This window comes from Panicum virgatum, chromosome 1K (genome assembly GCF_016808335.1).
Source record: "Panicum virgatum strain AP13 chromosome 1K, P.virgatum_v5, whole genome shotgun sequence".
Lineage (NCBI taxonomy): Eukaryota > Viridiplantae > Streptophyta > Magnoliopsida > Poales > Poaceae > Panicum > Panicum virgatum.
This window is the reverse complement of record NC_053136.1, coordinates 56,017,978-56,150,933: the sequence shown is the minus strand read 5'-3', so window position 1 is coordinate 56,150,933 and position 132,956 is coordinate 56,017,978. Positions and strand designations below refer to the sequence as shown.

Below are 132,956 nucleotides of genomic sequence, written 5' to 3'. Positions count from 1 at the left end.
CAGCTACTATAATAAATAAATCAAGGGTAAGGGAAAGGCGGAGGAGTTTACTAGACGCCCGGGCGGGCCTACCTATATAGCAACGACGTCGTCAACAATTGCAATTACAGAGCCTCCTTAATTAATTAATTAATCAACTTGTTTGAGAGCCAACGCAGCAAGCGGTAGTAGGAGTAGGATCGATCGGAGCTGGGGCGGGGATGAAGATGGAAAAGCCCGGCAACACTTTCCGAGATGCTAGTACCGTACGTATATGTCATTGGCTTAGGGTTTTATTATATATATGGTCTAACTTGGACATCCCCAACAAACATTTCAAGACTTAATTAGAGTATAAACAAATCATTGGCTTTTTGAGGACCAACAACATAATCGTCGGCCATTTAAATTTAATAAAATACTCGAAAAATGTTTTTAAAAACACTTGCATGTTGCGAATTAATAAGGGAAAAGTCAGAAAAGGAATAGAGAGAGAGAGGAGGTTATTAGTAACGTCACCATGCCAGTAATTAGTAGCATGCTGACGCCGGCCAAGTTTGTCATGCGTGGCGTTGCCTCTGGCTCTGCCTGGCCTCCTGGAGGCTGGAGGACAGGACATTTCTGTACCCGCCCCCCCAAATCCCATCCCAATTTCTCTTCTTTTATTTCTTTCTTCCACCAGCAATTCTAACACTAAACGCTAGCGGATGCACGTGCTAATATGAATTGTGCTTCAGTTCCGCCGTCAAAATGAACGAACCAACTTGTTAGGCCTTAACTTGTTAGTCTCTTCATCTCTTGGATCGATATGATGGGCCCTCGACCGGATCACTTTCTTAAAGCACATGAATATCACTTGACATGGAGAACGTCTCTGTCGGAAAAGCAGTCACGAAAGAGCGTTGCCTTGTGTACTGCTACTAGTACCACCACCACCACCACCTCTCTACTTTTCAAACCAAGATAACTCGTGTCAAAAAAAAACAAAGATAACTCTGAAAGAGGCGTAGAGGATGAATACAATAACCATCATGTTCTGCAGGTTCTATGTATGTACATCAGGTGCAGCGCGACAACTGTAGCTAAACCTCTCAGCCAGGTTCCACGTCACATCTGAGCCTGCTGGTTACCTAGACCCAGGGGCTCCCACCATCATCACACATGAAAGCTTCTAGTTGTTTGTGCAAGCAACAAAGATCACAGATGAATGAAAACCCTGGTCAATCATCATGCTCAACATATACTCACCATGAAAGTGCACACCAGACGTTCTGAATAAATGGAGAACAGGTACTCACCAACGGTTCCTGTGAATCATGGATTCTGCCCCTTGTTGGCGTGGTGCCTGAACCAACCAGCTGCTCGCTTGCATTTACCTCAGCTTCCATCAATCTGGTGGTATAGCAGCAGCGAGTAGGGAGAGAGTAAGTCAATGTCAGTTATCAGCCAAGCAAAAGATTAGGTAGCAAGCCCCCCACACAGCCGCTTGTCCAAGTCCAACCGACTCTCACTACGATGGTATCATGCAAGAAAGAAACTTTTCCAGCCAGGCTGCAAGCATTAGTTCACCAACGAGTCACGCTTCCAACACCCATTCTGGAATGATTCACATCACGTGGAAACGCCCGTTTTGCAGGTGAAAAGACAGAAGGCAGACCTTGATGCACAATCAACATACACACCAGACAGAGAGGCTCGGCTCGACTGTGATCCCGTCTTCCACCTTTTCGTGCCTGCCTTTACACTTGTCAAACAGGAGTTGTTCATGCGTTTCCTTCCACCTTCAACATTCTCCAGTCCAGTCCCCGGTCTACCAGAAGCGGCTGCTGCCAACCTGTCCTGGAGCCTCCTCCATATTCAAGCAAAACCTTACTTTTTCGGTTATCATCTCACTTTTTTGATCCATCCTTTTTTCCATGCCTGCCATAAAACTCCTGTACTGCTTGCACGAATAAGGGATATAGACATCAGTCAACTTTAATTAAGGAAACCGTTTCAGGCGACCAATTTCTACAGCAAGCCATTCAGAAATTCCTTTCCTTGTTTTAATATTCCAAGGTCAGATTTCTTAACAAACCATGAAATAGCGCAACACATCAACTGACCAAAATTATTACACAGCCGAACTGAACTAATCTTGGTACAAAAGTTTCCAGTCAAAGGAACAAATTGGTCCACTGATCCTCAAGAAAACAGACCCTACATCACCACCTAAACTTTACCTGACACCTATTCATACCATTGCCTGCATCATTAATACATATTGTGTTTAGCAATAAACATGTACTTATGGTATTAAAGGTTCAAAGTACAGAACTATCAATTGTACCTGTGTCAGTCTCTCTGCATGCATCTATTGTACATCATTCATGCAGTGATCAGCGAAGCCACCATTTCCCAATGCATGGAGCAGGAAAGAAAGCTAGAGTTGTATTGACAGCTTGGCAGTGCCAAGCTTGGCAGCATAGGTCCAGGAGTAGAAGCAAAACTAACCATCCTGCATGAATTATGCCAACAAGAGACCTATTCAATGCCTTGTGTGCTGGAAACAAAGGAGAACTGACAAAAAATTGTATAGTGGCTAGAACAGAGAGAAAAAAAAAGAAACAGATATTATCATCTCACCTATGGCATATCACTGCATGCGAATAGGATACGATTGAACCAGTAAGCTTTAGATAACAAGTCTATCACTTCATAATGGTTTCTTTCTCAGTGGCGTTCCCTATCGATACAATTTGCAAAGCTGTGCCTCCAACCAGCCACGCTGTGAGCTCTGGTTGTTGTTCAAAGTGTTTGAGGGGAAATGTACTTCCCTCTTTTGTCTCAACACCATAGACAAACGGAAGCCTCATAGCAAGAAAGCTCTCAGGTGGGAGGATAACTCGACACCCAATACTGAATAATCCTTCTCGCTCATGATCAGAGACATTCGATGGTAAACATGACCCCTGATGCAAGGAGCATTTAGTGATATTTTCGGTTTAAAATATCTAGGTTAAAAGAAATTGTCTTCCAAAAAACTACATGCTTGATGCTGAATATAGCTGACTGTACTTGCCTCAAACTGTACAAGTGGGCAGCTTGCCAACAGGACCGGGAAATCAGGAGTCACCTGCATTAATGAGAACCTAAACATTAGTAGAAAAAAATAACATAACAGCTTTAGACACTACAAGAAAGAGGTATCAACTAAAATCCATCTTTACTTAAATCTAAAATCCTTTTTCCTGCTGTAAATGTGTGAATGAGGATACTTCGCCATATCTAAATACAACATAAAACTTCAGTTTGAAATTATAACTTACAATAAAAATCCGTTGAAGTTGTGACACAGCACCAGCAAACTTTACATCTTGATGCTCCTTCCTTTCTGACATCTTACAATGTGGACAGTGCATATATATTGGCAAGTTTCTGTTCATGAGTGAAAATGCTTCTCCACCATCATCAACTGCAATGTTTCTAAAATAATGCTCCTCCCTCTTGTCAATCTGTAGATCTGAAAGCCAAGGAGAAGGCTGTGAGGTCTGTGCATCAACCCTCGGCTGCATTGGTTGCTGCTGGCTGTTTCTCCCTGATGATTCCAGTGGCTTACTGTTTTTCCGTCCATTGTTTATGTCCACTGTATATGCTGTCAAACCGGAAGCATTTAGGAGCAACTTTTGTGCATGCTTGCTTTCTATTTCTTTGTTTACATATGGTCTTTGATACTGCAAACAGGAAGAATCAATTTCCGTCATATGCTTCTCTGACAGTAAGAAACGGTGCCCGTAGGGACACTCGTGCTCAAATCCAACATACACAATGAACTGCTGTACCGGTTGATTAGTTTCTCTAGATTCATTCCCACCAACCACTGGTACTATATTGCTCCCTATCTGTAAAAAGGGCTTCCCATCAGCACTTTCACTGCTCTTGTTTCTGCTCGCTTTCACAGGTTCACTTTCAGCTACAGGCACTTGGCTGAGAGCCACATGACCTCGGCCATTAGTCTGGTCTGCTATATTCATTTGTCGCTCATCTTTCTGACCACCAGGTTTTGGTGGCCTCGTTTGTTGAAGAGCGGGAAACTCAGAATCTTTTGCAGTGGTGCCAGCAACAACTTCAGCAAAAGGCTTTTTCATGGTAAAATTTGGAAGACCTTTACCAAAATTAATAGCAGAGTTGCTCATTGATTCCATTTCAGGTTGTTTTACAGCATTTTCAAGCTTTGCAGATTTAATTTGTGGTGTAACTTGGGTTACGACAGATTTTACTTCACCAGTGACCACTGGAGGAGTCTGAGGGTTCATACTAGATCTTGTGGATGAAGTAACAGTATTAGAACGATTGCCATTTCTCACTTGCCCCTTACCAACAGATATCATCCACCTTAGAAGATACCTCTCTTTGGGGCTAAAGCCACTTTGGAGCAACCCTTTTGTTGGCTTGTAATATCTTGCTCCTCCAAGTCGCACCAACCGCCAAGAGGATACTGAAAACGAGCCAGCATCACGACCTCTCGGAAGCACAAGCGTAGGTAGTAGATCTTCGCAGTTAGCGAAACAATTAAAAGACACATTCGCTGTCTGAAAGTCAAAAGGATCTTCTCTAAGGCGACGTGAACGCCCACAGGCACACGCATGAAGGAAGACATATCCACTAGAATGTTGCTCTACTGCATCTGATGAAGAGAAATTGACATGCCTCCGGTGCATGCATGGTCTGCCAGTTAGACTAACAGCATCACATTGCTGCCTACCAGATTCCCATATTGTCTGGCACTCATCTTCCAGCTTCTTTGAGAATAACCTGACTGCTGGCCCTTTAACCATTGAGCAAAAGGATCGCAATGCCATCTGTAGCTGTACTTCATGCATTCTGGTGGTGTAAAAGGCAGGTAAACCTTTAAGGTACAACTCCTTAGCAGCTGGAAGCACCCTTTGGCACCATGATGAAGAAAATTTCATGTTCAGCCCATTATTGCTTTCCAAGCAAGATAATGTGATGTCAATAGCATTAGATCCTCCAGCAGGAAGTTGTTCATTTTTCTCACTAGGACTTGTATGTGTCTTGCTTTCAGACAAACCACTCAGCGCATTTCTTCCACTAAGCAGTGCAGTGAGGATAGAAGTACTTATGGACAGCCATTTATCAAAACTAGGGAGATCAGGAACATTAACTGGTTTCCCAGCAGCAGCTGACACTGCTGCTGCAGCAGCAGCAGCAGCCACCATGCCAACACCAGCAACAGACCCGGCAGTTGCATTGCTTGAATATCCCCCTCTCCCTCTCAGGGCATCAGATTGCCGAAATATGAAGTCCTTGATTAACTGAAAGTCATCACGGTTTGTTGGGTGGTAGTTGTTTTCTAGTGAAAGAATATCCAGTGGTGATTTGGAGCTCATGGAATCTTCAAACAATCCAGCAATGACGTCTAATGGCTCCTGTTTCTTATTGATAGACCGTTCCAACAGTGCAACAACCCTCGAGGTATCAAGTGAGAACAAGGGTACATGATGACTCGTGTTATTTAGACCCCTCGAGCCAATATGTCCCGGCTCCATGCCAGCAAGTACCCTACACTTCTTGAGCAAGACACGAATCTGTCCCTCTAATGAGGAATGCAATTTTTTGCCTGAACTACTCTCAGATTTGTTTGCTGCCCGGGAAAGCATAACCACTGAACCAGAACCTTTGGAAGCTGAGCTTTGTTTCGATAATCCATCAGAGGTAGAACCCTGATTTGATGAAAACGTGTCACCCATATCATCTGAACTTGTGGCAGCACTTGAAACATCAACTGCATCATCCTCAAAGACAAAGAGCAATACAGGAACGCATTGGCCTGGCAATACAGAAGGATTTGAAGTGTTTCCGGACATAAGCGAGATGGCTGAAGACTGGCGACCAGAGTGACCTCCACGACGTGTTGGAGGGGAGATGGAGGAAGCCCTGTGGGTTGCTCGTGTTGGGGTGTCAGATGTAACAGTTTTGGCAGGCATTGCAGCTCCTACCAGTGACTTCACAAATGGAGCGAAAGCATGCTTTGAAGATTGCAGCAGTCGGAACTTCTTTAAGGTTTGTGTGTTAAATCTGAAGCCTTCTTGCAGAAATATAATTATGTGGCAGACCTAGAATTTAACAATTGTCAAACAAAACAAAACAAAAGAAACAGAACCATAGTCATTTGAGCAGTCAAAGGCATCCGTTATTCTAGAAATATGATTATGAGGCACGCGAACCTATAAAATAACAGGCTGGTAATATTATGATGAACTGATGAAGTCCACGATATGTCAACACCTATGGTCAGAGAACCAGAACGTAGCCATATTTAAACACAGGCAGTCCATCTCTAAGATGTCAATTCATCAAGAGGCAATAAATTGTTGGATGAGAAAAACAATAAAGCTAAGCTTGAAGAATAAAATGTAGTTTGTCAAACAAATGTCAATGCAATACAAATACTATAAGTACACAAAAAAAAGGACCATACTTCTGTAATCCATATTTACATATATCTCCTAACAAATGAGAAACTGGAAGTAGGTGTGCTAATAGCCACGACGAAGCAATAGAATCATTTTTCCGGATCAGAAAAACACATAGAAACACCATGATGACATGCTCAGTTAATCACCAATCAAGCAATTTGCAGCTAATTGACTAATCCACTAGCATTCGTGCGTTCGCTTAGAGGAATGAAAGGGTAAAGATATATTTCCCATGGCACTGGCTTGTGCTAAGCAATGACAGTTATCAGAAGCATGAGTATAATCCTAAGAAATTTTAACCCAAAGGCAACGAAACGGCATCCAGCTTTTCTTTTCAGTGTGCCAATAACTATCTGGCATGATCCAGTAGAGCAGGCTGATCTTATACATACGGACGATAGAGGGAAAGCTCTGGCCTCTGGGCCTTGACTTGAAGGTTACTAAATTAGCAGGATAGCATATATATACTGTAATGAGCAACAAGCACAGTAAGAATCCGAACTCACGGAGAACATGAAGAGCATCTCCGGCATCTCCCCCCCGCCGCCAATTCCTCCCGCCTCCATCGGCGTGGGCGGCGGCGTGAGGTGCAGGAAGACCATCCTGTTGTCGCCGTCGCAGTGGTACCTGACGCTCCCAGCGAGGCTCCGCGCCGAGCCGCCCGGGGAGAAGACGTGGGCGTCGAGGATCCGGTCCGCGAGGCGGGCTGCCCCCGAGCCGCCCACGAAGCCGACAGCGACGACGCCGTCGTGGGAGGCGGCGCCGGCGCCCGGTCCCGTGGAGGGCACCGATGAGGGGTTCTGGGAGGCTTGCGGAGGGGTGCGGGAGAGGACACGGACGGCGGCAGCGGGGGTCGCCGGAGGAGGAGGTAGCGGCGGCTCCATCGCCGGCGGCGAGGCGGAGGTCGCGCCTGTCGTCTTGTATCTCTACTGGGCGTTGGTTTGGTCTGGGCCTCTGGGGTGGCTTTGAGGGGGCACAATTATTGGGCCTTTTCTATTGGGCCTAATAGGATGCTGCATCCGGCCCATTCTACTTGAAACAGTCTGGCTAGGGAAGAGTGGGGCCCACCTCCTCTCCGGTCTTCCTTGTCGTTTCCCCAACCGCATCGCAACGCCATCACCCGCACTCCGGATCGGCGCCCCGAAGAATAGACGAGCAGAGCAAGAGCAAGCATCAAGCATCCTGCTGCCGACCGATCTGGCGACATGGTGAGCTTCGTCCCCCGCCTCCCGGTTTCTTCCAGCCGAATCGCTCTTGCGCAAATTCTCGCCCTAACCTTGTCGTGGATGCGCTTCGTCAGGTTTGCGTCGCGTGCCTGCTGCCCCTCTTCTTGATCCCGGTGGTCAACGCCCTCCCCTACCTCTTCGACCTCATCCTCGTATGTCCCCATCCCCCTTTCCTTCCCGTCTGCTACTTGTCCGATTCGCAGCTTCTGAAATCCATGCTGGCTATATTTATCTTTATCCATTTGTTGTGCCGGATTCCTGATCTAACTTATGTTTTCTGCTATATACCCTGATAAACTGCGACCACAATTTTGTCTAGGACTCGACGATTATCCTAGCTCCAGGGAACACCTGGTTGTCAAAAATAACTGGTTGGCTTGTGTGTGATTTGTATGACCCGGCTAGGGTCCAAGCCTGCTTTCTCTGGTAATTTGGTTGCGATTTCTAGGATTATGTATATTATCACAGTTGCTTACCAGCAATTCATGCTCACCTGAGTTTCCGATCGTCTCTTTTCACCTTTCTGCCATGCTACTTGCGTAGCAATAACAGATTCTAATAAATTTATATGTGACACCAAACCTACATTTGTGAATTATCACGCTCACAACTCACAAGGATTACAGGGCAACACACTAATCATGGATTCATGGTATGTGGTGATGACCCCCTAGGGGCACCAATTTGCAGCCATAAGCAATACAAGGATTCGCCAGCAGGGCTTCAGAGTGCTTTTGTTTTTTTCCTTAAGTGAATTAACCAATACCTAGCACTACTAGGAAGCCATGCTTTCAATTTAGGTAGGGAAGACATCAGGTTATTGATTTTATTTTCGGAAGTATAATAATATGCATATATACAGGACAGTGGTTCAGGGTTGTCAATCAGGTCTACCTTGTACTGATGCCATAATCATGTGAACGGAACATAGTTCAGATTCTGCTGAGCCACATCTATTTTATCAACCAAAATTGACAGTGGTGCCCTTGCTAACTGCGCATTTTGCAATACCAATGAAAAGGACTTCTGTGCTCTACTAACATTCCGTTGCTCATGTATGGAAACTGATTTGTTGCCTTGAATGATATTCCAGAGCAAGGTATATCGGCTGTTTGGATGGGAATACAGGAGACCTGAAAGAGCCCCACCTGCCTGTCCTTACAAACCTGCAGCTAAGAAGAACGATGAAGTAAGCCTACATGCTCATGCTACTGATACTCTTGCCCTTAAGCTGTTGCCAAATGCTGGTTCCCAACTGCCAATTTCAGCCTCCAGATTATTCATGTACTTAATTAACAAGGCATCACGGATGCTTAGCTATTCGATTGCTTCTGGTCAAAGGCATTCAATTTAATTGATACGTCACAACCAGACCCACGGGTATTAATCCTTGAGTTGCGTGGTATCATTGTGCAGTCTGCAGAAGAGACTTGAGTTCGTATTCTGGGTGTCATCTACTGTTTGTTTGCTTTAGGTCTGAATTGCTTATTGTGTACTGCCTTTGCAGGACGCGAGTGAATCAAAACCTCTAGTTCAACCCCACGATGCTGCTGCAGCTGCAGATGATAAAAAGGAGGAATAACGCGTGTAATTCACTCTGGTTACCATGTTAACTGCTGCTGCCTTGAGCAGAGAGCATCCCTCAACATCTCATAACTAAGAAATAATTGTTGTGATGAATATATATATATTATATATTTTGGTTGGTGAATGTACTTGTAATTCTGCTCCGGAGCCTTACAGTTTGCGTGACTGATCGTGTCAATATCATCGATGGAGTTGAGATGGCAAATTGCTAATGCGAAATTACCGGGTGCTGTCAAAGGATGCTTGAAAAGAGATGCTTTCTTTCTCTGGTTCAAAGAGCATGATTCCTTATTTCTTATTACAAGTATGCTGTTCGACTCAACTGTCACAAGGAATTTAAAGTGGAAAGAAAGGAAAACACAAGGGATGGATCAAGTTGAGTCACTTGTTGTACTCGAGGATGGCATAGAATGGGTCGAGGTAGATGGCGCGGAATCCGGTGAAGCCGGCGGCGAGGCCGAGGCGGCGGAACTCGTCCTCGGAGCGCTCCCTCCCCTGCGTCCGGTAGGTGGTCATGACGAAGATGTCGTTCTCGAGCAGGGCCCTGGTCCTGGTGCTGGTGTCCGTCTCTTCCGGCACCACCGGCTCGCAGGCGATGACCTTGCCGCCGGCCGGCAGCGCGCTGTGGCAGTTCCTCAGGATGGCTGTGCACTCGTCGTTGGTCCACGTCGTCAGAACCCACTGCCAGTTTAGTTTATCATTAGTTTTGGGAACAAATTAAGCTTTGTATTATTTATTTATTTATGGCTGCATCGCATTGAATGCTTTGCCAAGAAATTGTAGCGTGAACTAGCTAGCTTCTAGAGTACATTACTATATACCTTCATGAATATGGCGTCGCCGGAGGGGATGGACTTGAACATGTCTCCACCCACATGCCGCACTCCTGCACGCAACACGTACAATATCATGGCCGTGTTTGGTTACCGATGAAATTTTTCGCACACGTTTTTCGAGAAGAGAATCTCATATGCATGAATTACTAAATGAAGTCTATTTGCAAAACTTTTTTAGAGATGAGTGTAACTTTTCGAGATGAATCTAATGACGGTAATTAAGTGATGATTTGCTACAGTGATGATACAGTAACCATCCTCTAATCGCGCGGTCAAAGGCCTCATTAGATTCGTCTCGCGATTTACAGAGGGTTGTGGAGGTGGTTTTGTAATTAGACTTCATTTACTATAAATTTTTTGTCAAAGATGAAAAAAATTCCATGGAATTCAACCAAACACAGCCCATAGTTGAATGTTAATGATTTGAGGTTGTTTGGTTTTAGAGACTAGGCTTTAAATCATGTCACATTAAAAAAAATTAGCATTTAGAAGTATTAAATAGGTTGACGGAAACAAGCAGCAACTTGATGTTGATGGGAAAAAAAAAGAAAAAGGAGAGAGAGAATTGCTGCAGATTAAGGATGGCAACGGGTCGGGTTCGGATCGGGTGGAGTCTCAGTGCATCTAAAACCGAAACCCGAAACCGAAACCCGAACCCGAGCCCGAAACCGATTCGGGTGGAAATCCATCGCCAAAACCAAACCCGCGGATACCCGAAACCCGAATGGATACCCGAAATCTGCGGATAAATATACACATATTCACATGTATAAACAAGAGGAAACAAATAATAAATATTTTTATGAGTCAACTTTCAATAAATTTAATAGTATAAGTAAACAAGTTATCATTAAAATATTATAAAACATGAGTTTTAATTCCAAATGATTTATTTCGGATATTCATTGGATATCCACGGGTGGAAACCAAAACCCGAAACCAAACCAAAACCCGAACTTGAAAACCGTGGGCGAAAAACCAATACCAAACCCGAAACCCGAAAAACCGAAACTCGCGGATACCCGCAACAAACTCGATCCGCTGCCATCTCTACTGCAGATGGTACCGCAGCCGCAGAGTACTGACAAAGGAATCAACATGTTGTTTTGTATTGTAAGGGTTCGTTTGGTTTTTTTAATTTAAGTCTCTCAAATCGAATGTTTACATACCAATTAAGATAATTAAACATAAAGTTATTATAAAATTAATTTTATAAGTCGTGACTTAATCGCAAGACGAACCTATTAAACTTAATTAGTTTATAATTTGATCACTAATTGCTACAGTAACTATCCACTAATTATGTGTTCATTATACTTAATAGATTCGTCTAGAGTCCTAATTGCAACTTATACAATTAGTTTTATATTAAATTGGCATCTGAATAATCAAATCGATGTGACAGTAGCTTAAAGTAAAACTAGGCCTAAAGCCAACAACCAGGAAAGCAACAAGCGAGTGGATAGCTCGCTGACTACAAGATCTATAAAAGAAATGAATCGGTGGAGCTGAGCTGCCTTGTGTCTGTCTGAACCAGAGATTCTGAATTACTACGAAATGGTGTTGAAAACAACGAAATGGCTTGGCATGGTTGCGCATGGGCAGGCGTAGAGCGAGATTCGTGCAGTCAGTGTGAAGGAATAATGGATCACGGGCGCGGGGGGGATAATATTATAAGAATAAGCTATAAGATTACCGACCGGCGATGGGCGGCGCTGCGGCGACGACGTCGGGCAGGTCGAAGTTGATGCCCTCGGTGATGGTGGCGACCCTGCGCATGATCATCTGGAGGCAGGCCCCGGAGCTGCCCCCGACGTCCACCAGCGTGGCCACGCCGTGGAAGCCTTGGGCGTAGCCGTCGAGCAGCGCGTCCATGAAGGGCTCGGAGACGCCGGTCATGGCCCGGAGCATCACCTGATTGGCCTCCCTGTCCTTGCCGTAGTAGGCGTAGGCGGGCACGCCGGCGTTGGCGCGCGCGAAGGGCTCGGGGCCGGCGGGGTCGAGCACGGCCTCGTGGAGGCGCGGCCAGGCCGCCACCAGCGCGTCCTGGTGGTGCTGCAGCACGTAGTCGGCGTAGGACGCGCCCGTGGGGCCCGGCACCAGGGTCCGCCCCACCGCCGTGAGCGCGAACCGCCGCGGGGAGCCGCCGTGCTCCGAGAAGACGCCGCGGGAGGCTAGCAGGCGGAGGAGGCGCTCCAGGACGGACGGGTCCGGGTGGCCCTCCGGGAGGAGCTCGGCGGCGGAGAGAGGGGCGTTGGCGCCGCCGGCCCAGACGGCGGAGGGAACGCCCAGGCGGATGATGGCGGTGAGCGCCATCGGGACGGAGATCATGTTGGCCAGCTCCATCATGGCCAGGCGGGCCTCGGCCGGAGGCGGCGGCGGCGGCGGCGGCGGCATTTGGTGAGAGAGGGAGGGAAACAGCCGGTCTGGGATGGAATGGAATGGTGCGCAGCGACAGGGAGCGAGCCAGAGGGGGGAGCCGGGGAGCGAGCCAGGGACGGACGGAGCGGCGCTATCGTGGGGCTGGCTTGGATCACATGGGCCGTTGCGCAGAGGACCCGGCCGTTTGGCCCAGCAAATGCCTTGCAACTACCCAACAACCACCAGCTCCTATATGCACAATGATGGAAGGAAAAAGAGATACGGATACAAACACTGGCAAAAAAAAAAAGGATCATCAGAGGTAGAGAGTAATCAAGGAGAGTATACATCATTCGTTCATTCATTCATTCCATTGCTGGTGTCCTGAGGATCAGTGAGTGTGTGTGTGTATAATAAAGGAAAGAAAGAAAGAATATACAGCTAGCGAAGCAACTTACATCAGGACATCTTCCTTTCCCAACGCAAGCTCTTTCAAGAATCAATGGCACGCCCCCTTTGCCGCTCGCGTCTCGTATGTATCCGCAAACAGCAAGGCAACGAACGAATATGCACGTAAGTAACCCCCACCCCACCCCACCCCTGTAGTAGATACATACACAAAAGAAATACAAGAGACAAGGAGAAAAACGAGACCTCTTCTTTTTTTGTCCCATTTCCCTGAATCAACAAGCTTCTTGACTTGCACCAAAACTTCACTTGCCGTTAACTTATTCACTTTCCTACCGTAATCAAGTAATGTACTCCCACTCCACCACTTTACATTACCGAGTATGCACGGACCACCTCCACGATCGGGGCCCGGCAAAGCGGGCACTTGCCACCGCTCCGCACTAGCTCATTTGCACATTTCGAGCAAGTACACATGTGCCCACACCTGCCATCATCAATCAAACAAAAGGGTTTTACGATCATATACCAGCCTTATGTATATATAGACTCTGCTACAAGGAACCTTTGGGTGCACAGTGTTTTCTCACCTGTACAGTAGAGAATCGATTTGCGTATCGCAGCATACGCAGCAGGTTCCCTTCCTCACCTGATTCCATTTTGATCCATCATCAGATAGATCCATCGAGAATCCTGACAGACAAAATTAAGGCAAATTAATAATACAGCACGTACAAATGTCAATGGTGAGGAGAAAAATAAAAACAACATCCCAATCATGATGCTACAAGAAAACATCCAACCTTCAGCGCCCGCAAATCGATTCAAGGCTGCTGACACTTCTTGTCTCACTGAACGTTGCAATTCTAGCTGCATGTCCATGCACGCCTCCAGCATCCTCTGCATGTTGCTCATCCCTTGCCGAAGTCTACCCATGTCAGTTCTCAAATCATTAATAGCATCCCATTCCTGCAAGAAAACACAACCAAATAAATTCCCAAGGATGAACTTCTCCTGTTCACATAATAACACAAGATATCGAAGCAAATTTAAGAACCGTGGCATGACCGCAAATATAATCCCACATCTCATGATCACAACATCGCCTTTTTCACTCATAACACTCATGGACGAGAATACAATTTTTTTCCTCGCTACACAAAGGCACCAAACAATAAATGATGAGATAACACACGGAATCTGCATGGTGTACCCTGTGTCTGCTGCTCCAATTGTTATGACGCAGTTCTCTGTGCCATAATGGTTGTCGCGGTGGCAAAGGCGGAGGAGGAATAACAAGGCCAGGTCTGTTGACAGGACCCTGGAATTGCCGAGTTTCAGTATTCCTTTCTTGTTCCTGGTTTTCATTTGGCGAATTAGAAGGGGGCATAGCTCCATCAAGATTCCAGTTGAGGGGACCATGACCACGCCGCTGAACATATGACCTTATTAATTGCTCCAAACTTTCACCGAAGCCATTACTCAGAAGATTGGATACACTTCGCCTGGCAATTCAAGACATGAAAATAGCTTGAGAATGACATTAGATGGAAAATCAAGAACGAGTTTTAGAAGAAATTTCCACACTGAAGGTCAAAATACCTGCTAAGTAATTCTCTAAGTTCCATGCTGTACACATTGTCATCATCAGGCGGGATAAACCTATTTTCGGTCCTAGGGATGGGACCTGTATCAAGTGTGGAATCTTGGTAATCGTCTTGCCAGTTTTCCACAGTACCATGAGACTCATCGTCGTGCCAGTCGTCATGCTCCTCTTGGAGATGATCATGCTCCCTATCATCATCGTCCACAGTTTCACTGTGTAAATCTTCTGCATTACCTCCCCAATTTCTGTCAGCAACCTCTTCAATCTCATTGGGCCATCTATCAAGACTGCCATCCAAAGATGACTGCCAGAATCCCGTGCCATCTTCTGTCTCATCTTGCCTCATATTGTCACCTTGAGTAAGAGACTCTTGCACCACAACCGTGTCATCCAATGGTATACTCGGAGAGTGTACCTCAGCACGATCTGCGTCCGCCTCTTGTAAATCCACATTCTCCAGCACAGCTTGGGCTGAATCCTCACTATCAGTAAGAGCTCTGGACTCAGCTCCTCGTTCGGATTCATCAATACTTAGTAATCTACCACTTTCAGGCACAGAAGCATCAGACTGGCTAACATCTGGACTACTTACAACGCTCTCTGATCTGAAAAAAGCACAATAAGTTGCCTTCTATTAATTTGAAACATCATCTGAAAATCTTACATACAGTAACACTAGCAAGTGCCCTAATTGATAAGGACTTAGAACGGAATACGAACACTCAAAGGATGTAAATTGCATCACAGTCGGCATCTTACAGGCAGAACACCCATTTCCAGTTTATGGTATCAGGCTCATGTGAATATTGATATTAGACATATAATTTTTAGATTACTTAAGATGCATGCTGTTCGTCAAAAAAAACTTTTGACATTCCCATTTTAATGTTACTAAAATAATTTCTATTTCATGTAAAAGTAAACTGCATTCTAAAGAGCCTTCTCAGTTTGGCATTTTGCAATTGTGTCTTTCCAGGGATACCTCTCTCCAGCATCTACACTTGTCAAGCCTACCAGCAGTGCACCCAGAACAATTTTATATTAGTCTTATAGTTTTGTGAAAAATATATAGAGGGAAAGAAGTCACAAGAACATAAACACCAACAGTAGTCCCTGTTGTTGCTACTTTTTCCTTCTTTTAACCACTCTAAAACAAATATTTTTTATGTGCTACCGTTTAAAATTAGATAAATTCCCTCCCGGACACAGAAATAGTGTCACCGACAGGGTGTCGCGGTCAATCATGTCCAACTTTGACAAATTATATCTTTGTAATATCTAGATCAGACTCGTGGAAATGTCAAGTAGATTTCCCATCAAGAGCTGATATCGTAATATAAATACAGCATCAAGATTGCTTCTTGAAGGCCATGAAAAATAAGGAAATGGTACTTCTTGTAGAAGAACTCTAGAGAGTAGAGACAGCAAGGTATAAGGAATAACATTGGCAATGAAACAAAAGGAGGAACAGAAATAAAAATATATATTGTACTGACGTATCAGAAGTTCAGAACTGAGACTGGTAGTAATAAAAGAAATGTCAACCCTTGTTTGCAGGAGTCATTCATTTACCCATTAAAAACATATTGCATTGACCAACAACTCTACTGTTAAGAGTGGATCATATCATCATGTTATGCTATCAATACTCTGAATAAGAAAGAGGAGCTCTTCAGCAAAAGGAGGTAAATAAAAGATCACAACAGATATTGCTTGACGAGCGGATGTGGGTGGTACAAGATAGTTGGTATCACTATCAAACTACTAAAAGACATGGATTAAGTCCAGGGACCCTAACTTCCAGATTATGCTAGTCTACATCATCAGTGCATTTTGCAGTATCATTTAAAAGACTATTTTGTTGGTGCATAGTCTATAATGTAACAAGAATGACCTGACATCGAAAGGATCAGTATAGTTCGCAGCAGTGGTTCCTGAAACCTTCCCTACAATTTTCCTTACGAGACTAGTTACATAACCACCGTATTAGATGGTCACTGGTTCATTTTAGAAGCAATCTCAGTACCACTATGAAATTATGCACAAATCGCATGATCGAATTGCACTAACTTGCTAAAAATGTAGACAAATAGATATTATATGCAATGTTTCTCTTTCACATTATTGAAATAGCTTAAATGTCTGATCAACCACCATCCAATCCAAAAGAGCAACTCCAATCTGTTTTATCACTCTGTGTCTGCAAATGTCGGCCAGATAAGCAATACTTTTAGTTGGTTGTACACGCATGTTTTCCTAATTCCAGACTTGGCTCGTCAATAATGGAGAAATTTGATACAAGCAAGCAGCTCATAAGTCCTAATCCTTGCTTACTAGACTTTTAGGTCAAATATGATGGATTACCATCACAGAATATTAGTAGGAACGACACCTGTAGTGTAGATACCAAAAGATGCTTGAGAGACATGAAACAAAGATATAAATCTGTGTTAACAAGGCTCAGAAAATCAACCGTAAGCTGTGCTATTGCCCTGGTAAAACACTTCTGCCACTAAGGATAAGGAAAATTGGGCAAACGAGCAATGTGCGAGTGGACCAAGGAAAGAGTCGTCCCAGAATGCTAAGGGACCACAAACACAAAATGAAGCTGTCCAGCTAGGTCCTAGGCTATACTCTAATGGAAGGGAGTGGCAAGTAGCAACTGTTCTCACTTTGAAACCTCATACACCAGAATTATCAAAATAACATAAAATAATGCAGTGAACCCGAACATTCTGCATTACACAACAGGTCGAATTAATGTAATTGATCAATCCAGGCTAGAGTTCCATTAGCAATGAAAGGGCATGGAGCACATGCTTGCGTTCACCTAGGCGATAGAAATTGAAATATAGCTCAAATTACCATAGGATTTGTAATTGGAATGAATGCTAACCTCAAGGTGGGCGTGCGATGGCTCTGCCTCAATTGCCCGAGCTCTCTCGTTGCCGCAGACGGTGGTCGCTCCTCTTCAACCGGAAGCGCCCCATTCCTCAAGAACCTCCCTCTAAGCAATCCCTGTGAAACCACACATTTTAGAAAAGTGCATGCATGGCATACATCACAGGTAACAGGTAAGTGGTTCCTGCAACGTAATGCCATGAGCTTCCCACCTGGATGCGGTTGCGGCTGCGGCGAGGGAACTCCGACACGACATGGTAGCCTGATATCCCCTGCAGCTCGCGCTGGCGCTCCCTGGCCAGCCGGGTGATGACATCCAAGCGCGCCTGTCGGCCGCGCAGCCGAGGCGGCTCCCCTCGCCTGTCCCTGTCCCCGGCGCCAGGCTCATCCCTGCGTGAGGCTGCACGGGAGTCTCGCGGCTGGCTAGCCATCTGCACCCACTCTCTTACGAGCCTGACCCTCTGCCTCTCCGTCTCGCCGAGCCACTCCCCATTGGCGGCTGCGGCGGTTGCAGGGTGGGCGGGGTCGGTGAGGCGGCGCGCGATCTGGTGCACGCGGTCGCGGTCGGCGGTGTCCGTGGAGGGCTCGCGGTCGAATGGCTGGTGGGCGTCGGCGCGGCGGTGCTCGAGCTCGCGCCACATCTGCAGGAGGGAGGGCGGCGCGGTGGGCGAGGGCGCCTGCGGGCGCGGCGGCGGCGTGGCGGGCTCGGAGAGGAGGAAGGAGGAGGGGTCGAGGGTGGAGACGGGGTGGAGGCGCGCGAGCGCGAGAAGCTCGGCCTCGCGGTTGCGTCGCTCGACCTCGCGCTCCATGGAGGAGAGCACCTCCTCGGCCTGGCGCGCGACCCAGCGGCTGAGCAGGCGCGACTCCCGCCTCCGCCTGCGCGCGGCGGAGGACTCGGCCTCGTCGGGCTCATGGCCCCCGGCCCCTCCCCCTCCCCCTCCCCCGGCGGCGGCGGAGCAGGAGGAGGAGGAGGATGGGGCCGGGGAGAAGCAACCGCCGAGGTGGTCGCAGACGAGGTCCTCGAGGTCGCGGCGGAAGTCGGCGGCGGCGCCCATGCGGTGGTGGTACTCGTCCATGCGCGGCCTGGGATGCTGATGCCCTAACCCTCCGTCGGCTCTAATAATCCGCAAGCGGGGATAGATTGATAGAAGAATTGGCTAATGCGGAGGGGACGGGGTGGGGATTAGGGCGGGACTGGGGCCGCGGCTGAGCGGAGGCATTCGGGAGAAATCGGAGATTGGATTGGGAGCCAGCGTCGTCGGGGAGGGGAGGAGGAAGGGATTGGATTGGGTGGGGAAGAAAGGGGAGGAGAGGAGGAGACGCAACTCACGGAGGGAAGGAGAGAGAGGGAGAGAGCAAGGTGGAAGACGAACAAGAGAGAGAGAGAGAGAAATTTCTTTTCATTTTTGGTTGTTGCAAATTTGGTGTGGGTCCCTCCCTCCTCCTCTGCGGAACCAATCCTGGGTGTACGTATTTTCGGTTCTTCTGATACGTAGTACGTATTCTCATGATTTTTTTCTACTAGTATATGTGTGTATGTATTTGTAGCAAAGCTTTTGCAGTGCAGATGGTACGCGTAATTAGGAGTATTATATTATATAGGATACTGGATTAATAATAATTGAACGAAACGGAATCGGGCAGCGAAACGGGATGAAATGAAATTTCCGGCACGGCGGGGCCCGCCGATGGACACGTGGAATTGTCTTTTGCTTCCGGCACAATCTCTCCCTCCATTTCTTCTTCTTTCTTTCTTTCTTTTGGCAGAAACAAAAAAAGAAGATCCTGCTCCAGCTGCTAGCCTCAACAGGGTTCTCTGATTCTCACTCCCAGCAAATCAAAACCACGCCAGAACAGTGATTTTGAATCATCCGATTAATAATAATGATGACAATAATAAAAGAATGAAGGCTAGCCACAAGAGGGAAGCTGTTCTCTTACTCTTACTCAAGAAAATGCTGCTTTTTGGAGTTGAGGGAGTTGAAGTGCCCATTTTCAGGTCAGGTGCAACCACATTTTACATTCTCTAGCTAACTCTCATAAATTCACCTCATTTGTGGCTGCACATGCACAAATTCACCTCCTAAAAACAAAAGGAACCTTCCTATCCACACGTGCATGTGGTTTCAGTTCAAGACAACCGCATTTGTTTAACCCAGTTAAAGAAAGAACTGTAGAGCTGAATGCACCACCGACAAACAAGTTAGTCGCCACTCAACTAAAAGGACCGGATGATACTCCTGCAGTCCTACGTACTCATTTATTTGTCTACTCCCTCCTTCCTTTTATATATGACGTTGGGTAGTATAAACTATCCAACGTCATATATAAAAGGAAGGAGAGAGTATTTATTTAGATCGGAGAAAGTTGGACAGTGATGTTCGAGTGCAAACAAACATGAATTTTGTTTTTACAAAAATTGCAAATCAAAATTCTTCCTCGAATGAATTCTTTAACGTTTACTGCAGGGAATCGCCTATGACCTGAATTTTCAATCAATAGTACCTAGGAAATCTCAGGTAACTCGACGATACAACTGAATTCGACCGAGACCAATGTTGGGAACAAACATGCAGTTAGGAATGCAAAGAGGTTTCAGTCTTGCAGTGATAGTCTATCCTGCTAGCGCTACTTTTGACTCGCCATTATCTAAAAAAACTACTTCTGCGTTCTGACTGGTATTTTAATTAGCTATCAGCAGGTATTTTGATTAGGTATGATGATTGGTAAAATGGCAATAGATCTAAGCCAGACAGGGAGCCGCCTTGAGGCATCACCATTTCCTTTGTGCCCAAGAATTGTCTCTTAACTTACTGCTGATAGCTAGGCATCTAGAAGATCTGAATTAAGAATGCATGCCACAAAAGACACTGCAATAAGCGTGTTTCTTCTTGTGTTATTATTGATCTCCCCCGTCCCCTACGAGTTGAATCATGAGCAGTGAGTGATGACAAAGCAGAGGTAATCTTGCATCTTTCGTGTTGAAAAAGCTGGGCTGTGTGCTCATAGAACCTAATCCTTCCCTAAGTCTCGTTTTCCCTCTACTTTTCAACAAAGTGAAATGATGCATTGAACTTTTTGCAATATCTATGAAAAGCACTGCTATGTATATGCTGCTACTATAGTAGTACTATGCTTGGCAAGTGGCAGGGGTCATGACAAGAAGCGCAAACAAATCCATGCTAGTTTCTTGCAGTGGCATTGGCTTAATTATTAGTGGGGCGTAACTAATATGTACTATTCTAGAAGTTCCAACCCTTAATAACTACATTATCTACTATTGTAGTGGAGGCATGTGGCTTTAGACTGCCTGTGAGCATAAGAAAGTAGATCAGATGTACCAAGTTAGCAGATCAACTGAAACGGGAACGAAGAAGAAGATTATAGCTTAGTCTTCTAGTTTTTTTTATTTTATAACTTTCTTTTTTGTATTTGTGGAACTACTCATTTGAGGTTTAGAATCTAAGAAATATTTAATGTTTGGCTCTATATATCCATAAGATGGATATAGAGGCTGGGTTAATCCCTCATCTAAAAAAACTGATCGAGGTAATAAGGAAGAAAGAAAAGTAAAATATTAGCAAGTCAATGGAGTAGAAGAAAATAAAGTGGCATTGATAGTCTTAACAGTGAAGTGATAACAAGTCAACAGCGATGTTGCATCCGATCAAAGCAAGACTAGTGATACCCGGGGAAAAAAAACAAGACTAGTGATAAAGAAAGAACGCTCATATATCGTGACTCTTATGTCTGGAGTCGACTTTGTTGCGGTGCGTATGCAGTATTAATTCGATGAGTACCTTTCTCAAGCTCCATATACAATGAGTACTCCATCCGTTTCAAAATATAGGTCGTTTTGACTTTTTTATATTCATAAATTTTGCTACGTACCTAGACATATATTATATCTAGATGCTTAGTAAACACTATGAATCTAGAAAAGTCAAAACGACCTACATTTTGGAACGGAGGGAGTACCTTTCTCAAGCTCCATATATAGAAACTCAACTCATCCCAGCCAGACTCTACCGCAGTGCAGACCCGCACCGGCAGGAACAAACCATGAGCAATCTTGTTCCTCAGCCCAACACTTCTGCAACCGACTGCTCCTCGAATCTTAATTTGCCTTAATCACACACTCTTGGATCGAATTGCCTCGCCCTAATGAGCTAGTACTATTTTTTTCATATAGTTTTCATAATAGTACTATTCCACTAATTCTTTCCATATTTTCTTCTAGATTTTTGGAGATTGAATGAATGGAACGCTCCTGCCAGGGTAAAAGAAAGTCGATTAGATCCGTACCATTACAATTTTTAAGTTCACCGATTTGTCATTACAATTCACCTCTTTTCTCTCCATTACTGATGTGTGGCCCTACATTATCTTCTTCCTCGTTCCTTTCTTCTCCAACCGGCCTCTCTTCTCTCTGGCCCACACTTCCATCACTAAGGCCCGCTCTTTTCGTCTCATCACTCTCTCGCTTCTAACTCACCACATCCCGCGCGCTCCTCTCGACGCAGCCGTCGCTGCCACCCTCTGAGCCGCTTAGGGTTTCTCCCGCCCCCCGGCGCGTCACGGCCGCATCACCCACGACCATGGTGATCCCGGCCGAGCCGCCCCTAGGTCCAGCCGCCGACGTCGTGGAGGTGGTGGAGGCAGCGGCTGCGGCCACGTCAAACACGCACCATGCCGCCGTCGCTTTCTCCTCATTCCTTTCGCTCAATGTCGAGGAGCAGCTCCGGCGACGGCATCATGAGGTCGAGGGGTAGCACCTCCCACGGGGAAGGGGCGAGGCCGGCACACGAGCCTGCCACCGTGCTACCCAGGAGCGCGGCATCGGAGCTCACGGCGCCGATGATGGCGCCGCGAGTCAGCGATTGGGGAAGAAAGGAAGGAGGAAAGAGATGACATGTCAGGCCCACACGTTAGTTAGGTTGTAGGAGGGGCATTTCAGGCGATACAAAAATACGTTTGTCTACGGATACAGTGGGTCCATAATAGCATCAAACACGTATAAAATAGCACACCTCAAATAATATAAGAATTATAATGACATCGTTCGGAATAGACAAATTGCAATGGTAAACTTAAAAAATTATAATAGCATGAATTCTATTAAGAAAATCTCGAATCCAGACGAACAAAAATCACACTAGGCCCGGCGTCTGGTGTGCTTCTCCCCCTACCTGGCCACCTATTTGGAGGACTGAGTTGCCGATGAGATGGGCTCTCCTGGCTGGCATCATAGAGTTGGGCTACGCTAAAAAAATAGAACTAAAGTTGGGTTCAAACAGCCGAGCCGAGCTGGTTTACACTAAGGCCCGCGCCGGGCGTCTGGGCTGCGGTGCTTCTCTAGCTCCCAGCCCACCCATTTGGATTTTCCGTTTTTTCAATTGATTTGACGAAAAATTTGAGCAATTTTTTTAAATTATACAGTACAGCTTAGACGTCCGCAACGCACGCACTCAAACCGCTATGAAGTAATATCTAACATACATACATACATTGTAAGACAAGACCCCGATGCTCGTTCTTGGGGATAAATACAAGCATCAACGTGGCATCACTAGCTGCATGCCTATGGCCATTACCATGCCCTACTCCGAAAGAGACCTCTCACCGACTTCTTCCTTTTCTTCCCAATACGATATCAAAACATAATACTGCAGCTACCTAATCCCAACCATAACTAATGCAAGTGATCATTAAAACAGTTATACATATATATTTACCAAAACGATGATTCTGCTTGTGCACAGAAATTTCAAAATGGCTAGCTAGCATTCATATTTTAAACACACGCGCGCGCGCACGCACGCTCCGATCCGCGTTCTGAATTCATGTTAATTAGCATGTATATGTTGGTCGAAGGTGTATTGTTATTAATCATACATCGATCGACCATAAGACACTAGTGCATTTATTTGGATGATCGGGTAATGAATTAAACTTGGGTATCGTCCAACCTTTTTTTGAGAGGACCTACGGCAGGCAATTGCCGGCCTGAACATATATTACTCATGCAAGTGTTTGCATACAGGGGATTTGTGAAAGAATGAAAGTGTGAGAGACTGGAGATAGAATCAACCTATTACATGCTCAAAACTATCACACCAGCTGCGAAGTGCAGCTTTACAAGAGGGGTTCTTAGCTCGAAACAGCCACAGACTTAGATCATTGATGAAGCCACGTAGCACACCTCGCGCCGGGGTCTCCACATTATCAAAGGCCTTCCGATTCCTCGCCTTCCAAATGTTCCAAAGAATGCACGTAATAATAGTAGATCGAACCTTCTGGGTGTTATCTCGGAACACCTGATGGGCCCAAATATCCGGCACCTGAAGACTTGAGAAGGAGTGCAGAGGCCATAACATTGACCAGACTTGAGCAGCTCTTGGGTAGGAGAAGAAGATATGTAGCTGATCTTCCAGTTGGCCGCAGGAAGCACAACTAGCAGAGGTGGTGATGTGCCGATGGAAAAGAAGTACACGGGCCGGTAGCCTCTGTCGGTGGACCACCCAAAGGAATTGCTTGGCCTGAGGTGTAGCAAAGTTGTTCCAAATGAGAGGAGCAAAACAGTCAAGTGGTTGATGGGGCGATCGAGCGCGGTAAAGGCCAGCAGTACTGAAGGAGGTGAGACGCCCACGCAAACGGCGATCATTGCCGACATCAGGCCGCAAGATAACACTCTGGAGGGCTTGACATAGGCAGTCCAACTGGTCCTGAGCGATAGTAGAGAGCATGTGTGTGAGGTGCAGATTCCAATCCCCGGCGTTGCAAGCCGTGGAGACGGAGATATTCATCCTAGTCGCATGGGAGAACAACGCAGGCATAAGCTCGGCCAAGGGGGCATCACCAATCCAGTGATCTTGCCAGAAGGAAGTAAGCTGCCCATTTCCCACGAGGACAGATGTGTGGTGTCTGAAAGAAGGCAGCAGCGACAGTAGTGCCCTCCAAGTTGGGGTATCCAGGTGGTGCTGATCTCCCATATCAAGGCTTGAAAGCCAACCATAGGTGCACTGGAACCACAGTCTGCCACGACATAGTTGGTGGGAAGTGAAGTTTGAAGAGTAGTTTAGAGAGGAGACATTCATTTTGCCGAAATAGATCCCTGACACCAAGGCCACCTTGCTCTTTTGAAAGGCAAACTACTTCCCAGGCAACCTTACACTGACCGCCTTTGCAGTTCCCTTCCCCAGTCCAGAGGAAGGCTCGGCATTTCTTATCCAAAATATGTAGCGTCCCAGGAGGGATCAGCATGGAGAGCATAGCATAGGCAGGCAGGCTTACCAGAACAGAGTTGAGCATGGTGGTGCGACCACTAGGAGTGAGCAGTCGGCTCTTCCAACCAGACAAGTACCCATCAAATTTGTCAACCAGAGTCTTAAAGTTGCAGGGTCTCAGCTTGTGTACAGACAGTGGAAGGCCAAGATAAGTTTGCGGGAAGGTGGCTACAGGGCAGCCGAACACTGATGCCAACAAGCTCTGTTCATCAGGTGCCACATTCATAGGTACCATGGTACTTTTTTCGAAGTTGATTTTCAGACCAGTCATTTCCGAGAAGGAATCCAGAATTTGCTTGACAAGGCAGAGTTGGTCAACATCGGCTTTGACGATGAGGAGTGTATCGTCGGCATACTGCAGAATTGGGGGAGGGGCATGAGGTACAAGAGGATGTTCCAGGACACCTGAATCCGCTGCTTGAAGGACCAAGCATTGTGGGAGATCAGCAACGATGATGAAGAGATAAGGAGAGAGGGGATCGCCTTGTCTCAACCCTTTTTTGCACGGGATCCATTTTCCGGGAACACCATTGAGCATAGCCGCAGTTTGACTTGTGATGTTCAAGGATTGAATCCATTCTCTCCATCAAAGGGGGAAGCCTTTTGCCTCCAGAATCTGATCAAGAGCACGCCAAGAAACTGAATCAAAAGCCTTCTGGAAATCTAATTTGAGGACCACAGCAGGCACTTTCCTCTTGTGACAACACTGCACAATTTCAGCTGCATAGACAAAGGTTTTCGAGATAGAACGCCCTTTAATGAAGCCCGTTTGATCAGCATGAACCAGCACCTCAATGAACTGTTGTAGGCGAGTGGTCATTGACTTCGTGCATATCTTTGTTGAGTAATTTTGCAGAGAGATTGGCCGATAATCTTTTGGGTGTGTAGCAAACTTTTTCTTGGGCAGCAGCACTATAAAGGCCATGTTGAACCGCCGTAGGTCAATTGTCCCAGAGTGGAAGTCGTTGAGCAGACATAGCAGGTCATCCTTGACAAGGTCCCACTGTGCTCGGAAGAAGCTGGGGCCAAAACCATCTGGTCTCGGGGCACTGTCAATGCGCATGTCAAAGACCGCACTACGAAGTTCTTGAGCAGTGTAACGGTTGGACCAACTGCTCGGCCTGGAAGGTGTCGAGTCTAGAATCTGAGAAGAGGGTTTCCAGCCCAGGGATTGTTGTAGTTTCCACATGTTGCCCCAGCAGGTTACGGTAGAAGTTAAGTAGTAACTCAGCTTTCCCTGGATGGTCGGAGATAACTTGGCTGTCAACTTCAAAAGCTTTGATCTTGTTGTTCCTCATGTGCACAGTGGCACACATATGGTGGTAAGCAGTGTTCTCATCACTCAGGCAGCATCTTTTCACTTTGCCCCTCTGGCACCAATAAGCTGCTATCATTGTAGACTGTCTAGCAGCTGACTGTGCACCAAGGTCCGTAGGGTGAATTCAGCGTGAGATAGAGGTCGTTGCTTCTCCAGGGCGTCCATCATTCCCACAACTAGATTGCAGTTAGCGAGCACCTGGTCTGGCTGCCTCAACTGCTTAGACGAAGCCTTTAGATCAGCTATGGACCTCTTTAGGCAGAGACAGAGTTTCGCAGACTGCGAAAGCGAAGGCTGAGAGGTAGCCACCGACTCCCAAGCAGACTGAACAATAGAGTTGAACTCATGGTGATGAATCCAGTGGTTGTTGAACCTGAACACGACAGGTCTGGGCACATTGGTGGAGGCCGTCAGGAGGATTGGAGCATGATCAGACACCGAGGCAGTCAAGCAGACCGAGGAACTGGAAGGGTAAGCTTGACACCAAAGATTATTGACAAAATCTGTCCAGCCTGACTAAGATCGGGGACGGTTGGTGGTTAGACCAGGTGAATCTTCTGTTGGTGAAAGCAATCTCATGGACCCCCCCCATCTCTGAATGGCATCATTGAACAAGGTAGCAGCATGCGGGTCAAAATTATCATTTGATCTGTCGGAGGGAGAACGGATAAGATTGAAATCCCCAAGCAAGACCCAAGGACACTGCAACGAATCAGACAGCACATTGATTTCCTCCAAGAAGTCTGGTTTTTCAGGATCAGTGCAGGGGCCGTAAACATTGGTGACACAGATTTTGTCTCCAGAGACACGAGAGGCCAAAGTTGCAGAGACAGAGTAAGTAGTGTTGGAGGAGTCGAGTAGCACGTAAGTGCTGTCAGCCCAGGCAATAAGAATCCCACCGGAGGCGCCAATGGAGGGCTTAAAGACAAAGGAGCTAGAATGAGTTGCAGGGAGGAAGGTGCATGCTTTGAAGCGGGAGATGCTTTGGAGTTTTGTTTCCTGGAAACAGATAATGGAGGGGGTGAGGAAGGAAGAACAAGCCTGACAGTATCGCATTTCTCTGAGTCATTGAGGCAACGGACATTCCACGAGATGGTGGAAAGGGTAGTGTTGGAGTGCCATAAGAGAACATGATGTTCGCGTGGCAGGAGAACAAACACCTGGGAGATGTGCTCCGCTTGTTCTTTCTCCTTGAGCCTGGTGCTGCGTCGTTCAGTGACAGCGGCCGGGGGCACGCCAACAACAGCAGCAGGAGGAGCAGGCGCCCGATCGCCGTCCACAGCCGGCGGTGGAGTAGGAATCATGGGGAAGCCGGCATGCACCGCAGGAGGGTCGTCGAGCGGCAAGTTGTTGATGAGGGGGGAGCCAGCGTTGTCACAGAGGGCCGCCTCATCCACCCAGTGTGGCAGGGCCAAGGGCGGGGAGGAGACGCACGCCAAATCCGCGAAAGCGTCCGAGTCACAGTTCAGCGGAGCGAGCAGGGACACGTCGAGGGGAACAAAGCAATCAGAGTTGGTGGAGTCTGCCCGTGTAGGCGAAGCGCGCGCCAGGTGACCAGTAGCAGGAGGGGCAATGCAAAGGAGGACATTGTGCTGACGGCCGATGAAGGGGGCTGCCAAGACGGCCTGCTCGCGCGCCTGGGCGTTCTCGAAGATGGCGAGGATGGAGCCCCGCGAGGAAGGAGCCAGGTGGACGCGCTGGCTGTTCCCCTGAAGAAGCAGAGCGCGGCGGATGAGCGTCCCCGCGTTGAGGGGTGCCGGGTCGATCAAGGCGAACACGAGGTGCCAGAAACGACTCATGCGGACATTGGCGAAGTATAAGTCCACATGATCGGGGCGGTTCGGGACCTCCAGATCCTCCGCGTCAGGCAGATCCGCAGCGGCCGGAGGCGGCAGGTCAACGACCGCGGGAGGAGTCGGCGGATGCGCAGGAGCGACCACCGCCACCGGCGCAGCAGCCGCAGCAGGAGGTGGGGGCGGCGGGGCACGGCAACCAGCGAAGGCACCACCGAAGGTTGCAGGACGCCTGGAGCAACGGGCACAGCATCCACTGGAGCTGGAGAGGACGTGGCCAGACCAGACGCGCGCTCCAGGGAAGCCCTCGGGGAAGCGCGCTGAGCGGTCCCACCACCGGGTGTCGCCAAAGGAGAAGTCGGCGAAGGGTTGACAGCAGAGCTGGCGGAGAGAGGGTGGGAGGGATTCCTGCACTCCCGTTCGTGGTGGCCGAAGGTCCAGCAACGACGACAGCGAATGGGGTCGCGGCAAGCAGAGCGCCAGTGATCAAGGCCCAGGCAGCGGAAGCATCGCGAGGCGGTGGGGCGGGTGGGTGTGCGGCGACGATGCAGGGAGTAGGCGGCGGTGGGTGGATGGGGGCGATGCAGCGGCGTGGGCATAGGAAGGTGAAGAGCCACGGGGTGGCGGAGCGGAGCCCGAGGGGGGAGAGCGGGGAAGAGAGCTGCATGCGCCGGGAGTGGGAGAATTCCCTCCACCAACCCGGACTGCACGCATGGACCGGACCCCAGATTGGCAGCACGTGGCATCGGAGGGGGATCAGCAGCATCGAGAGCTCGGTCCACGGTGGGGGCGGGATCGCCCACGGGAGCGCCCTTGCCAACCTTATCCACCATTACAAAAAGGATTTGATCAATATATATAATTGCTGCTGTGAACTTTGACTTTTATGTTAATTAGGACAAGTCACATCATTCACGCTAATGGCGGTAATTTAATGCTATTACAGTACATGGTCGCGAGCTTCTTCTTCTTCTTCTTCTTAATCTTTATTCTCATACGACAATATGTAGTACAACACTTGAACTTGAGGTGATGATCATGAAGAGTAGAGAAGAGTAGAAGCTAAGCTGCTACATTGCTACAAGAAGGAAGTATAGTATGTAGTACATGAGCTAGTTTGCACATGCATGCATGCTTGATTTACTATATATACTTGGAAAGCTTATATATGTAAAATTCACAACTAGCAAGCGCGCGCATATATATATATATATATATATATATATATATATATATATATATATATATATATAGCTGAGGGCGCAATGCAACAATCAAGAAACACACTGGCCACAGCAGCAGCAGCTAGCCGCAGGCCGCAGCAGCATATATCATCAGTCGCGGCTCTTGAAGGGGATGGCCCTGATGATGACCACGTGGTAGATGGCCGCAAGAGCAGCGCCGATGAAGGGGCCCACCCAGAAGATCCACTGCAAATATAAATAAATATATATATATATCGATTTATTTATTTGTGAAAATGAAATGAAATCAAATGAAAATATATATGATATGAAATGAAACTCACATGGTCGTTCCATGCGTGTGACCTGTTGTAGATGATGGCCGCGCCGAGGCTGCGCGCGGGGTTGATGCCGGTGCCGGTGATTGGGATGGTGGCGAGGTGCACGAGGAAGACGGCGAAGCCGATGGGAAGCGGCGCCAGGATGGGCACGTGCGAGTCGCGCGCGCTGCGCTTGGCGTCGGTGGCGGAGAAGACGGTGTAGACGAGGACGAAGGTGCCGACGATCTCGGCGCCGAGGCCGTCGCCCTTGGTGTAGCCCGGGTTGACGGCGTTGGCGCCGCCGCCGCCGCCCATGTAGAGCCCCTGCTGGAACCCCTTGACGACGCCGGCGCCGCAGATGGCGCCCAGGCACTGCATCACCATGTAGAAGAGCGCGCGCGTGAGCGAGAGCTTGCGCGCCAGGAAGAGGCCGAAGGTGACCGCCGGGTTGATGTGGCCGCCGGAGATGCCCGCCGTGCAGTAGACGAGCGCGAAGATCATGCCGCCGAAGGACCAGGCGATGCCCTGGATGCCCACGGTGGCGCACTTGCTCGACGACTTGCTCACGCCCATCACCGTCAGGATGCTGATGTAGAGGAACAGGAAGGTGGCCACGAACTCGGCGATGCCGGCGCGGTAGAAGGACCACGACGTCAGCTCCTCCGCCTCGAACAGCGGCGCCGGGGGAGGCTCCTTGTAGTCCTTCTCCTCGGTGCCCTGCGCCGCCGTGCCGATGGGCTGCCGCTCAGAGTACCGGTTGGCGCCCAGCCGAACATCCTCCTCCTTGCCCTCCATTACTATTATTATCGATCGTCGATGCCGATGCTGCTTGCAATTGCAATTGCAATCGATCGATTGGTGTATGTACGTGCCGCAGCTTTCGATCAGGAGCTAGCCCGGCCACCCTTTTATATATAGCTAGCTGCTAGCGGCAGGCAACCTGCTTGCCTTTTTCTTGTTTGTTGTTAATTTGCTGCCATTTCTCGATACAGGGCTTGGCCGGTAAGGTTTTCTTAATAGTTATATTATTATTAATCAGTGGCTGTGAGTGATAGGGTTTATATTATTAGCTAACTCCATGCCTCCATGTATTGTATCTTATTCTTGTGCACGCTGACGACCTTACATTTGTTCACTCTTGCTTGGTCATCGATCATCTGCAGGAGCTGAGAGGTGGCATTGGCAGCCATAGCTAGATAATATTATCATTCAGTAGCTTCATTATTCATCTCACTTGTTTGTTAGCAAACAAGTTGTGGCCTCTGATCTACTATACTAACTAGCTAGAGATAAAGTTGTGGCCTTTTTTGTTTACGAGTAGTTAGACACGGACAGACAGAGAGAGTGGTCAGCTCGGAGCTTTATCCTTTGTGAGCTCATCCATCTAGCTGTCTCGAGTGATGTCTCTACTACTAATAAATTAAATTTAGTATCTATATCTTATTAATCCAGTGATCAATGATAGCCACAAACCCGCCACCACCATACCCTGCTAATTAAACAGCGCAAACCTAGCGCAGCCAAAAGCTAAATAATCTCACGATAAGAGTGAAAAAGAAATATATGGATGATCGGTCAATGGCAAGGGTGAGAAAGAAAACAAAACAAAAAAAGATTTGCACCTAGAACTAGAGAGTTATTCATTCATGTGAATTATTGACGGAAGCTTTTTGCAAAGCGGACTAATGCATGGGGGCAAAACCCCCACTAGGGTAGCAGTAGCACAAGCCAGCAGCAGCTGTAGCAGTCAAAAAAGAAAAGAAAAAAAAGAGTTACTGTATTATTGAGACAGCAGGACATGATGCATGCATGATCATGGGGAATCAGGAGGCGCTAGCCAACAAATGGACAAGGGCGACCAAACGCTAGCCTTTGCCAGGCACGACCCAACCACTCGACCAGCCGCAGGTGATGCAACAACACGACAGGTCAGGGCGTGGACAGCGACGGCGTTGGGACGGCAGCCGCTGCTTCATCCCCGGCCGCACACCGCGCCACCCCCCGGCTCCGACCCTCATCACCTCACCTGCACCAAAGGCCATGTTTGGTTACAAGTCTAATCACAATTTCACAAAAAAACAAATGTCCGCATGGAGTATTAAATAAAGTCTATTTGCAAAACTTTTTCAGATATGAGTGTAATTTTTCGAGACGAATCTAATGACTCAAGTTTCATCATGATTGGCTACAGTGATGCTACAGTGACCGCGATCAATTATTCACTAATCGTACAGTCAAAGACCTCATTGGTTAGAGCAACTGCTACAGTACCATAATTATGGAGTTAATTTTATAATTAGACTTTATTTAATACCCTTAATTGGTGGTCAAAGTACCAAAAAGTTTTTCTCAAAATGTCTTCACCCCTCATCCAAACATGGCCAAAAAGAATTCGGAAAGCCAGGCGCACTAGAGGAAGAAGAAGCACTGCCTTTAGAAAAAGGAGATTTGTCTCATGCATCAGTACCTGCGTACAGTATTTCTTTTCTCAAGAAAAAAAGGGGAGGGGAGAAAAAAAAACTCTTACCTGTTCAAGAACTGGCGCGTCACCTCGCCGACAAAGCCACTAGGTTCTTGCCACCTGTCCACCAGGAAAGATCAAGAACAGGTCCACAGATGACTGCAAAGAGACCACACAGTTTGCAAACAGGATTTTACTGTTCCAGAACAAGTAGTGTGTGCAAAGACCTGAGGAGTTCCACAGGTACCGGGACAATCGCCAGGCACATCCAGTTCTGGTTCTGGAAAATACCGAGATAAGCTCCTATACTTCCCGCATCTTTTATATAGTGATGAAACAGCTAACTATATCAGCGCTATACATACACACAATCCCTAGTTCCCTACTATACAAGGAGGATCGCAATAAAAGGGGGTTGCATCACCTCCTATTTAGGGTACATCACAAATCAGCCGAGTCTTGCACTACATCACACACCATCAGCAACATTCTCCGGGGCCAGGCCCTGTCAGCCTAGCCTTATTTTATTAAGATGATCTTACTGGGTCAGCCGTGTCCTTTAGGGATGGATGTGTATGCGTACACACCCTCTCTGGCAGTCCTCTTGTCCACAGGTTTCTTAGTTCACCTCTTTTCATGCCGAGCGCTAAGAAGGTACCTACAGAAATTTGGTAATTTGTTAAAAAAAAAGTAAAAAGCAACAATAGCCTATCCACAAGACATGGCACGAAATTCGCCGCACCATCTAGGGTAAGGCAGTACTTACAGATCGTGAAAGGTACAATATAAAGAAGAGCCGGCTGGCCATGACCATCCATAAGGTTCAAGGCAACATATGTAATTAGGAGACCTGAAATGGGGGGAAATAAGGTGAAACAACATCATGATATCTCGTGCAAAAAGTTTGGCAAAATATTCATATCTACATAAACAAGAAATGTCTAGTCAGTTTAATCCATTAACACAAAATTGCTTTCACATAATCGGAATCTATCCAGTGGGGAAAGACCGCCCCCACGGTATTTCACTAACCGTGTGTTTGGTTGGGAGAAGGAGTCCAACCCGGATGGGTCGGACCTCTTTTTGGAGTGTTTGGATGGAGGCAGCAGGGGACGGAGCGGACCCAAGAGAGGTATATTCGGTGGAGATGCGGGTTGGCTCTATCCCACGAAATCTGGCGGACGAGTTCGCTCCGCTCCGCTCTGACGCGGCGTCTCTCTCCCGTCACTGCCCCATCTCTCTCCCGTCTCTCCTCTCTGCTGCCCCATGCCCCATCTCTCTCCCGTCTCTCCAGCCCAGCGCGCGCTCGTGCGGCCGGAACGCCTGCAGGCTGCAGCGCCGACTGCTCCTGCGGCGGCGGCTCCGTGGCCGCGCAGGCGAGCGCCGCGGCGACGGCAGCCAACACCAGCAGCAGCTGCACGGGCGCGGCCAGGGCGGAGAAGGGCACCGGCGACGGCCACGGCGGAGGAGGGCGCCGGCAGAGGAGGCCATGGTGGCGGCGGCGCACAGATCTAGCGGCGGAGGACATGGCGGCGGCCGGCGCGAGGGCGGGGCCGTGGTCGGCCGGCTGGCGGAGGCCGCGGATGGGGCCGGCGGGCCGAGCGCGCGGCGGCCGGCGGCAAGGCAGGGCCGGTAGGCGAGGTGGGGGCGGCAAGGTGGGGGAACTCGCGCCGGCTGCAGCTCGGTCTCGTGGCGGCGCCGGAGCTCGCCCCGACGAGCTGCGCGGCAGGCGCCCCCCCTGAGGAAGAAGGTAAGGGAGAGAAGAAAAAGAAAAAGAAAAGGGTGAGAGGAAAAAAATAAAAAGAAAAAGAAAAAGATGAGAGCTTGACAGGTGGGGTCCATTGGTTGCAAGTGGGACCCTCAATAACGGTGTTATCATGCCATCCAACCCGTATTCCCAATTCCTTCAACCAAACATGGAATGGGTTCACTCCGTCCTCAAAATCAGAAGTGCAACCAAACAATGGAACCCGGCTCCGTCCCCAAAATCCGGGTTGGATCCAACTCAACCCAGTGATCCCGCAACCAAACACACGGTAAGAAAAGCTACCGGAGCCCAGCCGAGAAAGGTCACGAAAGCTGGCCCCGTGGTTCGGGCCTTAACCCATGCTTCGAGGCCCAACCCACTACCAGCTCCTTACGCAAGGGCCCACCAACCAAACCATGGATTTTGTAATAGGATGGAAATATGTGCATTCAACGCATCAACATAACATATTACAATGATGCAAGCAAACTTTTCCATTGTTGTAGCTTCATTCATGCACAGGAAGCCATTTGAGTTCATTTAAAGGTAACGAGAAATTCAGAAAGTAGAAATTGCAGAAACTAGTAACAATGAGCACAGGGGAAATGTGTAGTCCCATTTGAAAGGCAGTGATTTCTAAGATGCAACTATATGCCAAAAAAAAAAGGTCAAATTAGGAAATGTATTTTTTAAAATAAAGGATAAAGTACAGTCAGTACCATCTTTTCTAATTCCACCATTTTAACTATATCAAGTATAAGATGCATGCACTATCAAGAAAAGCACTTTTAGGTGTTCATACTTAAGGCATCATTTAGGAATAATTTTAACAGTACCATCATAAGTATCGCATTCATCTACCTGACATTTCATTTTAATGCAAGATGAATGTGCTAGCAGTCTAGCACACAGTGCTTAAAATTTGAAGGAGGATATAATGATATATTACCAGAACCATAAGCTACCATTGACCACAAAAAGTAGCCGGATTGCAATGTCTTCTTGGCAGCCCAATCATACCTAAAGAAACGGGGAGAAAAAGGTATTTCATAACTTAGTGTCAGATAAGTACTTGTAGAGAATGTGAAGAAAGGTGATTAATAGTATGCAGACTGTACTACTGAATTTCACATCTGATATGCCCGCTGGTACTGACAGATGAACATGGTGAAAAAAATTGCAACCGACCTTAACGCAAAAGCGATCAACAGCCCTGGAAGAAGGATATCGCCAAAGCCTATGATGCTGTATCCACCCCATGGATCAAACATCCGTGGAATCTTTAACAGCATGGGTACACCATCTTCATCAGTTTTATCACCACGTGCAACCTGCAAGCAAACAACAAGCATAGCTAGATGTCTAGCAGACAACAAAAGAAAAAACTAGACGCCTAACTGATGGCAAATAGCAACCCAGTGGTCATTCATACGTACCACAATCATCACACTTTCATGGAACAACATCTTGGAGATAAAAACCCAGAAGATGTCATATAAGAAGGCACAACTTAGGAGGGCAGAACCCACCTGAAGTTACCAGGCAAGAACAGGTGTCAGTACCAATCGCTTAACTGAAGGGAAAGCGTAGAAGGAATATTTACCTTGAGGTTAGGTATTCTAACAATTTGGATGACTGTAACAATCAAAGTAATACCCTAAAGACCACCAAACAAAGATATTAATTCCTTATAAAAAACAAAGATATTAATTATCACAGATTCATCTCAACAAAAATCATTGAAAACAGAGCTACACTCACAAGAATATCTTGCCCAATCCAAGCAAAGGGCAAACGGCGATAAACACCCCACAGAACAGCAAATACAATGCAAAACGGACAAACTGCCAATGTAAGGTATGATACAGCTCCAAAAAATGGCACTTTCACAAACGATTCCGCAGCAGGTTTAAACCGCCTGAAAGGTCCCATGAATAATAGTTACTAACAGTAAAAGAAACACAAGTAGATGCAAAAGCTAGAGAGCTAGCTAAGAAATGTTTGAACATGTATCTTGACTCAGAAAAAGAAAAGAAAACTTTACAGAGCATACCTTGACATGGATAGTAAGGCCACCAAACATGTTTGCAGACCCTGCACAAAAGGGAAAATCATCACAGGAGATCAAGATATGAAAGGCAAAGTACTATGTGCAACAATCAACAGAATCAATGATGATTCATGGTGCTATCTAGTAAACACACGTCATTAGAGTTGGTCATTCTAAAACCACCATAAGCTGTTTGGTCATATTATGGTTAGAAAGTACTGTTCACGCCGTGAACAGCAATGAGTCTAGGATATTAGGAAAGATAAGATTAGATTAGATTAGTTTGTTATTTCCTTAAATTTAGAGATTGGTTTCTTAAGGGTCAAGTCAGCCCATCTATACAAGGATGGGATTGTATCTCTTTTAATTAAGCAATGAAACAATGAACAAGAATCAATTCCCAAGTCCGCCAAAAGTCTAGTCTCCCCCCAAGCCGACTCCACCCGGCTATCTTCCCGGTGGTGTTTATCTTAAGCTGTGAGAGCAGTAGGGCTAGACCCTGCCCTCCTACGAGTCTCCAAGCCGCAAGAACAGTAGGGTTCAATCCTGCCTTCTCGCGTGTCCTATCTTCCCCCATCACAGGTCAATTCCTGATAGTTCCCAAAATTACATATTGCAGAAAAGATGGAAGTGCCTCAATGTTCTCCCCAAATTGAAACCATATTTCTAAACCAGATTGTGCTTTGGTCATTTGGGCGATTTAATTTCCGGAAGCATACATAAGAAAGTTAAAATACAATACCAGAAAGAAAAATGAAATGGTACGCACCTCTACACCACCTATGCAAAATATAACCACTAGAAGCTCCACAAACCAATGAGACATCAGCCTGTAGAGCGTTATCAAGAAGCATGATGCAATCACAACAAACAGTATTGCTGATGCCATGTTGATATCTACCATACCACTAGAACCTCCAGCCTCATGGTTTGGTGGAATTTCATGGCCATCCTATATAAATATCATATCTGTCAGTTCCACTTTTCAAGTAGGTAAAATCAAGTAACCACTAAGCAGCAATAAGAAATCAAACAAGATATGGGTTTAGAACCTTCAGAAGCTTCTCTTGTTCAATATCTGCTTCTCTGGCACTCCATGCTGACCAGTACGATGCACAAAGAATGGTACCAACTGCCATAAGCCATAGAAACACTTCTGCAGTATCAACAAGAGGACGATCTGGAGAGTACAGCTGCACTAAGACTGAAAAAAGGGGAGAAATGTAGCTTGTTAGCTATCATACATGATAATAAATACCCAATTTTCAATTTAGCAAAAAAAATATAAGAAGTTAAAGAAATATTGGCACATGCATACTCACAGGGATATGACACAAAACAGTGAATAACAGAAGACGTAAAAAATTACCTTCACCACTTGAGAGAAGACTTCGTAATTTAGAGCCTGCATCTTTTGGCAGAAGAACCGCAGGTATACCAATATCTAGATCTGTTTCATTGCGGTCACATACCATCTTGTATAACTCTGCAAGCACACGTGTCAGAACTCAGAAGACAACTAAAACCACACAGAAGCATTCGTGTATATGCATTAACATGCTATATGCATTTACATACAGCATAATTGACATGGATCACGGTAGGAAAAAAAGAGGCTACGAGCTAGGGGGTCTGCAAAGGAACCAAATGGTTTAGGTTTATTGCTGAGAAATGAGTCTGTCAAACTCAAAGGTAAAAAGATCAATGAAACCTCGAAAATAGACACCACAAATTGTAAAATAAAGAATTCATGATAGTTGAAAGAGACATGGAAAAACACAGATGCTTAATGGATTAATCTTACAAAAGATGATGACCGTGGACCTCAGAGACAGAGGGATAAACACCATAAGGGTTCAAACATAATAAAAAAACATCCTAGTGGTGAAAAAAGTATATGCTGGGCATGACTAAATCACTAAGTTGATCCCATCCCTCATTTCATCAGTTGCGTACATGGTACTCCAACACAGGCCATGAAAGGAAGGAACTGTAACTTGTAAGTAGAACTTTCGATGAAGCTAGGAACGGATTTCATATACAATGCATACCATGCTTATCATTGATGATTACAATGGCAGAAGCACCGGCAGATTCAGCAACCTTAGCTTTTTTAGTGAACCTACAGAGTCCCCTCTCCACTAACAAAATATCTCCAGAAACCTGATAAAGAAATAAGCAATCACTAGATAGCAATTCATAAGACAACAAAAGAAAGGCAGACGGCTAAATTATCATTTCCAGAAAGGCAACCTTCGCTCCAGAAACCTGATAAAGAAATAAGCAATCACTAGATAGCAATTCATAAGACAACAAAAGAATGGCAGACGGCTAAATTATCATTTCCAGAAAGGCAACCTTCGCTGTGGGAGGGGTGCAGCAATCAGAAGGCTGTGCTAACAACAGTCTTGTTCGGTTGGCATGCTTTTCCTTTGACTCTATCTTGGGGCCAAACCGAGCACCTACACCAACAAATTCATCTTTCTCTTTCTTGTTGACCCAGGTCTGCACTTTTACCTGACAAAAAAAATTGGGGGAAACAGGTGATTGATTGTAGAAAGCAAAGGCAACATGCTAAAGAATCAAAACATTCACTATTGCTTTTAGATAGAACCATATATGTTAGCTAAACATAAATGGCCCTCAGATGTGGGAATGTGGCAATACTGAACGAGATGGAGCACCAGGATAAACATGCAACCATGATAACAGATTAGATTGAATCGATGAGATCAGTCCAATCGAATAAGCTCACAACTAAAGGTGGAGTTCATCTGAATTCGACCAGGTAACAGGGGGTCCGATCAATGTAACAAATATAATTGCAAATTCCCAGCATTTGAAACTTAGAAAGCTGTAAATGCCATCATTTCTGATGAAGGTGCTCTCACGGGCTGCTGGTTAGTGGAGCTTGCTATGAGCAAGGGGATCCGGGTTCGAGCCCTGCTTCCTTCTTATAATTCAAAGCGGGGAGGCTGCCGGCCTCTTCCCGTCAAGTTTTTATCATTTCTAATGAAGCGTATAAAAGCAATTAGACTGAGTGCTACCTTGATTACATGCGCTCAAAACACAATGATATCGGACCATAAGTCCATAACCATATGTAATATAATACGATCCCTAAATCAACAGCATCCATGAACAAATCAGTAACTAGAGCACCCCCGCTAGCATACCCTAAACAAAGCTGTTCCCCAACAGCTTGCAAGCAAAGGTGCCCCTGAGTCGATAGATACTCGTTCATGCAAAACCGTACGGCGCGCCCTAGTCACTGACACCACTTCCAATCGAAGCAACCTAAAATCAAGCAACCGCACAAGTAGCAGAGACCCTGAATCCGAAATTGGGCCCCAAACCCGCAGAGAGAAAGCAGCTGAGATGACGGGAGCCATATATACCAGGACGAAATCGTTGGCGCAGCCGGGGATCTTCGGGGCCTCGTCGTCCTGGTGGACGATGTCCCCGGCGGCGGCCACGCCGGCGAGCGCCAACAGCAGGAGCAAAACCGCCGGCGAGCTGCGGGCCATGAGAAGAGGAGGCGGGTGCACAATTGGATTTGGATTTCGCGCGGATCTTGTCATGTGTCGGAGAAGGCTATGCCTCCGCCTCCCTCGGCTTTTCCTCCGCTTTCGTCGTCTGTTCAGTTTCAGCTGCAGACTGCCTTGATTGATGCGACGCGGCACTTTGGCAGCACTCACACTCACAGAGTCCGTGCTTATTTCTGACTGGAGAAGCAAAAGGAACTTTAAGGCCTGTTTAGTTCTTAAAAAAATTTCTCCCATCATATCGAATTTTTTACACACGCATTGAAATATTAAATATAGTTAAAAAAATAACTAATGACACAGTCTAACAGAGATGTATCTTTTAAACCTAATTAATCTATAATTAGACATTAATTGTCAAATAACAACGAAAGTGCTACAGTGTCAAAACTCAAAAAAAATCGCAAACTAAACAACGCCTAAAATAAAAAAATCATTTCTTTATTTTACAACCCAAAAAATCAAATTTCTTTTCTGGACGCAGTAGTACATGGCAAAAAAAAAAACTAACACACTCAGACAATCAGGAACATTTGCACTCCTAGTATTACAGCCAAGACTAGGACTCGTACTCCTGCTAGTAGTGCATGTGCATGTGCATGGCGCGCCAGTGGTGGATGGCGTCGCGCAGCGCATGGTTTGGGAGCAGCTTGTGCGTGGGGAGCTTGAGGTTGGTCATGGTTTGGGATCGCTGCCCAGCCACTCCTTGATCGCCTCCGCCTCGTACGTGAACCCGTCGCCGGCGATCTGCGGGTCGCGCATCACCTCCTTGAGAATCGGGCACAAGAAGTAGGACGGCGGCGCGCCGTCGTCGTCCGACGACAGCGACCAGCCCGGCGCGCCGCAGCTCCCAGTCCACGCGGCCTCCAGCACGCCCCGGGCCTCCTCCAGCACTCCCACGTCATCGCCGCTGCCGCAGCATCGCAGCCCCAGCAGCGCCACCTCCCGCCCTTGCTCCGCCGGCCAGCCCGCGCCCGCGTCCACCACCTCGCGCCACGCCTTGCCGCCGCGCGCGGCCTCCCGCGCCGCCTTCCTGGCCAGGAACGCCGGCATCCCGGTCACCAGCCGGAGGAGGACCACGCCCAGCGCGTGCACGTCGCACCGCGGGGTCAGCTCCCCCGTCGCCACGTAGTGCGGGTCCGCGTACGCCAGCGCCGCCGCCACGCCGCCGGCGCGCACCAGCCCGCGCGTGCCGAGCCCCGCCAGCTTGCACGACGACGACCCCACCACCAGGATGTTCGCCGGCCTCACGTCGCCGTGCACGCCCGCCGTGGAGTGGAGGAAGGCCAGCGCGGAGCAGGCCCCGTGGGCGATGCCGCAGCGCGCGCGCCACGGCAGGCTGCCGCCCCCGCTTCTGCCGAGGTGGTCCTCCAGGCTCATACCGCCCGGGACGAGCTCGTACGCGACGGCGCGCGGCTCCGGGCACGCGCCGACGAGCGCCACCAGGTTGGGGTGCCGCCTCACGCCGCCGATCCTTTCCACCTCGCGGGCGAACCGGGCCTCGTCCACGGCCACGTCGGGGCTCAGCACCTTCACGGCGACGGCCATGTTGCGGAGCTCCCCTCGGTACACCTTGCCACGACCGCCGTCGCCGCCACCGTCAACCCTTGCGGACTCGTCGAAGTGCCTGGTGGCCTCCTATAGCTCCGAGTAACCGAGCCGCAACAAGTCCTGGGCTCCCTCGGTTCCCTCTTCCCCCCTCGCCGCCGCCGCCGTCGTCATCCTGGTGGGCCGGAGCGTCTCGAGGAGGCTGTAGGACTCGGAGAGCCTGGCCTCGAGCTCGCTCATCATGCGCTCCGAGCTTGAGATCTGGAGCTCCAGCTCGGCGCTCCGGTCGTCGACCTGGCGTATCTTGTCCAGTATGCCGTTGAGCTCTCGCCTGCCCTGCTCCATGGCCGCGCGCTCTCTCGCCAGCATTTCCTCCATTTCCTTGCGGTGCTTCGCCTCTCGCCGGTACGAGCTCTCCGCGTCATCGGCCTGCATTGCATTGCATCCATTCGTGTGATTTTTCAGGCTAAATCATCATGTTATGGAATTTCGTTGCTTGATTTGTTTGACGCGATTCGCCTGCTTAATTATTACCATCCTGGACGCTTCGGCGAGCTCGCGCTCGGCCATCTGACGCCGGCGAGTCTCTTCGTACGCCTCATGCCTCAGGTTCTCGGCCTCCATGAGCGCCTCATACAAGGCGTCATCCATCATCTCACCTGCAGCATCAGCATCCTGGCGAAACGGAATGAATTACAGCAGTAACTGTTCTGTTCACTGTCCGGAAACAGACTAATGCAAGGCAATGTTACGCATGATGCATGCCAATTATTCTTCCCCCCAAATCAATCGATCGTGCTCTAGACGCCACCACCAGACAGGGACCGATTTTACCAGAAGTTGGCACCAATTCAGGAATGAATAGCACGTACCGAACCGTCAGGCGAAGGTGCTTCCTGATCCTCTTGGACATCGCCGTGCGGCAACAGCTCAGCGGCTGGTTCATTTCCGGACTCCACAATTTCAGACACTGAAGCCGAACCCTCCATGTCCATGGTGTGATCGACCCACCTTGTATGAGTCTCATAAACTGATGCCGTTGCCGGGTCGTTTGGTTCCTGCGTGCTGAATGTCTTGCTGTGCAGGCGAGGTGAGGATTTCGATCTTGCGTAGTCAGAAGTGCTTGACCTGGGACTTGTGCTAGCCGTGGATGATTCTGCTCTGTGTGCGCCCTCGCTGGCCTCCCTATATACATATTTCAGATCAGGTACGGTAATTCCCATTTGGAAAATGGTCCACAATAGGAGTGCCTTGCAGTACTACTAAAAACAAGGTTTTCTTTTTGTTCTTTGCATTGATGAAAAGCAACCGGCAAAGAGATTTACCGGGTACGTACGTATGTATGTATGTATGTATTAACGGCGATAGAGAATACTAAAACAAGGAATTAATTAATTCGAATGAATCATACTAGTACACTATTGTTGTGGTCTCGATCATTCAGCTTCTTTTGGTGTGAAAGCAGCAATAAAGATCATAGAAGAATGCCAAACTTGAGACTTTTGAAGCGTGCATTGCATACCTGGTGCAGATAAGGTTCCCCTTGCAGACAAACCAGATCTTGCAAGTGGGATTCGCCTTCCGCTGCACCGTCAGTGCTTTCTTAGACCTTGGCGCTCGCATCTTCCTAACACCACATTGAATGCATGCATCAACATGGATGGATTATGGCATCTTACCGAATTCAGGCTCGCCAACAAGCAGACTAAATGGCTTCACACCAAGAACTGAATCTGTATGTCCCAAAACAAACAAACAAAAGAAGAGCGGCTGCATGTACCTGGTGTAGGCCCGATCAGATGCAGCGCCCATGACGAGCTCGGTGACCCCATGATCATCAACCAGCTGTACAAGGCCCCTGGCGGTATCATCGGTAGCGACGATGATCTTGCTCGCATTGACCTGTGAGTGAGTTTCAGAAATTACATGCACAGCAGGTCGTCGGAGCCTAGTTATTAGGGTAGTGCTGAATCTGCAGCGCTGTAGCTCGATCGAGAAGGCATCACGGCGAATCGAAAGGCTGCTGAGAAGGCAGGCTCGTGTTGACATTGACAGGTTGGGAAGGGGATCGAAATTGAGAATGGTGTCAACCTTTTGACTTTTGCAAATGTCCAGGAGGTCGTCCAAGAATTTGCCGATCTTGTCCTCCTCCAGCTGCCTGAACGCAGTCACCTCCTCCTCTGCAAGCTGGCTCACTGGGACCCAGGCCCCCACTGCAAGAATCCATGGGCCCATTCCGAAAACACAACTAAGCAGAATAATAATAATAATAATAATAATAATAATAATAATAATATAATAGGTGGTGTTGACTGCAGATGGATGTCGTAGCAACCAGATACACAGAGAGTGACCAATAACAACTAAGATAATCTTGCTTCTTGCTAATTAGAAAGAGATTAATAAGTACAAGGAAGCTGCATTTGAAATTTGATCACGAGGATCAGTGCCCCTCTGAAACCCCAAAAGCCAAAACGCGGTTTGATCGAGTAGTCATGTAATTCTGTTCTTAATTAACAAGAGGTAGCTAGCAATGTGTGCTAGCTCCAAATAAATTGAATGAAACAACGAACGTACAAGGAGGCTGCAAGAATAAATTGAAGGATTTGATTGTGGAGAAGGAAGCAGAAGAGAAGAAGAAGCAAGATAGAGGAGGCCAGGAACGAACTCATGTTGATCCGGGATGGCGGTCGTCGCAGGTGCGCGAGGACGATCGAGGCGCTTGCTCCGGGGGAAGTTGGCGAGCACCCACTGCAGGTTGGCCTTCCATTCTTCATTGTTCTTGCCGATCCCCCCCACGGCGCAGTACACCGGCTGCTGCTGCTGCTGCTGCTCGTCGTCGTCGTGGTCGTGTAACTGTAATGCAGCGGCAGGGGCAACAAGCATGGCTGCTGCTTCGACCTCCACCTCCTCATCCATCCATGTAGTGCAGTGCAGAGGAGGCTCGTCCCAGAAGCGGCCGGTAGGTGAGGGTGCTGATGCTGACTAGCTAGTACTAGTAAATAACCTCGATCGCGCGGCGGTACGGTCCGCATGCGCATCTCGGATGGATATTCCCGCCTTGCAGCTGACCATCCTTTTGCATCCAGGCCAGCGAGTCATTTCATCCTCCATCTCTATCTACTTAGTACGTGTGTGTTTTTGCATCAGTACTTCCTCTATTTCAAGAATCTCGAAGAGTCAAAATAATCTCAAATTTGATCAAAATTATAGAGAAAAATATAAAGATTTACGATATCAAATTGATGTATTATGAAAATATAACTAATAAAAAATATAATAGTACTTAGTTTATATAATAAATATCATTATTCTATTATATAAATTTGGTCAAACATAAAAAAATTTGACTCTCCAAGATTATTGGAATGTCTTATGATTTGGAACGGAGAGAGTATTTTTTTTCTTTTAACAATGCAATGCAATGCAATTTGATGAATGAACCGTGAAATAAAGGAACAACCGCCGCCTCTATTTAATTAATCATCTGGTGTGCATGCTATTGCTAGCTTTTATTTGCGGCGACACGGATAACGGTGAGGAATATCCAATGAGGATATGCTCTCACTTGCACAATACAAAACATTAACAAGAGCTGCAACCAGATGCATGTTTTCTACACAAGTATATAGTATACGCACCATATCCCTGCATGACACAAACACGCAAGCATTATTTGACCCCTCGTTAACAAATCTAGACGCGTTGCAGCGTGTTGGAGATTTCTTAAAAGGTAAAGTAACCCTAAATCTTTTTCGACCAAAGGCAAGCCGCCCAGCTTAACAACTCTTTACGAGTCCGTGGGGAAAGCCACACATCCCCTTTCGAGTAAAATGCACCGTGGGCATCTGAACTTTCAGCGCTGTGTCAAATAGATCCATGAACTTAGAAACCAGACATCTAGCCCCTCGAACTTGCGAACCCGTTCACCCCAGGTCCAACCTGGTTTTGCATGGCTTGTATGACACTGTGCGGCCGAGATGTGTTACAGTGACCCCGGATTTGATACAGTAACCACGGTTTTGTTTTTTCCTAATTTATTTCGGCTGAATCTTCGAAAAATCATAACTCTTCGATACGACATCGGATGAAGATGGTTTTTATATGAAAATTGTAACCCTCGACGAGATCTACAACTTTCTAGTTTTGAATTTTTTTCATTTGATGATGTTAAGGTGCTCAAAAAAATTATATAAAATTACAGCACCATAATAATCGCGTACTTTTACTTGTCGCATTAGAAAATTAATATATTTTTTGTTTGTTAGTCAAATGAAGACATTTTGTATACCAAAATTTTAACACTTTTAACGATCTAGATTCTTGTAGTTTTGAGTTTTTACATTTGAAGTTGTTAATATGCCGATAAAACAGTATAAAGCAGCATATTAAGTACGCGATGCTTTATAATGTTTTATCGACATCTTAACAACTTCAAATGTAAAAACTCAAAACTACAAGAATCTAAATCGTTAAAAGTGTTAAAATTTTGGTATACAAAGTGTCTTCATTTGACAACAAACAAAAAATATATTAATTTTCTAATGCGACAAGCAAAAGTGCGTGATTATTATGGTGCTGTAATTTTATATAATTTTTTTGAGCACCTTAACATCGTCAAATGAAAAAATTCAAAATTATAAAGTTGTAGATCTCGTCGAGGGCTAAAATTTTCATATAAAAATCATCTTCATCCGATGTCGTATCGAAGAGTTATGATTTTTTGAAGATTCAGCCGAAATAAAGTAGAAAATAAAAAACAAAACAGTGGTTACTGTATCAAATCCGGGGTCACTGTACCAAATCCCGGCCGCACAGTGCCATACAAGCCATGTAAAACTGGGCTGGACCTGAGATGAACGGGTTCGCAAGTTCGAGGGGCTAGATGTCTGGTTTCTAAGTTCATGGACCTATTTGACATAGCGCTGCAAGTTTAGATGCTCACGGTGCATTTTACTCCCCTTTTAATTTGCTGGAACACACTGACACCAAGTCAACAAGAAAGTTTAACCAAAAGGAAACTTCGTCCCAGCAGAAAATCTTGCAACAAAACGAAACAGCTCAGGATGCACAGCATGTAGGCTGTCCACTGCTAGAGAAAGGGCTCGGATTAACACAAGATTCGCTGACAGCTCGCCAATCATAAGCTCCATCTTTACTCGTTGTTCCTTCTTCAGCTGGATTTTCCAGTGCGATAGCAACGCGAGGGTCTTGTGGACCACCGCCGCCGGCGTCGCCACAATCCTGTCAATGAAGATGAGGTTGTCTTCCAAAGCGCCCGCAAAGCACGATGGGGCGTGGGTTCTCGACCTTTCGTCAGGTGGGGATAAACAACGATTTGATGGAGCGCGACGCACCGATTCGATTTTAGATCACACAGATCCGAATTCTGCAACCTTAGCACCACGTCTCCTCTGGTTATCAATCGTGCGCTGCCCGGTTGACCTCGCCATGAAGGCTAATCATTGTCTGCGAATCGAAGAACACAAGCAAGAACGAGAAAGAAAGCAACCAAATTGCAGATGTATGATTAAACTCAAGAGTTGGGGTCTCACAAACCGATGAACGGCGAAACTATTCTTGGCAGATTAATCTAAGCAAAACCTAAACCCTAACAAGGGTGTGGCGGCTGCTAATAAACTCCCTAGGGTCGTGCAAGACTCTCTGGACGCACCCCTAATGGGCTCCAACACGATACAAGGCCCAAAGACCGAAAGACGGCGTCGCAGCGCCGGGACAGAAACTGGACGTCAACTTGCTCGGACGATTTCCGTTGACTCCATATGAATTTGGGTATGAAACCAGTGCCATTGGAAGCGTCTTGAAATTATCTTTCCATCCATATAAAGAACATCCAAATCCGAGCCTGTATGCGACCTGGGCGTCCATTTTAGTACTGACTGCTCTTGGACTCCAAATCAGACTCGAAGTTCAATCGGTTTGGGCCTCCACCTTGGCTGGGGCTCCCTTGCTGGTCTTCTAAGGTGGTGGCCAAGGTGGAGGACATCGAAGAGATTTTTTTGGATGTTCTCCACCTCCCTGGATCGTGCTCCAACTTGGATCAGGATCTCAAGGGTGAATATTAGGCCCATGACAACGACGTAGCTCCCGGCAGAAACAATGGTAGAATGTCTTGATGATTTGAAGATCTTGCCAACGAGATATTGATGTGGGACCAAATTTATTTGAAAGCTTATCAAATAAGCTTTCCATTAAGAGCTCATGGATCTCAATCGCACTCCGAATGACTGAGCTATGATGCTCGCAATGATTCACTATCAGTCTGCCGACGAACCAAAAGTTCAACTTTACATTTGTGCCTACAATCAAAGATTGACATGTACAAGTGGAACCAAATGAATTGTACCAAAAATCATTATACAAATATAGAAACAAGCTCACCTTGTATTTAACTATCATGGTCATATCCATAGATGTCATGTCCTCGTCAAAGCACCTACACACACAAAAAGAGAGAGATGTCTAACTCCGCCCTTCCTGTCCAAAAGGAAACTCCCAATCAGGCCCCCCCAAAAGACCATGGGGCATCAGCCCAGCCAAAAGATCTGTTTTATAAAGATTCAAAGAAACAGTGCAAATGGAATATTGGAAAGAAACATGATCAACTATCTCTAACTCTTCACAAAGTTTACAATCGTCAGGACCTGCCCACTTCCTTTTTTTGGCTGGACCTCCGCCTGAATTCTATCATGGTACACCATCTTGATCAAAATTTGGATTTTCAGCGGGATCCTAGATTTCCAAATGTCCCTCAGGAATTTATTCTCAATACCACCGAAAGTTAGAGCTTTGTATAATGATCGTATGGAATATTTGCCGCTTTTCTCGAGCACCCAACTCATCTGGTCTCTTCCCTCACAAAGTGTCACTTGGGACAACAACTCCAATAGTCGAGCCCACTTTGGCTTTCCTGCTGGTTCAGCGATCTTCTGAGAGCGCTCCACCTGGCAACTCCCCTCTCGCAGCACTTGATTCACTGAAATGTGTGGATCTCTACAGGATTTGTAAATCTGCTCAAACTTGATTTTCAGTGGACAGTCACCCAGCCATGTATCTTCCCAAAAGCTAGTATGAGCCCCCACTCTTAACCTTGATACCCCCCCCCCCCCTCGAACCATTGCCTAATAGATAGCAAATCCCTCCAAAACTGAGAACCATTCACTCTAGCAATTTGAAATATACTCCTATTTCCCAAATATTTCCTTCTCAACAGCTCAACACAAAGACTATCATCATCCTCTGTCTCTAGTCTCTCCAGCCATTTAGCCAACAGACATATATTCATTATTCTTACATCTAGAAACCCAAGCCCCCATTCTTTTGGGTTGGCAAGGCCTCCCACTTTACCATGTGGTATTTCTTCTTCTTATTCGTTCCTTGCCAGAAAAACCTCGCCCGACAGTGTCTAAAGCCTAGTAGTTGCCTTCATACAGCAAGTAGACACCCCCATAGTATATATTGGTGTGTTGGATAGGCAGGAATTGATTATAATTGCTTTATCCCCTGATGACATTGTATCACATTTTCAAGTCGCTAGATTCTTGTTAGCTTTGTTTGCGGTGTAATTCAATTGAGCTTTAGTTGCGATCACTGACTAGGATGCCCCGACAGATCATTGGAGGCGTATTTATGTTCTTATTTATATAAAAATATTACACATGATATATGTGTTACCATATATATATATATGTACGATGGAAGGGATAAGAATATCAATTTATAAACAAATAGTTCAATTGAATATATATCAAATACACATGGATGTGCAATGAAAAATAAAATCTACTGCAACTAGATAATAATAAATATATGTTTTAGAGTACATGTTAGAATATTTAATAGATGAAAGAGAGTATGAGATAGATAATTATAATTATTAGCTATAATTACTTTTGTATTAATTATAATTAACCTGTGCGGGAGCACCAGTGGATAGCCTATTCTGTTTAATTTTGAGCCTCAAAACGAGAGATATATATATTTTTAATTTGCTACTTAGTATTTCTTTTATATATCTTTAATTTGGTCCTCAATAGTAGTATTTTCTTTTAGATGCCATCTTCCCAGCGTACTTACGCATCGTGTTAGATACGTTTTCCCAAGGTGCTTACGCACCGCGCAAGTAGTCCCCTCCCTCCCTCGGACAGATCCACCCAAGTCAATTTCTCCATTCCCAAGCCAAGCCTGCCAGCCAAGGAATCCCGCGTCGGGATCGGCCAAGGCTGCTGGCTTCGTAGATTCATCCGAGGTGGTGGGGAATGGGTGAGGGGATCAACGGCGACGCCTGCCTCGCCGCCGCGCCGTACGACCACTGGGTTCTGCTCGGCCCCGCCGGGGGGTCGCCGCGCCCCTCCGCGCGGTATAAGGTACTGCGCGCGATTATAAGGCATTTCTCGCCGTGTGCTCTTTCTTCGGTTGCCGTAGTAATCTCTGCGTGATCCTGCGACGGCGGTACTCCTTACTAATTCCTAGCATGCGCGATTGGGTCAACATTTACTCGATACAACCAGATGGGTAGTGCAGAATGTCGGCCTTGCTCTAGTGGTATCCCCTTCATGTTTGGCTGCTAGTTTTAACTCAGCACTACTACTGGTTTCGATGTGTCTCTGGAGTATTCTACAAGGCTGACGAAATGAACCACAGAGTAATTTTTTCGAGGTGAAACCACAGAATAAATTAAATGTACATCCAATTTGAAATCACAAAGTTTAAGTTCGGAACACAAACCATCAGTAAGACATAGAGAAGCTAATGATCATGCGCATGATGCCATGAGTCCTGTTTCTGTCCTTATACCCTGGTTTGATTGTGCGCTTATACTGCTGAATGTTGCTAAAACATGACAGCATGCTGCGCAAGTAGTTCAAGATAAACTGTACGTGGTGGGAGGAAGTCGCAATGGCCGCTCTCTATCAGATGTCCAGGTTTGGCTTTGGCACTAACACATATTTTTAACTAATCTCGTCTCATGTGCTTTCTCCTTCACCTATATACTTTTTCCCAGGTTTTTGATTTTAGGACATTCACGTGGTCAGCATTAAATCCTACTAGGGACTCAAATCAGCTGAATCTTGAAAATAATGCCACAGGTGGATCATTTCCAGCATTAACAGGCCACAGTTTGGTAAACACGGCATCCTTTTCTTTTAATGGAAATTTGACTGTTTTGTAGCCCCATAACCTCATCCACTCGTTCGATCCAAAAAGCCATTATGCTTTATGCTGACCCCCTTTTTTTTACTTAGGTCAAGTGGAAAAACAATCTTGTGGTTGTAGCTGGGAACACAAGGTCATTGTCATCATCAAATAAGGTTTCAGGTATTTATTCAGGAAAACCTTCCAATTTTCTTAACAAAAAAAAAGAATCTAGAGCACAAAACATGGCATCACAAATTTGCTCGAACATAATCCTCAGTAAGTTGGTAGCTCAGTTATTCACCATATGGTAGTTCTTCCTTAATGTACCCCATTTTCCTAGCACCTGGTAATCTGGTATGAGCTACAGGAAGTTGTCTCTCCTATTTAATACAACTTGCTAATATATTTCTTGGAATAATGTCTCAGTTTTACAATAACATTTTTTTTAGAATACGCAAGAGGACTGCCTATCTTTGCATTCCTCCTGCGTATTCTCGAAAAAAATAAGTTCTTGTAAAACTGAGGGATGATCCCAATAAATATTAAGAAGCTATATCTTTGCAATCAGTTCAGCAAATGACAGCGTTGAATTTCTGGATGCAGTCTGGCTTATTGATGTGGAAACCAATAGCTGGTCTGCTGTTGATACTTATGGAAAAGTCCCAGTAAGAATCTTTTCATCTGAACTTCAAAACAAAGTGATTCATGATTGAACTGGTAGAATGTTTACTTATGACCTTGTTGAATTCTTTTTTTAATACTTTGCACTAGACAGCTCGAGGCGGTCAATCTGTATCCCTACTTGGTTCTCGGTTACTAATGTTTGGTGGAGAGGATAACAAGAGAAGGCTGCTGAATGATCTTCATATACTTGACTTGGAGACAATGATGTGGGAAGAAGTGAAAACAGAGTAAGAACCACTTACAACTTGTGCTGGAAATATCTTTATGTAATTCTGAGCTGTTGCTGAGATTATTGTTTTGCTTGCTATTGTGAAACAGGAAAGGTGGTCCGACTCCTAGGTACGATCATTCAGCTGCTGTTTATGCTGACCACTATCTTCTGATCTTTGGTGGCTCTTCACACTCTACTTGCTTCAGTGATCTTTACCTACTTGACTTGCAAACTGTAAGTACTGAATGGTCTTCGTAAGCTAGGTTATACAAGTTCATTTATGTGTTTAACTACTTTGAAAGTTTAAATAAATTTGCCAAAGCAGGGATTTGTGCCGATGCATACATTGGTACTTGTTCTTGGATAACTTACTGATGCCTTCAAATCATACAACACTAATTGTAGTTTTTCGGTTTTAAGAGGACTTCAAAATTCAAAATCGTACCCAGTTAATAATAATTGCAGTATAATAAAGGATGTAACTCCATTCTGTTATGACTAAAAGAAACTACCATGCATCATAACTTCATGAGGTGACATGCAGACATTCTAAACAAATCACATTGTACTTCTATAGAAGGGTGCAGCCATGCAGTTCTATTTTTTTTCACTCTCCACAGAAGTTTAGCACTAGACTTTGAAACTCTGAATGCAGGGATGATTTTTTTTTTCAGTACTTGGTTTAAGTAGTTTTATATATGTTAACAGCTGGAGTGGTCTCAACCTGACACCCAAGGTGCACATATAGCTCCTAGAAGCGGCCATGCTGGTACAATGATTGATGAAAAATGGTACATTGTTGGTGGTGGAGATAATGCAAGTGGTAATACGCACATGTTTCCCATAATTAGTCTTTTTTTGTACAGTTACACTAATATACTCCGGTATCTAAGAAAATGCACACGTCACAGGTTCCACTGATACAATTGTAATGAATGCTTCCAAGTTTGTCTGGTCAGTGGTCACCAGTGTCTCAGCTCGAGATCCACTAGCTTGCGAGGTAAGACATGTTTGTGCAATTGTGTTTCCTAGTTCGGGAATTAGCTAAAATCTTCATAAAGTAAGGCAGTTTTATTTCAGTGCTCCACGTGCAAGTTCATGTTCGAGAAGTGCATGGCTGATAATAAAATGGACACATCAATAACTTCTTTTTCTTTTGCCTGTTGTACAAGTACTTATTTGTATAATATCATTATTCACATTTAACAATGTTTTCATATATTTTGAACACTATATGTCTAGATTTGGTTAGATTGCTTTTGTTGATAGATGTTAGGGATGGATGAACTACAGCTTTTACATCTAAACTTTAGTGAGAAGCAAACTCTATTATAAAATGCCGTGCCATTTCTGGTACTTTCAGTTGAAACTGTTTTTTGTTTCAACATCAACTTAAAGAAATGCAAGCTTCCTGTTCATTTTGGTGGGCAACAATCAAATATGCCATTATGAAGCACATTCATGTTCCTTAGATGGCATCCATATTTTTAATACTATCTTTTGATTTCTGCTTATTTTATACTTTACAGGGTCTCACCCTTTGCTCAACCACAGTTGATGGAGAAAAAAATCTAATTGCATTTGGTGGTTACAATGGGAAATATAGCAACGAGGTAATGAATTTAGGGGAATTCTAATCATAGTACCTTGTAAACGATTCATGCGTTCAACCTCCTATTCTAGATCCATCCACCCCTTGGTTGATTCCTGTCATTCTTAAACTATCTGACTAAAATGAGGATTTGCTGCAGATCTTTGTTTTGAAACTCAAAGCAAAAAATTTAGTTCAACCTCGTCTTCTCCAGTCACCAGCTGCAGCCGCTGCCGCAGCTTCTGTAACAGCTGCATATGCTGTAATTACTGCTACAGATGAGAAAACCAGAGATATTGTTGCTACAGATGATTTTGACATTAAGAAAGCTCAACCTGCAAGTTCTTCAAAAAAGTTTGTTGCTGAAATTGATGTGATTAATGGAGAGAAAGATAAACTAGAGTCTAGATTGGCAGAAGTTCGTGATGAGAACTCAAAACTAAAGGATAAATTAGACCTGGCAAACCAGTCATACGGTGAACTGGCAAAGGTAAAGCCCTCTTTAGATTACGTTCTGCAATAGGGAATTCTTGATTCTCTTTGACAATCTCTGATTTTTCTTTCGCCTTCTGAAAGGAACTTGAATCAGTTCAATTTCAACTAGCAGCAGAGGGTTCAAGATGTCAGAAACTTGAGGTTCTAAACTTACACACAAAATCGATTCTCTGCACCTGAACATACTTATTTTCAGCTTTCCTTCTTATGCTCCTTATTGCTTGCCTTTTTCCTGAATCCCTCAACTTTAGTCCCAAATTGCTGCTGCACGCAAGAGATTGGAATCTGCTGGTTCTTTGGAGAATGAGCTGGAAGTACTGCGGCGACAAATATCTCAGGTGGAACAAACCATGGCAACTACTCAAAGACAAAAATCTGGGGGCGTTTGGAAGTGGGTGGCAGGAAGTGCAGAGGTCTCTGATGATGAATAGTAAGTCCTATGTGCATCATGCTTGGATGGAATAATGTCCATGCGTTCAGCTATGGTTGTACAGTACTTTATGGCTTTCATTGTGCACACCTATTTTTTGGTTAGAAATTTGTTTAATAGAGTTCTAACTCATGAATTCTCAAGGGTACACCTCATCACGGCGTCGCTAAATCGTATTATTTAACTCTGAAGAAAAATATCAAATATCTGGTAGAATTATCTAATCCTGGAATTTTTTGCTTAGCAAAAGACAATAGAAACCTTGTAGATAGTATAGCCTATGTCGGATTTTTACGGCAGACGGCACTCTAAAATCATGTTTGCCTTGAATTTTAGGGGAGAAGTATGTGATTACCTAACCTCAAAGATTTCTGGAGGTCTTTTGAATTTGGATTTTTATCTGTTCATAGTTATGGAACCAAAAACTGCAAAGGTTGTCACTTGAAATTTTGGAGGTCGGCAATTGTAACTTTTTTAAGTGCATAATAAACTCTGCAAATTTTTCCCTTCCATATCATAAACTTTGGACTGCTTCCATACAATAGTAACAGTAGAGTCCATACAAATTGATTGAAACTTTAAATTATCGGCTCCTACTATATAACTCCGCAGTTGGTAGTACATATTTTGGATGGCTGTAACTCTTGGATCGTGCTTCATCAGGTTGACAGGCAGCTTGAGAACAGGAAATGAGAGCAGAGGATCTGCTACAGTTTTGAGACAGCTTGTCTGATGCCAGTTACCGGGTGCTTCCTCAAGATCTTGCTTGTGGTTGATCTTGAAAAGATGTCTCCCAAAATAATCTTTTGGATCTTCTTAAGTGGTGGCACCTGGAAGAAAATTTTCGGTAGGCAGGCTTAGACATTCGACAGTAAGAACATAACAGTATACCAAAGATTGGGATTGTATCACATTGAATTTATGGCGTTAGTTATTAGCTACCTCTTTGTTTTTGTCATTTCATACCCTTTTTCGTTTTGGGTGGACGGTTATTACTTACAAATGAAACAATACAAAGGTGTCCATTGGCTGTGACGGCTGGGAAGAAAGATAATTTTATGTATACCGCGTAAATTTAGAAATATTTATCTCTGGTATCGGATGTTACTATAGGCCGGTTGTCCTTTTGAATTGCACCAGGAGCCCGTGCTGTACTGTATTATACTATGTTGGTGAGTTATATGGTTGGAGAGAATAGCTAGCTACTATATGATTTGTTTTCCCATTTGAGGAGATTCTATTTACCGGGGAGTTGGCCTCGTCTGTTGTCGCTGACATTTGTTCTGCTGGCTGGCTGTTGTGCCTGAAAGGAAAATGGCATTATGCCAAGGTTGTCAGGTTGTTGTGGTACGTAATTGTTGGGCGACTAGGAAAGGAAGAAGGGCAGACATCCTTACTGTATCACTGCAGCGTCAGTTTGTGCGAGCATCAGAGCTGCTGCTGCTCCTCCTCCTTGCAGCTCTTGCTCTGAAGCGGCGGCGGGTGTGCCGGCGGACAGCTCCGTCAGGTCGACCCACGGCAGCCTCCGGTGGAACTCGTGGCGTGCCTCAGGCGTAAACGGCGTCGGCGTCGGCGCCACCATCACCCTCCTAAGCGAGGAGAGCTTGGCCGCGTCTGGTGCCATTGGACCGGCGAGAGCTACCGCCACCTCCGGCGCCGCCACGACGTCCGTGGCGCCGTGCGCGTCCACGGCCTCCCTCGCCGCCCTTGGATCGGACGGCGGAGCCACGAGCACCGTGGTGACTCCGGCAGCGGGGAGCCCCAGGGCGACGAGCGGCAAGCCGTGGGCGCTGCACATGGGGAGAGACGCGAGGCAAACCCGGCGCTCCTGCTCGTCGTCAGGTGTGGGCAAGCCCAAGCCTGCCCCTGCCACGGCGGCTACGAGGTCGGCGTGCGTCATCGCCACCGACGGCGAGTAGGCCAGGAAAGCTCGGTCGTCGTGGGACGGCTCCACGTCCACGGTGGTGGGCTCCGCAGGCTGCAGGGCCATGGGGTCACCACCATCGATGAGCTCCTCCGCCGAGAGGGTCCGGGGGTCCGGCGACCGCGACGTCAGCAGCAGCGGCACGCCGACGCCGGCGACCTTCCCAGCCGCGTCCGGCTCAGCAACGATCATGACGGCGCCCGAGGCGTGCGCGGCGGCGGCTACCTCTGCGGGCGTGGCGTCGGGGTCGGCGGCGACCACGACGGCGCCCGCCGCGAGGACGCCGAGGAGCACCTGCGGGAGCAGGAGCGAGTTGCGCGACAGGACGAGGACGGCGTCGCCGCGGCGGAGGCCGAGGCCGAGGCGGAGGCCGGAGGCGAGGGAGAGCACGGCCCGGCGGAGCGCGGAGAACGAGAGCGTCCCGCCCGTGGCGGCGTCGACGAAGGCGGGCGCGGTGGCAGGGTGGTGGGGCAAGCGGGAGAGGACGAAGGCCGCGACATCGACGGCGCCGGCCCTGGCCTGCGGCGGGTAGAGCTGCTCCATGCGGTGCGGGCGTGTGGATTGGCGTGGAAGCCCAGCGATCATCGATCGGGGAGCACATTTATATAAATTTTAAAAGGGCGGGTTGTTTCCTCCGCTGCTGCTGGTGCTTGGCTTTGTTTCCTCCGCTGCGTTTGTCTGGCCAGCGGCGGCGGCGGTGGCGCCAACACAAGCAATCTGTCGTGTCTGCCGGAGAAGCAGAGAGCGCGAGCCGAGAGAGGATTTTTGAAGAGGCCCGGTATGTTACGGCCCGGTACCAGCCCAAGAAAGGCCCAGGAAGAGGTTGGTCGGGAGCCTAGTACTAGTGGATAAGAAAGGAGCGGGCGAGAGGCAGAGGGCTAGGCAGGACTGGCCGCTAGCAGAGGGGAAGCGAAGCGAGGAGAGCAATGGCGTCGCCGTCCACGCTGTCTTTGACGTCCGCCTTCCCCTCCCCCTCCTCCTCGCGCCGCCTCACGGCATCTCGCCGGGCGACGTCTCTGGTCATCGTCGCCCAGGGAAAGGTCAAGAAGTACCGCCAGGTCGGCTCCCCCATTCCTCCTCCCGTAACCTACTACTTGGTCCGACACTTGCAGCGTACCACAGTCTAGGCCTCTACAGTTGTAGTTGTAGATTCGTTTCGCGCCTCTTGCTTGGGCCAATCACCAAGTCGTCTTCTGTTCAACCACTGTGCTCAGCTGTGCCATCAATTAGTTAGTCATACATGTAATTGTAATCTGACAATGTTCAGTTTCACTTGCTCATCCTTTGTATCTATTACCCCTGCCCTTAGCATTACATGGAATCTGCTTTTCTTCCCCTAGGTCATACTGACAGACGACATAGAAGAACTAGGTCGGAAGGGGGATACATTGAAGGTGCGAGCTGGATTCTACCGCAATTTCCTCCTTCCCAAGGGCAAGGCCACGCTTCTAACCCCAGAAGTCCTCAAGTAATTGCACGCTCTCGCTGCATTGTAGCCCTCCTTTTTTAAAAAAAATCTCTCGCTGCTCATGATCTTTGCTGTTTACTGGTACACATTGCCAAGAGAATCGATTGATGTTTAATAATGATATTTAATTGTTGGCTTTCACATATTTGTTTAATAATGATGTTTAATATCGATAGATTAAGTGGTCGACACATAATGTTGGATTTGTAATTAGAAGGTGACAAAATTTCTTTCCTCTACTTCTGTTTGCAGGGAAATGCAACTCGAACAGGAGAGAATAGAAGCTGAGAAGAAGCGGGTAAGAAAACCATTGCAGTCAATAAGAAACGGAGTTGCAGTTAACTTCAGCTAGCATACTTTGTTCTGAGGAGACGAAACTTTACTTGCAGTTTAGCCTTATCATTCAATAGGTCTAAGCATGATACATTTATCAAATTCTATTGATGCCATTTGCGACTGAGTGTACTTATCAATAGTCGCTGATATTTATAGCCTTCAACATTTCTCTACTTACATTAGGTCAAAGAAGAGTCACAACAACTTGCTCGAGTTTTTGAAACCATCGGGGCTTTCAAGATTCCACGCAAAGGCGGAAAAGGAAAACAAATCTTTGGAAGGCAAGTTCTAAATTGACACCATCTATCTTGTCTCCCCTTACTTCCATTTTTTCTGACAAAATCCTTTCTTGTACACAGCGTCACAGCACAGGATGTTGTTGACATAATAAAGTCACAACTTAATAGGTAATACATCCTCTTACTCCTAACAAAGGCTTAATATAATTCCTCGTTTTGTTATGGTTTTGCTTACTGTTGGCAAGCTGTGTCATGTAGAGATGTCGACAAGAGGCTTGTGACAGTTCCAGAAATCCGTGAAACCGGGGAGTATGTTGCAGAGATTAAGCTTCACCCGGATGTGACAGCTCGAGTAAGGCTGAATGTCTATGCGAAATGAGATGTGCAGTTACTGAAGCTTGAATGGACGGTGGGGGTCTGGGGGAGCCTGATTTCGCCAGGTGAGCTCAGATGCAATCAGGGGTCCTGTCCGTGAGAGTTGGCTCTTAGAGTTGTGATGGTCGTGGTCTTACGCTTACACATACAGTTGCTTTGGTTTCGTGCAGAGATTTTGCTGAAAATGCCAGGCGTTGTGGTAGAAAAATGGAGGTCTGGACTGGTTCATCCTGCCTGTAAAGTTAATTTTCAGTTTGTTGATTTCGTGGAGTGAAAACTAGAAAAGTTTGTAAACCACAGTTGGTTTGACCGCAGTTTGTAAACCACAGTTGGTTTGACCGCAGTTTGTAAACCACAGTTGGTTTGACCGCTGAAGCATCCCTTGCATGTTTATCATGGCTGAAGAAAAATGGCTGCAGCCTTTAGCAAAAACAGTTAGTTCGATGAACAGGCCCCCAAAGGTAGATGCGACAATCGGCTTTCCAGGGATATGTTTTCATTTGTGTTCGTCATATATATATTTTTTTTTGAGTATGCGGGCTGCTCTACGGATTCTAGCAAGTTATGAAAACCTCCTCTTTTCCATCGAGTTTTTCTTGACCCATTTTCCATAAACTTTAGTGTGTGCATCAGACTAGTCATCTGCGCACAGAAGACAGAACTGCTGCCACCCGGTTTTAGTTCACATCACCACCAATACGCCTCCGCTTCATTAGTTGCCCGCTCGAACTGCAGGCAGTCCAAGCCACGCATGGCTTCTTGCTCGACCAAAGATGAAGCGAAAGTACTCTTCTGCTTTGCAGCTCATGGTGAGCTGAGCAACACTTTACTGCAATGTTCCTTAATTCTACCCATACCAATGCTCAATGTGTGCATCCCGCTATGCAAAGGCCAAGGGTGTTTAAATAGATATTTGTATCTAATGATCCTAAAATCTAATAAAACTTTATTTATCAAATAAAAACGCCAGTAGATCTGTTAAAGGTTATAAAATGTTACAATATCCAACCAAGACTATCCATTTGCCACAGCCATGGCCATCTAAAATCTCCAACATCAATAGCGACACACAGCCAATTAGTGTCCAACCCAGCAAGTACCTTATCAAAATAACTAGCAAATAATGTAAATAATAATGTTAACCAGTTAATTTTTCTGCAAGGTTACAACGATACAAGGGCCCCTACCGCCCTAGCTCCCAGAGTAAAAAAAAGGGAAAAAAATAGATACACTGCTGTGTCCCTTCCTGATGAAGCACATGGTTTCAGCACGAACCATCACTACCATCGGAAGTTTATTTTTTTTCAGTACATGTTTAACAAGTCAGAATGGTTTGCAAGATAAATGTTCAAAGACAAATTGTCTCCATTGTTATACCCTCGTTGAGGGGACACGTTCCAAATCAAATGTAACAGCCCTCAGACGGAACGGGGCCACATTAACTTACCTGCTGTAGATACACGACCCTACTTTGTAGCTCAACAGAAGAATCATGGCTGATACAAAGAAAAGATACATGCCGCTGCGCAGCACCATGGGGATGGTACTCATCCGTGTAGCCTGCTCAAAACCAACAGGCTTGGATGGCACATCGCTCTCCACGGTGAAAGACAGAAGCAAACTGAAGTCTCCATTCTTCTGCAGGGGCCACCGCTCAGAGACACCAGTAAAAGTGAGGCCATCGAGTTGGATGATGCCAGCCGTAACACGAATCGAGCTCGGGCTGACAGCCGAGAGAGCGCCAACAGATTTTCCAGTCGCTGACGGTTCTGATGCCATTGCAGGTGGAGCCGGGATAGAGCCCAACATGCTGGCAAGGCGCTTTCCGAAAGTTTTATCAACGGTGTCATCTGTTGGCACACCCGGGGCAAGGGAAAATTAAAATCAAATTACAGGTGTGAGTTCAATTACAGTAAAATTCAAGTGCAGTCACCAGTCACCACAATTTTCAAAGTGATCGAGCAAGAAAAGGAATACTGTACCTGGTATTGCAGTATCTGGATACAGATCCTTGTGGGAACCAGATGAAGACGCACTGTATTGAGTATTTTCTTCCGAAGACTTTGAGATCCCATCAAGTGTAAACTTGTCCTTGTTATCACCCTGTAAAGAAGTGAACAGCACAGTTGATCACCAGAAAGAAAAGACAGGCATGTTTTGTCATCACTAATTAGTTCTTCAGCCTATAGTTATACAGAACTAGCAATCAGTCTATCACCAATTAGTTCTTTAGCCTATGTTATACAGAACTAGCGAAGGAAATGTACCTCCACATTTTTTTTACACGTCACATTTGCTTTGTCCTAAGTCAAACTTGTCCAACTTAGGACAAAGTTGGTCAAAGTTGGACAAGTTTGACTTAGGACAAAGCAAATATAACGTGCAAAAAGAACGGAGGGTATATATATCAGTTCAAAGGCACACCTTTTGGGAAAAGTTCAATGGCATGTCTGCAAGTTGATAATTTGAACCCTGCGCAGAACCCAAAATATCATACTTGAAATCATTCTCCGTGGCATCAAAGTAAGCCATCATATCATCTCCATCAAAGAGTGATTCATTTCCAAGCGGCTCATTGAGGAGGTCGTTCAAATATACAAAGTCATCATTTCCATCCACCAAGTTGTAATCAGATGGAGCATCGTAAAATACCATACTGCCATCCACTTGGTGAGGTGCTGGAAAGCCATCAGCCTGTTGGTACTCTGAATATGTATTCCCATTGCTATCATTCTGTGTGTCAAAGAACCCCTCAGCACTAAGAGTACCATTGGCATAATTCTGATTACTATATGCCCTCAAAGGCCAATGTGTGCAATCGCCATCTGCTGGGTAACTTCCATTCAGAGTGCCATCCTGACCTACATAGTCATTATCTTTCGTTGGGCATGCAGATAATAAGTCGTCAACACTGAAGTTATCATCAGTGGCATTCTGCCCTTCAGATCTACCTATGTTCTCTGCAGACAAGGGTTCCTGCATAATCTCCTCCAGAGAAATAACACCGTCAGCACAGCTTCCTTCACTGGTGTCTTTGGAACCTTGAGCTTTGAGAGGGGCCATCTCTGGAGAGCTGAGCATTCCATGGGCCTGAATAAAGGCAAACGATAGCAGAAGTAAATATCAATGTGTTTAACAAGCGATCCAGGGAAAATATAAAATCTCCAACATGCTTGCATGCCCAGCAATACTGAGTGATTCAGATTGCGTTGGGAGTGTACAGTTCCAACAGCATGTTTTAAATCTGAGAAAATTACAACATTCATAAAAGGCAAACAAGATGGTGCTACTCACCTGAGCAAGCTCATTGGTTTTACAATATCCATTCTCATCCTCCTCATTCGACTCCTCATCCGCAGCACATGTGGTTGTAGCCATTCCAGCAGATGTGCCACTAGCAGGTGCATTCTCAATAGCATCATCTTCTTCCTCCCATTCCTCTTCCATGTATGGTGCACCATACTGTGCTCCATTCTGTGGTCCAGAACCATGCTTCTGGAAGATCCTACACACCACGTGCAGATCCTACGCACTCAGCGGAAAAGAAAAAATCAGTATTGAGAGCATCTCTTCTTCAAGCAAAAGAAGGGGCCAAGTCATAAAATAACATGATAGAAATCAGCATCATAAATTGGACATAAAAGCCCCCTTGGAACCGATTCCTTTTTTCCCCATTCCTCTTTAGATCAGGGTCACATAATTTCTGGAATTACTCCTAGATTGTACCTTGCAGCACCACACCATTGTAAGGATGCTTGACAAAAGCATCAGATGGCACTAAAAAAAGATATATGTCCTAGTTTCAGTCTTTCAGAACAAAAGGGGTTGCGTACTGTGTTGTCAATTCTATCATCACACTCGTGAAGCACTCAGTATACATATAGAGAGTGTGATTACTTGTTTCAGGTAATCATCAGGTTACAGAAAGTTTCCAACTTTCCAACACCATCTGGTTTCCATGGAACCCTACCATACCATCGGGTAGGAGAAGGCGAAACAGTAAGTTCCCCTTGGTTGAGTGAAGGTATATATTTGCAGATGATCATAATTGACGAGTGTATGTATTAAGGTACGTAGATCGCGTGTGTTTTGGGGGATGAGAAGAGAGAGAGAAAAAAAGGACAACCTGGGGCCCGTCGGCGTCAAGGAGTCGGTACTCGTGCATGACCCAATTGCTCCTGTCCCCCTTGGGCGCCCTGCCGGCGTGGAAGACGAGCGTCTTCTTCATCCCGACGGGCTTGCCGCGGTGGTAGACCTCGCGGTCCTTTCCGGTGGTCTTCCAGTATCCCCGCGGCGTGGCGCGGTTGGTCCTGTTCCCCGGGCCTCCCCGGCCGCCGGCGCCGGCCCCGGCGACCTTGCGGTCGAGGCGCGCGAAGAAGTACCACTGGGCATCGCGGCTCCGGATGCGGGAGAGGGAGGGGAGGTCCCAGGGCTCGAGGCGGTAGAGGTCGACCTCGGCGATGGCGTCGACGCGGAGGCGGCGGCCGAGGACGCGGCGGCGGAGGTAGTAGGAGACGAGCTCCTCGTCGGTGGGGTGGAAGCGGAAGCCCGGGGCGAGGGGGACCTCAGCCGGCGGCGGCGAGGAGTCGGGCGGGGACAGGCTGGTGCTCATATCTGGATCTGCTGATATCTGCTAGGGTTGGGGGGCCTAGGATGTCGGGTGATCTCGCATGACTTTGTGGGCGGGGCGGATTGGGTTGGGGTGGGATCGGGATTGCTAGCTAGGGTTTGGGTGTGCCTGTGGTGGTGGGCGTGAGAGGGGGAGGGGGAGGAGGTGGATGCGGCTGGGCGAACCAACCCAAGTCTTTGGCTTTGGCGTGAGGGAGACGAAGAGAAGAAGAGGGTCCGCCGCCGCGGTGTGGTAGTTGCCTGCTTGTCTCGTCCTGCCCGCTCCCGTCGGTCAGGCCCGCCGTGCACCCAACCGCGTCCGTCCCCCGAGGCCTGGCCCGGACAGTCTTCTAGAATCCTTAGGCAGGGCCCACGGCATATCCGTATCGGTGTAGGAAACTTCCCATGGTGCTGTACACGCGACGAATCTCCTTCTTTTTTCTTTTTGAATAGTAACAATCTACTTGGACTACCAGCCTTTACTTTGAAGTTGGGGCTTTCCACGCGTGATAGGGGAGCTTTTGCTCAAGCCTCCAACCAAAAACGTTCCCGTCACGTGAAACGACGAAGCATGTACCCACTGGCACTGACGCCATCAGCAACCATATCTTTGGATGGCCAAGATTTTTTTGGATCAAACAGCAAAGCCAAAGAAAACCAGCCAGTCCGTCGTATCTTCCTCTATCAATATTTCTTCTATCCTTGAGCAGCGGAATGAAATTGTCAAACTACAGACAAGAGACACAAGGCAGGCAGCCCCCTAGGCCAACCAGCGTCTTGTTATGGACCCCAACAAATATAAACTCGCTCTATTCCGAAACCAATCCAAACGGCGCACCTAATTATCTTCTACTACCAGTTTATGCTAACATAATAAAAACCATCGGTCGGACGCAACAAACAATAATAACTTGATTCTTCTCGACCTTTGCTAGGAACCCAAAAAAGAAAAGAAAAAAAAACAATTCCCACATCCTCCCCCCAGTTTGCATCAAACATGCGCACTGAGAAGGCTCTCCACACAACTCATGGATGTCCTCCCGTCTTCAAGAGGGGCCCATCACCTCTCCGAACTGGCTGACACCCTCTGCATGATCATGGACTCCGCGGTGCGGATAGCTTCTGATGTTCCAGTAATTGTCACTTTCCTGCACCGGTGAGTCAAATTTAGCACAACTCAAATATTTATTACTCTCATATTGTCAAATTCTACTGTCCTAGAGGTGAAAAGTGTGAAAGAAAATACCTGTCAGTTGTCCCAGACATGAAGTCGCCCCTATCTGATATCTTGATCCTAGCACCACTAGCCTGCATTTGCAACATATCCAAGTGTTCATCAAGAGACTAATTTTGGTGCCAAATTAGTTCATTCAAACAAAAAGGAGGCAGCAGTTTATGAAGGGACATTTCTAAAAAATAATGACACAGCACATGATATTATTTACTTCTCTTGAGGGCATACTACTTGACCAACATGAATTTTCAGAGAGGGCAGAAGCAATTGGTGATATCTATCATATAGGGAGGTAGTCATACAGCTTATGATTGTTCAACTAGTCACTTACATGCTGCTGTAGTAAAACCAAATGCAAGTCATACGTGTAATTACCTGAATGATTTCTGTTATATTCCTTCCAGCACGACCTACAACAGCACCTATGTGTTCATCAGCTACACCAATGGTGATAGATTCTTGGGCATCAATATTAGCAGGCGATCTCATCGGTGTGCTGGGCTGCAGAATTTTAGCAGCAAATCATCAGAACTCAAATCAATCCAGGAATGCAGATATGCCAAAGATATGGAAATAATTATATTGTAAATTTGGCTTAAATTCTTTCATGCTTTTCACCAAAACCCAATAAATTAAACATTATAAGGCAATGTCACCAAACAAAAATTAAAGATGGCATTCACAGAAAACATTAGGATTTCAAACATTTCAGCATACAAGCAGTCTTACCTATAATCATAAATATATGCATAAAACTCTATGGTGTAAAACATTATAAGGCAAGGTAATCAAACTGCAATCAAGATCATTCTAATAGGTGGCACTGTGTAATGACCATTGACCACAAAAGATCAATAGTGTCCATGACAAAGCTAGCATGATATAACCTTTAAACTCATGAAAACTCCAACTTCTACTATCAAAGTTTGCCTTCATTGACTTTGTTCAGAATAGATAATATAGCATGATTCCACAGACTAACATGACACGTATCAGACGTCCAGGCTCTTTTCTAGTGCATAGCAAAAGAACATAGAATAGCTCAGTTTCAACTCAGATGAACTGAATGCATGCATCAGCATCTTGCACGCAGCATGCTGCAATGCACAGACAAATCCGCACAAGTGAGATGCACAATAATAACCAGAGCAACCCAGAAAAAAACACTAACCTTGCTGTTCTGGTGCCTTCCTCCATACCCATTAGGTCCATAGTTCACAGCATTATTATATGGCACCTGTGGAATCATATAACCAACAGGAACACCAGGGTAGCTAGGGAAAGTAAGACCTGAATATTTAAAAGAAGGAAATCAGAAAAAGAAAGTTGTGACTCAACAATAGAATCAAAATTTCATCAGTGCCTCTGCCTGGCAAATGGTACCGCAAATCCCACATGTCAATACACAAGCAAGCTCATCTATGTTTTTCTAAGAAATGCATGCTATCACCCAGCATGAAATGCATATGCAGTACATGAAAGACATGCAAGGAAGAGATCATGACGAGACATTTTCAAATAAGCAACCCAGTTAGCACGTGGTAACATCAAGTAGCCAGAAATGCTAGGATTTTACCTGCATATGGAAATGGGGAACTCAAATTAGGAGGGTAATGAACATCCTCACATAACTTCTTCAATATCAAATCTATTGCATTCATCTGGTTATCAAAAGTTCCTGTGACAGTAACAAGCCTGTCATGCAAACCAGCATAGTTGTTATCCTGTGGCGAAATTTTGATTCCAGCGTGCGATTCTTCAATAAAAGACCTGAAGCGAAAAGAGAACACACCAACTCTCAGCATCCAGAACACACAAAAAAAAAGCAAAGCAATAAATGATGGAAATATAAACCAGTCACAAGATATTTAGAACTATGGAAAAAACAAATTTACCATTCAAACAACTAGAAGGCTTAAGAAAAATAGGAAAAGGATATGTTTCTTGCTTCTTATTAACGTAGCATGGTTAGTTTGTGCCCATATACTTAATAAGAGTCCTTATATTGCATCAGCTTGTAAAATCAACTACCACAATGGGAATAGAACTTATAGAACAAAAAAAATATCTTAAAGAAGAGACATACTTTATTGTTGATCCACCTTTACCAATTATCCCACCACAAGAGCTGTTAGGAACTACAAGTCTAACTTTAGGTCTAGCTTCAGCTTCATTGAACTCTTCACCCTGAGAAAGTAAATGGAGAATATCAATCATCAAATCACCAAATAGTTGCTGGCAAAATAAAATGTTTTACCTCAGCCAAAAGTTTCTCAAGAATTAGCTCCATGGCCTTCATTACTTCATCAAACATTCCAGAAACCATGATGATTCGGTCATTTGTACCAGGGAAGAACTCATGGCTACGTGATAACTGAATACGAGCCCCAGACTGGGACTGAAAGTCATTGATGGTTGATCCACCCTTGCCAATAATACATCCTGCTGCAGTATTAGACACCAGGAACCTCAAATGTGTTGGCTTGTCCTTGTCATCTGAGAAGAAACATCGTATGAAAATTCAGAATTATGTGGAAGTAATTCGAATCTCAGTAGCTATGCCATTATGTCTAACTTTTAACTTAAAGAAAAACAGGAGTGAGGAATGATGCATTGCACAGTCAAAACTGTTAACCACCATGTAGAGTATATATCTCTCAGTCAGTGGAGCCAAACGATTTTTTTTTAGAAACTTAAGACACAAAATTGTAGAAAACAGCAAGTATATTATCCATAAAAAAAGGTAGATGAAATATGAGAATTCTGTGAGCTACGTACCCTCGAATTGGATCTAATATATTTTCACAGATCCAATGTACACTGCATACTAATCCAATAAGTAGAGTAGAAGGCATTTTAAGCTGGCCCAAAGTACTTCACATAGTTGGGAAGAGTATTGGGTTCATACAGGTGGCCAATTTGATTGATTATGTGATCAAGTGTACAGGACTGAGGGCTCACTCAACTGGAGGACTATAAATGTAGAAACCACTTTAGCCTATGAGCAGTGCAGGTACCAATCAGAGAGTCACAGAGACCCCGAGTGCCAAGGTTTATGCATTGACAATTAGCATTACCATGTTTTCACAAACATGTGTGTATAGCACAAAGGGGTATGGTTTAAAAAATGAGGTAAACCCATCTTTTCGTGAGAGTAGCTGTTGTTGTTAGATATTGTAGGCTACTTTCGCTACAAGATGAATTTGGCACCTTTGCATCCAATGACCTACACTTAATGGCAGCAGGGCTGCATCTGTATTCTGTAACTGAAACTTGTCCTTATGCAGAGAGAATGGAAAATTTACAACACAAAGCCTCATGAGTGCCATAATAATGGGCATTATTATTATTATTATTATTATTATTATTATTATTATTATTATTATTATTATTATTATTATTATTATTATTATTACGTGTACAGGAAAGCTACCATCACATCCAGCAGTTATACTATGATGATAATAACTAAACCCTGGCAAGCCCACATAATAGCCCCATGACACTGCTTCCAGTACACATATTGCCACGACATGGGCACTAAATCGAACGTCCTATGCAGTGACGTTAACTAAACTAGAGATACACACATATATATACAGCAAAACAAAACAAAAGGGCAACCCCCGTCCGTAGTAGGGTACGCGGCGCACAGCTCAAGTCGTCGTGTACCAATTGCGACTCGACACTAGCACATCCTTAACAGATCTCGGCATCAGAGCCGGAGGCGGAGGCCCAGATCTCACGGATCCAGGCACATCACACTGGGAGGGCCATGTAGAGATGCGGAAGAGCGAGCCCGTGCGTGTGACGGAGAGGGAGGCGCACGTCGTTACCTCCTTCCTCGGAGGGCGGCTGCTGCTGATGCTGCTGCTGCTGCGGAGGGGAGCGCGGGGCGCGCTTCGGGGCGGATTCCGGCGAGGAGGCGTAGGGGGAGCCAGGGGCCTCCATCCTTCCTTCCTGCCTGCGGCGGCGGGGGTCGGGCGGAGGTGTGGGGTGGGGTGGGGTGGAGGCGGAGGCGGAGGCGGAGAGGAGATGAGAGACGGAGGCTCTGATACAGACAGAGAGAGAGAGATGCAGCAAAACTAGATCGCTCTGGGCCTACGCCATCGATTCTCCAACCCAAAGCGGCAGCTGGGCTTTTATTTATCCATCCACCCGATTTCTGTTTTTGGGCTTCGCTTGCCATCCTCTCCGCTTCCATTTATGTTTGTTCCCTTTGCTCAACTCAATGGAGGTAGTTTTGATTTTGATTCCTAAGTGTATGTAGTTTTTATTTTTTTAAAAAAAACCTTAGCAGGAGCAATTCATTTCAGGAGGAAGCAAAAAGAGTTTACAACAATATAATCGTCTTTGAGGAGGCAGTAGCCGTGTAGCGTGCCACACAAACTTGATTCGTCAGTAGCATCAACAACTGTGACCCTGTTTGGTTTCTAAAAGTCCCTGGACTATTTTTAGTCTCTCGGCTAAAAAAAAGTCCCTCTCTGCTTGGTTGGAGGGACTAAAAGAACTAGAGATCATTAATTATAGTGGTGAAAGGACCCAAATACCCCTGCTACTGCTACCCACGTCAAACCAGCAGTCGCCCCCTCCCGTCTCCGACGCGACGAGGCCTCGCCGCCTCCAACGCGACGAGATGGCATCGCCCCCTCCCTCCCAACCGCCTGGGCAGCGTCGCGCGCGTCTGCGCCGCGGACACCGACCCGAACGGTCCTTTCCCCAAACCCTAGACGCCCAATCCTCCATTGCAGCCGCCACCTCCTTCTTCCCCAAACCCGGCCCTCTTCGATTTGTCATCTCCGGTGAGTTTCCCCTCGATTTCTTGCAGCCATGGCCTCCCCTCACCGTCCTCGACCCATTCCGGTGATAATCCCGATGTTTCCCCCATCCTACAGGGCCTCCCGGCGGAGCTCCGCCCATGGCCGCCGTCGTTCCCATGGAGCACCCCGTCGCTGCTGTGTTCCGCCTCCTTCCTTTGCTGGGGTGAGCCTCGCCGCCCCCTGGGACATGCCGTGCACGCGCCCCCCGCCCCGCTCCGACCTCGCCTGGTCGCGCCGCCGTTCGCCGCGCCGTCGCCGCCACCGCCGCGTCGCGCGTCGCCGAGGACGGGGGCGGGTCGCAGGGACATATGGGACCGGGGGAGGGGTAGGGTGGAATAAAGGGATGTTTGGTTGGAAGCCACTCATTGCCACATGCAAAGTACTTTCGCCACGAAACAATGTTTTTTTAGGCGGATGAAACGGCCGCCACAAACCTGTGGCGCGCCACGCCATGGCGTGGCGACCAATGGCCGTAAACCAAACACACCCTAAGTCCCAAAAAGTTCCTTTTGAGTCTTTTTTTCCGTTAGACTCTAAACGACTTTTAGTCCAAAAAAATCCCTCCTGTTTGTTTCTTTAGACCCATAAATCCCTGGAACTTATGAAAAAGTCCCATGAAACAAACAGGGGCTGTATCTAATCTAATAAAGATTAGCAAGCTGTCACCTCAAAAGATTAGCATAATCCAGAACGATCCACAGCCACACATTCTATAATCCAGAAGAAAACAATTAATAAACTGACAAAATAAACAACCAATTTGACCGTTTCCACAACGTGCGTGCTCACCAAAACTGGCGCAGTTGACAACACACCACAGCGAGCAAGATGGTCTATAACCTTAGCAATGATTTCTCTAACCCTTGGCACCTGATACATCAGTCTACCGGCCTATGACATTTCACCATCATCTAGTGCTAGCGCTTGATGACTTTTGCTGCTTGGCCTTCTCGACCAGAGGTTTTAGCTGCTGCTTTTCTGCGAGCATCTTCAACAGGTTGAACAGGAACGGGATATAGTTGTGCTTCCTCCGGATGTTCTCCGTCTTCCACTTCTTGAACTTCTCTTCTTCTATGATGATCTTCTCGCTGACTGTCTCAATTGCTGATATCACCTCTGTAAGCGAGTTGTTCAAGGATTCTGTGGCGGAAGTATTGTTCATCTCCTGCAAAATTTGCTCCCTCCTCTTCTCCAGTTCCTCCAGCTCAGCACTGTACACCTCTTTCCTATTCTTTATGATTGCCATGAGATTGAACCGAATCTCACTCTGTGAATAGCACTCAATCCTTTCTTGAATAACTGGCTGCACCATCCGTAGCCAATCAAGGTCATCAGAACCATCGCACTGCCCAAGGTTCACAGGCCCTTCCTTCAGCCCATCCAGCTCATAGAGGACACCTTCAAAAGGTAAATAACTTATGAAATGGTACACATCATCATCCTTAGTCGCTGCTCTCTGCTCATCGGAAATGAATGGCTCTGGCCTTGCAAAACTGTTATGAGCTGTCCGAATAGATTCGCTGTTGCTGATAGCTAAGCCCTTCAGATCAGGTGTGAAAGCTCCTGTGAATTCCTTCAGTTGAGATAGTTCTGGACCTATGTCAATTTCTGGGCGATTCATGAGAACTGAGAGAATAGCTTGAGTAGCACATGCATTATTGATGACCTGAAAATGAGCAAACAGATCAGCTGTTAAGCACAAAGTAGCAAACATGGTTAGCGGAAGGACCAGAGTGGAACTAACTTGTTGAGCAAAGAAAAGGTTTGGATTAGGATCTCTGACAACAGGCCGTTCATCCTTTTCCCCAGGTATCCACTTGAAGAGAAAAATTAGCCCGTATACTGGCCTACGAAAAGTGGAGAGGACAAGTGAGTTAAGGACACTGAGAGAGCAGATATTGATACTAACTATAAAGATTCCCACCGCAGTTCACTAAGAGAGTCCACGTCAAGAGAGTAAAGTTCTTCCACCTGTTTAAAAATAGCATAACAAGAACTCAAGGGGCATTAAAAAGATCCATCCCAATGTATAAAGACAGCACAGCAAGCACATAAGGGGCATTAAAAAGATTCATCCCAGAGTATATAATAAATGTCTGGATTTTTATATGGATAACTTGAAAAAAGTGTATCCGTTGTAGATTTCTATAAGCACATATACAACAAACAACAACAACATAGCCTTTTTTCCCAAGCAAGTTGGGGTAGGCTAGAGATGAAACCCGAAAGAAATAAATTCAAGGTTCAGGCACATTGATAGCTAGTCTCCAAGCGCTCCTATCCAAAGCTATCTCTTTAGAAATATTCCAATCCTTAAGGTCTCTCTTAACCGACTCATCCCACGTCAGTTTAGGTCTACCTCTACCCCTATTTACATTATCGACCCGCTCAAGAACCCCATTACGCACCGGCGCCTCATGAGGCTTTCGTTGGACATGTCCAAACCATCTCAGCCGATGCTGGGTAAGTTTCTCCTCAATTAGTGCCACCCCGACCCTATCCTGAATAACTTCGTTCCGGACTCTATCCCTCCTTGTGTGCCCGCAAAATCACCACAACATCCACATCTCTGTTACACTCAGTTGCTGGACATGTCGCCTTTTTGTAGGCCAACATTCAGCACCGTATAACATCGCCGGACGAATTGCTGTCCTATAGAATTTGTCTTTTAGCTTTTGTGGCACCCTCTTGTCACAAAGAATGCCAGAAGCTTGCCGCCATTTCAACCAGCCAGCTGAAATTCTATGCATAACATCTTCATCAATGTCGCCATCCTTTTGTAGCACCGATCCTAAATACCGAAAAGTATCCTTCTGGACCACCACTTGCCCATCTAAACTAACGTCTCCCCCCTCATGCCTAGTCGCGCTGAAATCGCACATCATGTACTCGGTCTTGGTCCTACTAAGTCTGAACACTTTCGACTCTAACGTGCATCTCCACAGCTCTAACTTCCTATTAACTCCTGCCCTACTCTCGTCAACTAGCACCACATCATCAGCAAAGAGCATACACCAAGGGATCTCACCTTGTATATCCCTTGTGACCTCATCCATCACTAAAGCAAATAAATAAGGGCTCAATGCTGACCCCTGGTGTAGGCCTATGTTAATAGGAAAGTCTGTGGTGTTGCCATCACATGTCCGGACAAACGTCGTCGCATCCTTGTACATATCCTTAATGAGGGTAATGTACTTAGTTGGGACTTTGTGCTTCTCCAAGGCCCACCACATGACATTTATCGGTACTTTGTCATATGCCTTCTCAAGGTCAATGAAGACCATGTGCAAGTCCTTCTTCTGCTCCTATATCTCTCCATCAATTGTCGTATTAAGAAAATCGCCTCCATGGTTGACCTTCCAGGCATGAACCCAAATTGGTTTTGGGTCACACTTGTCACTCTTCTTAGACAATGCTCGATAACCCTCTCTCAAAGCTTCATCGTATGGCTCGTCAGCTTAATCCCACGGTAGCTAGTACAACTTTGAGCATCGCCCTTGTTTTTGAAGATAGGTACTAATATACTTTTCCTCAATTCTTCCGGCATCTTGTTTGACCGAAAAATGAGATTAAAAAATTTAGTTAACCATACTATTGCTCTATTTACTACTAGGCATCTCCACACCTCAATGGGGATACCATCAGGGCCCATCGCTTTACCTCCCTTCATCCTCTTCAAAGCCTCTCCGATCTCTACCTCCTGAATTCTCCTCACGAAACGTCTGTTGGTATCGTCAAAAGAGTCATCTAACTCAAGGGTAGGGCCCTCACTCTCCCCATTAAACAACTTGTCGAAGTACTCTCTCCATCTATCCATGATCTCCTCATCCTTCACTAGCAGTCGATCTGTCCCATCCTTAATGCATTTGATTTGGTTGATGTCCCTTTTCTTCCGCTTGCGGATCCTAGCCATCCTATAAATGTCCTTCTCCCCTTCTTTCGTGCCTAGCCGCTGATACAGGTCATCATACGCCTTACCCTTTGCTACACTCACAGCTCGCTTTGCAACCCTCTTCGCTAATTTATAGCCCTCGATGTTGGCTGCACTCTTGTCAAGGTGGAGGCGCTTGAAACACTCCTTCTTATCCTTAATAGCCCTTTGCACCTCGTCGTTCCACCACCAGGTGTCTTTCCCCTCCTGTTTGCCTCCCCTACTCACGCCGAACACCTCTGAGGCACCTTCCGAACACATGTTGCCATCTTTAGCCACATGTCATCTGCGTCTTCTCCTTCTTCCCAGGGCCCCTCACCTAGCATCCTTTCATTGAACGCTTGTGCCGCTTCCCCTCTAAGCTTCCACCACTTTGTTCTCGCAATCTTGGCACGTTTGTCCCGGTGGACACGTACCCAAAGACGAAAGTCCGCCACCACAAGCTTGTATTGAGGGACAACACACTCCCCAGGTATCACCTTACAATCTAAGCAATCACGTCTATCCTCCCTCCTAGCAAGGATAAAGTCGATCTGGCTCGAGTGTAGTCCACTATGAAACATCACAAGATGGGATTCCCTTTTCTTAAACACGGTATTCGCTAACAACAAATCGTAGGCTAACGCGAAGTTCAACACATCCTCCCCCTCTTAACTCCTGCTACCATACCCAAAACCCCCGTGCACTCGCTCGAACTCTACATTAGTCGCACCCACATGGCCGTTGAGATCTCCTCCTATGAAGAGTTTCTCGCTGGTAGGCACGGTACTAACCATGCTATCTAGATCTTCCCAGAACTGCATTTTAGTGCTCTCACTAAGGCCTACCTGAGGGGCATAGGCACTGATCACATTCAAAACCGAATCTCCAACTACCAACCGGATTAGGATAATCCGGTCGCCTTGCCTTCTAACCTCTACGACTCCATCCTTAAGGCTCCTATCAATCAAGATGCCTACACCATTCCTACCCGAAGTTGCTCCCGTGTACCAAAGCTTGAAGCCAGTATCATCAACCTCCTTCACCTTCTGGCCTTTTCATTTAGTCTCCTGAACGCATAGAATATTTACACGCCTCCTAATTGCTGCATCAACTAGCTCTCGCAACTTACCCGTTAGGGACCCTACGTTCCAGCTACCTATACGAATCCTAGTTGGCTCGGCTAGCTTCCTTACCCTTCGCACCCGTCGAGGGAAGTGCGAAGACCCTTGCTCATTTTTCACTACACCCGGGCGTAGATGTAGCGCGACATTCAGGTGACGACCCAACCCTTGCTCACTTATCATCGTACCCAGTTCACGATACGACGCGCCCTTGGGGGGATGGCGACCCGGCTCTTGCCTATTTATCACCACACACGGGTTCCGATGTAGCGCGTCGCTAAGAGGGTTACGCCCCAACGAGTTTCTTGTGGGTTTCAAATCCATTAGAGTGGCTATTTTTTATGCTGGTTTGCCAAAACCTAACGCAATCCTCCTCCTTTACCCGGGCTTGGGACCGGCTATGCTGAGACGACTCAGGAGAGAGAGAGTCTTCCCGTCAGCATAGGCGGTAAATATTCTAGTAGCTGAAGTACCAGCACTATCAAACTAAGGATCAAACTGAAGGATGAAACCATGACCTCAAATTATGTTAACATGTTGCCATATTACCAGAGATCCCATAAATGCAAGTGAATAAGCAAGCGTAGAACAAAGTTTTTACTCGAGGCCCTCTCCTCTTTTGAAATAGAGTTGACAGTTGCATAAGGAAAAAAAAAAGTAGCAATTGACATCAAATTATCAGGCACTGTTCTTTGAATTAAAGTGTGTATCTTCAGAATTTTGTTGCCATACTATTCTACCACAAGCTAAGCTATGCCGGATACTATTGTGCATTTCCTGCAGTCATAGTGCGGTATTATGGTATTTCTTCAAACAAGAGTGACAAGGTGCTGCCATCTCCACAGCTTGAGGAAACAAATCTTCAGAAGAACTAGAGTACATTGCACTGCTTAGTAGTGAATGAATAGGCCGAGTGCATTGTCATTGCAGATACAGTAATAGTTCAAAGGATGAGCCATTCCAATAAGTCTTAAAATGTTCAGGCAAGGAACAGAAAAGAGCCCCGAAATCTAACCTGCACACCTTTCACTTGCATTTGCTGAATCAACTCGGTGAAAACACCTGCTCAAGAAAAACATAAGTAATGGTTTAAAACATTGAGGACAGCAGAGAAGGTAGAAGTACAAACAAAAGTAAGTTTAACAAAAGTTTGTTCAAAACATCACTAGGCTGTTGTTTTAGGAAAGAAGGGAGGAAAGCAATAGAGCTAACAACTATCGATGGGTAACAGATGTCAGCACTGTGAAGACTGGCGAAATAAGTGGTCTTCTCAAATCAAACTACTAAGTACTATGACTCTACGAGTGTATAGGTGTTGATGCTCAATGACTGAAAACGATGATGAAGTCACAGCCAAAAAAAAAAGGAAATAAGAAGAGAATACCCTACAAAGCTACAAGTGCGTTGCTACACCATACACAACCGCCCATGACTTGGAAATTGCAAGGGAAAAAAATTACTGATAGGAATTGACCAAGAGGCATAACGCGAGAACTCACCAGGGTCAGACTCAATCGTGCACCAGGACATTGTTGCGAAACCCCCTGAAGTCTCCTGGTTGCAGGCAAGGAAACCCGATAGATTTTGTAAACGAAGTCGAAGTTTTTAGTAGATAGTAATATATTGTAACTGGATCAGATCCGAATACAGAAATAGTTTTGTTAGGGTTTGGAGCGCTCCGTCTCGCACAGCAGAAGGAGAGAGAAGGGGCGGGCATAGGCATACCTGGTGGATGCTCGGCGCCGGAAAAGGACTGGGCGAAGACGTGACGGAATGGCGCCGCCGGTCTCGCAGTCGGCGCCGCCGCCAGGGAAGGAAGAGCAAGGGAGGAGAGAGAGTCCGAGACAAGGGGGGGGGGGGGGGGGGGAGGGAAGAAACAGGAGATGAGAGTTCCGTTCGATAGCATCCCGAGCCGAGTCGGTCTGAGTGAGCCTCGCATCCAGCCGAGCCTACAACTCAGCTCGAGTTTTTTTTCTTCCAGGAGCCCAACTCTAAACCTGTTCGGCTTGTCTTGTCTTGAGTTGTATCAGCTTATTTTCTCTCACAGAATAATATTCATTCTATCAGCATTATATTATTCATGCGGTCAGCCGAACAGGCCCTCAGAGTCGGATAGGCTCGTGTACTGCAAATACTCCCTCCGTTCCATATTAAAAGACATTCCAACAATCTTAAAGAATCAAAAAATTTATATTTAATTAAATTTATATAATAGAGTAATGATATTTATTATATAAATTGAGTTCCATTAGATTTTTTATTAGTTATACTTTCATAGTACATCAATTTGATATCATAAATCTTTATATTTCTCTCTATAATTTTGGTTAAATTTGAGATTGCTTTAACTCTTCAAAATTCTTAGGATGTCTTATAATTTGGAACGGAGGGAGTATTTCAGAAAGCTCAGTTCGGATCTATCTAGATTTGTCATTGAATTGAGTTCAATACCAAATCAGAGTAGTATTGGTAAATGAGTTACAATATCAAATCCGTTGTTTGGATATAGATGAAATTGTTAAATGAAATATAATAAGCTAGCATATTCCGGTTCCAATTCATATTTGGATGCCCATGCCTTAGCATTGAGGATTAGACCATCTTCTTCTTCTCTCCACCTGTCCATACTGCTCTAGACCTCGTCTAAAGTAGAAATCATCCGCGCCGCCTATGGAGAAGCCCACATCCGGTGGACTCTAGTTCCAACTCCTCTATCAATAACAATGTTCGATTGATTTAGAAGCCGGTTGATTTAATAGTATTTTGTGAGAGAGAATAAGTTGAAAGAAGCTGGATGGTGGCTGGTGTTGCGGATAGGAGAAAGCGGAGCTCCGGAAGTCTAGCCAACCACGCCCTAACTGTGTGGTTAAATTTTTTACGGCTGCGCTGGCTGAAATGACTGATGTCTGGCTCCGGCATGTGACACGTTGCCGCCGGGCCTTTGGCTTGTCACGTGCCATACTCGCTGCTTCAGTGTCAGCTCTGTGTAAATTATTGTTTGGGCTGTTGGACAGTACTCAATCTTGTATAGTGTAATAGTATTTTTTATGTTTGAATATTTGCTATAAAACACTATATTTATTAAAATAACAATTTCTTGTTAATAGGAGAGAGAAAATAAACAAGACCAAAATGCCCTACTTAGACCATGCTGCTAGACATGTTCATAAATAATAAAGAATGGTAATAATTTTTATTATATTATTTGCTTGGTCGTGCATTTTCTGTATAGTGCAACGGATCATATACATAATCTTTTTTTTCTTTGTCTATAAATATATATTTTTTGTTAGCGTGGCCCGTTAGTCCTATTACTTATTTTCTCTCTCCTTTAAATCAGAAAGTTATTATTTTAATACATATAGTGTCTTAGCAAATACTAAAACTTGAAGAGTATCTATTTGGCAATATAAGATTGAGTAATATTTAACAGCAAAAATTAATATCGAAGAATATCCGGCAGCAAATTTACTCTTATTGGTGTCTTGGTCCATGGATCAACGGGATGAATAGTCCTGTACCTGCGTATTCGCTTTCCTCTGGTTTGTCTTCAAGTGGTGTAAGTTGTTTCTTCTGGTGGCCTGTCTTCTCGGTCGCTTTTGTTGTTCCCTCCGAATTTTGGTGCTTCCTCTGCTCCTCTTTTGTTGTGGTTTCGTTGTTGCTTTTGTGCGGTTGGTTGGTTCTGCTGCTCCTTCCTTCTGGATCTGTTTGCTCGGCTACAATATGTCCCTGCCTGTATTTTTCCTTTGCGATTTTTTTAATACAAACTTACAGAATGCTAGACAGGAATAGGATATACAATAATACTATCTGTGTGCTACTCGATCGATCCAAAATGTACAATCTTCTTCCATCTTGTTGTATCAAGCAACCAATCAACATACTAAAATAATCTTAATTACTTTGCTGTATGTAGAGCTACTAGCAGTAGGACGAAAGCACTGCACTGCACATGGCCCGGCAATCATCAGTAGGTTCTGATGAGCAGGAGGCCGATGCCGGTGATGATGATGGTGGCCGGGAAGCCGAACTGGAGGTGGCCCAAGAAGGAGAGCGTGTAGCCGTAGTGCTGGGAGCGGCGCGCCTGCTCGCACACGATGAGGTTGGCGGCGGAGCCCAGCAGGGAGAGGTTGCCGGCCACCGTGCTGGTCCAGGCCAGGACGAGCCACGCGTTGGTCTGGGCGGCCGGGGAGATGGCGGCGGCGGAGGCAGCAACGCGGGCGCCCAGCAGGAGAACTGCGGCCATTGTTATCATTTTTTTTATCATGATCACGATCATTATCCATTACTAGATTTAGTATGCAAATGCAATGGTACAGTACCGGTCGGGACATTGGAGGCGACATTGGAGAGCAGCAGGATGACGAGCGCAAGAATGGCGGTTCCGGTGGGCGTGTCGATCCGCGCGTAGGGCTCCATGAACTCCCAGAAGGCGCTGGGGATGCCCGTCTTGTTGAAGCCGTCGACGGTGATGAACATCCCGCAGAAGAAGAGCAGCAGAGGGTAGGAGACCTTCTCCAGGCAGGGGCGCGCGTCCTTGAAGTCGAGCACGATGAGCGCCAGGGCGGCGGTGATGGCGCTCCACGACATGTTGAGCCCCAGCAGCAGCGCCACCAGCATGCCGCCGGTGATCGCGTACACGCAAGTCTTCCACACGCGGCTCTGCCACTCCTCCTGCTCGTCCTCCGACGACTCCTCTTCCTCCGACTGCTCCTTCCCCTGCTCCGACTGCACCAAGGTGGTGTGCCGCCTCTTGTGGATGCCGTTGCTGGCCTGCTTGCCGTCGTACTCGCTGTAGTGGCCGTTGGCATCTGCTGCCGCCGGCTTGACCTCGCCGGCCGCTTGCCGGAGGCGCAGGTGCGACATGGTGGCCGGCGAGAAGCGGTGCGACGTCACGTCCTCCTCCTCCACCACCTCGGTGGGCACGGCCACCACCTCCTCGGCGGCGGGCTTCATCCCCCCGTCGAGCTGCCCCCAGTAGAGGCAGAGCAGGATGGCGGCGTTGACGACGGACCCCACGAGCGTGGCCGGGAGGATGCCGAAGACGAACTGCCCGAAGGAGATGCCGCTCTGCACGGCGATCACCAGGTTCTGCGGGTTGCCGATGGGCGTGGCGGCGGAGCCGATGTTGGCGCTGGAGGCGAGCGCCAGGAGGAAGGGCTTGGGCGGCAGGTTGTTCTGCCGCGCGATCTTGAGGATGAACTCGGTCAGCACCACGCAGCAGGTGTCGTTGGTGAAGAGCGCCGACGCCACCGCCGACACGGCGCAGGTGCGCACCAGCAGGTCGCGCCCGCCATGGCTGCGCCACGACAGCAGCCGCCCCAGGTGCCGGAACATGTCGGCGCGCTCCAGGTACACGCTCACCACCATGGTGCCGAACAGCAGGCCCAGGATCGGCAGGTCCACCGCCGCGTACGCCTCGTCAGCGCTCATCACGCCGAGGAGCACCATCAGCATGGCGCCCAGCAGCGACCCCGCCGTGCGCCCGATCGGGAGGAAGGGCACCGCCGGGAACACGGCCAGAACCCAGAAGATGCCGAACGCGGCGGTCCCCAGGGCAACCTTCAACGCAGGCTCCATGGCCATTATTATCTTATCTTTTGGATCGATGATGAATTGCCTCGCCTCGATCTGCAGCTGATTGGCTGATTATTAGCTTGCAGCTTCAGGAATTGATGAATTCCGATCCGATCGACCACTCACTGACTCTTGTGCGATCGTATCAAAATCCTCTCAACTGAAGAATATAATCGAGGAGGAGCGCAACAAGCACAACACAAAAAAGAGGGGAATCAAGAAGCTGGAGGAGCTTGCCTACCTGCTTGCTTGCTAGTCAACTACTTAGCTAGCTACAAGAAGAAGTAAGCCGCAGACAGGCATGCGTACATGAGTACACATACCTCTATCCTCAACTCCAAGAGCTAGTAAGAATGAAACAACCAATAACAATCCTACTGGAACAAATTTGCTCTGAGACGGACGAGGAAGAAGAAAGGGAGGAGGAGGAAGCCTACACTTTCTTGCTGCTGATTATTTTGGTACAAGAGGAGAGGAGGTAGGATTATTATTTGTCTATTGGTGGAATTAACACATGGCCCGGGATCCTCCAAGGATGCAGCACACTTGGCAGCCTCCACATGGCCCCTCCCTGCTGGATATTTTGTTTCCTCTCTTCTCTCTCCCTCCCTACTCTACTCATCAATGATGGACATGGACGGGAACTGGATGGGGATTTTTTTTATTAAAAATCGAGAGTAGACAGTAGACAGGAAGGAAAATGGGTTGGCACATGTGGGCTCACCACTTTACATGGACATGATTTGATTACAACATTACATCAAGAGAGAGAAGAAGAAGAAGAAGAAGCACTGTTAGTTGCAGAGGAGGTGGACAGGTCCTCTTCTTCTTGGATCATCCCTAACCTTGGATTCTAGTCACAGCTGGAATAGAATAGTAGGGAAGGAGATGATTCAGGGACCTGTTCTTTGTTCTATCTACGAACTCAAGAGGTAAATTGTGCTCTCCTTACCTGAGGACTTGACTTGCTAGAGAGTCACCACCACATGCTGTGAAGCGTGTCATTTTCTATATATGTACATCTGATCTGATGGCCAGGCAGTCAGATGATTCTCTTAGTAGCTGAAAGAAAGGCATATATATGGAGAACATGGTGGTGTCTGCATGACCATTGTGCTTATTAATTAGTTTGACAGAGCCTTGAACTTATCATCTATCTGAGTTTGTATGTATTTATTAATTTGCAGAGCATGATGTGTGCTGATAGATGCATAGTAAATCTCATCATTCATTCTTGGACCTGGTGCTCTATATGGTTTCTGATATGAGTTTGTATTTATTTGTTGCACAGCATGATGTATTATCTGACCTGGTAGCTAGCAGGGAGAGAGATGGTCAATAATTGAAAGGCAAATTAACAATATAACCCATCCCTTGTGGTGTTATTTGGGACTAGTCCATTATTCTAGCACGGCCGATGGGTTGGACGGATGTCTGACATGGGATGGGAAGTTGATCACCGCTGCCAGCTGAGCCACACACTAAAGTTCCTTGCGTCCTTCCATTCCATGTTTATTAGCATACGCAATGATTAATCGACGACAATTAGTGTAGTAAGCTAGGTCGACGGAGACAGCAGAAGAAGTTGATGCCGTCGAGGCGGCCTAAGACTCACCTGCGGTGAGGCCACGCCGGCGGAATTATTATTGATGGATCGATCCGCGGCGACCTAGCCGAGAGGGATTTGGTGACGGATCAACGTTTATCCAATTGATGCTATACATGTCTCCAGATTAATTATCTGAGGGTGGATGGGTAAGCATTTCTATCTATACCCAAAAAAAAAAGAAAAAAAAGGAGAAACCTGGCATGTCATTCCTGAACTCGTATGATCAGATCAGATCAGATGAGATCAGGGCCGGTCCAAATCCGAATGGACGTGGATAACCGAACAAGATGGGTGCTTTGTGTTGATTCATGGACGGTAATTGAACTCAAGTCCTACACTGCAATTATGATATTTCTTGCCCGTCACCCTTGGCCAAATACGTACTCAACCTCCTCGTGATCTCCAGTGGGCTCAGGTCATCAGCTGGACCGGCTCTGCAGCCAGAATAGCTTCTGATCGCAATGCAAGCCAGCTACTCAAGATTAACAAGATATGCCAAAGCAAAATGCAGCAATATGCAGGGCAAAGTACCAACAATTTTTAAATTTGCTACCACCTGAGCAGAGCAGAGCTGCGACACTGAGGGTAATATGTCGATTATACATCCAATTCAGCATACACTGGCCAAATCAAGGAGTTCTACCCTTTTAAAACTACATTCAGTAGCTTATTATGTACAGACACAACAGCAGCACCGGTAGGTATCAGGACACCAAGTCAGTCAGTACATAGACAGGATACAACAGACACTAACTTAACCAGAGACTCCGGAATCCTTTAGTATCTCACCATGATATTAGCTTCACTTGGAATCACTATCTAATCTTGGATCATCACTAACTGCAAAGTCTACCATAGTTTTGCATCTCTAATGGCAATATCTGTGAAAAATCGAGTAGTGAAGCAGCAGCGAAAGAAGCGGAAGCTCACTCCTCCATCCAGTAAGATGACTATGGTCAGTGCAAAGGTTAGCTGACCCCCGGCTGTGCCACTGGGTGGAAGGACCAGCTTTTTTCTGGCTCAGGAGTGATCCCAGCAACCTTCTCATTCGCCCACCAATCAGACCCCACACTTGGCTCCACATTAGCAACATCGACGTTGTTGAAGTTGAACTCCTTGGCCAGGCGAAGGGACAGCGACCGCCTTGCTTTCTCAGGCAGGTCATGGTATGTCTCATCAACGTATAGCCCCACCCTTGGGTCGTTAGACTCCCTCTTGTGATCGCCACTGCCGGCGGGTGGTGCAAGATGAAAAGATGCTGTGGTAGAATCCCCAGAAATGGCACTTTTCTTCTCTAGGCACCGCGCCACATCTTCTACAGTCAACTCAAATGATACCCGGTGGTCCATAGCATGATCATTGGGCTGAAGGCGGGCTGAGAAGTCTGCAACTGGAACAGCTGCGGTAATGTGGCCGTCCAAAAGGGAACCACCGTTGCGCATATGGCGGGGTATCAGCTTCTGTGTTGCAACGCCCTCTCCATCCAATATCTTTGGCGGCTCACGAACTGGGAATGAGGGGAATGCGTAGCGTGAGGAAGCCAGCATCTCAGGGTCAGGGAATGGGGAGGAAGTGCCAGAACAACCCGAGCTTGGAGATATCAGGCGCCCTATCGGGCTGTCTGGGTAATTCGGATATGACTGAAGATCACCTGTTTCACCATTCTTGCTGTTGTTGATGGAAGTCAGAAGCTTTGCATATGGGACCTCCGGAGAGGAAGGTGTTGTCAGATGGACGGACTCCGGTGGAGGAGTGAAAGGAGCAGTTGAGGGTTCAGTTGTGAACGCTGAGAATACTGGCGGTGAGACTAGCTGTGTCTCATGTGCATATGGCCCAATAGCAAAGATGGATGGTGGCCCTGTGGGGGAAGGGGAATTCGGCGAGATGGGTGAAAATGGTGGAGCGCCAACCCTTGGCGATTGTACAATAGATGTGGGTTCTGATTGGAGGAAAGAAGCGGGAGAGGATGGAGGTGCCACAAATGGGAATACAGGAGGCGGTGGGTGGTTTGGAATTTCTGCTGCAGGCGCATCTAACCTTTGAGACGCGGGTTCTGGGACAAGTGCAGCGTGGTTGATGCGCCGACCATTCTTCTGAGACCCAAAGCAGAAGTATACACTCAACCGATCAGCCCATTTCCTTCGCTGCAAACAAACAAAAGCAGTTAGCACAGAGGGAGGGAGGGAGAGAGAGAAGCACAATACTAGTGGCAATGTTCAATCGAGAATCAGGTATGAAATGATTGAGCTTCACGTCAAAAAGGGTCACCAATAAACATGGAAATCCACACATATAAATACGAGAATCGAATACCCATATGCCATCATTAATCATACAATGTGTCCAACGCATCTCAGATAAATAAGTTCTTGGAGAGTCAATCAAAGCCCAAGAGCTATTTAGCAAATAAAATCACCACAGCTAAAACAATTACACATAGAGATCTCCGTGGTAGATGGAGAACTAAAAAGAAGAGGGAATTAAACTTGTGGCAAAATATATGGGATGGAACCACAGGTTTTTTTAAAGACGCTCTAAACCCTGTATTCACCATGAAGCATCAATTGAAATTGTCAAAAAAAAGTAAGGTTAAAAGAGAAACTCCATCGCATGTAATGTACAATCCACATCGGTCCTGCCTCTAAAACACGGATACGTCACTGCACCCACGTATCCCGTATCGGAGACGTATCCGATACGGATACGCCTAGGATACGGCCGGGATACGTATCCGCGGCGTGTCCGCGTATCTCAGGTTATGTGGGCCGAAAACTTAAGAATGGAGACGTCTCGGCCCGGTCGATACGGCCCAGCAGCCGAGTCCCGACCTCACGCAGCCGCCTCCGCCTCACGCACGGGCAAAAGGGCCGGACGGCATCGGCAGTTCCCCGTCTCCCGCTCCTCCTCGCGCCGCCGTCCTCCTCCCCGTCGCCCTTCGCCTCGCCTCGCCGTTCGCGTCCCAGATCGACGCCGCCGCTCCCGCGTCGCCCTTCGCCTCCCAGATCGACGCGGACAAGCCGCGCTCGCGTCGCCCTTCGCCTCCCAGATTGGGCCCCCTCCTCGGCCGCCGACTCGCGCTCTTCCTCGCGCCGCCGTCCTCCTCGCGGCGTCGTCGCCCTCCCCGAGTCGCCCTTCGACTCCCAGATCGGGGCAGCCAAGGCGGCGACCCTCCTCGGTCGCCCTCGGTCCGAAGCCGACGACCTGCTCAAGACGAGGCGGCCCCTCCCCGCCGTCGTCCTGCTTCCGCCGTCCTGCTCCTCCTCGCTCTCGTCGTCGCGCCGCCTTCATCCTCGAGCCGGAAGTTCCCCGCCTCCCCGTCCCGGTCAACGTCCTGCTCGAACCAGGAGGGGAGCGCCTCGCCGTCCCCGATTCGCCTCCACGCAGCCGCCGCCCACGAAGCCCGCTCTCGATTCGTGCCCCCACGCAGAGGACGCGCATGCCTGATGTCTTGGCGCGCGACAACGGCGTTGCGTCCACCGCGGCGGCCGGATGGTTAGGGGCGCAGCAGCAGCACCTCCTCTGCCGACCAGGTAGCTTGCCGGCTCCCTTTCCCAGTTTCCCTCTCCCTTTCCTTTCCAATTTCTATCAATCCCTCTTTCCCCGTAGACAGTAGATGAGTAGATAGTAGATTAATACAATCATGCCTTTGCTTTTCTTTTCCGGTAGATGCCTTCATGGAGGACAACAAGCTCAAGCAGTGGTAGTGCTAGTATAGGATCTGCATCCTCAACACCTACTGATATTAGAGCTCCCCTGTGGGATCATGTCACAATATTGGAAAAGGCAAAATCAGGTGGAGGCAATACTTTATGGAAATGCAATTAGTCAATTACTGTCCAATGAGCAAAGCCACTAGCTATACTAGAGTTGAGGCTCACTTGCTGAAATTGAAAAACAGAGGAATTGCTCACTGATATGCTGCTAATATATTTCACATGCACTATATTAATAGTTGGTTTTTGTGTGCAAATTCTGGACTTGGAGGAGAAGGAGAACTCGAGAATGGACAATTGGACATCACAATTGGAGAATGGAGATGCTTCCGGTCTTTGCTTTGGCTGGTAACTGCTATTGCAAGGTAATTTACTACTTTCACAAATTTAATATGTGCCATTATTTATTTATTTAAAAAAATAGTAAAACGTATCCGCGTATCGGGTTGTTTAGGAAATTGCCGTATCCGCGTATCCGTATCCTTCCGATACCGATACGCGTATCTGTATCCGTGCTGCATAGGGTCCTGCATATGCAAGGTATTTTTCAAGAGATCTAAAGACCAGTAATCACAGGTTTGAATCAAAGAGCCTTTTTCTTCAAAAACAGACAAGCTTGGAAGGTAATAAAGATAAAAAACTGAAAGAAGCCTGCACTTAAAAAAGAGGGGATACCTAAGGTTGGGCATAAAAAATAGAAACAAATAGCTGGTGGCATATGGCCAGCAGAGAAAGAATCTTCTTGTCCCATCTAGTCCACTGAATGACTCAACTAAACTGTGTCAACTATTCCCCGTGACACATGTAGCGTGAGATGTAACAATAAATCAACTAAGTGACAGAATATACTAAAAAGCAGTTGTAGAAATAAATGGATAAACATTCTAGGGCAGCATCTATCTTGCCAAAGATAAAACAAGAGCCCACATATACATAATAGAAAACTGTGGTACTATTTATTCATTTTGTAGGAAGAATCCTGAAATCAGCAGCCAAAGGCAAACCACAAACAAACATACAGCATAATTGCAAACTATGGTACTATTCTTCGCTTCGATTTTGATGTACAAACTAAATCCAAGCCAAATTTTATAAGCATTTGTGTCACACTGAATTTCTATGGAAAAAGTACTGGTTAAAGACAAGGCTCCAGTTACTCAATCCAGTGACACAAGAATGTCATTTTAGAAATTGTCATGGTTCCCAATACACCATATTCCACTAATTTTAATTGCACTTGGTGCATAAAACTCAAAACTGATATAAGTATAAAATATCATGAAAGTACTTTGTTGACAATCTAGTCATATTTGATCATTTTATTGATGGTCATTTTTGTAAAGTCTGATTGCATAACTACATTCTTCCATTATTAACTGCAATAATAGTACAATCAATAGTCTACAGCAAATACATGCGAGGAACGCTCCATGACAAGTGTTGCATAAGACGCAATTTTCTTGCAGTGCCAACGCGCTTACAAATCCACACAAACAAGCAGTCACGGATGTTTTAAAGTACAATACACCTACTAAGCTGTAGCAGCTACATATGTTATCCAACAAAAAACCATGCAGGACACCGTAATAACGTTGGTAAAGGAAAGAAAAGGAAAAAAAAATCATGCAGTAAGGTGTTGAAGCACAAACCGGCTCCGCGGGAGGTTCTGCACGGCTCTCCGCTGTGACAATGGCGGCGGCGGCCGCGTTCACTGTGTCAACGCTGTTGTGCACAGGCCTCATCTCGCCCCCACTCTGCATGATTGTCGCAGCAAGGAGCAAGAACATACGATTCTTTGCAGTCCAAGGAATGGATCACACCTACGAGATCCAAGCTTTTAAACTGGAAGAAGCATGATCCAGACTGTTTAACAGATCGCCCCCCGCGCTGCCAGATCAATTCCACGAAACCAAAAGACCAGATCAGCCTCCAGGGTTGGAAGTTTATGTGTTAACTCAGATAGAGATAACTTTTGCAAACAAAATCGACGCCAGTAGGGGTCAGATCCGAATACAAATTGCTTATGTTAGGGTTTGGGGTGCTCCGTTTCGCACAGCATGAAGGGAAGGGAGGAGAAGAGGAGAAGGGGCGAGCATACCTGGTGGGTGATCGTCGCCGGCAAAGGGGCGGAGGAAGACGCGCCGCCGATCGCCAAGTCGTCGCCGCCAGGAAGGAAGACCAAGGGAGAGGAGAGACGGAGATAGAAGGGAAAGGGGGATGAGCCTGCTTGACTGCCTCAGGGCGAGAGGGGTGAACCGTCGTGAACGCCCAGCAGGCCAGCCTTGCTTTTCTTCCTTCCTGCCATCTTTTTTAATATCCTTTGTACAGTACTCATGTATCGCTACGTTTAATATAAATTTCACACATGATCATTGATTTTTTTTCTCCTTCACTCCGTGTATAAGCCGTGTTGTGACCGTGCGAGGTATTGCTTGTCCAAACTTCAATTGAGATTCAGATTTCAACTAAGATTTGGATTGATGAACCAGAAAATCATTGTTTGCTTTAGAAATGTATAAGTAGAGATAATACAATTGGTTTATTGATGTTTTAATTTAAAAAGGACCTCTGAATTTTTAAGTATTTTAATGAGTTTTCTTTTGAAAATCTAATATTTTCTTATTTTTTTCGTTTCTTAATTTGTTCGTGTTCGGAGAAAGATAGAAAAATAGAAACAATTTATTCTTCTTCTACTTGGAAACATTAAGCTTGGGTATATGCTCAATTCATACATGTACGGTTTCATCACCTACTTATAACTACTTAAAAGTATGATACAGTTAAATTGTGCTCTCCTCATTATGTTGTGCCAATCTTTCTGATATATATATATATATATATATATATATATATATATATATATATATATATATATATATATATATATATTGGCTAACAATCCAAGTAAAATGCGCGTAGATATGACTTGACACTTTAGCGAATCAAACTGAGAAAATAACTTTTCAAAACGTTCTCATCACACACTTTCGAGTAAGCTTCAGTCCTTCCATCTGATCTCTCTGATCGTTGCTTGCCCTCACGTAACCAGCTCCGATCCGTGTTGTCATTCTAAATAAACACAGTACATTTGGGAAAAAGAAAAAGAAAATGTAGTGAGTTGTTGGTTAAGCGAGAAGCTAGTTGGTGTCACTATCCCACGTGTGCTTGGATGGTAGCCAATTCATAGGCAGACAGCATCACCAAATCATCCTATCTGTCTATCCACTCGTATACCATATATATATGTACACGGTGCCGGCTCCACATCTCAGCCACAGAAATTGTCTACAACTCTTATGCTACTAAATCGATTTAGCATTCTCTAATTTCTTTCAGAAATAATAGGATTTATTTTTAGAAACTACTAGAAATTTTCTTTTAGAACCACTAATATGATTAGGCTGGTAATCGATATGATTATATATTATATTATATTACGTTGGTGAGCTAGCTACATTATTGTTCCGATCCCTGCAAACTGCTCCGTAATGATATGAGTACGTTTCAGCAATGGCAACTTGTCTGATCGATCCTCCAATCTTGATTAGTTTAGTACTGTTTGCTTGATTCCATTTGGCAATATATTTTAGTCTGAATTCAATAAATTGAGTTTTAGTGAAGTAATCCGAAGTGTATAGTATGTGCCTGTATAAATAAATATGTACAAACAAAGGTAGTACATGTGTCTTAGTTTGAAGTAAAGGGCAGGAAGCATCCAGGGTGTATGACCTATGAATATCTTTTCCTGATCATAGTTTGAAGTAAAGGGCAGCAAGCAGAAAGATGCTTACCTGCTCTAATTAAATGGCAAAGCTAAAATTAATAGTTCTTCCCTATCTGGTATATTAAGGAGTTAAAATGGCAAAGTTTACACAATCATCACTGCACTTTCAACAACAACCATTGATCTCTACAGCCATTTTCTCAGTCTACCGTTGTTTCAGCTCTTTGTTGTGATATGTGAGGCACATAAGCAATTAAATTCTCAACTGCTCATTTTTGCAGCCTATCATTGTTTCAACTCTCATGTAAGAATATGTTCTTTTTTTGAGATGGTACAGATACTTTCTTGGCCAGCCAAAATGGTGAAGTTACTATTGCCAGGACAACAATACCATATCATACATATGAACATAGAATGAATGGCGTGCTCTTAGAATATCTTACCTTGATTGTAGTAGTGCCTAGACATTTTAAATTGTGCATGTACCCATGCTTGGAAAGGTACACTTTATGCCAACATAGTAAACAGTACCATGCCTGGACATAAACTAACCGCTCTTGCAAGAAAAGGGTAGGAATGTTTAACAAAATGCAGGAACCTTTACAGACCTGTTGAACTCCTGTTGAACTGTAGTCCTCATCTCAAATTTCTAGAATCAAATTGAGCTCTAATGCTCACTGGACAGTAGCTGTTAAATATAATAAAATCTGGATCATATGTTCCTAACAATTCCTAGTTCGTACCTGTTTTAATCTAAATTTAGTTTTCATATAGTATCTGAATCAGCATGGAGGGGGGAATGAAAAGCAAATAAGGTACAGACAAACTTTCGAACACCTAACAGGCAGCTAGCTAGCTTATGCTCTCGTGGCTTACCTACAGAGTCCCGCCGCCAGGATCTTCATAGGCAAGGGCGTCCGGCATTGGTTCGACGGCGACGACTTGAGCGGCCAGAGCCATGCCGCACCGCCTCCATGCTCCGCACGCGGATCCGCGCGCGCCGCCCCACAGCCGCGGCCGGCAGGCCGGCGAGGCTTGCGGCCCTTGGGAACGCAGGAGCAGAGGGGAGGGAGGTCAAGGAGGGGAGGGGCTGAATGAGGCGCGCGCCGGCCGCCTTGCCTTGCTTGGCGTTGCAACGTCGGGGCGTCAGGGACAGCAGCGTCGGTGGCAGGCGGTCGGCGCGAGCGCCGTGGGGATGCAGGCCGCGAGCCGCGGACGGAGGCGACGCGAGCGGCGGCAGGCGGGAGCGCGGAGGTGACGCGAGCCACCAGCCGCGGACGGAGGCGAGGCTAGGCGACGTCGGCCGGAGAACTGCGGGTTGAGGCGGCGCGATTAGCGTGCGGCGGCTGCCGCAGGCGCGGTGGCGACACGGGCCGCGAGCCGCGTACGGAGCTCCGAAGCCGCCGCGTGGGGAGCGCCGCCGACCGTGCGCGGTCGTGTGCCTTTGGGGGCGGCCACAGGCAGGGCGACGAGAGAGGTAAGCAGGAGCAGGGAGGTGGTGGTGAGGCAGCGATTGCTGAGCAGGCGAGTTGGGTCGTGCACACAGCCGCTGACGCCTGCGCGCCGCTGGCTCGGTCCACCCGCGCGCAGCCTCGCTGGCCGCGCCCGCGCCTACCGGCCTCTTGCTCGTGCGCCGCCTGCGCCTGCCCGAGCCGCCGCCGCCGCCGCGACCAAGGCCCCCCGCGTCGCGCGCAGCCGCGTCGGGTCCCTTGCCTCGGCCTCGCGCCGAGCGCCATGCTCCGCGCTGCTCGCCTCCCGCGTGCTGGCACGCCCGCCCAGCTCCAGCCGTGCCCGCGCTGACGCCTCCGCCCGGCGCCGCTCGATCCGCGCCTCCACCGACCAATTTGCGGGCGCCGCCGCTAGATCCGGCCACGGGGAGGGATGGAGGAGCAGCGGCCGGCCGCATCTGGCAGGGAAGGGTGCGCCGCCGCCGGAGTGGAGGGAGCTCGGGCTGAGAGAAGGGCATCAAATCGCTGAGAGATATTTTTTACCGCAGCAAAGGCAGAGGAGGCAACAGCCACCGTGTATCGCGGAACAGACGGTGGAAATTATTTTGGACGACGTGGACAGCCTGGCCAGCCGCCAACCTTCGGGGCATTGTTATATAGAAAAACTAGTCCACGACACTTATGTACCGGCCAGCCAACCTCGCCCTGCTCTTATGCGTCGTCCTTTTTCCTTTGGCAGGCAACAAGATATATACAAAAAAGGACGAAGGCGACTAGTCATGACAAGTGACACATACCAATATATATCCTCCTCCTAACTCAACAGCATTTGCCCAGGTGACCTTTTGTGCAAGCTAAGGGCTGCTACAACGACGGCCAGAAAATTGAAAAACTCAGCAGCATTTGACTACTCCCTCTGTTTTTTGTAAATATATCTCTCTCTTTTTTTTAAGACAAACTGGTGCAAACATCCATATATATGTTTGTCAGTTCTCAGGCAGGTGATTGCTCCATTTCTCCAACATCACTGTCTAACATCGACTGCAGTTAGCCAAAAGAGGGAGGGCCTATTATCATCTCACAGTTGCAGCCGCAATGCTCATGAAACGCAAATTAAGGGTGAAATAAATTTACTGCATGAAAACCAGACCATATCCCCATCATATGCGTGAACAACCTCAAACAAGACAGTCATATATGATGAGTACACACTACACAGTAGTTGATCGACGGTGCGGAATGAAACCACTGGAGGTTCGATGAAGTGGCCAAATGAAAAGGGCAATAGCACTAAACTCATATATTTACATATCCAAAAGGGGTTTTGGAATTTACATAGCCATCAAACATACTTGCATAAACATCCTCAAGCCTGAGCCATTGCTCCAGTTTTGCCCCATTGTCTTCATTGATGGATTGGGGATGCTGATGGGTTTTGCTGATTGATCACATTCCGCTTGCTTGGGCATGCCCATGGATACCGGGACTTGGGTGATTGCCAGCAACAAGTATGTCCTTGATACGGTTTAAAGGTCCAACTGTGTCATTGATTTTCTGAAATGAAAGTCTGCTTTCATTAGCACTCAGGAGCCGGGTGCAATTGAGAAAACAGAAAACATGAAAAACACATAGCTATCACAGCAGAATCACTAGCACGCTAGTAAATAAAATAGATAGGACTTCAAATAACCAACTTATTCCGAAATTCTGGAACTGTAGCATGCAAGATGCTCATGCCTAGTGAATTCCTCATTACTGGCAAGTACAACTTATGATGCAGTAAAAAGAAATAAATACCAGAAAAGGGGATCAACAATACGAACAGGAGTTCCTCACACCACAGAAAACTACAGAATGATTATATAATCCAAGAACATCAAAGTTAATTGGATATACTCCAAAGCTACATAGTCCTTGCCAGAAATAAACATTTAAGCTCTTATTAGCATGCTGTCATGTCAGGCTCTGTTTTGCAAACAGGTATCGACATTTAAGTTGATAATTGCATGTTCACATCAAGAACACTGCAAGTATCTGGTTATAAGTAGCTACATTCAGATGAGGATAGACCAAGTCTTTTTTTTTCTTATGTGCTTTTATATAATTTCGTGGTCATGAATTATAGTAATTGCAGCACTCCTGGGTCATAGCAAACATGCTTCCTGTTGCTAGAAATAAAAGGTGTGTTTCGAGATTACCTCCTTGTTGCTAGAAGGTGGTTGTTTGCCCAGCTGAAGTTGCAGCTTGCCCTTATGCCAGCGGTGCCCAAAATATGCCAGGCCCACCAGAGCAGCAGCAGCAGCCGCAGCTGCAACGATAGGCCAGAAATTGTTGCTCTCCTTTGCATTCTTGTACAGAGATAAAAGCTGCTTCTTCCACCATGCATCCCGTGGGCTTGAACCCTCAGGTTTGTTCTGTTCACCAGATGAAACAACATTTGATGAACCAGTTTTGGGGTTCACAATATGCAGAGTTGACTCCTCAGTGTTCTTCTCATCTCTACTCTCCGTAGCTGATCGACCTAAATCCTTTTCACCCTCGATTGAACTGTAAATAGGAGATGAGAACCCAACCGACTCTTCCCCCACCAGACTCATGCCCTGCAATGCTTTGCCATCATCAAACTCCATATCACCCAAGGTAACATTTTTCCCTTTGTCCAAGGATGGAATACCGGGGAGGTCATCCTCCAATTTATGCTTGCAAGTTTCTTGGTATTTTTGTTCATCACCCTCGTTAGAAACTGCATCTTGGCTGCAAAGCTCCTTGTGCATTTCTTTGCTGTCTGCGCCTATGAGGAGGCTCTCAACTTCAGTCTGAGACACAGAGAAATGGCCAGACATCAAGAGCGAAGCTGCTGAATCATCCCCTTTGGTGCTGTATTTCTTAGCTTCGGCCTCCTCGGAAGGTTCAGGTCTCCTTGGTGGAGGTGCAGCTGCGTATGCTGATGCAGTGAGTTGCACAACTTCCCAATCATTCCCGCGCGGAGAGGACTGCTCTTTGTCACTGTGGTCAGGCTCCATCTTTTCTGTGATTAAATCCAAGAAACCAGTTAATAGAAGGCTGTAGCACGTGAAAGGAAATTTAGCAGGTAAGACAAGGCGACATGCACAGCCTTTGCAGTGCACATCTTAGTATAATTAAGGATGGGCAAGTAGCGTAATTGTAGTGTTTCAAAAAGAATAAAAGTAACAGGCACTGCAGAATCACAAAACAAGGTTACGAGTCGTAATAAAGAAAAAAGGGAAGGTATTCTCTTCGTTCCTGTCCCAACAAATAGCCGCTTGCTATATATATCTAACAGTAGAGAGTATATATATGTATGCAGTTCATTGAGGCTAAGTAAGGTATCCAGGAAATGTGAAGTCTAGATTTCGTCATTGCCTTGCTTGAGTCCAGCAATGTTCCTATAGCGAAGGGCAAATCATGACACTTGGGAGTGGCAACGGTTTTATGAGCTAGGATAAGCATGGGCACAGATCAGTGGTAGGTATTGGAAGCGGCAAAACAACTTACCCGCCACGGAATGAAGTCGACAAAAGGAGAGGTAGGTACTAACAGGAGACATATCCTGTGCAATCAAGCTTATGGTGCAATCACCGTGCAATCCAACTAAAAAAATTCTCAAAAAATTCTGAAAAAAATCTTGAATGTGCATCTCAACCTACTTCATCTATATATAAAATTTCAGGGTCAAATTCGTCCTCCTCTGGAAGTTACAAAAAAGACAAATTTAGGTTGCATTTGAACTATATTATTTGTCAGAAAATTTGTCTTTTTTGTAACTTCCAAAGGAGGACGAATTTGACCCTGAAATTTTATATATAGATGAAGTAGGTTGAGATGCACATTCAAGATTTTTTTCAGAATTTTTTGATACTTTTTTTAGTTGGATTGCACGGCGATTGCACCATAAGCTTGATTGCACAGGATATGTCTCAGGTACTAACAAGCGCAGTCAGTCGACCAATCCAATCCATATGCTTACTATGCAGCAAGCAGGGAAGCAATCAACACAGGCTAACCGAGATAATAAAAAGGCAAGCTCGGATGGATGATCTATTCTCATGGAGTAGATGCAACAAATTAAACGACTCGGCAGTTCCGATTCCGATTCCACAGTTGCTTGATGCATCCATAGGGAAGGGAAGGGAAGGGAGCAGATCGGGAGGGCAAGGGTTCAGCAGCCGTACGTACCAGCGAGGAGGGGCCGGGCGGGCGGGCGGGCGGTTGCTTCTTCGCCGCGGCGATCGCAGGCAGCAGGGTTAGGGGATGGGGATGGGGAAAGGAAGAGGGAGACTGGGAGAGGAGCAGCCAGCCGAGCCGAGCCGAGCCGATCAGGCAAGCAAGACTGCAAGAGGCGTGGCGTGCGGTGCTATGCGAAGATCTTTTCTTTTCCCATCCCATCTCATCCCGAGCTATGGGCCGGCCCATTGTTTTTCCTTTCCGGGCTAGGTTGGTGTGGGTCTAGCCTACAAGTACTTAACTACAAGCAAGATTCGTTGTGCTAGCGGTTTTCATTAGTCTCGAACCAGCACCAAAGAAACGATAGATACCTTTCTTCCAAGCAAGCAATGATCAACTAACAGGAAAATATGCCAGTATACCATCTACACAAAACCAACCATGCGTCAGCAGTCTAAACCGTACTCACCCCATACGATAAGAACTGACAGCGAGCCAATACACACATCCAAGCGCATGGGATTCATGCAAGGAAAATGAACGGAAATACTACCATATCTTGATCCAACCAAATAGTAGCTGTTAAACCAGCACTAGTTCAACATAGCTGCTACAAAACCCTAACACTTGCACAAAAGTTCTTTCTCCAGGATACAACATAATATATCTCAGAAAGAAGACGGCCACGCATCAAACACCATTCCTTCTCTTTAAGACGTAGCCTTTTGCTTCTTCGGCATCCTGTAGCCACCGACCACGCAGGCGTGGTCGCGCTCAAAGGGCTCCAGGGTCACCTGCTCCGATGGCTTGAACTGCTCAAGCTTCAGCTTCTCCACCTCAGCAGCAAACACAGCTTCAGCAGGCATGGTGGAGTCGATACAGTTAGCCTGAACAAAAGATTGCACGTCAGATCAAAGCAAGCCACAAGTGATAGATGGACAAGGCAGCTAGCTGTTCTAGCATTACTGCTGATAAAACAAATGAATTCCAGATTCTCAAGCCACGAAGTACCTTGATTGAAATCACAAAATGGCCACCGTTCTTCAAGAAGTATGAAGCATTAAGGGCTAAAATCCTAGCCTGCACAATAGAATATCCATTGACCATTATAAATCAGTCACATTCCCAGGGGGACACAATGCCCGTACCCAGAATTTTATTAGAACTCATAATATCTGAAACAGCCAACATATCTGTTCTATTACTATTACTCATATCTGATTTATTACCCATATTATTATTATTATTACACATAGTACCAGCCCATCATATCTGTTCTAACTAACCGCAGTTGCATAACCAGGGCTGCTATGCCTTAAATTTATCTCCAGAAGTATGACAAAGCCACCAATTGTTTGAATGTTAGTCAAAACAGACAAGGAATTGGCACATGATTCCTCGCTTTATACATCATATACAAACCATAGACATCATTCACAGGCTCACGGAGTGTCAATTTGTTGTATGGACATATAAAAAAAGTACAAATAACACAAAACACCTTAAAAGGGAAGAACTTCAAAACAAATGCCAGATGCCAACACAAAGAACAAGTAACAATTGTAGATCCAACCACCACAAATATGCACCCATCAGATAAACCCAGAGGCATCCAACATAATAGTGGTGTACCCTTGTGCTGTCCACGACAAAAAAAAATGGTAATATGGACCATGACACATTGACCTCCAAATTGAAGGTTAGAGTAAACAAGGCTTCACTGGTCTCATTTGAAAAATTCAATTCAAGAAAAAAAAGAGCAGAAACAAGCAACAAAAGGAAGCATTAGTCAGGCATTGGGTAGAAGATGCATCAGAAACTCGAATTTGCATCATCCATTTGATGTCCTGAAGGGGAATCCGAGTATGCTCATCACTTGCTTTGACCCAGTATTGCCAAGAAAAAAATAGAAGCCCAGGACACAGAAAAAACAAACTCAAATTGTATAATCTTTATATAGTTAGGTGATTCAGAGGTCAGTAACAAGCATAGACACGAACATCAAATGAAAGTGATAAGATAGGTACCTGGTCAGGCTGTGCAACATCAGAGAAGATAACATCAACCATGCCAACCAACATGCGGTACCTTGCAGGGTGCCTAGCATCCTCAATAATGGGGATCACATTGGTTCTCTTCTTTGCCATATTGACAAGATCCCTACCACTCCTGTGAGAGAACTCAACAGCATAGACCAATCCCTCCTGCAAAAGTGACAAATATCTTTCTTTAAGACAGCATACTAACAAAAAAGCATGGATCAATAAGAGACTCAGGTGATAAGAAACTAACTGGTCCAACAATATCAGACACATGAGACACAGTTGTGCCAGAAGCAGCACCAAGATACAGCACTCGAGTACCAGGAGCCTACAAAATGAACAAATTGTCAGCTGCAAACATGTTAAAAAACAAATAGCGCGCACTCTGGTTAAGCAAATCAACTTACAATCCAGATGTTGTCAACACCACCTAGCACAGCAGCAGCCAGCTTGGAACGGAAGGGGTTCCACACCCTGTATTCAACCTTTGTCCCATCCTCATTCTGTAGGAGTGAGTTGCACAACAGAATCAGGTACTATCATAATATGATGATTACTGCAAAATATCATAAAAGTGAAGGGAAACTAAATCTATAAAGTATCACTGGGCACAAGTGGATCAGAATCTCGAATTTGCATCATCCATTTAGATGTCCTGAAGGGGAATCCGAGTATATTCATCATTTACTGAGCCCAAGCTCCCAATATTATCAAGGAAGCATAGAATGCCAACCACCATAAGTGATACCTAATTCGTTTACCAGTGGAAATGGGAACTACTATTCTTATTTTCTTTCAGGGTATTATGAACATGGATAAAGTATCACTAACACAGTTGATCAACAAAATCAAACTACTCGCATGAATATTAAAACCTTATATATCAGATAGAAACAATGTGTAGATAACCCCAGTATAAAACCATAGTACACGCCGCAACAATATCACCAAATGTGCATAAAAATGACACATGAACAAGCTAAGCACGAACCTGGACGGAGACGCGCTTCTCTGAATAGACGGACTCGCCCGGGACCATGTTCTTAGTGCAGAGGGCGTCCTCCTTGGACTTGGAGATGAAGATGCCGGCGTGCTTGTGCGGAACCACGACGGCCTTGCTCCCGCCCTTCATGCCACCACCACGACCGCCCCTTCCACCGCGGCTGCCACCCCTCGGAGTCCTGCCACCGCCGCCACTTCTGCCACCCCTGTCCCCCCTTCCTCTACCGCCACCAAAGCCCCGGCCACCGCCGCCACGACCGCCGCCATCGAATCTCCCTCCCCTCCCGCCGCGTCCTACGGGAAGCGAAACAATTAACTAACCAGGCAGCAGCGAGCAACCGAGCGAGAAGGATTGTATGGTTAGGGTTAGTTACCTCCAGCTGGTGGCCTCATGGTTCCGAGTCGACGAGGAGCTTGTAGCCGCCGCCGGGGAGAAGGGTTTAAGGTTCTGGAGGGGGTTAGGGTTTGAGGAAGTCCGATGGGCGGAGAGGAGAATTTTATAGAGGGAGAGTAGGGTCTGTGTCTGATCAGGACCGTTGGATTGGAAGATTCTGAGTGGACGGTCAGATGGCACGGCGTGGGAACGTATATATAAATAAATATCATAAACACATAAAATAGCCACACAGGTCAGGATGGCCGAGTGGTCTAAGGCGCCAGACTCAAGTTCTGGTCCTCTAACGAGGGCGTGGGTTCAAATCCCACTTCTGACATTTTTTTGTTAGTTTTTTTCCCGTCTTGGTATGTAGTACCTGCTCTCTTTTTAATCACCTACTACTAGGTATCATTCTATATGTATTTTTCTTAAGTCCGTTCAGTCCGTTCATTTCTCTTTTTTTTCTCTCTCAATCATCACCATACAAACGTACTGTTGCTGCGTTCATATTCGAATTCAAATTGAAACCTGTGTTCCCATGGTACAGTATTATGGATGGATGGATGCTGAGAGCCTGAGACATGGAAATCTCAAACTGTTATGTGGCAAGCTCAAATGATCGAATGCCATAGATGTCTGTCGTGCTCGTAGAGTTGCCGGTGTGTGATGACTATGCTAAACCCCTGTCCTGTCCTCCTAAATTTTACTGCCGGTGCTAAGTAGTCGCAGTCTGGATTTCCTCTGAATCAATCCTGCCTGCCGGCAAACTATTTTATACTGATCCGCAGGAGACGTGATAACAATTTACAGGCCGAATTGAGAACGAGGAATTATATATCTCCGATGCATTGCATTATTAGATGACCACGTCCTGATCCGAGGTAGGGAGCTTTTGATGCTGCTGCCCACCCCATATTCTGACTCTCTCCAACGCCAGCGAAGCCTGAAACCAACATATGTATGTATGTATGTATGTATGTATGTATGTATGTATGTATGTATGTATGTATGTATGTATGTATGTATGTATGTATGTATGTATGTATGTATGTATGTATGTATGTATGTATGTATGTATGTATGTATGTATGTATAAATTCAGCATCTCATGCAAGCTTGACTTGATCAAGAAGCAAGATGATCATCTCCTACCTCTGCTTTCCAGTCTGTTCTCCAGACCATGTATGTGAGTATTGCCGTCTGCAACGCGGTGCCGCAGAGCATTCCGGCCCAGATGCCCTGCACGCCGAACCTGAGGAGGTAGCCGAGCGGGAGGCCGAAGGCGTAGTAGCAGCCGAGGTTGATGTAGGCCACGACGGCCTGCCAGCCGCCGCCGACGGCGACGCCCGAGGTGACGGGCTGGATGCTGTTGAGCACCATGGTGACGGCCAGCAGGTAGGCGATGTTGGAGACGGCCTTCTGCAGGTGCCGGTCGCCGGTGAAGATGACGGGGAACTGCGAGCGGGTGGTCAGGATGAGGACCATGGCCAGGAGCCCGAAGGCGAGCGACTGCGCCAGCACCACCATGACGGCGTACTTGGTGGCCCGGGGGCGCCCGGACCCGAGCTCGTTGGAGACGCGGACGCTGATGGCGGCGCTGAGCCCGATGAAGAGCATGCCCTCCCAACCGTTGATGTTCATGCAGATGGATATGGAGTCGACGGCGATCTCCGCGTCGTCGAGGTGCCCCGTCAGCACGACGAGCACCATCATGTACCAGATCTCGGGGCAGAGCATCACGGCGGAGGCGAGCGAGAGCTTGACGAAGGCCCAGAGCTCCTGGAACGCCGCCCTGGACAGCCCCGTCCAGCCGTCCCGGCACCACCCCACCACGTAGGCCACCTGCGCCAGCGAGGTGAGCCAGGACGAGACGTCGTAGGCGGCGGCGGCCCCCGCGACGCCCCAGCCGAGCACGGACACGAAGAGCGCCAGGAGGCCGACGTGCGCGGCGAAGCCCACCCACGCGAGCACCGCCACCTTGCTCTGCGCCTGCAGGAACTTCTGCGTGGGGAAGTTGACGGCCAGCGCGAACATCTGCGGGATGATGCCGCGCGTGAAGCTCCCCGCGGCGGCGGCCATGTCGTCGTCCAGCCCCAGCAGCCGCAGCACGGGCGCGGCGTAGACGTAGAGCGGCGTCAGCAGGAGCGCCGACGCGGAGAGGATGATCCAGGAGCGCTGCATGTAGACGCCGAGCATGGCCACCTGGCCGGCGCCGAACGCCTGGCCGCAGAGCGTCTCCAGCGCGCTGCCCATGCCCAGCAGGAAGCCGAAGGAGAAGTTGGAGACGACGGAGAGGCCGATGGCGACGGCGGAGAGCTCGCGGTTGCCGATGTGGCCCGCGAAGATCTGCGTCGTGGAGTTGGTGCCGTAGAGGCAGATGATGTTGAAGGCGATGGGCGCGCCGATGGCCCAGAGCCGGCGCGACTCCTCGGCGAACACCGCCCAGGCGGCGCGTCGCCGTCGTCGAGCTCGTCGTCGTGCAGCGCGAGTACCATGTCGTTGGTGCCCAGGCGCGGGCTGCTGCGGCTGGTGAAGAGCAGGGGCTCCGCGTAGCCACCCATGGCCTCCGTTTGCCTTTCCTGGCGAATTTGCTTTTCTTAGGTCGTAGTAGCCTCCTGTCCTGCTGGACGGGATGGCATTGGCCCTGGCCTTGGCCGGCGTGAGGAGCTGAGGCCGAGGAGGAGGAGGAGGACGGCACGGCGGCGTGGATTCATCTCATCTCATCTAATCGATCTGATCCTACTTTGTTGCAACCGTAATCGCGTGCATGGACGGATCTGCAACAAACTCCATCTGCTTAGTATTCTAGCCGCAGCTCATGCATGCCATGCCTGATGCCAATGCCATGCCATGCCAATTTACACAGAGACACAGACACACCTGACAAGCAGGGAACTCTTTAGATCTATTTCCATTCAGAAATGATGAGAAAGAAAAGGGTTACATGCATGCATTTTTGAGCGGGTCAAAAATCCTTGAAGCCCAACTGAATCCGCTAGCCGTCATTAGTTCCGTTCCGTCGCATAAGGAAGCAATCGCACTCTTGTCGTGCCCGTAAATCCTTCGGTTTTTTTTTTGGGGGGGGGGGGGGGGGGGGGGCAATCAAGTCCTCGTGCCGCCTTGTGTGTTAGTACTCCACTTTAACAACGCAAGCTGAGCTCTACCTATCTTAATTTCTCTCTCTCTCTCTGGAAGGAAAATGTGCATGCTATTCCTTGTACACTCTGATGATGAATGTGCGTACGTGAAACATCTATCTATCTATCTGTCGCAATTCACACTCTGAAAGCTTCCTTGAGGTCGCCTGCGGTTCTGGTTCCTCCCTGCTGGTGCTGAAGCTGCTCCTCGCTTCCGCCCTGATCCGTTCGTTCGCCCGCGCAGGCTGCCATGCCATGGTGATCGATCGTCAGCAAGACAGCAGCACTGCTTGGCAGCCATGAATAGAAATATACTTTAGATGACGGCGATCAGGATGAGCGTCTGCAGCGCGGTGCCGCAGAGCATCCCCGCCCAGATCCCCTGCCGGAGGAGGTATCCCAGGCAGAACCCCAGCGCCAGGTTGATGTACGCCACCAGCGCCTGCCAGCCGCCGCCGATGGCCACCCCATATATAGGGCAGCAGGCCGCATGCCGGCAGGCTGTGGCGGCAAGACATGGAATGGAAGAGCATCGTCCTAGTGTTGAATTGGCCACCTCCGACAAAAGCAGAGCTGGTGGTTACAAGTTGTATGATGGCTCTGCTAGCGGGCTTGAGGGCGCGGTTTCCGATGCTCGTCGCGACGCACGGCCACCATTCGATCATGTCGGCCGCCCTGCTGTGCCCTGTGCAGCTCTCCTCTAGTGCATGCTGTCGTTATGCATGCATGGCATCCATCGTGTGCATGTGCATTTCTGTTGAGCGATGGATCGTCGTGTGTGCGCGGGATCAGCCTCTGGGCATGTTATGCTAGCTAGTCTTGTGCTGTGTGCCGGTGTGCGCCGACTGACGACCCATGCCTTGTCCGTGTAATTTTCCTTTGTCTACTCTCGTGTCGACTATGGATTAATTATTAAACTGCTCTACATCTAGGGATGAAAAAGATCCGAAATAGTCGGTAGCGGTATTATAATACGGAAAACGAAAGCGATCATGTCGGGATTTTCCCGTATTATGAAATTAACAAAATCAAATACGGTAACAAGTGACTATAAAATTAATTGTAAATGATAAATTTTATATATTTTTAAAAATAGGAAACGGTCGGAAACAGTACAATAATATGATATTGGTCCGCCCCGCTTTCATCCATATGCTCGACTACTCCTGCCAATCTCGAGTACGAAGAATGTTGAATCTCGTCCGCAAAGGAATGCTTATACGCCAATTAATCAATACAAGTGTCATATGGCTGTCATGATACCATATTAACAAATTTGCTGATATAACATAATCATTTATAATAAGAGAGATGGGATTTAATTTGGAGTGTCATCACCATTTTACTGTCTGAAGGAGAGGGTATGGTAGCCCTCTAGTGGTGAGGGTGCGGTTTGGGCCTGACACCTCATTCCAGGGTGTGGTTTCCACCCACTACTGGAGAAGGCCTAATACTTCTCCCGCACAATTACTAAGTTTTCAGTCTTGGTATGGTGACACTCTTTACTGCTTTTGAGTATTGAATCTCAGAGCCGATAACACTTTGGAACTCTTCGAAATTCCAGCTGATGTTTTCCTTATCATATATTGATTAAATTTTATTTCCTTATCATCAGTTGCTGGTCAAATATATCGGCACACCAGATCTCAACATCAGGACCTACACTTCAGAGTTTAGTCCAACAGCCTGCCTGCCACCGTCCAAACAATATACGGCATGGAGTGTCAATTCCAATTCGATTTGATCGTGCGTGTAATGTTACTCCTCGGCTCGCCAACAACATCCTACCTGATAGATTTTTTATTACGACAATCAACGCTATACTAAATTTTAGTTGCAACAAGCATTCTTAGAAACTATATATGGTGAAAAAACAACAAGGTCTTAGTTGTGGCGAAAATAGACAAAATTTTCAAAATATGAAAAGTATATAGTTATGAGAACAGGTAAATGGTGTGCATAAGGTAGTACCAAGCACATGCATATAATTAGAATGATAATTATATAGATAGTGGAGATGCATGTGTCATAAAAAATGTATCTAAAAATTATTTCATTACTTTGCTTATCAATATTGCAGCAATCACTCTATATAAACTAAATGGCCTCCTAGAAACATTCTTTATTTTTTATATTCCTAAAATACTCGAGCTGCTGGTTATGTACTCATACATAATTTTACTACAGAATTTTAATCTCCAGAACTTCGAGCTTGGTGCATCATAGAACTCGTTTACCTCCTTAGCTCGAGTCACAACTGCAAATTTGCTGCCATCATGCAATACAATGTATGTATGTATGTATGTATGTATGTATGTATGTATGTATGTATGTATGTATGTATGTATGTATGTATGTATGTATGTATGTATGTATGTATGTATGCAAATCTAACATCTGCAATAAAAAACTATAAGTGTTCATGGCGTAGAGTGTATATTTTTTAAACATATATCAAAAATCAATAATAATAGTAAATCACCATCTAGTGCTGACCCTATGGGTACCCTCCAGCATTGATCAAAGAGATTGAAGTTTGTTAAGATGCTTACCAAGCATCCAGTAAGTGTATGGTTTGTAAAAAAAATATGTATTGCATATACGTAAGAATAGACAAATAAATGATTAATATTTGATAATGATAAAATCATAAACGTCAACAATGAATTTAGTTGCCATGATAATAGGGTTCTGGATGTCAGCTCGATGGATAGTTTACATCTCTCTTCTTCATAATGGGTTACAAGATGCATAAATGCTAGGGCTCTATGATACATGAAGAGTATTGTGTTATGGAAACAAAAATTATGATATTAGTGGAAGAAACAAAGAACCAACTTCGTATCCTTATTCTATTGTTCCAAGCTGTAATCCGTTGGACCAATATAAACTATAAAACATCGGCCATCAAACTGTGCCATAGTAGATTTGTAGAGATAGAAAAGATGACAGTGTAGTCATTTTTAAGGGGCCCAGTAGCAGCACGTTAATACAGGAGGGATGGTAAAATCTTATACAAATATCTCCTCCCATCTGGTTCAATTCTCCTTTGCATGCTTGCAGCTTGTAAAGTCATACCCCCTTTTCTTCAAAACATGGCCAATTGGCTGAAAACAGCTAGCTTTTAGTGATAGAGGCAACCATTCTTAAATAATCCACAACTCGCCGGTACTTAATACTTCTTAAGATTTTATACTCCAATAGAAACAAGACGCTTCTTTCTAGAATAAGTGAGCAAACGAATAAGTTTCGTCGCAAAAATCCACCATGTTGTGATAATAAAGCCTAATTTAGTCTAATTAAATGGAATAGAAGCCAAATATTATACTGTCAACTTCTCAAGAGGCCCAGGCTACAATTAAAAAAACACTAAACTCGCCCTCCATTAATGTTTAATTGAGTAGCTTGCTATCCTTATATGGTAGCCTCAAAAATGCCTTCGTGATGTTCTCCACTGCTCTGATGGATGTCAATAGAACATAATTGTTCCCTTTACAAAAATCTGTACATGAAAAACACAGAAAATTATCCGCATGACAAGCTCATTTGGTCTATTATATTCCCTAAACATCAAACATTGAGCTCTTCAAACACATGCATCAATCTTGACTTTGTTACCTCCGGGTAGAATAAAAAAATCGCACATTAACTCAACTTTAAAGTCATCTCTATGCTGTTGAGGAAGGATTTTCATATATACGTTACTGTCAAACGCCAAAACGTCAACCTCGAAGTTCTGTCGTAGGGAGCGAGCATCCTGTGATTAAGATTGTTAAATTGTAAGTTTTTTTTAAAAAACAATGCCAATGATACACACCATAGAGATGGGCGTGCCTTTAGTTTGGTTTCATGTTTAATCATTGGAGAACAGAACTTGGATAGGCGATTCATTTGCATGAGATACGTTGATTATTTTTTCTCTCCATATTTTGAGTATTGATGATGCCAAGGTTCCTCTACCTCAACCATCATGATTTGATTTCACCCACCGTGAAGTCAGTCAGAAAAGGTTGAGGCCACGCACGTCGCTATCACAGTTCACAACACAGGCCAACAATCCCAACCAACTTGTGAAGCACAACGGAAAAGATAAGACGGAGGAGGACCCGACTGACGCCGACGGCCTCGTCCAAGTGGCGAGGCCCACTGTCAGCGACCTGACTGCATCCACGTGTCCTGTCCCCGTGGCATCTCACGGCCCCCCTTTTCGCAAAGGAAAAAAAAGAAATTAAAAAAATGCCAAGTTCAAGTAAGCACACACAGGAGAAGAGGGATCTGATTCCCTCTACTTGCAAACTCTCCATGACACGTGGGTCCACAAGCAATCAGGCCCGCAGATAGCTCCGAGGAGCTAGTGCCAACTTGGTGGAAAAAAGTCTCGCTCTCTAGACATCTCCCCACTTAGACTGGCAGTCTTATAGAAAACCCCCTCCGAATTCCCGGAATCATCGAGCACGAGTCCTCTCTCTCTCCAGGGGGAGGAGAGGAGAGGAGAGGTGGGCAGGCAGGCAGGCAGGCAAGCGGGGCAGGGAGACCGAGAGCTCGCGACTCCCGAGGCGATCGACGGAGCGCCGCCACTCCTGCTCCCCTTCCGTAATTCGCCCTCGGTACGCGCTAATCTCCGTCTCCCGCTTCGATTCGCTGCTGTTCCGGGCTGATTATCAAGTGCTTTCCTGCTTAATCGCCTCAGAGCATCTCTTGCTTGGTTCGCTTTGTAGTGCGCTGCTGAATAGTACGAATCTTCTCCCTGTACCGGCGGTTGTCTTGAATACATATGATGATGCCCGACCTCCTTTCGAGTCTCGTGTAGATAGATATTTTGTCTTCGCTTAGATATTTTTTTGTCCAATTTGGCGTTGGCGGGTTAGGCCATTAGGGGTTGGCTGAGTGGAGTGCTCGCCTTGGAAGGTTTCTTGTGTTTAAGCAAAAACCCTGTTAGGAAGTTTGGTTCTTTAGTTGCGATCTATTATGGCCTTAGAATACCTCCAAACACTGCAACTGCAAGTGTTACAATAAGCAATCTAAGGACTTCGCTGTTTTGTGCAAACCAACAAATCTGGTCTATTTTTTTTTTACTTCCACTAGTTCCGATTTGTCCATGTGAGAAATTAGTTGAATTTTCACTGGATACAATTCAATTCCATGGTATTAGCTTCACTTCACATGGCCTAATGGTGTTCCCGATGATAATTGTTGTTCCTAGTTTTCTATACATATAGCTATTTTATTAGTAACTATTAGTCAGTTGTCTGAACTGCAGTTTAATTTGTGATATCAAGAATCATTGCAATTACAGTAAACCGTCAATAATATCTAAGTGTTAGAGTTCTTTGTGCAGTAGCTTGGCTGTGTGTTAGTACCATCTGTATCATCCTGTATACAAGTGCACCATTTTTTATTTATTGTGTGATTTTCTATCCTTCGTGCACCAACATAGGGTTGTTTCTTTGTAGGGATATGAACGACGGAACTTTTGTTTCTAACAGCAGCTAGAGGATAGTTTGGTGTAAGCTTTTTATTCAGGATACAATGGGTGGCTGCTGTTGCTGCTCATCAAGAACATCTGAATCAGACAGAGCACCGGTTCATATCTACGTATGTAGGACCTGCTTTGGCTTACATATGCCTTGCTTTTCATGTCAAAGATCCATCTCAATCCTCAGCAAGTATTTTTTGTTGCCCTTGCCATTGACTCCAATGATAATCTGGTTTATACTGTCTCGCACATGCTTTAGTTCGAGTCGACCCAGATTATACTTGTCTGTCACTTGTATAGGCTAATAATAACATGGTGTTAGGAGTTTAACGGCTACATTACCGTTTTTTGGTGCAACAGGAGGAATTATTTTACTCATAAATCTCCCTTTTGTTGTTTTTAGTCCTCAGTGATTCAGCAGTATAGCTTGTGTGATGGTCACTTTTTTATGCAAAAAGGGGAGAAAAAGAACATGCTTAAATCATACTCAGCACTAGCTTTGTGTTTGCATCAAATCTTTCGTTCTGTTAAATTAACTTTGCTTTTCATTATTCAGCATCGACAAAATCCTGAGGAGCATGAACCCTTGTCTTCAGCCTTTGATGGAGCATCTCCTACTTCTGCTATAGTCGCAGTTGACACAAATCTTGACACATCCACTCTTGACACTTACAGAGCACCACCTGCACCTTTGCCTTATGATGTTGGCTTGACTGTTGCAGAAAATCCTGGTAAAAATTGACAAGCTGTGAGCATGACTGATAATAATTAACATCTCATGGTACTGATTTCAGATCCATGTGCAGATCTACAGAAATCAGACATTAAAACCAAAACTGAAGGGCAGCAGTCCCCAAAGGTGGGTGAATTTGAGTCATGCGAAAAAGGTACCCCTGAGGATAATCCTGATGAGGAGGATGTTTGCCCAATCTGTCTTGAAGGTTTGTTTTACCTTATCATGGGAACATCAACTCTTTATATGGACATGCCATATTATGAAATATCTTATTTATTAGATACTATCTTGACTTGGTCGGTTTTTGACCTGTGGAACTTCAACCACAAGCTTTTGCTATTTTTACTATGGGCCACCGTTCTTCTTGTATCAGGCTGAGAGTTTTGGAAACACTTTCAGTTGAAATATAACTACTATTAGTTCTCACCTGGGTATATGCATTCAGTTGGATGAGATGCGAAGTACAGCTACCTTTCTGAACTAACGGTAGAGGGATACATTACTTAAAATCTACTGGTGGTTTGAAATTCTCTCTGTTAGAAGATGTAATCTGCATGCATCCTTTCTTGATGTATTTGGATTTTCTGCATACATGATGAATTTGAGCAGTTCACTAGTGGTACATGCATATGCATCATGGCACCAATGCATACCTGTTGAAACATCTTTGCGCTTTTTTGTTGACTGTTGTGAATGGTTTTCTCACTAATTTCAAATTGAACGATTGATGCATCAACTAACGATACAAATCTAAATTTGTCAAACTGGAAGATCTCACTGATAAGCTTTGTTTGTCTTTCTGCCAGAATATGATGAAGAAAATCCTCGTTCTATGACCAAATGTGAACACCATTTTCATCTCTGTTGCATACTTGAATGGATGGAGAGAAGCGATACGTGCCCAGTATGCGACCAGGTAAGCACACCGATTTAATTTCGCTGGAACTCAATAGTTGTACAGTAGTACATGGATGTTTTCCTGTCATCATTTCCTGTATACGGTTTTCAGTTGAAACATTCTGCCACAGCAGATTAGATTAGTTGTTAAGAATGTTTTGGCGCCCCTGTCTATCTAAAAGCTTTTATATACTGCTGTATCTTGCAGATAACTCTGATAGATGAGATGTATGAATAGCATTGTTGACTGAGGTGGATCCATCTTGGTGGCCGTGCCTGTTGAGTTGGGTTTACGCTAGGATTCTTGGTCTTGAGATGGGTGCAGACGCTGATAGGATGAATGATTTGGGGAAATAATTTATAGAAGAAAATGACATGAAACGTGTTAAAGGCATCACTGTTGCGTTTACCTTTTGTGTGGATCCTTGCTGTTTATGGCAGGAGGGTTGCCGAGGTGCCTGATGGAGATACATCTATCCACCAGTGCTGGTTCTTTAGTGAGTTGGAAGTTAATGTACTGAAATTTGCTCCCTGGTTTTCTCTTTGGTTCTTCTGAATTTTGTGTGTGTGCACGCGCGTGCGGCGTGTGTGTGTGTTGGATCCTTGTTTTATTCTGTTTTAGGTGGCCGTGAAGATCATGACACATTGGAATTGGATAGGTAATAGGGGAAATGCTGGTTCTAATTTAAGGTTCCTTTGTACAGTTGTCCAAATTGGTGACAGGGAAAAACTAGTGGTTGCAGTACATGGTTCATTCGAGCTAACCAGGCTTCTTACCTTATACTATCCATTTTGATCAGTGTGGAAAATCCGCAGTATGTTCTTGTCTTGTTGTTGAATATTTGTTCTTTTCCCCCCTGGCTTGGCTCATATATCTCTGATGAAGCGACACATGGCAGATAAGACACAAGAGCCTGGTTTTCTTCAGTACTCCTATATATACTTGCTGAAACATGCGACACGGGGCGTGTGCATAGTTTGGTCCGCTGGAGATGTGTTGTTTGTTTGGTGTTAGAAGAAGCCTCTCTCTGTTTTTTTTATAGCTGTTGGTGTTGCTTTCGTTGACAAGAAGATGGCAGATAGAATACAAGTATGGCAGCTGGACAGTATGCAGTATGGTTTGTTGCGTTGCGTGTATGGGCTTGTGCTTGAACAGGTCTGGCTTGCTGCCACCAAGCGTCTCTTATGTCTTGTGTGTGCTTGCTTCCAAAGAAACCAATCCCTACAATATTATATTACTGGATGGAATTTCTAGTAAAAGAAAACGACTCGCGCGCCATGGTTGGTGGTCAGAGGCTGCAGCCATGCCAATATGCCATGGCCGATGGTCGAGCTAGCTCTGAGCAGCAGCTGCTCTTGTACTGTATGTACATGAAGAAGAAGAAGAAGAAGAGGAGGAAGAAGAAGAAGAAGAGGTCGTCGGACGTCGGTGTCCCTCGTCAACTCGGCGGCAAGGCAACCGGTAGGGACAAGTGAACGACTCTCCCAGCTGCCTCTCGCCATCGGCGTTTGCCAGGTCGCGCTGGTACGCGGGCCCCGCCCCGCCCAGCTTAGCTGGCCGGCCGTGGACACGGTCGGGCGCGAACAATATAGCATAGCAGCAGCCCAGCCAGTCAGCAGGCAGCTCGACCAGACCGCGTCTGCCGGAGCGCATGGCCGGGCGCGACCACCGCTGGGCAGCCACGTCGCCCTCGTCGTCCGGGCGGCGCTGGGCGTGGAGCCCCGCGCTCTCTGACCGCGGCACCATCAGCAGGGGCAGGGGCAGCAGCAGCAGCAGCAGCTCCTCCTCCTCCTCTTCCTTGAGGTCCCTCTTCCGCTCCATCGGGGTCTGGTTCACGTCGTCGGCCTCCAGGAGGCGCCGGATCAAAGAGGCCGCGCCGGCGGCGGTTGACGTGATCAAGAACAAGAAGCCGCCGTGTAAGTCAAGTTCTCCTGCTAATTGCATGCTAATTGCTGCTGCACCTCATCGATGGATCGATTGATTGGTCAGCAACAACTTGTATGTGCTGGTATTAATTACTAATTAATTATCCGATGGACGAACGACCGATGATCGCAGTGCCGGCGCAGACGACCGGGGGGAAGCCGTCCGCCCGCGGGCTCTACCTCTACGCCGGCAGCAGCGGCTCCCGGAACGGCAGCGGGTGGCAGCAGCAGCTGCGGCCGTCGTTCCAGAGCTCCGTCTTCTCCATGGAGGAGATCCTCCGGGCCACCAACAACTTCTCGCCGGCGCTCAAGATCGGCCAGGGCGGCTTCGGGGCCGTCTACAAGGGCGTCCTCCCCGACGGCACCGTCGTCGCCGTCAAGCGCGCCAAGATGGTACGGCGCTCCTTCTTCCTCCGATCCATGGATTATATATATTGTTGGATGATTGGATCCTTGTCGATCGATCTCTTGCTGTCGACCGATCTCTAGCTTGAATAGTCTTATCGAATTCGAATGCATGATTGGATGAATTGGAATGATGGACGCAGCGGATGCAAAACCCTCACGTGGACGTGGAGTTCCGCAGCGAGGTCAAGATCATGGCGCGCATCGAGCACCAGAGCCTGGTGCGCTTCTACGGCTACATGGAGTGCGGCGAGGAGCGCATCGTCGTCGTCGAGTACGTCCCCAACGGCACCCTCAGGGAGCACCTAGACAGTAATCTCTTGCCTTCTTCTCTTCCCTTTGCATTGAATTGATGATTTCATCGTCGTCGTCCTGCTAGCTTCGATTTCGATCGATCCATCCATCCATCCATCAGCTAGCTACCCTATACCAAATTAATTAATCAAATGCGCGCGCGCAGGGTGCCACGGGCGTTTCCTCGACTTGGGGACCCGCCTCGACATCGCCATCGACGTCGCCCACGCCGTCACCTACCTCCACATGTACTCCGACCACCCCGTCATCCACCGCGACATCAAGTCCTCCAACATCCTCCTCACCCACTCGCTCCGCGCCAAGGTCGCCGACTTCGGCTTCGCCCGCCTCGGCACCTCCGGCGCCGGCGCCGGCGAGGCCACGCACGTCACCACGCAGGTCAAGGGCACGGCGGGCTACCTCGACCCGGAGTACCTCAAGACCTGCCAGCTCACCGACCGCAGCGACGTCTACTCCTTCGGCGTCCTCCTCGTCGAGCTCGCCTCCGCGCGCCGCCCCATCGAGACCAAGCGCGAGATGAAGGAGCGCCTCACCGCGCGCTGGGCCATGGCCAGGTTCATCGGCGGCGCCGCCGCCGACGTGCTCGACCCGCACCTCGCGCGCACGCCCGCCGCGGAGCGCGCGCTCGAGATGCTGCTGGAGCTCGCCTTCCGGTGCATGGGGCCCGTCAGGCAGGACAGGCCCGCCATGAGAGACTGCTGCAGGGCGCTCTGGGCCATCAGGAAGACATACAGGGACATGCTCGCCGCCGACGTCACGCCCCAGGAGCACTCCGACCGACTAGTCACCGGCGCCGCCGACCTCATCTGATGCCTGCCTGATGATGATCCAACGCAACGCAACAACCTTACTAGTACTCTTACACTATTGCTAGCTACTACTAACTGATTTGCTTTGACTGACTCTGCTCTGCTGTAAATATAGACCAACCAAACATTTGTTGTTGCATTTCTCTTCTTCTCATCAATTAATTATACATTTTACGAGCAGTCGCCATTGGCAACGTACTGCAAGTCACCGGTTTGCCTAATTAGCCTGATGAATCATAGCATAATTTGTTCTGCAACTGTCGGTTTAACTCTGCTGTAAAGCCAGGGTAGATGGATTTGGAGACATACAGTACAGTAGAAGCAAAAAACTCGAGAGTGAAGTCTTGATTTCATATTCAGTTTTTTTCCTGAGCATCTTCAGAACTTGCATGCTGTACCATTTGCTTGAGCCATCTTCAGAAGTATCTCCTATCCCCCATTGCTGCAAGGAAGAGCAAATGTACCTCAAGTAGGGTCTTTCAGCTATTTTGGTTCAAACACCATGCCGTCCCAGGTCTTCCACACCCCTGACCAAGACGAGGATATCTGACCACACACCAGATGAGTAAGTAGTGCCACATGTGGATCTCCATGCTGCTGTTTCTGCAGACGGAATCTTATCAAATTTTGGCTTTCCACAAGATCTGCATTTTTTAGATTCAACCCCCACGAGCCAATAATCTGCAAGGATTGTGTGGCAGCATATTTCCCAGATTTATCTAGGGAGTGGCCCATCTTACTTTATCTCTTCCTTGAACTGTATTTGTGACAACTTAGCAGCCAATTGCCCACTAGTTCACTTCGGGCAAAAAAATTGCTCTTCTGAACTGAATATCCTATACACCATAACTCCAAAAGTCAGTTTCTGCACCTTCTGTATATGTAGAAAACTGAAAAGGGGCTAGGAATTGTGTGCAATTATGTGCACTTCGTAAATCCAAACAACATGGCAACAATAGTTTTTTTTTTCCCCACTGCACACAGCACGCCTCATGAACAAAGCCTTTCTTGTACCAGAAACCAAAACTGAACAGCCCCTTGTTACTGAAAAATAGAAAGCTGCTGTCACCTAGATACTTATTCCGTTATTTCTGTTTGTACTTTAGTAGAACACCTAAATATTAACTGATTTTTTTTTCAAATGCAGCAGCAACCAATATCAGCAGAAATGGCAGATCAAGCATGCAGCAATATCAGCAGAAGGAGAGGACTGGGGAAGAAAACCTGACCGGATCGGCGCCATCCTCGGATGCTGTGAATTAAGGCCACGAGTCCCACTCCCACAAGTCCAGCACCTGCTGTGAACTCGACACACCGGAGCGGCGATGTGGACAAGTGGCGAGTCTTCCGCTGAAGCCGGCGACGACATGGAACGACTAAGGGGGAATGTCACCTATCACCAAATGCAGGAATGTCAAAGGGACCATGCCTTCTTAAGGCGGACCAATCTCAACAGAGGTCTTTCATACATCTTTACATCTCGAGAATTCAGATCAATCATGTCAAATCCTAAGCCCTTGCTTTCCTGATTCCTCTACATATATGGTTCTTCAGACATGTTCATGCACATTGCAGTTTACGAAACTCTATCAGACCTACAAGCTTCTAAGTGTTGCTTCAAAGCGAGTCCTTCATGCAAAAAGATGCTCTGAATAATCCTGAAATCAGTACTATAATATTTCCTGAAATAGAAATAATGGTAGGTGTGAGAAGATGCTATCACATATATATACAACCAGTCATTTAAGCAACATAAGCATTCAAGAAGCAAGGATTAGCTGTTGATCTCCTTCCCAAGAACACATATAAGTTATCCAATTTCCATATCCAGTATATAACTGCAGGCCGGGCGCCGGCGCGCACGGACGGCGGCCGGCAGAACACCACGCCGCGCCTGCCTTTCCAGTGGGAATCACGAAGGCCAATCCCATTATATTCTCTTCCTCCTGGAACGAGCAAGCACGGAAGCGATCCGATCCGAGCAGCCGCAGGCAGCAATGGCAACTCAATGTTGTTGGTCCGTAGACGGCAGGCACGACTGCGTCCCCTCCCCGACCGGACGACCGGTTGGCCGGCGGCCGACTTGCCGGAACTGCCATGAGCAGGTACGGGGGATATGCTGGTCTCTTTTCAGTGAAGACTTGAAGGAGAATTATCCCGTAGGTTAACATGTCACTTTTGGGTGATGCCTTTCCTTTCCAAGAGGTCCATAATCTTGATTTACCATAGGCTGATATATATAGGCGTTGGCAATTAATTTGCTAAACTAACGCTAAATTCAGTTCAACGAAGGGCGTTCAACAACGCGCGGATGATCCAAAGCTCCACACCATGTTTGATCTCCCAACTAGCAATTTCTACCACACCAATCGCATGCATGGTTCCAGCTCATCAGGTGTCGATGCATGCACTGGACGGACGCGAAAGCAGCAGAAGTGATCGAAAACAGAAAACAGTCCCTCTTTTTTTTTCGCGAACGTGTCTGAGCACGTTTTTTTTCTTTTCGAAAACAGAAAATAGTCCTGATCATGCCTCAACATGTTCCCACCCAATTAAGATGAAATGCAAAAGAACACACATACAGGTCATACTAAAAAGGCGTGAAACGTTCATTTGCAGGTTGAACGATCGAATCATGGCGATAGATATGATGCGCACTAGTTTCCAAGCGGAAGCATACAAAGAAGAGGGAGAACAAGTCCAGCTGCAGGCCAAGTAAGCCCAACACCTTGATTTGATCACCAAAAACAACACTTTTCAGGCCGGCAGAGTGACGAGAAGATGCATTAACAACACTAACACGCACATCAGTGCACACTGGGCTTGTGATTACTATATGCGCACCGTCTTGATGTGTTTCTTTGTCGTGTTTGACCATGTCATTATCATGCACCATCTATCCCATTGCATCTGATGACTGGCTACAAGTTATTAGCTAGATAGCTTAGGAGACTTCAATGTTGTCTCCACGAGAGAGCGAGAGAGCTTCGGATCAACAAGCCTACTAAACCCTAGCTGCTTGCTCCAGACTCCCTTAATTCTGTCCCTGACACACATGGATTTGAGTCAAGAAACCAAGGACGAGGCATCCCCGAGCGGTGAGGCTCACGACGACGACGACGACGACAAGGAGCTGCAGAAGCAGCGCGCCGGCAGCGGCGGCGGCGACGACGACGAGGGAACAAGGCAGCCGTACAAGTGCACCTTCTGCAGGAGGGGGTTCCCGACGGCGCAGGCGCTCGGCGGCCACATGAACGTCCACCGCAGGCACAAGGGGAGATCAGCAGCACCCACCACCACCGGCGCCTCACCCACCAGCAGAAGCGGCGGTTGCTACGAGCAGCAGCCGCACAGCTCCACGACGGCGACGGTTGTGTCGTTCGGCGGCCAAACGCATCCGGCGAGCGTCGCGTCCATGGCCGCCGGCGGGGCGGCCTTGTTGCACGCGGAACGGCACCACCACCACCACCACCAGCAGCCGTACGAGCTGCGTCTGTTCGGCCGTGACTGCGCGGCCGGCGGTCGCGGCAAGGAAGGTGGCGCCGGAGACGGCCGACGAGATCGCTGCTACGCCAAAGATGGGGACGGAGGTGGTGGCCATGGCGGAGCGGAGGAGTTGGACTTGGAGCTCAGGCTTGGCGGTGCAGGATCATGAATGAATTAATCTTCTTCAGCTCCATCCTGCTTGCTGCTAATTTCAGAGTATATGTGCATATGCATGCGCAGCTGCTTACTGCCATTTCTCTCTCGCTAACCAAAGCTAAATTTCTCTGCATGCGTTAGTTGAGTTCAATCTTAAGTGCTTTTACATCGATCAGCTAGCGAGGAAATTATAAGAAAAATCCATAGATTTTGCTTTGTAGGCTCTCTAGTCTCTACTGAGGATTAGTTAGTGTTCTGAACAAAGCCTTTTTGCTTATTCTTTTGGCTGCTGCTTATTTGGAATTGCTTGTGTTTCAGTTTCAAAGCAAAAGTGATTTGCATATCTGAAATTTTCTCCTAGTTCCTGTTAAATAGACATGCATGACTGTTGACACTAATTTGCGCCAACACACTCGAATGCGCTAGAACGCGCGGATCGTCGACACGATCTTCACCAACGGGCTACCTGCGCACAGACCGGTCAGACCGGTTATGGCGACCGGCCAGACCGGTTCTACAAAGAAAGCCGCAAAGATCTAAAACCTCGAGCTCGGGAGGGACCTCATCCGAGCTCGTGGATCTATAATTGCTTTGAGGTCGGCAGGCCACTCAGAACGCCATCGAACGTCGTGGAGACGAGCGAAGAACAGCAGATGAGATTGGAAAAGTTAGGGTTTGGAAGTAAAAAGTAAATGATAAATGTGTGAATCGATTGGGATTACCCTCAATCGGCCGTGACCCTTTATATTTATAGGGTGGGGTGGACTTATCCCGCAAGAAATCCTGTTTATAGATCTAAATCTATGAAAAACCCTAATTGTACTCGGACTCTACCTGGACCGGTCAGACTGGTCGGACCTACCGGTCAGACCGGTCGGTCCTTGCCAGACAGGCCACAGTGTCTCGACCGGTCAGACCTCTCGGTCAGACCGGTTAGTGCTAATTTTGGCTGTCAACATATGCCCCCCTGTTTTTTGGTAAAGCTTGCTTGCCAAAAAACATTCTTCTGAGCCAAAATTGTCTAAGGGCGATGATTAACACTACATCGGCCATTTTTTGTACTAAAGGCGATAAACAATTATCGGCCATGTTTTTCTCAAATCGATGTTGAAACAACTTGTTTGGGCCGCCACACCTTCTTCATTGTCGCTGACGTCTTTGGCACGGCCTCCACTTGTTGTTCCATTGCCTCCTTCTTGCGCATACGTTGCAGCCTTCGCTTCTGAGTATGAGACAAGCCTGAGGGACACCACCTCGGCTGTAAATACTTTGAATCTTGCTCCTTGCTCTTCTCATTCTCTTTGCTGCAATCAACATCTTGCTTGACCGGATTATTGCTAGCAACAATCAGTCTTTGTAGTAATGCATGATTTGGATACATAGGTGGATATTGAATATAATATGATTGCATATGCATCCTACTATAATCCATAGGTGTATAAAAGTAAAGATACCAGTAATAACATGGAGCAATCGGTCCACTAGATGAAGTATAATTACCTTGACTCGATTGCTCTTGATGTCTTGACGATGATCCCGTATCTTTGACTTCGCTTGGTTGCCCCTTTTGTCTCTGAGCACTCCCTTCCTTCTCATATTTGGCCAAGAGTTCCTTAAAACTCGGCCTTATCTTGATTTTGGAGGAGTTCCCAGATTTAATGGGCGCACCGGTCAGACCGGTTCCACGACCGGTCAGACCGGTCAAACCGGTCAGACCGCCGATGTGGCCAGTCAGACCGGTCGACTTGTTATCGGCCTTCTTCTTCTTGTCTTGCCCCCGAGTGTTTTTGCGCCTTGAGGGATCTTCTGTGCCGGCTTCTTTTCAGGTCTTTCATCACCAATAACTACATTCTTCCCCTTGGTTGATTCAGCTTGACTCGGCCGAACTAGCGCTTTAGGATTATTCAATTCCAACACATGCACTGTGAAAGGATTCTGATCAACCTCTGTAGATGCATCCGAGGAGGTAGAAGTGAAGTCGATCTCCTTGATCTTGGTGACTTTGCCGCGTCGATCGACCTTGATGCTCGCAAGCGCCGTTTGTAGATCTTCTTCATCGCGCTTCTTCTTGCGCTCCTCCAGCAGCAGACGAACGTCCTCCGGAAGATGCTCATATGCCAAAGGGATGATGTTCTCCTTGTCGATTTCTTGAGCTAAAACAGCCCCAATGACCTTGTCTTCAACAGCCACATAAAGCATGAAAGGAACCCCTCTCCTAGATGCCATGAGCACAGATGGTGAATACAAATAAACCAAAGACCTCTTACTGTTCTGCCCCCAAAGTAAATTCAGTTTCATTCTTTAACCGAAGAATAGAGGTAAGAGCATCGATATACCTCATTAGAAACAATTTGCTAATTTTTTAGCTCGAATTGAAAAACTTCTAATTCGGCTTTTATTTGTTGATATTACAATTTCAACCGACTCAACACTTCAAGAACATTATCAAAGTCTTGAGCGCCCCTTGCAAATTGGTCCGTTGTACAGAAACTTCATGAGGTAAATCATCAGTTGCCAATATTTTGCCCCCCGAGCACTTAAATGTCGTCGAACTCCATATTGCTGTGCTTTTGATGTAGCCTCATGACCCACTAGCTCCTCATTGCCTAGTGTCGGGTAGCATGATTAGGGGCACCCTAATCAGGGGAATAAAACAGCCTAAAAAACGCAAACACATGCTGCGCAACCGGGCCCACGAAGGCCTACAGCCCCCTTCCAACCTGGAAGAAAGGAAAAGACTCAAAGAAGCCCAACACACGGCCCACGTACGCAGTGCGGCCCATCCGCACCCCACTCTCAAACCAGCGTGGGGAGCTCCGCCTCGCTCGAGGGCTCCCCGTCGAAGCCCTCGACCGCGCCCTGCGTCTCCGCCTCGCTCGAGGGTAGTGAGCCTGCCCTCGAGAGAGCGGATCGTCTCCGCCTCGCTCGAGGCCACCCTTCGGCGGAAGGGACAAATGACCCTTCTGCTCACCCGCCCGCCGTACGGAGGCATTAATGCCAACCACTCCTCCACAGCGCCCGGGTCAGATGGCGTCAGGCCGCCATTCCCCACAGTGGCTATGACCGGAGTCTCGTCCGCCAACTCCGGTCACTGCTCTGCCATTCCGGACGCTGTGGCGACACTGTGGGAACCTGCGACGCAGTACAAGACGTGCTCGGCACTGCTCCAGCTACTATACTGCCAACTCCCCATACCTCCTTCGTACTTTCCCTTCCGCGGAGCCCTCGAATGGCAAGGGCACGACCCTCGGAAGCGGCTCCGGCCTTGACCGGGACAAGACCTTGGCCTGTAGGACCCTCGGAATGCCGCCACGCCACGCCTGGAGGACGGTACCCCCCACAGCAACGACCACGCCGCCCGCTGGAGCCGCCAGGACGCCGGCACGATCTCCGCCCGCGCCCGCGTCTGCGTAACACGTGGCGCCCCCGGACCCCTCCCGAGCAGCTAGCTGAGCCGAGAGCTCGCTGGGGTCCGGATGGCACGTGGAGGTCCCGGACCCATCCGCGGGAGTCCGGATGGCACGAGGAGGTCCCGGACCCACTCACGGGGGTCCGGGTCCGCGGCCACAGGTGCTGAGCATTCCCACCTCTGGGACACGTGGTGACACCGGACCTGTCCCCGAGCTGGAAGCGGGTCCGGGACCGTTGGTTCGGTGAGATGGAGACAAGGACGATGCCCAGGACGACTGCCACGACCGGCGCCATACCCCACAGTGTACTTCCCACAGTACTCGATCACTGCACCCCGCGATTCGGGGAGAAGACGATGACTTCCATGATCCCCTGTGCATGTACACCGTCCCTCCTTGTGTCTATAAAAGGGGGGTCGGCCCACTCGGTAAAAAACGACGCTTAGCACTACTAGCAGAGCGTATACGCTCCTCTGAACCCCGATATTGGCACTCGCCTCAATCAACTCCTCCTCTAGCGGAGACTTGGGAGCTTCCCTCCCTCTCTCGCCTCGCTTGTGCCCCCTACTACAGGCACCCCCGGTGCAAGATAGTACGGTGCTCTCGCACACCCCTTTGCTGGACGTACGGCCCTATGGCCGGAACTAGGATAAACCCGTGCGTTACTGTATTGCCTCTTGCATCAACATCTGGGACGAGGAACACGCAGCATCATCACTGGTTGGGTCCGGACCGCCGGGTCAGGACACCGATAGTTGGCGCGCCAGGTAGGGGCGCTGTGTGACATTTTCTCTTTTGTTCCCATTTGATCTCCAGGGATGGCGAGCAGATCCAACCCATTCCCCATGGGCGCCTCGGATCCGTTCCCAGTAGGATACGTGATCTGGTTCGGGAGTCTTGAGTTTAGAGCAACCGGCAACGGTTACCTCATAGAGCTCCTCTCGCCCAGACACAACCTTGACACTCCGACTTCACCAGCCCGGCGCAACAGGCGCTCGGGCCAGCACTTGCGACCAGCGCGCGTGGAGCGGCACCGGGCGGCACGCCTCATCTCCCCCACGTGGGTTGAGGTTGCCATGTCACAGCTCAGCGTCGCGGCCGACGGGGCCACCGCTTCGTCATCACGTGCCTCGGCGTCACCTACGCCGGCACCATCATCGACTGCAGCCCCAGTGCCTCCCAGGGGGGGCGCGACTGCGCCGTCGCCCTTCCCCTTCGGGATGCGCAACGCTGCCACGTACGCCTCTTCATCCAGCACCAACTTCGCCGAGTACGAGGATCTGCCGGGTCATCACCTCCTGTCAATCCGCAACCTCATCGCATCGTCTCCTGATGACTCCTACCCCGAGACGGCGAGCTCGATCGCCGACGACATTAGCTTCTTCATGGACAACTTCACGGCCGAGGAGGCCGAGGACTACTCTGGGGTCCGCGACCCCGACGCTTTCCGCTCGTTCCAGCTCGCGGCGGCTTACTGCCTCACCTGCTCCGAGGACTCCAGCGAGGGGGATTACGATCCCACCCGGGAGTGCATCATGGTCCAGCTCGTGGACGGGCAAGAGGACAACGATCCGGGCGATGACGGGAACGGCGGGGCAGACGCGCAGGCAAACCAACCGGTGGTGCCGGCTGTGGCCCCTTCTTCTTCGTCAAGCTCGGCGGCACGGCAGGCACAGCTGGCGCAGCTCAAGGAGCTTCAAGCCAAGCTCGACGAGCAGCGTCGTCAGACTCAGGAGCTGCGCACCGCACTCGAGCAGCAGCGCACCGCGCGTGGCGCATATGCCCAGGCAGCGGCACGCGTTGCCCGGGAGCGGATCCTAGCCGACGACAACATTGACAAACATCCGGAACTAAAAACGGCCGGCGAAAAACTCGTCGCTGCGGCCTACCTACTCCAAGCAATGCCCGAGTCGTCAACGACTTCGGGTCGCATCCTACGCCGCGAGGCACATGCGCTCATCGAGCAAGCCGCTGTGCAGCAGGCCGAGAGCTCTGCGTCTCGCATGCGCTCGATAGTCCCGAAGTAGCCCGGTGGGACTGCACGCCAGGACCACGAGGTTTCGGTGCACACTCCACCAGGAGGGAAGGGAAAGGCAGCCGCATCGAAAATACTCCCGCAAGGGAGCGACTCCACGACACGCGCGGACATGGCGGTGACGGTGATGCCCGCAACATCATCAATGGCAGGAAATACACCCCTCGACAGGGTGGACGTTTCGACCCCGAACATGACAGGGGCGAGTCACCGGAGCCTCCGGGCACCCGTGTGTTCAGCCGGGCTTTCGACAGCCTACAACCCTCGTCAAGTACTCAGGCGAGACCGATCCCGCAGTCTGGCTCAACAACTACCGCCTAGCATGCCATCTGGGCGGTGCGATGGACGACGCGGTCATCATCCGCAACCTTCCCCTTCACCTTGCTGACGCCACATGAACGTGGCTCGAGCACTTACCCGCGGACCAGATCCACAACTGGGCCGACTTAGTCCAGATCTTCATGGGCAACTTCCAGGGCACGTACGTGCTCCCTGGGAACTCCTGGGACCTCAAAGGGTGTCGGCAGAAGCCCAATGAGTCCCTGCGCGACTACGTGCGGCGCTTCTCCAAGCAATGCACCGAGCTCCCCAGCGTCACCCACGTCGAGGTCGTCAACGCCTTCCTCGAGGGCAAGACGTGCAGGAACCTGGTGCACGAGCTTGCGCGAAGCCGTCCCACCAACACCAACGAGTTGTTCGACGCTGCCACCAACTACGCCGCCGGCGAGGAGGCCGTTGAAGCCATTTTCGATGACAAGCTGAACAAGCGCAAGGAAGATGCGCCCGCAGAGGGCAGCAACGCCAAGACCACATGGCATTCTACGACAAATACCACGTACGCATGGACTGGTCGGCTGTGGTGCACCCACAGATGAACGAACAAGTGGAGCGTGCCAATGGCATGATCGTCCAAGGACTGAAGCCAAGGATCTTCAACAAGCTGAACAAGTTTGGCCGGAGGTGGCTCACAGAGCTACCCTCGGTTATTTGGAGCCTGAGGACGACCCCAAGCAGAGCCATGGGCTTTACCCCATTCTTCCTCGTCTATGGCGCCGAGGCCATGCTCCCCACGGACCTGGAGTATGGGTCACCGAGGCTCAAGGCCTATCAAGAGCAGCAGAACCAGCAAGCCCGCGAGGACTCGCTGGATCAAGTGGACGAGGCTCGAGACGTGGCACTCCTACACTCTGCGCGTTATCAGCAGTCCCTGCGAAGATATCAAGGGCAGAGAGTTCGGCGCCGAGACCTCAACAAAGGGGACTTGGTGCTGAGGCTTCGACAGGACAACAGGGGCTGCCACAAGCTCTCACCACCGTGGGAAGGCCCATACACCATCACCGAGGTGATCAAGCCCGGCACGTACAAGCTGGCGAATGAAAACGGCGAAGTCCTCACCAATGCTTGGAACATACAGCAGCTACGTCACTTCTATCCTTAGAGTTCCAAGCTATTTGTACATCATTTGTACTCGCATTTACGATTTCCTGAAACAATAAAGGAGTATGCTCTACTTGTTTATTTTTTGGGAACTTTCCGGACCCTCGGGGGTTCGGAGGCGCACGAACACTGAGGTACGCCTGGCTTTACCCTCGGTAAAGCCAAGTCTTCATCGGGGGCTACTACGGGGGGAACCCCCGAACGTCCCCCAAAAATCGCCAACGTTTTTTTCAAAAAATTTCCGTATCCAAGTTTCTCGTATACTTGGGAAAAACGGACGCGAGGCATAAGCAACTATGGTACGAGGTCGGCCGAGTTGTGGGGCCGCCTACGCCTCTGGGATACGGCAGCCCCCTCACCACCTCACGCCTAAGTCGCTTATGAACGCGAAATTCCTCGCAGAAGTTTACCAAAGTCGCATACGAGAACACGGAAAAAGAGTAAAGAAAACGAGGGTTCGAACGCATAAGGCCTCGATGGGCCACACTGTCGATTTACAATTACCAATGTCTTACATCTACAAGTGCTATTACGATAAAGTACTAACTCATTACATGGGCTCCGAGGCCCAGACTACCTTCAGGTTATCATCCCCTCCTTGCGGATCTTCTGCAGCATCGAATTCGGCTTTGGGGGGGATGTCGGCTTCCAGCTTCGCGGCCAGGACGGTGGCGAACTCCTCGGCGGCGGCGGTGGCGTCATCCATGATGGTCAACGCAGCATCCACATCGGCGTCGGTTGGGACGACGTATCCCGACGACACCCTCTGGAGGTCCATGATGTAGTGCGTCGAGGCCACGGCGAGGGCTCGCAGGACACCAAGGCGGAAGGCGCTCTTGGCGTGCTCGGCGATCCGACCACCTAGCGCTCGCAGGCGGCTGTGGTCCGCTCACACGCTCACAGTGGTCCGCTCCAGGTCCGTATATTCAGCCTGCGCCACCATAAGCGCAGTGTTGACTGCCTCCTTCGTCGCAGTCTCGTCCGCCACTCTCTGCCTCAGCTCTGGTCAAAGGAACCAAGATAAGCTGCGATGAATTAGGATTCGACAATAGCGAAATCTTGAGCACTCACCCGCGATATTCTTCTGTGCTTCCTCCTGCTGCACTCGAGCGGCCTCTTCGAACGAGGACAAGCAGTCCTCCTTCTCCTTGAGGGCGGCCTCCGCATTCCGGATGGCCACCTCCTTTTCCTCGAGGGCTTTTCCCTTTTCCTTGAGGGTCCCGGAGAGCATGGCGACGGTCGCCTTCTCGTGTTGGAGCTCGGCCTCCTTGCCTTGGAGCTCGGCCTCCTTGTGCTGGAGCTCGACCTCCTTGTGCTCGAGCGCCGCCCTCACATGCTGCTGTAGGGTCGAGATGACAGACTAGAGGGGGGGTGAATAGTCCTTTCTAAAACTAATTGCGCCGGCTAACCGAAACTTATGCGGAATTGAAACTATTCGCTTAGCCAAGACTTCACCCCTCTAACTATGACTCTAAGGCACCTCCAAAAAGGTCCTACACAAAGCAAATGGAGTGCCAAGCTAGTAAGAGCTCTTCTAACAATTCTAATGCCAAGTCATACAAGCCTAAGCACTAGTACTTCACAAACCGGGGGAGCTCCTACACAATTCTAATGAGCAAAAGCACAAAGCCAAACCTAAGCTCACAAGATGCTCAAGGACAAGGATACACAATCCAAATCCAAGAGCTCAACTTGCTTAGCTACACAATCTAAGCAAGAGCCACTAATTAAGCTACACAAGCTAACTAGTTACACTAGGATCTCTACTTCTAGCTACACAAGCAAGAAGATGATTAGCAAGCTACACAAGCTAACTAATCACTAGAGAGCAACTACACAAGCACAAGATATAGATGAATGTAAACACGAGACTTGTGATTTGAAGAATGCAAACCACCGAGAAGAGTAGACAAGATTGACACGGTGATTTTTATCCCGAGGTTCACTTGGTTGCCACCAAGCTAATCCCCGTTGAGACAAGCTCCAAGGTTGCCGCCGATCCTCTTGCTAGTGGTGACTCTCAAGTCACACTCTCCCACGTGGAGTGCTCACACCGAGCTCTAGCACATGATCCGGCCGAACCACTTATTGCTCTTCACGTCTCGCTCAACTAGAGTTGCTCTTCGCGGCTCCCGCGGGGTGAGCACAATACCCCTCACAATCTCTTCTCCGGAGCACCGCACAATCTTCTTGCGGTCTTCAACGGAGCCTCTTGCCACCAAGCCGTCTAGGAGGTGGCAACCTCCAAGAGTAACAAGCACACCGGCTTGCAACACGATCACCTAGTGCCACTCGATGCAAACTCTCAAAGCAATCGCACTAGAATCGCTCTCTCACTCGATCGGATGATTACTATCAAGTTAGAGTGAGTAGAGGGCTCTCAAGCACTCTCACACATGGACACCAAGTCCCCAAGGTGCTCAGCACATTCAAATGGCCGGCCACGCCCTCTATTTATAGAGGGAGGCCCCAAACTAGCCGTTACACTCAAATCCCATGAAAACAGAGTTTTCGCGGACTGTCCGCCTCACAAAAACCGGACTGTCCGCCATTCAAAACCAACGGCTAGAACTGCAATGATTATGTGTCAGAGTCGACCGTTAGAGCTCCGGGTGGACTATCCGCGCCCCTGTGGCGGACTGTCCGCGGTTCAAAACTTCGAACCAACCGATTTGCAAACGTCTCTGACTAAATCTGGAAGTGACCGGCGGACTGTCCGCTCCCCAGGGGCGGACTGTCCGCAGTTCAAAACGTCAGCACACACAGAAACCGTAGTGTTTCTGTCCCAGAAATTTCAATAGGAGGCGGACCGTCCGCCCCCAAGGACCGGACGGTCCGCAGTTCATTTTGGACACCCAAGACAGAACTACCAAGTTTCTGCGCCCGTTTCAGCTTTTAAAGGCGGACCGTCCGCCCCCATGGACCGGACGGTCCGCAGTTCATTTTGGACCACCAACAGAGCCAAAAACGGTTCTGTTCGAGCTCATCCGAGATAATGGCGGACCGTCCGCCCCCCTTGAGCGGACCGTCCGCAGGTATATTTCCGGCAGAAATGTACCTCGGTAAAACGGCCATAACTCTTAGCTCCGATGTCCAAATTAGGTGATCTTGGACTCTATGGAAAGATAATTCAGAGGGCTACACAACTCAACTGAATACTTGATCGAAAACACAATGGATCAAAGCAGTATTCCACTCCAAGAGACCACCTAATTTCCGGAGAAAACCGAAAAACCTTTCTTGCTTCCCAAAGTTGATCAACATCAACTCCAACTCTTTCTCCTTTGCAAATGTGCCAACACCACCACGTGAACAACACCATGTGCATGTGTGTTAGCATTTCACAATCATTTTCAAAGAATTTTCACTTGATCTCACCACGCCACTCGATCCTAGCAACATCGCAATGTTAGATCGCTCAAGTGGCACTAGATGACCGATATGTAAACAAGTTTGCCCCCTCTTGATAGTACGGCCATCTATCCTAAATCCGGTCATGCACTTCTCTACAAAACCTTTGACCGGTGAAATGAAATGCCCTACAAGTCATACCTTTGCCTTGCACATTTCATTTCATCTTCCCAAATGTTGATGCCACACAAGCACCAAACTCCATCAAGCCTTTTGATCATCATCATGAGTCAATACTTGGCTTGATCTTTCTTAAATGATATGATTCACTCCATATCATCACATGACCTCTTTGGTCCATCGATCTTGACCTTGCTCGCTCTTCACCGTTGCCTCGGTCCATCGGCGCCAAATCTTGCCCAAGCTTCACCGCCTCGCGGTCCCTCGCTTCAAAGCCTTGACTTGCCCTTCTCCATTGCAACCGGTCCATCAAGCAAAGCCTTGTCTTGATCTTCTCCACTTTGGTCACATAACTCCACGTCATGTCTCATATGCAATGAGCTCCTCGATCACACTATATGAGAATAGCATCAACACTTAGCCATTTCTCCTCCATGGCACATGTTGCTCATACTAGTGTCTTTGTGTGGACTAATCTCCTGTGTACCTCAACATAAACACTTATTAGTCCACATAAGTTGTCACTCAATTACTAAAACCAAACAAGGGCCTTTCAGCTGCAGCTCGGCAGTCCGCGCCTTGGCCTCCTGAGCCTTCTGCTCCACCGCGGCCCTTTGGACGTTGCGCTCGCCGGTGGTCCGTGCCAACTCTTCCTTTAGCGCCTGCTGACGCGCCCCCAGATCTGTCATCTTGGTGTTAGCGTCGATGTTCTTCAGCACCAAGTCGGCATTGTGCTGCCCAAGCCAGCGCATTTGGGAGTACAGCCAGTTCAGCTCATCATTTTTTTTTGCGCGAGATGTCCCTCAGCCGCTGCAAGTGGAAGAGCTTGAATGAAACGAACAAAATCAAGGCCAAATACTAACGATTCCGGGGAGAGAGCCACCTACCTGGCTGATCTGGAAATCCGTCGTTCTATGAAGCTCTAAGGCGCGGTCAAGGTGGCCCAGAATCTGAGAGCCGGCCTCGAACTGCACCTTCCAGATGGCTTCCTCCTCCTGCTCGCTGCGGAGAAACTCCAGAGGGACCCCGGACTGGACGATCGCCCCGGGACGGGGCCCCTCGGACGTCCCCGCATTGAGTACCTCCTCGGAGGCCGACGTGAACTCGGCAATCCGGTTGGCGGCACTGGCAGCAGCAGCAGGGTCGATGTCCCTCGAGTCCCCGTACTCCTCGCTGCTCTCCGGTAGTTGCACCACTGGCACCATGTCCTCCGGCGCCGCTTGCGCCGTCACCGCCGCAACAACCCCGTCGTCCCGGGCCCCCACAGGCTCCGGGACGCAGGTTTCCTACTCTGCCGGCGCCCCTGGCACCGACTCCTCCTCTGCGACACCCTCGACCCCAGCCCTCGGGGGTTCGAGGATGAGGGTCTCCACCCCTATTTGGCTAGTGGGGCGTTCCTGCGCGCCCCCACCAGTTTCCCCTTCTCCTGCGACCGGCTGGGCGGCGCTATCCGCGTCGCCCCGACCGGCCCCGACTTCGACGACCGGCCGGGTGACATCATTTACGCCGCCCCGGTCGACCTCCCCCTCGGTGTCATCCTGAGCGGCTGTTACAGCGCCGCCCTGGCCAGCGTCGCCCTTGCTCTCCGGCACTCGAGCCTGTTGGGCCTTCTGGGCCCCTCGAGCCATCACCTCCTAGAGCTTTGCGGCCTCGGCCACAATATCCACGACGAGCAGGGGCTGTAGTGCCGTGTGTAGTGTAGCGCCCCCCCGGTCTTGAGGGCCTTGGTCGGCGCAAGCGGGGCTGCATCCCTGGAGATGGCCCCGGAGCTGGTAATCGGGGAAGAAGTGCTGAAGTTAGCAGGATTGGGGGGCCAATTAAACGAATGCGAAGAATAAAATCAAAATCACCTACCCTGATCGGGCGCTCATGCTGCGCTTGCCCGAGCCGCTCCTTCGGGCCCGCGGCACACTGACACCTCTCGACGATTGACCCGACGGCATCGTCCTCGGATCGGCCTCGACCCTCGAGGCCGTCTGTGCGGACGTCTCCGCGCTCGCCGCGGACTCGTCGCCTCCCGTCGACAGCGTGGGCGCGGGTGTCCTCCTACCCGTCGCCGGTGGAGATGACCTTTGTCCTGTCGTGGGTGTAGACGACCTCCTGCCCGCTGCCGGCGTGGGCGACCTTCGTCCAGCCGCTGGCGTGGGCGATCTCCGCTCCGCCCCTACGAGGGGCGGATTCACCAACGACCCTGGCGTGAGCCTCGCCTCACCCAGTGTCATGGGCACATCCTCGTCGCCAGTTCCTCGATAGACCGGCGAGGAACCCGCGCATGTCGCCGCCTCGTCGTCGTCCGAGAAGTTGATCTCGGCATCCAAGGAGCCCTCCTCATCCTCGGAGGACTCAGGCGTGGCGGGCCGCGGCTTCCCCTCCGCATGTGCAATTTTGCACGCCTTATCGTGCTTTTCCTTCCTCTTCCTCTTCCTCTTCCTGGCGGCGGCCGCCTCCGCCGCGTCCTTCTGCTTCTTCACCGCCTCTGCGTGTAGGCGGTTGACTTCGCATTCCTCCGGGACCGGAGGCCTCGAGGTGTAGCCCCTGTGGCTCAACCCCTACGAAACACAACCAAGTCAGAATTAGGGAGTGGGGAGAGGAGAAGCACAAATCGGCAACGAATTGAAACTGGAACTCACCACAGAAAGGTCCCCCGCCTCGGGGCGCATCTTGATCTTCCAAAGATCCTCGGGGTTGTCAGGGAACTCCGCCACCGCGTTCCTCGCCCTCCGGGCAGTGACGTCATGGGGGAGCAGCATGAGCGACGTCCTGGAGCCCGAATCCCGGGCCTCGGGAGTGAGGTCGAAAATCGGCAGGCTCCTCTCCATGAGAGGAATCACCCTCTGCCGGTGAAAGTTCGCGATGACGGTTGCCGCCATCAACCCCTTCCTCGCCAGGTGCTGCAATGCCTCGGTGAGCACTTCGAGCCTGGCCTGATGCGCTGGGGGCGATACCCCCCCTGTCCCACTTCTCCGGCCTCTCCCGGAGCACCTTATTGGTGAACGCCGGGAGCCGGTTGCCGAAGTTGCGCAGGTAAAACCACCCTCGAGTCCACCCGACGTTGTTCGTCGTCATCCTATTGGGGATGTACAAACTCCTCCGGGTTGGGCGCAAGTGGAGCATCAGACCGCCGGCGTGGGCGAACCTCTTCGGCTGGCCCCGCACATTCTCGATGAAAAGCTCTCCGCGGAACAAATGGATCCACAAATCCCAGTGCGCTTCGATCCCAAGATACCCCTCGCAGACAGAGACGAAGACCGCCGCCTGCGAGATAGAATTGGGGCCGAAGTTGTGCAGCTCCACCCCGTAGTACTCGCACAGCGCCCGCATGAATCTGCCGACGGGGATGCTGAATCCCCGCTCGTGGGGTCGCACGAGACTCATGACGTAGCCGTCGGGGGGATTTGGTTCGGTCTCCTCTAGCCGCGGGGGGATCCACGCTGGCCGCTCCGAGTTGATGTTCACCGGCAGCAGCCTGTCGTCGACCAGCTGCTCCAAAACTGCCTCGGTGGCGGTGGACTTCCCCCACGACAATGGCTCCTGGACATCCGACATCGCTTCGAACCGCTGGGGGTGCGGGAAGGCAAGCTTTATGGTGGCTAAGGTGCACTCTCGCTCTCTCCTTCCTCCTCTCGCTCTCGGCTCTGGGCTCAGGATGCAGGGGAGGCAGAAAACGCAGGGGAGACGAAGGCAAAATGACCAGGTGAACCCAAACAATCCCCCTTCCCCGTTTTTATCCACCAAAACGGGCGGATTCGCCGCCGTGGCCCGGATCTGCCGCATTCAATGCGGTAGATTTTACTGTCGCTGACGGCTGGGCCCCATGACCACGGAGTCTCCCACGCGCGCACTTGCCAATAATTATGGCGCAGTAACTGATGGACGCGGCGCAACTGTAGCACTGTTCTATCCGTCAGCCGCCGCACACGCCTCTTCGCCAATCTAAGGCAGTCGCCTGAAAAAGCGCGCCCGCAGTGCACCGCGCGTACTGGGCCACGTCACCCATGACCAGCGAAAGACCCATGCGCACGACCTGTGACTCCGAGCCGTTTGCGAACCGTGACTGAATATTCCTTTAGGGGGCTCTTCACCCTCGAAGGAACCTTATTCCGAGGCCTTACTTATCAGAGGTTCGAAGCCTAGCTCGTCGAGGGTTCGACAGGTGCCCCAGATTGCCAGAGTCAGGGACTGCATGGATGTGCCGTATAAGCTACCCTCGAGCGCGGAGTTCGAGACATCCTACCCAGTGTTCAAGGCCAGTCGAGGGTGCCTAGTAGGGGGATCCCATCGAGGGAGAGCATCGAGCCCTCGGACCCTATCGAACGGGTCCGAGCCCCGCCTAGCGAACCTTTGCGAGCGCTTTATGTGACGTGTCCACGGACCACGAGCCGACCCTTATCGAACGGTGCACGGATGTCCACTTGAACTACCCGATAATAGCACACTGAAGCAGCCATAGCTCGCGGCCCGGGCATGGGTAGCATGGTGCGCTTCACCCCTCCTCCTTGCAGAAGGGCGACGAGGGTCGTAATAAAAGTCGAGGGTCCCCCGAATGCCTTCACGCAGGCCGGGGCTCGGGGGCTCCTCCCACACCGCGGCTCAGACCGCACCCACGAATGGATCGACGACCGTCGATTACGAAGTTCCATGTGTTTAACCAAAACTCCCACTCTTAACGCGTGCCTGCCAGATGGTTTAGCAGGACTTTGGGTCGCTGTACCAGCATGAAAAATGCCGAGGCCAGCTGAAAAAAATGCCGATGCCGGCTGAAAAAGACGCTGGACGGCCACCTCAGTAAAGCAACCAAGCAGGGCGACGTTTATAGCCCTTGGACGAGTGCAAACACTCCTCCAAGGCCTCGGGGGCTACACCCGCGGGTGCGCTGACACGCCCCCACGGAGGAAACTTCACACATTCGAGGACCAAAATCCTCTGCAGGGGTGACGCTCACCCTTACACCCTCGATCATCCCCTCCGCGAAGGAGAAGGAGACTTCATTGCTCTTTACAAACAAAGATTACAAAGGGTTACCGGATCGAAGCCGTCGAAAAGTACAAACACGTTGCCACCTGCGTGGCAATTTTCCCTGTATTGGGGAGGAGCGCAGCACCGATTGATCACATCAAGGGGTAAATTTGACGAAATACCCTTTGGCCGAATCCCCTGACTCGACCAAAGGCTCGGGGCTACTGTCGGGTACCATGATTAGGGGCACCCTAATCAGGGGACCAAAACCGCCTAAAAAATGCAAACGCATGCTGAGCAACCGAGCCCACGAAGGCCAACAGCCCCCTTCCAACCTGGAAGAAAGAAAAAGACTCAAAAAAGCCCAACACACAGCCTACGTACGCAGTGCGGCCCATCTGCACCCCCCTCGGACCCGCGGGGTGAGCTCCGCCTCGCTCGAGGGCTCCCCGTCGAAGCCCTCGACCACGCCCCGCGTCTCCGCCTCGCTCGAGGGTAGCGAGCCTGCCCTCGAGAGAGCGGATCGTCTCCGCCTCGCTCGAGGCCACCCTTCGGCGGAAAGGACAAACGGCCCTTCCGCTCACCCGCCCGCCGTACGGAGGCATTAATGCCAACCACTCCTCCATAGCGCCCGGGTCAGATGGCGTCAGGCCGCCATTCCCCACAGTGGTTGTGACCGGAGTCTCGTCCGCCAACTCCGGTCACTGCTCTGCCATTCCGGACGCTGTGGCAACACTGTGGGAATCTGCGACGCAATACAAGATGTGCTCGGCACTGCTCCAGCTACTATACTGCCAACCCCCATACCTCCTTCGTACTGTCCCTTCCGCGGAGCCCTCGAACGGCATGGGCACGACCCTCGGAAGCGGCTTCGGCCTTGACCGGGACAAGACCCTAGCCTGTAGGACCCTCGGAACGCCACCACGCTACGCTTGGAGGACGGTACCCCCCACAGCGACGACCACGCCGCCCGCTGGAGCCGCCAGGATGCCAGCGCGATCTCCGCCCACGCCCGCGTCTGCGTAACACGTGGCACCCCCGGACCCCTCCCGAGCAGCTAGCTGAGCCGAGAGCTCGCGGGGGTCCAGATGGCACGTGGATGTCCCGGACCCATCCGCGGGAGTCCGGATGGCACGAGGAGGTCCCGGACCCACTCGCGGGGGTCTGGGTCCGCGGCCACAACTGCTGAGCATTCCCACCTTTGGGACACGTGGTGACACCGGACCCGTCCCCGAGTGGGAAGCGGGTCCGGGACCATTGGTTCGGTGAGATGGAGACAAGGACGACGCCCAGGACGACTGCCACGATCGGCGCCATACCCCATACTGTACTTCCCACAGTACTCGATCACTGCACCCCTGCGAGTCGGGGAGAAGACGACGACTTCCATGATCCCCTATGCATGTACACCGTCCCTCCTTGTGTCTATAAAAGGGGGGTCGGCCCACTCGGTAAAAAACGACGTTTAGCACTACTAGCAGAGCGCATACGCTCCTCTGAACCCCGATATTGGAACTCGCCTCAATCAACTCCTCCTCTAGCGGAGACTTGGGAGCTTCCCTCCCTCTCTCGCCTCGCTTGTACCCCCTACTACAGGCACCCCCGATGCAAGATAGTACAGTGCTCTCACACACCCTTTTGCTGGACGTACGGCCCCACGGCCGGAACCAGGATAAACCCGTGCGTTATTGTATTGCCTCTTGCATCAACATCTGGGATGAGGAGCACACAGCATCATCACTGGTTGGGTCCGGACCACCGGGTCAGGACACCGATACCTAGTACCAAGAATGCTAGCGGTGTTTCTCCATCGTAAGGAACTGAAACAGTCATTGCCGATTCGGCTTTCTATTCTGCTGCAACCTCAACCGGTCTGACCGGTTGCTCTGGGCGGTCAGACCGGTCGCTTGTACCGGTCAGACCGGTCTCCTGAGGCGGTTCGACCGATCGTGCTGGCTGGTCAACTGCTTTGACCCTCCATACCTTGCCTTGAGGGACCATTGGTCTGTAGTGGTTGAATTATTTATCCCTCAGCCTCTTGAACTCTTGGTCCTTCTCCTGAGCACGTAGGCGCTGCAACTTTCGTCTTTGAGTACGAGTCAGCCCTGGAGGACACCACCTTGGTTGAAAGTACTTTGATGTTGAATTACTGCTACTGGCCTCATGATCATTATCCATGATCGGCCTCTGGACAGGAGGATTGACCGATTTATCAAAAACCATCGGTCTTGTGCTCTCAACACTGACATCCACTTTGATATTGCAGATCTGCACCTCATCATCGGCTTTAGCTTTTTCTGGATCAACAGTGGTATGTACCTCATCTTTGTTTTTCTTGACACGGTACACTTGTCTTGGAGAACGAACTTTGACCGGCCTCCGATGAGACCGGTCTGACCGGTCAATGGCGACCGTTCTGACCGGTGCAGGCTGCCGCCTCTGACCTGATCGGTGAGGTCCCAATCGGTCATGCACTGGTCGTGAAACGTTGCCAAACTCATGCCTTCTGCGATCCTCCTCCCTGTGGTGAGATGGTGGGTATAGCATCGGATAACAATACATCCAAATTCCTTCATGCCCCCATGTAGGATAAGAAAAACCCGATGCCGGTGACGCCGACAGCGTAGTAGCGTACACCTTCTGAGGAGGGAATAATGTAGTGCTATCACCCCTACGCTTGCTGGATTCTCCCCTAGGAGAAGAACGCTTGCCTTGACGTGAAGGTGAACTTGGTTCTTTTTTTAGTGGCCGATCTTTTGGAACGGCCTTTGTGTACTTGTTTAGTAGCTGAGCAATGGTGAGCTTCTGCTTTGTAAAACTCCCACGCACCTTTGACTCATTAACCTTTCTAGTACCTTCTTCCGGGCGCTTAGGCTTAAAAATTCTAGGCCGGCCTTTTGTCTGACCGGTCTGACCGGTTGAGGTGACCGGTCTGACCAGTCGTGCTTGAGTTGCATGCCGACTCGTCTTTTGAGAGCAACTTTCTTGCCCCCCGGGTCTTGAAGCTTTGACAATGATCTTCAGTGACTCCTTTCTATTAGGAGTCTTCTCCATAGTCACTTCCCTAGCCTGAATCTTGTCCATCAGGAGTCTTCTCCATCAGGAGACCCCTCTTGGTGAGAAGCTCCGATAGTGAAGACGGTGCCGTTGGTGACGCTTCGAGAGAGATGGTGGCGGTGGCCTTGTCTTGGTGACTTGGCGTCACTTAGCCTTTGCTTGCCGGAAGCCTTGGTGGCGAACGCAAGACGGTGATCAAGCGAAGAGACTCGGCATCACACTTGTTCTTGGTGGACAAGTGGCCGTGGACGTAGGGAGTGACTTGTTG

At 48.1% G+C, this 132,956-nt stretch overlaps 20 protein-coding genes, 3 non-coding genes and 1 pseudogene across 36 annotated transcripts; 7 read left to right on the top strand and 17 right to left on the bottom strand.

Moving 5' to 3' along the window:
* Nucleotides 1-1,938: 1,938 nt before the first annotated feature.
* On the bottom strand, nt 1,939-7,396 carry LOC120650425. 3 transcript variants are annotated; one of them, XM_039927576.1, is made up of 7 exons: nt 6,965-7,077; nt 6,207-6,267; nt 3,288-6,095; nt 3,011-3,094; nt 2,605-2,930; nt 2,309-2,476; nt 1,939-2,224 (listed from the first exon to the last, which is right to left on the bottom strand). In XM_039927576.1, exons 3-5 carry the CDS (start codon nt 5,964-5,966, stop codon nt 2,670-2,672), a joined length of 3,024 nt encoding a protein of 1,007 aa, XP_039783510.1. In that variant the 5' UTR covers nt 5,967-6,095; nt 6,207-6,267; nt 6,965-7,077; the 3' UTR covers nt 1,939-2,224; nt 2,309-2,476; nt 2,605-2,669. The 3 variants fall into 3 exon arrangements, with proteins under 3 accessions (XP_039783510.1, XP_039783494.1, XP_039783503.1); XM_039927560.1 differs by lacking the exon at nt 6,207-6,267 and having other exon boundaries at nt 6,965-7,396; XM_039927569.1 differs by lacking the exon at nt 6,207-6,267 and having other exon boundaries at nt 3,041-3,094; nt 6,965-7,395.
* A 112-nt stretch (nt 7,397-7,508) lies between these two features.
* On the top strand, nt 7,509-9,424 carry LOC120650461. Its single transcript, XM_039927614.1, has 4 exons — nt 7,509-7,666; nt 7,759-7,836; nt 8,778-8,873; nt 9,192-9,424. The coding sequence occupies exons 1-4, from the start codon at nt 7,664-7,666 to the stop codon at nt 9,264-9,266; spliced, it is 252 nt and encodes an 83-aa protein (XP_039783548.1). The 5' UTR covers nt 7,509-7,663; the 3' UTR covers nt 9,267-9,424.
* Nucleotides 9,425-9,511: 87 nt separating this feature from the next.
* On the bottom strand, nt 9,512-13,054 carry LOC120650452 (nicotinate N-methyltransferase 1-like). The gene is made up of 5 exons (XM_039927602.1): nt 12,927-13,054; nt 12,641-12,762; nt 11,808-12,605; nt 10,093-10,157; nt 9,512-9,952 (listed from the first exon to the last, which is right to left on the bottom strand). The coding sequence occupies exons 3-5, from the start codon at nt 12,502-12,504 to the stop codon at nt 9,653-9,655; spliced, it is 1,062 nt and encodes a 353-aa protein (XP_039783536.1). The 5' UTR covers nt 12,505-12,605; nt 12,641-12,762; nt 12,927-13,054; the 3' UTR covers nt 9,512-9,652.
* On the bottom strand, nt 12,799-18,753 carry LOC120650437. 2 transcript variants are annotated; one of them, XM_039927583.1, is made up of 7 exons: nt 17,596-18,753; nt 17,379-17,500; nt 14,479-15,087; nt 14,072-14,381; nt 13,680-13,845; nt 13,467-13,569; nt 12,799-13,363 (listed from the first exon to the last, which is right to left on the bottom strand). In XM_039927583.1, the coding sequence occupies exons 1-7, from the start codon at nt 18,457-18,459 to the stop codon at nt 13,246-13,248; spliced, it is 2,292 nt and encodes a 763-aa protein (XP_039783517.1). In that variant the 5' UTR covers nt 18,460-18,753; the 3' UTR covers nt 12,799-13,245. The 2 variants fall into 2 exon arrangements, with proteins under 2 accessions (XP_039783517.1, XP_039783526.1); XM_039927592.1 differs by having other exon boundaries at nt 14,090-14,381; nt 17,596-18,751.
* A 9,988-nt stretch (nt 18,754-28,741) lies between these two features.
* Nucleotides 28,742-30,244, bottom strand: LOC120650414 (aquaporin PIP1-5). 2 transcript variants are annotated; one of them, XR_005665597.1, is made up of 3 exons: nt 29,309-30,244; nt 29,033-29,210; nt 28,742-29,000 (listed from the first exon to the last, which is right to left on the bottom strand). XR_005665597.1 is itself a non-coding variant. In XM_039927544.1 (2 exons), exons 1-2 carry the CDS (start codon nt 30,077-30,079, stop codon nt 29,115-29,117), a joined length of 867 nt encoding a protein of 288 aa, XP_039783478.1. In that variant the 5' UTR covers nt 30,080-30,244; the 3' UTR covers nt 28,742-29,114. The 2 variants fall into 2 exon arrangements, 1 of the variants encoding a protein (XP_039783478.1); XM_039927544.1 differs by having other exon boundaries at nt 28,742-29,210.
* A 1,678-nt stretch (nt 30,245-31,922) lies between these two features.
* LOC120650401 (signal peptide peptidase-like 4) lies at nt 31,923-39,272 on the bottom strand. Of its 2 annotated transcripts, XM_039927523.1 has the most exons (15): nt 38,941-39,236; nt 37,901-38,059; nt 37,796-37,810; nt 37,594-37,705; nt 36,912-37,028; nt 36,595-36,746; nt 36,312-36,494; nt 35,546-35,586; nt 35,254-35,410; nt 35,096-35,149; nt 34,929-35,021; nt 34,681-34,823; nt 34,442-34,512; nt 32,512-32,595; nt 31,923-32,403 (listed from the first exon to the last, which is right to left on the bottom strand). In XM_039927523.1, the coding sequence occupies exons 1-15, from the start codon at nt 39,121-39,123 to the stop codon at nt 32,273-32,275; spliced, it is 1,695 nt and encodes a 564-aa protein (XP_039783457.1). In that variant the 5' UTR covers nt 39,124-39,236; the 3' UTR covers nt 31,923-32,272. The 2 variants fall into 2 exon arrangements, with proteins under 2 accessions (XP_039783457.1, XP_039783465.1); XM_039927531.1 differs by lacking the exon at nt 37,796-37,810 and having other exon boundaries at nt 38,941-39,272.
* Nucleotides 39,273-39,478: 206 nt separating this feature from the next.
* LOC120650393 lies at nt 39,479-43,645 on the bottom strand (annotated as a pseudogene).
* Nucleotides 43,646-48,774: 5,129 nt separating this feature from the next.
* On the top strand, nt 48,775-54,298 carry LOC120650313 (acyl-CoA-binding domain-containing protein 4-like). Its single transcript, XM_039927392.1, has 14 exons — nt 48,775-49,022; nt 49,503-49,580; nt 49,661-49,780; nt 49,902-49,974; nt 50,398-50,459; nt 50,566-50,705; nt 50,797-50,923; nt 51,398-51,512; nt 51,601-51,689; nt 52,219-52,302; nt 52,441-52,770; nt 52,857-52,916; nt 53,027-53,205; nt 53,869-54,298. Coding segments are annotated over exons 1-14 (1,566 nt in total). The 5' UTR covers nt 48,775-48,914; the 3' UTR covers nt 53,870-54,298.
* On the bottom strand, nt 53,692-55,781 carry LOC120650344 (4-coumarate--CoA ligase-like 3). The gene is made up of 2 exons (XM_039927453.1): nt 54,603-55,781; nt 53,692-54,508 (listed from the first exon to the last, which is right to left on the bottom strand). Exons 1-2 carry the CDS (start codon nt 55,712-55,714, stop codon nt 54,370-54,372), a joined length of 1,251 nt encoding a protein of 416 aa, XP_039783387.1. The 5' UTR covers nt 55,715-55,781; the 3' UTR covers nt 53,692-54,369.
* A 195-nt stretch (nt 55,782-55,976) lies between these two features.
* LOC120650382 (50S ribosomal protein L9, chloroplastic-like) lies at nt 55,977-58,038 on the top strand. The gene is made up of 7 exons (XM_039927502.1): nt 55,977-56,187; nt 56,470-56,597; nt 56,850-56,895; nt 57,117-57,214; nt 57,293-57,340; nt 57,431-57,612; nt 57,718-58,038. Exons 1-6 carry the CDS (start codon nt 56,056-56,058, stop codon nt 57,549-57,551), a joined length of 573 nt encoding a protein of 190 aa, XP_039783436.1. The 5' UTR covers nt 55,977-56,055; the 3' UTR covers nt 57,552-57,612; nt 57,718-58,038.
* A 610-nt stretch (nt 58,039-58,648) lies between these two features.
* Nucleotides 58,649-62,417, bottom strand: LOC120650307 (NAC domain-containing protein 53-like). Its single transcript, XM_039927382.1, has 5 exons — nt 61,674-62,417; nt 60,842-61,072; nt 59,972-60,637; nt 59,530-59,650; nt 58,649-59,397 (listed from the first exon to the last, which is right to left on the bottom strand). Exons 1-5 carry the CDS (start codon nt 62,157-62,159, stop codon nt 58,991-58,993), a joined length of 1,911 nt encoding a protein of 636 aa, XP_039783316.1. The 5' UTR covers nt 62,160-62,417; the 3' UTR covers nt 58,649-58,990.
* Nucleotides 62,418-62,810: 393 nt separating this feature from the next.
* Nucleotides 62,811-67,503, bottom strand: LOC120650351 (protein BTR1-like). 2 transcript variants are annotated; one of them, XR_005665582.1, is made up of 9 exons: nt 67,226-67,498; nt 65,647-65,885; nt 65,476-65,576; nt 64,966-65,159; nt 64,561-64,679; nt 63,765-63,890; nt 63,402-63,463; nt 63,155-63,303; nt 62,811-63,043 (listed from the first exon to the last, which is right to left on the bottom strand). XR_005665582.1 is itself a non-coding variant. In XM_039927466.1 (8 exons), the coding sequence occupies exons 1-8, from the start codon at nt 67,338-67,340 to the stop codon at nt 63,216-63,218; spliced, it is 1,044 nt and encodes a 347-aa protein (XP_039783400.1). In that variant the 5' UTR covers nt 67,341-67,503; the 3' UTR covers nt 62,821-63,215. The 2 variants fall into 2 exon arrangements, 1 of the variants encoding a protein (XP_039783400.1); XM_039927466.1 differs by having other exon boundaries at nt 62,821-63,303; nt 67,226-67,503.
* A 1,387-nt stretch (nt 67,504-68,890) lies between these two features.
* LOC120650361 (ubiquitin carboxyl-terminal hydrolase 2-like) lies at nt 68,891-76,896 on the bottom strand. Of its 3 annotated transcripts, none has more exons than XM_039927479.1 (6): nt 74,969-75,135; nt 74,743-74,797; nt 74,259-74,305; nt 70,134-70,180; nt 69,954-70,056; nt 68,891-69,875 (listed from the first exon to the last, which is right to left on the bottom strand). In XM_039927479.1, exons 2-6 carry the CDS (start codon nt 74,771-74,773, stop codon nt 69,117-69,119), a joined length of 987 nt encoding a protein of 328 aa, XP_039783413.1. In that variant the 5' UTR covers nt 74,774-74,797; nt 74,969-75,135; the 3' UTR covers nt 68,891-69,116. The 3 variants fall into 3 exon arrangements, with proteins under 3 accessions (XP_039783413.1, XP_039783427.1, XP_039783419.1); XM_039927485.1 differs by lacking the exon at nt 74,969-75,135 and adding an exon at nt 76,765-76,896 and having other exon boundaries at nt 68,918-69,875; XM_039927493.1 differs by lacking the exons at nt 74,259-74,305; nt 74,743-74,797; nt 74,969-75,135 and having other exon boundaries at nt 69,954-70,051; nt 70,134-70,483.
* On the bottom strand, nt 76,621-79,683 carry LOC120650323 (silicon efflux transporter LSI2-like). 3 transcript variants are annotated; one of them, XM_039927404.1, is made up of 3 exons: nt 79,062-79,683; nt 77,566-78,880; nt 76,621-77,479 (listed from the first exon to the last, which is right to left on the bottom strand). In XM_039927404.1, the coding sequence occupies exons 2-3, from the start codon at nt 78,827-78,829 to the stop codon at nt 77,211-77,213; spliced, it is 1,533 nt and encodes a 510-aa protein (XP_039783338.1). In that variant the 5' UTR covers nt 78,830-78,880; nt 79,062-79,683; the 3' UTR covers nt 76,621-77,210. The 3 variants fall into 3 exon arrangements, with proteins under 3 accessions (XP_039783338.1, XP_039783349.1, XP_039783359.1); XM_039927415.1 differs by having other exon boundaries at nt 77,566-78,874; XM_039927425.1 differs by having other exon boundaries at nt 77,566-78,874; nt 79,258-79,683.
* Nucleotides 79,684-80,945: 1,262 nt separating this feature from the next.
* Nucleotides 80,946-86,432, bottom strand: LOC120650335 (BRD4-interacting chromatin-remodeling complex-associated protein-like). 2 transcript variants are annotated; one of them, XM_039927444.1, is made up of 3 exons: nt 86,241-86,432; nt 85,792-86,029; nt 80,946-82,573 (listed from the first exon to the last, which is right to left on the bottom strand). In XM_039927444.1, the coding sequence occupies exons 2-3, from the start codon at nt 85,927-85,929 to the stop codon at nt 81,398-81,400; spliced, it is 1,314 nt and encodes a 437-aa protein (XP_039783378.1). In that variant the 5' UTR covers nt 85,930-86,029; nt 86,241-86,432; the 3' UTR covers nt 80,946-81,397. The 2 variants fall into 2 exon arrangements, with proteins under 2 accessions (XP_039783378.1, XP_039783371.1); XM_039927437.1 differs by having other exon boundaries at nt 85,792-86,069; nt 86,241-86,430.
* A 3,995-nt stretch (nt 86,433-90,427) lies between these two features.
* On the bottom strand, nt 90,428-93,709 carry LOC120646989 (ATG8-interacting protein 2-like). Of its 2 annotated transcripts, XM_039923570.1 has the most exons (4): nt 93,266-93,309; nt 92,831-92,874; nt 91,513-92,342; nt 90,428-90,868 (listed from the first exon to the last, which is right to left on the bottom strand). In XM_039923570.1, the coding sequence occupies exons 1-4, from the start codon at nt 93,292-93,294 to the stop codon at nt 90,761-90,763; spliced, it is 1,011 nt and encodes a 336-aa protein (XP_039779504.1). In that variant the 5' UTR covers nt 93,295-93,309; the 3' UTR covers nt 90,428-90,760. The 2 variants fall into 2 exon arrangements, with proteins under 2 accessions (XP_039779504.1, XP_039779513.1); XM_039923579.1 differs by lacking the exons at nt 92,831-92,874; nt 93,266-93,309 and adding an exon at nt 93,512-93,709.
* Nucleotides 93,710-93,954: 245 nt separating this feature from the next.
* Nucleotides 93,955-97,008, bottom strand: LOC120647000 (rRNA 2'-O-methyltransferase fibrillarin 2-like). Its single transcript, XM_039923592.1, has 7 exons — nt 96,918-97,008; nt 96,533-96,837; nt 95,949-96,044; nt 95,792-95,869; nt 95,527-95,703; nt 94,511-94,579; nt 93,955-94,386 (listed from the first exon to the last, which is right to left on the bottom strand). The coding sequence occupies exons 1-7, from the start codon at nt 96,934-96,936 to the stop codon at nt 94,210-94,212; spliced, it is 921 nt and encodes a 306-aa protein (XP_039779526.1). The 5' UTR covers nt 96,937-97,008; the 3' UTR covers nt 93,955-94,209.
* LOC120658279 lies at nt 95,308-95,381 on the bottom strand. Its single transcript, XR_005668572.1, has one exon. It is a non-coding gene; the product is annotated as a small nucleolar RNA snoR60 (small nucleolar RNA).
* On the bottom strand, nt 96,157-96,231 carry LOC120658285. The gene has a single exon (XR_005668573.1). It is a non-coding gene; the product is annotated as a small nucleolar RNA snoR60 (small nucleolar RNA).
* Nucleotides 97,009-97,172: 164 nt separating the features above from the next.
* On the top strand, nt 97,173-97,256 carry TRNAL-CAA. Its single transcript has one exon. It is a non-coding gene; the product is annotated as a tRNA-Leu (tRNA).
* Nucleotides 97,257-97,775: 519 nt separating this feature from the next.
* Nucleotides 97,776-99,370, bottom strand: LOC120658061 (protein DETOXIFICATION 34-like). Its single transcript, XM_039936267.1, has 2 exons — nt 98,072-99,370; nt 97,776-97,862 (listed from the first exon to the last, which is right to left on the bottom strand). The coding sequence occupies exons 1-2, from the start codon at nt 99,170-99,172 to the stop codon at nt 97,776-97,778; spliced, it is 1,188 nt and encodes a 395-aa protein (XP_039792201.1). The 5' UTR covers nt 99,173-99,370.
* Nucleotides 99,371-104,478: 5,108 nt separating this feature from the next.
* Nucleotides 104,479-107,964, top strand: LOC120646978 (probable E3 ubiquitin-protein ligase RHB1A). Of its 2 annotated transcripts, XM_039923559.1 has the most exons (6): nt 104,479-104,663; nt 105,510-105,651; nt 106,089-106,263; nt 106,339-106,473; nt 107,075-107,184; nt 107,374-107,964. In XM_039923559.1, exons 2-6 carry the CDS (start codon nt 105,586-105,588, stop codon nt 107,401-107,403), a joined length of 516 nt encoding a protein of 171 aa, XP_039779493.1. In that variant the 5' UTR covers nt 104,479-104,663; nt 105,510-105,585; the 3' UTR covers nt 107,404-107,964. The 2 variants fall into 2 exon arrangements, with proteins under 2 accessions (XP_039779493.1, XP_039779484.1); XM_039923550.1 differs by having other exon boundaries at nt 104,491-104,663; nt 105,510-106,263.
* Nucleotides 107,965-108,769: 805 nt separating this feature from the next.
* Nucleotides 108,770-110,877, top strand: LOC120646968 (calmodulin-binding receptor-like cytoplasmic kinase 2). The gene is made up of 4 exons (XM_039923538.1): nt 108,770-109,082; nt 109,225-109,484; nt 109,640-109,808; nt 109,957-110,877. The coding sequence occupies exons 1-4, from the start codon at nt 108,818-108,820 to the stop codon at nt 110,619-110,621; spliced, it is 1,359 nt and encodes a 452-aa protein (XP_039779472.1). The 5' UTR covers nt 108,770-108,817; the 3' UTR covers nt 110,622-110,877.
* Nucleotides 110,878-113,447: 2,570 nt separating this feature from the next.
* Nucleotides 113,448-114,600, top strand: LOC120658054 (transcriptional regulator SUPERMAN-like). The gene has a single exon (XM_039936257.1). The coding sequence runs from the start codon at nt 113,676-113,678 to the stop codon at nt 114,273-114,275; it is 600 nt and encodes a 199-aa protein (XP_039792191.1). The 5' UTR covers nt 113,448-113,675; the 3' UTR covers nt 114,276-114,600.
* Nucleotides 114,601-132,956: the final 18,356 nt, after the last annotated feature.

What these genes read in the sequence shown, in the direction of transcription:
- LOC120650307 (XM_039927382.1), bottom strand. Translation starts at nt 62,159, where the DNA reads ATGAGCACCAGCCTGTCCCCGCCCGACTCCTCGCCGCCGCCGGCTGAG. An exon ending in CATTGAACTTTTCCCAAAAG is followed by an intron (nt 59,651 to 59,971) that starts GTGTGCCTTTGA and finishes ACTTCTTTACAG; the next exon opens with GGTGATAACAAGGACAAGTT. An exon ending in TCCAGATACTGCAATACCAG is followed by an intron (nt 59,398 to 59,529) that starts GTACAGTATTCC and finishes GTGTGCCAACAG; the next exon opens with ATGACACCGTTGATAAAACT.
- LOC120650313 (XM_039927392.1), top strand. Translation starts at nt 48,915, where the DNA reads ATGGGTGAGGGGATCAACGGCGACGCCTGCCTCGCCGCCGCGCCGTAC. An exon ending in GCCCCTCCGCGCGGTATAAG is followed by an intron (nt 49,023 to 49,502) that starts GTACTGCGCGCG and finishes AAAACATGACAG; the next exon opens with CATGCTGCGCAAGTAGTTCA. An exon ending in ACCTACTTGACTTGCAAACT is followed by an intron (nt 50,924 to 51,397) that starts GTAAGTACTGAA and finishes ATATGTTAACAG; the next exon opens with CTGGAGTGGTCTCAACCTGA.
- LOC120650437 (XM_039927583.1), bottom strand. Translation starts at nt 18,459, where the DNA reads ATGGACGAGTACCACCACCGCATGGGCGCCGCCGCCGACTTCCGCCGC. An exon ending in CTTAGAGAATTACTTAGCAG is followed by an intron (nt 14,382 to 14,478) that starts GTATTTTGACCT and finishes TTGAATTGCCAG; the next exon opens with GCGAAGTGTATCCAATCTTC. An exon ending in GGGTACACCATGCAGATTCC is followed by an intron (nt 13,846 to 14,071) that starts GTGTGTTATCTC and finishes GTTTTCTTGCAG; the next exon opens with GAATGGGATGCTATTAATGA.
- LOC120658061 (XM_039936267.1), bottom strand. Translation starts at nt 99,172, where the DNA reads ATGGGCAGCGCGCTGGAGACGCTCTGCGGCCAGGCGTTCGGCGCCGGC. An exon ending in GAACAGACTGGAAAGCAGAG is followed by an intron (nt 97,863 to 98,071) that starts GTAGGAGATGAT and finishes TGTTGGTTTCAG; the next exon opens with GCTTCGCTGGCGTTGGAGAG.
- LOC120646968 (XM_039923538.1), top strand. Translation starts at nt 108,818, where the DNA reads ATGGCCGGGCGCGACCACCGCTGGGCAGCCACGTCGCCCTCGTCGTCC. An exon ending in CAAGAACAAGAAGCCGCCGT is followed by an intron (nt 109,083 to 109,224) that starts GTAAGTCAAGTT and finishes CGATGATCGCAG; the next exon opens with TGCCGGCGCAGACGACCGGG. An exon ending in CCGTCAAGCGCGCCAAGATG is followed by an intron (nt 109,485 to 109,639) that starts GTACGGCGCTCC and finishes TGATGGACGCAG; the next exon opens with CGGATGCAAAACCCTCACGT.
- LOC120650323 (XM_039927404.1), bottom strand. Translation starts at nt 78,829, where the DNA reads ATGGCCATGGAGCCTGCGTTGAAGGTTGCCCTGGGGACCGCCGCGTTC. An exon ending in CGCCTCCAATGTCCCGACCG is followed by an intron (nt 77,480 to 77,565) that starts GTACTGTACCAT and finishes CAATGGCCGCAG; the next exon opens with TTCTCCTGCTGGGCGCCCGC.
- LOC120650344 (XM_039927453.1), bottom strand. Translation starts at nt 55,714, where the DNA reads ATGATCGCTGGGCTTCCACGCCAATCCACACGCCCGCACCGCATGGAG. An exon ending in ACTGACGCTGCAGTGATACA is followed by an intron (nt 54,509 to 54,602) that starts GTAAGGATGTCT and finishes TTTTCCTTTCAG; the next exon opens with GCACAACAGCCAGCCAGCAG.
- LOC120650361 (XM_039927485.1), bottom strand. Translation starts at nt 74,773, where the DNA reads ATGTCCTGGTGCACGATTGAGTCTGACCCTG. An exon ending in TGCAAGTGAAAGGTGTGCAG is followed by an intron (nt 70,181 to 74,258) that starts GTTAGATTTCGG and finishes ATTTTTAAACAG; the next exon opens with GTGGAAGAACTTTACTCTCT. An exon ending in ACCTTTTCTTTGCTCAACAA is followed by an intron (nt 69,876 to 69,953) that starts GTTAGTTCCACT and finishes GCTCATTTTCAG; the next exon opens with GTCATCAATAATGCATGTGC.
- LOC120658054 (XM_039936257.1), top strand. Translation starts at nt 113,676, where the DNA reads ATGGATTTGAGTCAAGAAACCAAGGACGAGGCATCCCCGAGCGGTGAG.
- LOC120650425 (XM_039927560.1), bottom strand. Translation starts at nt 7,342, where the DNA reads ATGGAGCCGCCGCTACCTCCTCCTCCGGCGACCCCCGCTGCCGCCGTC. An exon ending in AGATGCTCTTCATGTTCTCC is followed by an intron (nt 6,096 to 6,964) that starts GTGAGTTCGGAT and finishes GTTAAATTCTAG; the next exon opens with GTCTGCCACATAATTATATT. An exon ending in TCAGCTATATTCAGCATCAA is followed by an intron (nt 2,931 to 3,010) that starts GCATGTAGTTTT and finishes TCCTTGCATCAG; the next exon opens with GGGTCATGTTTACCATCGAA.
- LOC120650452 (XM_039927602.1), bottom strand. Translation starts at nt 12,504, where the DNA reads ATGCCGCCGCCGCCGCCGCCGCCGCCTCCGGCCGAGGCCCGCCTGGCC. An exon ending in CGCAGCGCCGCCCATCGCCG is followed by an intron (nt 10,158 to 11,807) that starts GTCGGTAATCTT and finishes TGTTGCGTGCAG; the next exon opens with GAGTGCGGCATGTGGGTGGA. An exon ending in GCGACGCCATATTCATGAAG is followed by an intron (nt 9,953 to 10,092) that starts GTATATAGTAAT and finishes CTAAACTGGCAG; the next exon opens with TGGGTTCTGACGACGTGGAC.
- LOC120647000 (XM_039923592.1), bottom strand. An exon ending in GTGTTGACAACATCTGGATT is followed by an intron (nt 95,870 to 95,948) that starts GTAAGTTGATTT and finishes TTCATTTTGTAG; the next exon opens with GCTCCTGGTACTCGAGTGCT. An exon ending in ATTTTGTGATTTCAATCAAG is followed by an intron (nt 94,387 to 94,510) that starts GTACTTCGTGGC and finishes TCTTTTGTTCAG; the next exon opens with GCTAACTGTATCGACTCCAC.
- LOC120650351 (XM_039927466.1), bottom strand. Translation starts at nt 67,340, where the DNA reads ATGGAGGCCCCTGGCTCCCCCTACGCCTCCTCGCCGGAATCCGCCCCG. An exon ending in AAAGGTGGATCAACAATAAA is followed by an intron (nt 65,160 to 65,475) that starts GTATGTCTCTTC and finishes TTTTCGCTTCAG; the next exon opens with GTCTTTTATTGAAGAATCGC. An exon ending in GAAGGCACCAGAACAGCAAG is followed by an intron (nt 63,891 to 64,560) that starts GTTAGTGTTTTT and finishes AAAATTCTGCAG; the next exon opens with CCCAGCACACCGATGAGATC.
- LOC120650461 (XM_039927614.1), top strand. An exon ending in ACCTCTTCGACCTCATCCTC is followed by an intron (nt 7,837 to 8,777) that starts GTATGTCCCCAT and finishes ATGATATTCCAG; the next exon opens with AGCAAGGTATATCGGCTGTT. An exon ending in CAGCTAAGAAGAACGATGAA is followed by an intron (nt 8,874 to 9,191) that starts GTAAGCCTACAT and finishes CTGCCTTTGCAG; the next exon opens with GACGCGAGTGAATCAAAACC.
- LOC120650335 (XM_039927444.1), bottom strand. Translation starts at nt 85,929, where the DNA reads ATGTTCTTGCTCCTTGCTGCGACAATCATGCAGAGTGGGGGCGAGATG. An exon ending in CAGAACCTCCCGCGGAGCCG is followed by an intron (nt 82,574 to 85,791) that starts GTTTGTGCTTCA and finishes GTTTGTTTGCAG; the next exon opens with CGAAGGAAATGGGCTGATCG.
- LOC120650382 (XM_039927502.1), top strand. Translation starts at nt 56,056, where the DNA reads ATGGCGTCGCCGTCCACGCTGTCTTTGACGTCCGCCTTCCCCTCCCCC. An exon ending in AGGTCAAGAAGTACCGCCAG is followed by an intron (nt 56,188 to 56,469) that starts GTCGGCTCCCCC and finishes TTCTTCCCCTAG; the next exon opens with GTCATACTGACAGACGACAT. An exon ending in CTAACCCCAGAAGTCCTCAA is followed by an intron (nt 56,598 to 56,849) that starts GTAATTGCACGC and finishes TTCTGTTTGCAG; the next exon opens with GGAAATGCAACTCGAACAGG.
- LOC120646989 (XM_039923570.1), bottom strand. Translation starts at nt 93,294, where the DNA reads ATGGATTGGATTGGTCGACTGACTGCGCT. An exon ending in ATTGGTCGACTGACTGCGCT is followed by an intron (nt 92,875 to 93,265) that starts TGTTAGTACCTG and finishes GGATATGTCTCC; the next exon opens with TGTTAGTACCTACCTCTCCT. An exon ending in TCGACTTCATTCCGTGGCGG is followed by an intron (nt 92,343 to 92,830) that starts GTAAGTTGTTTT and finishes ATTTAATCACAG; the next exon opens with AAAAGATGGAGCCTGACCAC.
- LOC120650401 (XM_039927523.1), bottom strand. Translation starts at nt 39,123, where the DNA reads ATGACAAGATCCGCGCGAAATCCAAATCCAATTGTGCACCCGCCTCCT. An exon ending in TTTGCATAGGTGGTGTAGAG is followed by an intron (nt 35,587 to 36,311) that starts GTGCGTACCATT and finishes CCTTTTGTGCAG; the next exon opens with GGTCTGCAAACATGTTTGGT. An exon ending in TATTGTACCTTTCACGATCT is followed by an intron (nt 32,404 to 32,511) that starts GTAAGTACTGCC and finishes AAATTTCTGTAG; the next exon opens with GTACCTTCTTAGCGCTCGGC.
- LOC120650414 (XM_039927544.1), bottom strand. Translation starts at nt 30,079, where the DNA reads ATGGAGGGCAAGGAGGAGGATGTTCGGCTGGGCGCCAACCGGTACTCT. An exon ending in CACACGCATGGAACGACCAT is followed by an intron (nt 29,211 to 29,308) that starts GTGAGTTTCATT and finishes TTATATTTGCAG; the next exon opens with TGGATCTTCTGGGTGGGCCC.
- LOC120646978 (XM_039923550.1), top strand. Translation starts at nt 105,981, where the DNA reads ATGCAAAAAGGGGAGAAAAAGAACATGCTTAAATCATACTCAGCACTA. An exon ending in GACTGTTGCAGAAAATCCTG is followed by an intron (nt 106,264 to 106,338) that starts GTAAAAATTGAC and finishes ATCCATGTGCAG; the next exon opens with ATCTACAGAAATCAGACATT. An exon ending in CGTGCCCAGTATGCGACCAG is followed by an intron (nt 107,185 to 107,373) that starts GTAAGCACACCG and finishes TGTATCTTGCAG; the next exon opens with ATAACTCTGATAGATGAGAT.